Here is a 144,179-nt window from a genome sequence, read left to right on the forward strand (position 1 = left end):
TCCACAATATTATCAACAAATTGATCCAACAATTTCTAATTTCCTCTAACAAATCATTTAAATGTGTGCTGGTAAGATTACCTATGGTTTCCCAATTAAATCAAATTGAAATTATTATTTCTTTGCTTCCTGCAACAACTCGTTTCCACTCATAAGAAACACACTGGGACGTGCTTCTTCTTTGATTTCTTTGTCTAGTAAAGGTTTTGAAAATTCCTTAAACTCGAGAATTCTTACTGCAACACTAATGATATTTCTTCTACTTGTTAGATTTACATGAACAAGTTATTTGTAGTTTCCTACAACAAACATAAAAATACATACACTGCATCCTACACCAATTAAATAATATGTCGAAACAAGAAACTAAACAATAGGGAAAGATACACATAAATGACACAATTGTTTTTGGACAAATGTCCCCAGAAAAACACAATGTGGGAAAAACAGTGCAACAGATCTGAGGGTTTTTATTATTAAGCTGAAGAATTTTTGAATACAACTAATGGATGCTCTCCTGACAATACAGTTATAGAGAAAATCACTTAGCAGAAGAAACTGGTGATATTACCTCACTCTACATTGCAAGTCCTGGTTGATCCGGCAACTGAACTGCGAGTTCCCCAGACACTTATGTGCTTCCCCTGTGTGGGCCCTGCGTTAGCCTCTAAGGCCCTACATCGACTCAATTGGGAATCAATTTTCCTTAAAGCCTTTTCCAACCCTCTCGGCTTAAAAACGTCAGCTCCCTCAGCGAATTCAGACCTATGCACTGGAAGCTGCTGCGCTGCTCTGCATGGGGCCTGCGTGAGCCCTTCCTGGCTCTGCATCACCCTCTCTGCCCTCTGTGCTACCTCCGATGTGTCTCTCTCTGCCTCTCTGTTGAGTATTCTTGGCTCTGAAGAAGATCCTCCAGCTAAAACTCCCTTTTCCCCTCTCTGTGAAATCTCACTATTGAAATTCTCTCGACAGCTTCTCTACTTCAGAAATCGAACTTCTGAACTCCCTTTGTGTGTCTTCCAAATGACCCTCAAGCCTCCTTAAATAATCTTCTCGTTGACATTCAACGGCCCAGATTAGAAGCTAATCAATGGCTAAGATAATTTTTCTTGATCCTCATCTTCTTCTATAAGTTACACCCACAATTAGATTAACACCCATTAATTATTTTATTTTCATAAGTTTAGACTTAGGGTCCCATTAAAAATAATTAATTATTTTAATAATACTGTCTCCAAGTGGAATTTCCCAAAAATCTTTCTGGGTTCTTTTGAATACATGTTCCCAAGCCTCCCTGTAAAATTTGAGACTCAGAGAACATCCGATGCTACGAGAAATAAACACTCCCTCTTAGCAAGGAATGTGCTCTAGTAATTCTTCCCACTAAAGCATCACCCTGACTTCATAACATCATCTTTTGCACTGCTGATGTCTGACATGCTGTCCACCAACAACTGTTTGGCTACTTAAAATGTATTACTGCTGACACTGCCACTGTCAACAGTGAACACTGCATCCGTACTAAAGCTCCCTCTAAATTTCTGCATTCGTGTTGCTGCTGGCATTGCCACTACCAACTGCCCCTGTACTGCAAACTGTTGTTGCTACTGCATCAGCAATAGAAAAACATCCCAAATTACTGAACTAACTGTGTTCAATATGATACCATGTGAATTTTGGAGCCTATCTACTTCTAGCCTCTGTGCTGACCCTCTGAATCTACTACGCTGTTGATGACCTATGTTCTGTGCCATCTGCACTGCTGCCAACTTTGCTATGCGTTGTTCAGTCTTTGGTGCTGCTAGCCACTGCAATTATCTCTTTAACACTCCTCGGCATCATCTGGCACTAGTCCATCCTGATACTTCTAATCTAGGCTACCGTAGCAAGGAATTGGTCCGAGAGGTGGGTTCCTTAAGGATCCTGCCCATATGTAGCTATTTTGAACTACAACTCTAAATCATCCTACCTCCCTCTTAGAGGTATCTCGGCTGTCATGGAGAACTCTTCCTCAATCTTCGTGGGTGTAACCTTCGGATCGTGCTTCTCATCTTTGTCCTTCTTTCGTAGAAGACACTGTGTTGCGTAGTGACCCATCTCACCACACCTAAAGCACTTTATTCGAGACGCCCTTCTTCCTCCTCCACTGCTCCTACTATCCCTTCGATGCAAGGGTTGAATTCTCCTCCTCCTACTTGGGCTTCAACCCACTGGTACTGCTTCTATCAAGCTTACACTTGACTAGATCTCTCCTTAGCTCCTCTTTCTTAAGAGCTGCCCACATCTCATCCCAATTTGGCAAAGTTGCCCTGCTTAGGATACTCTGGACAAAAACTTGCCACTCATCTGAGATAGAATTGAGGGCTAGTATAACCAATTCAGAATCTTGAGTTGTAGACCCTACAACTGATAACTCATCTCGGGTCTCCTGAAGCTTCGTGAGGAACATACCCACTTGCTCCCCCCTCTACATCTGTACAGATCTCAATTTCTACTCTAAGTACATCTTCCACTGCTCGAAAGATCCCTGATATAGCATGGAAAATACATCCCACATATCCTTAGTAGTCCCTCTTCTAGTGATGGGACAAACCACATGATCCTTCACTCTGTAGAGGATCATTCTCTTTGTGTTTTCCATTTATGCCTTGTACTTCTTCGATGGATCTGCATTTGCAGGCATAACCACCATGTTGTCGACATATGTCTTGAGAGCATGCTCATCTAGAAGGAATGACATTCTTGCCTTTCAGATGACGTAGTTGGATGTCCCATCCAACTTTACTGATCTCTCAAGCCACTTGTTGCCATTTATTCCATGAAAACTGTTGAACTGTTCCTCTCTACTTCTTACTGCTGGTGCTTAGCCAATAAGAAAACATACTTCTTGGCAGGAAGCCTTTTGAGGAAAAATTCCCTCACAGTGCTTCTCTTCTCTTCTGACATCTTTTTGCCCAACAAAATGGCCTACAAAAAAACAACATCCCACCAGCTCTTCCTCACGTCAAGGCTTCAACGCTGCTCCCTCTGCTACAACAAGATTTCAATTTGGAAGCCTTTCTCTCTGTCGACTCACTCAGAGAGAGACTGCCTTGAAATTCAGCCCTCTGGCTAGGATTGCACAAACTCCTCCAGGGATTTGAACTGATGCCTCCTGCATCTTTTTCGGCCTCCTTTCTTGCTCAACGCTAGGTTCTCTGGCATTGTTCTTCTTGCTTCACCTGCACTAGCTCTGATACCATGTGAAAATTCGTTAAACTCGAGAACTCCTACTGCAACACTGATGATATTTCTTCTACTTGGTAGATTTACATGACAAGTTATTTGTAGTTTCCTATGGAAAACATCGAAATACAAACACTGCAACCTACACCAATTAAATAATATGTCGAAACAAGAAACTGAACAATAGAGAAAAATACACACAAATGACATAATTATTTTTGGACAAATGTCCCTTGAAAAACCCAATGCAGGAAAACCAATGCAATAGATCTGAGGGTTTTATTATTAAGGTAAAGTATTTTTGAATACAACTACTGGATGCCCTCCTGGAAATCCAGTTAAAGAGAAAATCAATTAGCAGAAGAAACTAATGAGATTACCTAACTCTACACTGCAAGTCCCGACTGATCTGGCAGCTGAACTGTGAATTCCTCGACTACTTCTGCGCTGCCCTTGCGTGGGCCCTGCGTAAGCCTCTAAGGCTCTGCGCCAACTCAACTGGGAATTAATTTCCCCTCAGAAGACTTTTCCAGCCCTCTCGTTTTAGAAACGTCAACTCCCTCAGCAAATTCGGACCTCTGCGCTGGAAGCTGCTGTGCTGCTCTGCGTGGGGCCTGCGTGAACCCTTCCTAGCTCTACGTCACCCTCTCTGCCCTCTGCATTGCCTCCCTTGTGTGTCTATCTACCTCTCTGTTGAGTATTATTAGCTCCAGAGAAGATCCTCAAGCTAAAAATCCCTTTGCTCTCTACAAAAGTTTACCATCGAAATTCTCTCGGCAACTGCTCTGCTTCAGAAAATCGAACTTTTGAACTCCCTCTGCGTGTCTTCCAAATGACCCTCAAGCCTCCTTAAATAATCTTCTCGTTGACATTCAACAACCTATATTAGAAGCTAATAAATGGCTAAGATCATTTCTGCTTGATCCTCATCTTCTTCTAGAAGTTACACCCACAGTTAGATTAATACCCATTAATTATTTTATTTTCCTAAGTTTAAACTTAGGGTCCCAATAGAAATAATTAATTATTTTAATAAAATTGTCTCCGGGTGGAATTTCCCAAAACGCTTTCTGGGTTCTTTGGAATACATGTGCCCAAGCCTCCTTGCAAAATGTGAGACCTAGAGCACATTCAATGCTACCAAAAATCAACAAAGGTAACAACACATGCTTTTTACCATCCTTTTCAAAAGTGTAAGCATTTCTTCTTCCATCATGTATGGCCTTCCTGTCATATTGTCACGACCTCGCTAATAACAAAAGGCAAATTCCCATCAACACTATATAATAAATAACTTCATCCTTATATTTTCTAATCTGAAAATCTACTTTACACTGCTCATTAAGCAACAATTGGTGTCCTTTTTGTAACCAAGATACTTTATAAGGGTGAGGATGTGTGGTTATTTTAATTTAATTTCTTTACCATTCCAATAGAAACCAAATTATCAGTGCTTCCACTATCAATAACAAGTTTGTAGCACTTACCCTTTGAATTACACATGGTTTGAAATAAACTTTTTCTTTGAGTTGGTTCCTTGAATTCCTTTTTATCTTTGATCAACACTCTTTTCATTAACAAATATTCTCCCGCTTTAGGAACCTATTCAATAATAAATGGATTCTAATTTTCTTCTATTGTTTCAACAACATGAGCACATATTTGACCTAGTAGTGCATTCTTAGGATAATCCCATGACATATGCCTGAGTTTCCCACAAATTAAACGTCTAGGCTGATAGTCCCTTCCTCGACCTATGTCTCTGGAGAATGATTTTTTCCCTCTCGAATCACCTCCTCTTAGTGATTGACCATTGGAACTTCCTTCATCTTATCTTCTTGAAGACTAAATTCTTCCTCTTCCCATTTATTGTCCTTTACCTCTTGCAGGATTCCTTCCTCGACTTCTCTGACTTTGCTTTCTAAAAAGTTTTCCTTCTGCCTTTGAGGTAGCCTGATATGCATCTTCAACAATCTTTAAAAACAATAAGTCAATTTCATCTTGAATATAAAATCTCAAACCATTAATATATCTAGCAACCTTCTTAGCATCATCTTCTACATGACTAGATCTTATGTTCTATTTATAAAACTCATTTGTATATTTTTTAACTAATATGAAATTTTGTCTACAGTTTTGTATTTTACTGAAAAGATTAATATGATATTATTTGGGTAAAAATTTACCTTTGAGTTTTGCCACCATTCTATCCCAGTCTTTGATTTTACCTTTTCCTTTCCTCTTCTGCTCAACTTGTACTTCATCCCACCAGAGTGCAGAATGACCTTTCAATCTGGTTACTGCATACTTAACTTGCTTATTGGCTTCAACATCTTCATAATCAAAATATTTACCAAAAGCATTTATCCAATCCATCAATTCATCAACATTTAAATTACCTTCATATATCGAATTTCTAGCTTTGGTCTGGAAGTTATCTTAGCAAACATCTTCATCATCTTTGCATCTTCTGATTCTTTAGGTTCTTCATCACTGCAAGATTCTTCTCCAACATCACTGACATATCCAACATAATTTTCTCTCCTCTGTGCAATCTCTATAGTTTCCATTCTCTCTTGAAGTCTTCTTACTTCAGCTTGAAAAGTCACATTTACTACAAGTCTCCCTTGACCTATTCCTTGAACTTCTCCTTGACGATATGTCATTCTTCCTTTTAATTAAGAAAAAATATGCTTTGATACCACAAATGATGTCAATCTAGTCTTACTAATGCCCAACTTATTTTATTTTCCTCTAAAACGAATAAGAAATAAATCTAAAGAAAACCTTTAAAATTCCCTTTTATTAAATATTCCACAAACCAATCAACCTATTGTAAGATTTTAGCAAGTCATGTTAGAACTTCATTTTTTTTTTGTTTACAAAGGCTCTCAACTTGGGTCTGGGCCAACTGTGTTGGGGATATGTAGGGGGTTGGGACTGACTAATTCAATACTTGTGCCAATAAAAATGGGTCTCACCTGGCCCTACTCAGGGTCAAAAGTTTCAAACAATTTCACATAACTTTGAATTGGACTGATTTTCCAACTTCACCTCAACTTCTGTGCTCTTGATTTAAGTTTACAGGGGTTTTACTTTGTTATACCTTATTTTCCTTTTATAAATCCTTCATATTCTTAAACAATTATTGAAATAAAACCAACACCACGACTAGTATACCACAAAGGTATTGATTTGTAATAACTTACCATTATTAAATGATTTGATCCGCAAAAAGAGGTGTGGTAGTTCTTGATTATGCACTCGAAGGTATAGAGTTTTCATAACCCTGAACAAAATTAACACATATAATCGATAACATATCTATAAACAATGATTAGAGACAAATAGAGCATTAGTAACCATATAACAAAAGGGAAAAATCCCCTTAATTTATTCAATGTCTATATTTAGAGACATAGTGAAAATCACACTCTCACACTCACACTCTTCCTTAACTATCTGAACCTTCTCTTGAAATACAAGACCTCTTTTAATACAAATGAATAATCAGTTTAGATCCACTAATTGTGGACCTGAGTTCTAAATCTAGAAAATATACAAATGATAATCTTCCTACAATATTTCTAGGATATTGGTTACAACAAATCTCAAATACACAACAATTCTAACTAAATGCTAATTTTCCTAAGTATTTCAAACAATTAAAATAAATTCAACCACTTCCTATAGTAAATGAATTTTTTATCATCATGGTCAAAATGAATTTACTGATGGTTATGCTCTGCATAACCATTCAATCTAAAACTCTCAATTTAATTTAAAATATAACTATAAAGTATGTTAAACTGTAGCAAGAAAATGCTTCATTTGACTTGTGCCTTAGTCAAATGAAGAAATTTGAATTTCCACTTCAGTAGGATGAGTTTTTAGGAAGTTAGTAGGAGTGACATGGCCAAATCACTGAGTTAAGTAAGTTAATTCGAATTTGTGGGCTAGAAGTAGAGTTGTGTGCAAGTTGGTGGCTAATATCTAGCTATCTAGAGGTGTTATCTTTAGTGAAAGTTAGTTATCTAAGCTCTATTATAGAATATAGTCAGTATGAGTTCAGTTGAGTAGTTGTAACTGTTGTAAACTCAACTAACTCTCAGTTAACTAGTTAATTTACTAAAAATAACCCTTGTCATGCATGCAATTTAAATTTCCTAGTGAAGTTGGAGAGAAAAGGAACATTGTAATTTTCAGTGTATAATAGTGAGTGTAAAGGGTTTGCATGTAGCATGTGAGCTAATTCTGTTGGATTTGCGCAAGGAAATAGGAGCTTACATATTCTTTAGGAGCAAGAATTGCACAAGGAAATAGGAGGAAGTAGGAGGCCTATTTTGGCTAAGTATTTTCCATAGAAAACTCAAGAGGAGATTAGTATTGCAGTGCAGATTGAGCTTCAAGAATTGAAGCATTCATTGTAATAGATCATTGTTCTCATATGATATAATACAAACAAAGGAGGGGTTTTTCCTAGTTTGGTTCCCCGATAAAACTGTGCTCATTGTGATTGGATGATTGCATGTGTTTCTATTGTCAATTTTCCTTTCGCCGAATTTAGTAGAAGAAATTTGTGTCCATTGATTTCAGTTTGAATTCATTAACAACTGCAAATTTTGAGTTATTTCTACATGGTATCAGAGCTATTGAAAGCTACATATAAACTAGTGTTGGCATTATGAGACAAGTGTTGTCCTTGATGGCAAATCACACTGATAACAAATCATAGTGCAGAAGGATAGCAGCAAGGAATTGATGATCAGTCTACAAGTATGAAGAAAAATATATACACGCTGGTTCACTATATACCAAGTCGCGTATACAAGCAGGTTCACTATATACCAAGTCGCGTATACGCAGGTTCACTATATACCAAGTCGCGTGTACACGCAGGTTGGCTTCAGTAAAAGAGCGTGTATGTGGAAAACTTATCTTTGGTCCGTGGCGATTATTCCTTGGAAGTTGTGCCTATGGTTTTGGACCTTGGTGTCTCGACGGACGTGTTGATCCCTAGTTTTGAAGTTGATGGTATTAGATTTCTATGGTTTTGGCCCTTGGTATTGAACAAGGCCTAAGGCTATATAAGGAGAAGGAAATCATTAGGCAAGTGTATCTGAAATGTCTTGAATATCTGAAGAAGCATGAGATCCAGTATGCAGATTATGGGTTGATGATGCATTGCTTGATTTGAGCTAAGGAGGGATCTCACCGGCTGATTGAGAACAAGATCTAAGGAGAGATCGGGATCAAATGGTTTGAAATGAACTATCTTTATGATGCTTATTCTAGATCTACATACTGACGCATGTATTGTTCTATAAGTGTTATGAGTATGACTGATGTCTGGTACAGCTGCAAGTTATGAGAAATTATTTTTAGATCTATACGCGGGTTGTCTTTGGCAAAAACGCGTATACACGCGGGTTTGATTCATAGAAGTAGCGTATACATTGTAAAGCTTGATATTTGAAGTTGCAGATGGGTCTGATGGTTATTACAGAGTTCTGTGTCTGCTCTGTGTTCTGGTGACAGTGTTGTTAACAGGGTTTCAGTGATTCAGAGTTTGATGATTGTTTTGAGCTTCAATGATAGTTATGGGTCCAGTATGAAAATTGGATGAAAAGTGGCCTTTCAGATTATGTGTTGTGCTTCAGTGTATCCAGTCTGAAAATTGATGAAACGTGGTACCTGGAGGAGAGAAGATTGTAGGCAAGCACCTACGTACTAGTATCTAAGCTAGTACAAAAGCTAAGGGAGATCTTTGGAGCATTGTAGCAGGTAGCAGCCTGTGTACTAGTAAATGGATCGGCTAGTACAAGAGCAAAGGGGGTTGTAGCTCCCGTACTGGTATAAGACTGCACCAGTACAAATATTGTAAAAGGATTTTCTTATTAAGAAGAAGATTGAGATGACTTGCAGCAGGTGGTTTTCACCCACATTGGGTTTCCACCTTATATCTTTGTGTTCATGTGTGTGACTTTTGTGTGATGATCTGTTCTGTTATACTGCACCTGTTTACTGTTAATATGGTTAATAATGTTCTGATGCATTTACTGAAGATAAGCTAACTAAATCATAAGATTTCTGGATATACGCTAGTTGCTTTAGACACAACAGCGTGTACACGCGGGTTCACTTAACTGAAGTAGCGTATATGTTTTTGAGCATTGAAAAAGTTTTAATGATCTGATAATACTGATTCACCCCCCCCCCCTCTCAGTATTATTTCCAAGAATTGGTATCAGAGCAGGTCCTTTGGTAGAAGCTTGATCACTTGAAGGAGATCCGTGGAACAATGGGAAAGAAGCTTAAGAAGAAAGCTCATAAGAAGAAGAAGACATCTCAGAAGATCTATGACAGTGGGAGAGTCGATTGGGGATTAGGTATAAGAAGTTCTTCAGATTCAGAATTAGATTCAGAATCATTATCAGGTATGAATGTGTTATCCTCTGATGTTCCTGCTATATTTCCTTGTGAAAGTGATGGAAGTGATAGTGAAACTACTGAACATGCTTTTATGGGTGAGCAAGAAAAGTATGGCAGTATTTAGAAGGCTTGCAGACAAAGTTAAAGATCAACAAGATCTATTGAACAAAAGGGAATGTGCTTTCAAAGAAGAAGTTACCAAACTAAAGGCCCAACTAGAAGAAGGAAACAAGGTAAGAAAGCTTCTCAAGGACAAGGAAGACCAATGTCAAAAATTGCAGCATGAAGTGACATCATTAAGAAAAGAAGTCAACGAAAGAAGCACAACCATCAAGAAACTCAAAGATAGATCCAGCTACTATGAAAATCTTGAAGCTACAATCCTCGCACTAAAAGGAGATCTTGAAGAATCAAAGAAGCAGAATACAGATCTACTCCAAGCTATTGCAATACAAGAAAACGAAGCCACCAGCTTAAAATCTCAACTAGAATGTGCCTTCAGAGTTCGTCAAATGCAGCAGGATCTGAATGAAGAACAAGAAAAGGAGATTCTCAAACTAAGGGAACAAATGGAAGAAGGAAGGAAAGATGAAGAAGATTTGAAAAAGCAATCTCTTGAAAAGGAAGAACAGCTTCAGGTTGAGGTAAATATCTTGAAAGGTAAACTAGAAGAAAAGGATAAGCTTTTACGATTTCAAGATAGTTCTAAAGTCTTGGATGATATTCTTAGTAGTCAAAGGTCTCCTGCTATCAAGACTGGTCTTGGTTTTCATGAATCTGTTGAAGGTGAATCTAGTTCACAAGGTGAGGCAAGGAACTCTAAAGAGAAATCTAAAATGATCAACAAGGAGATGAAAGGTCAACCCCATCAACAATCAAGGAAAGAGACTCCTCAAAGAAAATCTTTTACTCCTCCTATGAATAATGTTGAATGTTATGTATGTCATAATCTTGGACATGTTGCAGCTAGCTGTAGAAGAAGAAGGGTTCAAGACCATCATGCAGAAAGATCATCACACTCAAGGTACTTTAATGGATATTGCTTTGCTTGCAATATGTTTGGTCACAAAGCTGCTGATTGCTACAGGAGGAATATGAAACATGTAAGATGTTATGCATGTAACAAGCTTGGACATATAGCAAAGGAATGCAGGAACAAAGGATGGACATCACACCAAAAGGAGAAAACCTCATCACACTTGAAGATATGGAGGAAGAAGGAAGTACAGTCAGCACAATGTACTGAGACACAGCACAGCACAGACATATCAGACTCAGGGGGAGCTGAAAGTGTAAAACTCCAGCGTTCTGAATCTCATACGCAAGTTCCTTAAAGGGAAGTCGCGTACATACGCGAGTTAGACACTGCAAAGTTGCGTATATGTCAGTCTGAGGAAAAGCAGTGGGGACAGGATCAGAAAAAGGATCTGATATGATTCAGTCTATTATTTGCTCTATTGGTTACAGTCTGCTGAGGATGTGTGGAAATGTTTTGTTACTTGTATGATGTCTAGAAGTGTTTTGATCCTAACTTGAGGATGATGATGTTTTGATACTTATTGCTGATATATGCATGATCATATCTAACAGATGGCACTGGTTGAGGGGGAGCATATGCCTTTAGTAATTCATTGTTGGCATTATGGTTAATAATCCTTGGTGATGATTCTTATATGGCTAAATGATATATCTTGCTATGATGTGGTTGTGAGTTGTCTATGATAAACTCTCATATGATTCTTGAAGTTACATAGAAGATGTTCAGATCAGATTTATGGTTGATTCTTTGATGATGCATATATGGTGCTTACATGGTGATCTTCATAAGGACAAGGAGAAGTACAAAGCTTGAATACACATCTTCCTCACTTGATGATGAGTCACTTATATACTGCTGTTGTCATATGCATAAAGATCATACAGTTATGATGCAGGCACTCATGTGGATAAGGATTGTTGCTGATGATGATATCAAGAAGCTTTGTCAAAAGAGTTTGAGCTCAAGATACATAGTGCTGATACATGGATGACTCCTCAAAGTCACCTTGTTGGAGACATGATGATGAGTTCGTGTCTATATGATGATAGGTTTATACTTACATATGTTGGTTGATGTAGATGTTCCCAAGTAATGATACTTGGATCATGTAGATCTTGACGTTGATGAAATGGCTATGGTGGTTTCACATGTAATGTGAATGATTTCATGATGATGTTTAAAAGGAGGAGTTGACATCTATGTTCAGACATACCTTGCTGCAGGACATTTACAGGTTGCTGATATGAAAATAGCTGTACGCGAGTTTCATAAGACCTATCCGCGTATATACGCTTGTTTATGTGGATGCAGACGCGTATATGGAGTTTTGAAGGAAATCAGCAGGGACAGATGTTGGTTGCAGAAAGTCTGATATGGGTCTGACAGAGATCATCTGGCACAGGTTCAGGGGAGCAGATAATCTTCCAATGATGCATTGTTGGCATTATCTTAAAGCTTTTGGTTCTAGTTCACATTTGGTGTTGATTTCAGGAGGAACAAAGGCGAAAGGAGAATAGAAGGATCTCTTGGTTGCTGATCTGAATGGTGATTATCAGATGCTGCTGGTGACTTTCATAAGTCTTGGTCTAGTTCTTTCGTCTCTATGTCATATATCTCTTTTGTAGTATCTCTTTCATGGTGTCAAGGTCATGTAACGACCTATTTTGGTTTCCCCACTATGCCTGGGATGATTGATGCAATGTGATTGGTTGTCATATGTAAACTTTTGATGTATCCTCACTTGGTTGGGTGGATGAGTCAATTTTTGTATATCCTCACTTAGTTGAGAGATGGATGAATGTATGAGTCTTTGGTGATAGGAAGGTCTTTTATGATGTATAGAGTCATGTTCTTCTTGAAGAACATCTTTTGCAGATCTTGCCTACAGTCAGGAAGAGCATGAACAACACACTTCAGCAGTACAAAGACTCGGCATGTACTCAGGGGGAGCATTGACAGATTGGTACACTTTGGCATAAACAAAGGGGGAGATCATTCAGAGATTTTAACATATACTCAGGGGGAGTATGGATAGCGAAATGTTCAGCAAAGGAAGAGAACATCTTGGTCCACCCTTTGCCCTTGATGTCAAAGGGGGAGAGTGATTTGGTGTTGTTGCCATCAAGTCCAAAGGGGGAGATTGTTGGCATTATGATGCATGTGTTGTACTTGATGGCAACCCTCTCATAGAAGAATATCTCACTTATGTATAACTGGATGAATCTTCAGAAGAGATGTCAGATGTGACTGATGGAGGACAGCTCAAAGGAATCAGATGATAGTTCTAAGTGTAACAAGTCAGCTTTGCCATCAAGTCCAAAGGGGGAGATTGTTGGCATTATGAGACAAGTGTTGTCCTTGATGGCAAATCACACTGATAACAAATCATAGTGCAGAAGGATAGCAGCAAGGAATTGATGATCAGTCTACAAGTATGAAGAAAAATATATACACGCTGGTTCACTATATACCAAGTCGCGTATACAAGCAGGTTCACTATATACCAAGTCGCGTATACGCAGGTTCGCTATATACCAAGTCGCGTGTACACGCAGGTTGGCTTCAGTAAAAGAGCGTGTATGTGGAAAACTTATCTTTGGTCCGTGGCGGTTATTCCTTGGAAGTTGTGCCTATGGTTTTGGACCTTGGTGTCTCGACGGACGTGTTGATCCCTAGTTTTGAAGTTGATGGTATTAGATTTCTATGGTTTTGGCCCTTGGTATTGAACAAGGCCTAAGGCTATATAAGGAGAAGGAAATCATTAGGCAAGTGTATCTGAAATGTCTTGAATATTTGAAGAAGCATGAGATCCAGTATGCAGGTTATGGGTTGATGATGCATTGCTTGATTTGAGCTAAGGAGGGATCTCACCGACTGATTGAGAACAAGATCTAAGGAGAGATCGGGATCAAATGGTTTGAAATGAACTATCTTTATGATGCTTATTCTAGATCTACATACTGACGCATGTATTGTTCTATAAGTGTTATGAGTATGACTGATGTCTGGTACAACTGCAAGTTATGAGAAATTATTTTTAGATCTGTACGCGGGTTGTCTTTGGCAAAAACGCGTATACACGCGGGTTTGATTCATAGAAGTAGCGTATACATTGTAAACCTTGATATTTGAAGTTGCAGATGGGTCTGATGGTTATTACAGAGTTCTGTGTTTGCTCTGTGTTCTGGTGACGGTGTTGTTAATAGGGTTTCAGTGATTCAGAGTTTGATGATTGTTTTGAGCTTCAATGATAGTTATGGGTCCAGTATGAAAATTGGATGAAAAGTGGCCTTTCAGATTATGTGTTGTGCTTCAGTGTATCCAGTCTGAAAATTGATGAAACGTGGTACCTGGAGGAGAGAAGATTGTAGGCAAGCACCTACGTACTAGTATCTAAGCTAGTACAAAAGCTAAGGGAGATCTTTGGAGCATTGTAGCAGGTAGCAGCCTGTGTACTAGTAAATGGATCGGCTAGTACAAGAGCAAAGGGGGTTGTAGCTCCCGTACTGGTATAAGACTGCACCAGTACAAATATTGTAAAAGGATTTTCTTATTAAGAAGAAGATTGAGATGAATTGCAGCAGGTGGTTTTCACCCACATTGGGTTTCCACCTTATATCTTTGTGTTCATGTGTGTGGCTTTTGTGTGATGATCTGTTCTGTTATACTGCACCTGTTTACTGTTAATATGGTTAATAATGTTCTGATGCATTTACTGAAGATAAGCTAACTAAATCATAAGATTTTTGGATATACGCTAGTTGCTTTAGACACAGCAGCGTGTACACGCGGGTTCACTTAACTGAAGTAGCGTATATGTTTTTGAGCATTGAAAATTTTTTAATGATCTGATAATACTGATTCACCCCCCCCCCCTCTCAGTATTATTTCCAACAACTAGGTTCCTCATCATCTTTAAAAGAAATTTCGAATAACATATTTGTGGTGTAGGTATTTATTTAGTGCATGAACAATGTCTTTCAATGGATTGAGGCTTGAGTATGCATTGGAGGGAAATTCAAATTTCTGTGCTTGGAAAGACATAATGGAAATTATGTTGGATGACAATGGAGTATTAGAGTACATAAAAATAGGTGTTCCAAAACAAGCAACATTAGATGCACATCAACTGGCTTAGTGGAATAAATATATTGCAAAAGCCAGAAGGATTATCCCGGAGGGAGTTAGAGACCATATGGTTTCAAATTTGAAAGGAAAGGAAGCTACTTTTACAATGTGGAAAACCCTCACAAATCTATTCGAAAGCAACAACGATTTCAGGAAGCTGGCATTGAGAGATAAGATTAGGAACATTCGAATGAATAAAAATGAAACTATTGTTCAATACCTCTCTAGATTCACTCAGGTGAGAGATGAACCTAGAGGAGTTGGAGAGACTTTGCCACCATATGAACTTGTGATCTTACTACTCATTGGTCTTCCAATGTCCTGGCACAACTATCGGGATTTAGGTAATGGAAGAGACAAGCTCCCAGATTGTGAGAGACTTTGGTTTGAATTGGTTCATGAGGAGATTAGAAGAAACATTAGAGATGGAGTCACATCTATAAATAATGATGAAGACAATTTTTCTTTAGTAGGAAAAGGAAAGAAAGGCAAAGGCAAGAAGGCCTAAGGCAAGGAAAAATCCAGCCAGAACCATGGCAAGAAGAAAGACCTTAGTAAAATTAAATGCCTTTACTGCCATGAGTATGGACATTATGCAACCAAGTGTCCACATAAGAAATCTAGTAAGAAGCCTGCAACAGGAGTAGGAGGATATGCTCTCACATCAAAATTTGAGTTGGATTTCACCCTCATTTATTGCATGGAAAGTATTGTACGAGGTAGTGTATGGTACTTAGACTTTGGTGCTTCATTTCGTATGACAGGAAATAAGGAGTTCTTCAGCAAATTAGAGGAGAAGGACCTACACTTACACATAGAGCTTGGAGATGATGGAAGGTATAATAACAAAAGGGATTGGCATTGTCACCTTTAACAGGGAGTCAGGCTCCCATCTTCACCTAAATAATCTAATGTATGTCCCTAGTCTAAAGAAAAATCTAGTTTTTTTAGTTGTACTTGAAAACATAGGACATGATGTGGTGTTCAGTAAAGGGAAGGCTTATCTGAAGCATATTTATACTAGACAAGTAAAACAAATTGGTGTTTGGGTTAAAAATCTATACAAGCTAGAGGTTGATGCATGTGCTGCATTGAGTAGCAAGGTAGAACATGTTTAAGGTCGAGATGTTGGAGAGCTCTGGCATAGGCACAAGGGACACCTAAAACACAGATCTTTGAAAATAATGCAACAAATCACCATTGGACTTCCACAATTCACCCTTGATCAACACAATCTCTGCAAGGGATGCACTATTGTAAAATATGTTAAATCCTCCTTCCAGGGTCGAGATAACAGAGTTGGAGGCATATTGGAGCGAGTTCACTCAGATGTGTTTGGACAATTTTCTGTAGTCTCAACTGTAAAGCATAAGTATTATGTGATCTTCATAAATGATTTTTATTGCAAACATTGGATCTATTTAATGAAGAAGAAATATGAGGTTTATTCAAAGTTTGTTGAATTGAAAGCCTTAGTTGAAAATGAGACTATAAAGAAAATTAAATCCCTGAGAAGTAATAATGGAGGAGAGTATGTGTCTAATGCCTTCAAAGAATTATGTGCTTAGGAGGGTATTAGAAGGGAGTTGATTGCACCTCACAACCCACAAAAAAATGGGGTTTCAAAGAGGAAAAATAGAAGTATTGTAGGAGATGCTAGAGCAATGTTGCATGACCAGGGATTTCCACTATCCCTATGGGTAGAAGCTTGCAATAAAACTATTTTCTTGCAGAATTAGATCCCTCATAAAATTCTTGGATTGATTACACTTGAAGAGGCTTTCACTGGGAGGAATCCAAATGTCTCCCACTTTCCCATTTTTGGATCCATAATCTATAATTTGTCATTTCTCTAAAGATTGTAGGAAAAAGTTAGAGCCCACTACAGAGAGGGGGATCTTTGTAGGCTATACCGAGACACCTCATATTTACTAGGTATTCATGCCCTCACTCAGGATGATTGTTATGAGGACGGCTGTGAGATTTTATGAGGAGAAAACCATGAGGAGTTCTCGAGACTGAGAACTGAGCATACCACCATAGGAGGAGCTTCTAGCTCCAAAGGAGGAACCCTAATCAGATCCACAAAGTCAGATCTTTCTCAAAGGCAAGAGGACATTCTAGGAGGATGATGTTGAGTAGCCACATGTGTAGGAGCAAAGAGCAGACCGAGTGGAGGCACCCACTCACATAGAGCATTCCAGAGAAGGGATGAAGAGTACCAACATGGTTGATAAATAGGTGTAGGAAGCTCATGAGAAGGTTGGAGCTCCTATCTCCTTGCATATACAAAGGAGATCACATGAAATATGTACATAATATATGACACTCATGATAGACTTGATAGATTCTAAGCCTTCTTCTTTTGAAGAGGTTGTTTCCCAATAGATATGGGTAGATGCCATGATGGAGGAGTGTAACTCCATCATGAAGAATAATGTTTGGAAGGTGGTGCTCAAACCTGAGAGCAAGTTAGTTGTTGGTTCCAAGTGGTTGTATAAGGTGAAACATGCAACTGATGGCAATGTGGTTGGTTCCAAATTTGTGGCCAAAGGATTCTCATAGCTAGAGGGGATTGATTATGAGGAGAAATTTTTCCCTATGGCAAGATACTCCACTATCAAGACCATACTTGCATTGGAAGCAAAGTTGGGGTGGAGGATCTACCAAATGGATGTCATGATTGCCTTCCTTAATGGAGTGGCTGAGGAAGAGATCTACATTGAGTAGCCTGAGGGGTTCAATACCTCTAACAGGGAGACACATGTGTGTAGCATTAAGAGAACCCTCTATGATATCGAGCAGGCACCTCATGCTTGGTACACTCACATAGATTCTTATCTCAGTGGATTGGGATTCACTAAGAGTGAAGTAGATGACAATCTCTACTACATTATGGTAGATGAAAATCTGGCATCTTAGTTCTATATGTGGATGATTTGATATTGACAGGAGATGACATATTGATCTAGTCTTGTAAGGAGGACCTTGTAAGAGAGTTTGAGATAAAGGATATGGTTTTGATGCATTACTTCCTTGGCTTGGAGGTGTGGCAGGGAAATGGAGAGATATTTGTTAGATAAGGGAAATATACCTCTGAAATCCTTCAGAGATTCCATATGCAGGATTGCAAACCCATGGATACTCATCTAGGTACTAACTAGAGGAAATATGATGCTTCTATAGGAGAGGTAGTAGATGGCACTATCTATAGACAGTTGGTGGGGTCCTTGATGTACTTGGTGAACACAAGGCCTGATATTTGTTTTGCATTGAAACAACTTAGTTAGTTCATGGTGGAGCCTTCCAAGCTTCACTGGAAAGCAACAAAACATGTTCTAATATACCTCAGAGGCACAACAAACTTTGGTTTATGGTATAGGCAGACTGATGGAGTGAAGCTCCAAGGCTTCACAAATGCATATTGGGTAGGGAGTCCCTCAGATAGGAAGAGCATATCCTGAATAGTCTTTAGTGTTGGGCCAACACGAATTTATTGGTACAATAGGAAATAAAGATATGTTGCACTCAACTCAGAATAGGACGAGTATGTAGAAATTCTCTACAACTCCACCTCTGATACCATGTAGAAAATCCGACTGTAGGTTAACTCGATAATGCAATATAAATCAAAGTAGAATACTATAACCTACTTCTACTATCAATTTGCGGAAGCTGAAAGATTGAGCTGAACACATATAACCAGAAGAAAAAGAATCAATCACATAATACACATGAAAATACTTTGGGGAAAGCCTCAGCTAAAAACCCCACTGTTGGGTAGCGGAAGCCCCATTCAACGGTTAAGGGGCGCAAAGCTGGACATTTTGGGTAAATACTTTGCTGAACGCACGGAGCACGAATTGTAATAGGTTGAGTCAAAGGGTAGTCCGCCCAAAATAAAAAAAAGTAATGTAAATAGAGTCAGCCTGCGCAGGAATCGCGGGCTAGGGAAGGGTATAAATAGAGCGCGGCTCTATAAGGGAAGGGCAGTTCTTTTTGGCATGAAATGTAATGGGTTCCTAAAAGAAGATAGTCTAAAAGCGTTTGTAAGTCTGAGTCGAGGGTTAGGTAGGAGGTAGAGGCTCTACAACTATGTGCGCAGCAGCCTAGAAAGTCTGCAACTGTGTGCGCGGACCCCTGTAGCTGAGTGCGCAGGGTAGACCTGGATGTATTGATGTATTGGTGAAGAATAATAATAAAGATAAGTTTGCTTCTGGAATTCTATCTTATCGCACATTCGTCTTTATGGTTTACCTTTCTATATCTGGTTAATGAAAATGTGATGAATGTATGCGAATTTGGGTTCATTTTGTGCACAAATAAATTATGTTGGATAAATGTTTGCTTAAAGACCCTGTTGAATAGTTCTGAATCATAACTGCTTCCCTCAAGTAGGATAGTGCATGAATAAGGAAATTATAATCATCCTAGATCAGCACGAAGGTCAAGCAGTGCGAAATTACAAAACAGTGCACGAACCCTCTAGTACACATCTAGACATCCCTAGGGTGCGGAAACTTGGTTCCAGTAGCCTCCCCTACTACCTCGGGTGAGACCTCAGTTCGCGCTCCGCAGGATGTTGCCGAAAGGGCTGGTAGCTGCGGGATTTGTTTGCCTAAATAACTCTTCCGAACCTGGGTCAGGCCCAAACAAGCCAACAAATGGTTCCACTGTCGGGACCGGGATATGCCTAAGGGGTGTCTAATGTGGGAACATTGGAATCCTACGAAGAAAGAACTCGAAGATTGGTGGGATCTGAAGCTTCGTGAGTTCGCGGTTCAAGAAAACAGAAATTCGCGGATATCGGAGGAACAATGGTTGGATCACTATATATTCACAGACATACATGAGATCTTCTTCGTAACATTCTCGATAGAATTATATGAGTGGATCGCGAAGTTAGTTGATAGCGTGGGGAGGTGAAAATTGGAGCAGCCCATAGTGTGGACTCTGGAACTAGTGCGAAGGCTAGAAGCCACCGAAGATAGACTTGCGTGCGTGGTAGACCGCTGGTTAGATCGGATCATTGGGGGATTTATCATTGAATTTGCTATAGATACAACTATAAGTTACAACGAAGCAGAAAGGTACTTTCTCCAAGGACTGTGGGGTAGGTGCATCAAATCATTGAATACTTGGATTAAGATGGCATTGTGCGAGAAACAAATTTTGCGGATGTATTAACGTCTGGGGTAATGCGGAGTGGAAAGGGTTATCGAAGAACAGGAGAAGTAGAGAACAACAGGTTGATTTCTGTCTCGCGAGAAAGTGAGGAGGATCTCGCTAGGTTCTCACCGGGAAGTGCGGTCCGATTGATTAAAGAACGCTTCCCACTAATACCACCTCCATCTACATCGCCACTCGCTTCACCTAGGTAGAGTCCATCCACACCAACACCTTCTCCACCCCCTCCACCACAAAAATTCGGGATGGAGGCTGTAGTTAAGTTACCGACCTTTCAGGGTATAGGGAATGAAGAGCCAAGTCAATTCTAGTTTGTGATAAAATCTGTATGGGACATGCAAGGCATAATAGATGAAAACATTAAAAAGGCCACGCTGGTCAGTGCACTACAGGGCCGCGCAATGACATGGTACATAAAATACTCAACTGACCATCCGAATGAGGGAATAACGACAATCCAAGACGCACTGAGTAAAGAGTTTGGCCGACCAAAGTCTGAAGCCCAGTCGGTCATTGGATTCAAAGAGATAGCAATGTTGCCTAGTGAAACTCCATGGGATCTGGACAAGAGATTAAAAAGTAATATTCGCGAAGCGAACATGGCCTTAATAGATGGGTAACATTGTGCGTGGTTTGTGGCGTCCTTGACACCCCATTTGAGGACAGATTTGTCACAGCATAAGATCTCAACCCAAGCCGAGGCACTGGAGGTAGCAATGAGGCTACACGCAACCCCAATACCAGACCCAGGGTTAGGAGTTCAACAAATCCACGCGCAACTTCAAAATTTGAGCCTGGAAGTGCAGAGTCTGAAGCAGGGAAGAAAGGTCTGACCAGAGGTACGCCCAGAGGTAGGATGTATCAAATGTAAGAGCCCAATGCACGACAAGGACCATTGCCCAGTTTTCTTGAACTATCTGGCCAGAGGAGGTATGATGCCATTAAAGGTAGAAGTACAAGCAGAACCAAGTACTGCGCAGGCACTTTGGTGCGCGATTTTCCAGGAGGGAGGGAAGCATGCGACAAATAACTGCCCCCTATTACAGAAGTACACCCATACCTCGCAACAGCTGTATTGCAACTTTTGTCGATTGGTGGGACACGATGAATGAACATGCTGAAGTTATGACTTAATGGTAGAAAGAACCCCAGCCTAACGGGTGCAGACTGAGGTATGAGGAGGGTTTCATGGACGCAGTAGAGGAAGAGGATTAGGGCCCGGACAGGGCCGTGGTCAATTAATTTGTTATAATTGTGGAGGACAGGGACACTACACATGTGGCTACACTAACCCAACTAGGATCTCATGCCCCTACTGTGAGCAGTTTGATCACGAATTAATAGACTGTTCGATTTTAATTGGCCAATTAAGCGAAAAGGGAGTACTCCAACCTCCACCAACCTAGAATATCCAAATGATGCATGCAGAACCTCGCGAAGAGGACCCTAGCATAAATATGGTACTAAGAAGTGGCGCAACTAAAGGAAATGAAGGCAGGGATAGGTGCGACACACCTATGAAGGAACAACGCGTGGAGTCAAAGCAAGGAAGGATGGGGCCAAGAGAAGCTTAGCGGAGCTTCGCGGAAGCTTCGACCTCAGATAGGAGGGATCAAATGGAGTCAGGAGTGGACGTCTCTATGGTCACTACCTTTCTGGAAACTTGCATGAAATTGTTGCGTGATCGTAAGGCTGTTCAAGGATTGCAAGAGCTGATCACCAGATGCGTCGGATTCAGTGAACCGCAGGTCATTCGAAAGATAGGAAGACATGCTCTATGAACCGGATGTGAGATGAGACTAACCGTGCAAATCAATGACTATGAAATGGATCAAGTTATCTTAGATTTAGGCTTAGATGCGAACGTACTGCCTAAACAAACCTGGGAACGGATGGGCAAACCTGCACTGCAATGGTCTCTGATTCAATTACGAATGGCCAACCAACAAAAGATCTTACCAATGGGCCAATTTCAAGGTATAACGGTAGATATCGATGGTGTGAGTACCCAGACCGATTTTGAAGTTATAGAAATTGTTGACGACAACAATCCTTACCTAGCGCTGCTGGGAATTGATTGGGCTATAGAAATGAAGGGGATTATTAACTTAAAAAGGCGCACGATGACCTTTGAACAAAAGTCACTACGGGTGGTAGTTCCGTTGGATCCAGCGGAAGGAGAACGCTATACCGAACCCATACGCGATGAAGAAGGTGATGATGAACTTGATTGAATTTATCAGATAACAGCGAAAGACCAAGATCAGATGCATGCTGCCAAGAATAGAGGAATCTCATGGGAACGTGATAACATCTGCACCATGGACTCTGAGGAGGAAGCAGAGTGATGGCAGAATTGATTGCAGGAAGTTACAACACTCAACTACAATAGGGTGACTCAATCAGCATGATGTAACAAAAAATGCCACTAGGGAAGGAAGGACGCGACCCTTGAAGAACAGCTCACATGCGTAGTACAGGAACAACCCAGTGCGTCGGCAGAAAGGTTACATGTACTAGCAGAAGAATCGTGGAAGCTCAATATAAGTAAGAGTTTTGACTCCGGATTGGAAGATATGCGCGACGGATAAGATGGCATAAAATAATAGCCCGAAGAATACGGGTGTATGGTGAACGACCGACACCTCAAAAAGACTAGAGTGGAACACAGGATCATCAAGCCAGGAAGAACCTCCTCCCTACAGCCAAATCAACCACTATAGGTATAGCTTATCCCATGAGGGATGGCACCCGCAAAACGACGACTGGATGAGTTGGAACAAACTGAGGCCCGAATCCGTGACCACAGTATGAAGTTGGACAAAGCTATCACAAAACTTCAATTAGAAGTGGCCTACCTGGATGACGAAAAGGAATTGCCCAAGGAAACTAACATGGATGGCTTTCCTACCTTGATACGGTTGCACCCAGAGCCACAGGGGTGCGCATGGTGAGCTCCAGTATTGCAGCAATAATGCTGCAACTCCTGGGACTCCCATCTTTACTTTTATCAACCCGGTAGTTTGTAACAAACTTGGAAGCGACGGTGCTGTATGCACAAGTACTAGCTCTTGCCGCAACTGTCACTTGGTCAGCTAGCACAAGTCCGCTAGGAGCTTAAGCCAACTTCTATGAGCTCTTAGAAGAAGCTTTTTAATTGATGGATGAAAGCTAACTCGAAGGAAGCTAATCTATTTGCAAAAAGGGATTGAAAAACTGAACGAAAACGCAAACCCTAGCAAACCCTAATTCTACCAGCTAGTCCTACTGATGCAAAGGAGAGAACGCAACTACTGGAAGGGATGTCATTACTTCTATGAAGGTAAAATACATGTGTCTAGACTACCTCTACCTAAAGAAAACATGTTTTTGTATTTTTGAATAAGTTATTAGAATTATCATGCATGTGCTTTTTAACTGGCTTTTGACTGTGCAGAGGTGGATTGGCGAGAGGAAATGCTTGGAAGAGGTCGGGAAGGTTCAGAGAGGGCCTAAGGGGTCCATAACACCCTTCCAGAGAGTTTCACAGAGTTTGGCTATCAAGAAACCTCATTCGTGAGCTTCTACAGGAAGTCTTCAGGGGTTCTACAGGATGTTTCAGGAATTTCTACAAGATGTTCAGAAATTTCTACAAGATGTTTTAAAATTGGATTTTGGAGGATGGATGAGTGAGGGAAGATGCATGAATGGATATGGAGGTAGGATAGGGGTCTGAAGGCCCGGGGACTGGTGAGAAGGTGTAGATAGCGAAGTTGGCTCAAAGAAGGCTTAAATAATGATGTACAAAAACTAGGGTTATGTGAGCAAATGTGGCAAATGTGAGGTAAGGATTCTAAGTAGAGGGTGGAGTGGATGGTGCTGATGGAGAATAAGCAGATGAAGGAGTGGTACAGGTGCTTTGCAAGTCGTTTTTCCAATCTGAACCAACAAAGACTTGTAAATTCAAAGACCTAGTTACGTTGACCTAATTTGCTAGCTGTCAGTAAAGAGAATGAACAGAAGTGTGACCTGCAATGAAACCATGTATTTTAACTCATGCAAATAAGCAAACGAAAGTTTGAACTTGTAACCAACTTCTACACATGAAGATCAAACACTAGTGATTGCATGGCAAAGCAAAATCAGTGTTTTTGTGGGCAGCAAAGTCATCCTAGTCACAGCTCCTGATCCCACTGAGGGAGAGGTGAAACCACAGATTTTTGTTGGCCCTTTTCTTGAAGCTTTTTCTGTTAACAACCTATCAACTAAATCTGAGCATGAAAAGCTATTTTACTCATAAAAAACAACCTAAATAATAAAACAAGGTTTAAATCTAAATAACAGATTTTATTCTAAGAATGCAACAAAAACACATAAAGATAAACAAAGGAGGTACTTGGCACTTGAGATGGGCCCAACCCCAAGAGCTACAGCCTCCTAAGAGAGATTTAGAGCTGGTGCAAAGCTGGATTCATCTTTATTGAGCAAGAAAAGAAGAGTTACATCAAAACTGTCCACAAGGGGAAGCTTGAAAATGTGCTGAAATGCAAAGCTAATCTACTGACTAAAATCGAACTACAAGCTAGCTAACTTCTGCCTACAAAGTGACTAAATACTGGCTAACTACTGGCTAACCAAAATGAGGCCCTAAGCCTTCTTATTTATACAAATTGAGGACCACAACAGTCCTCCTAAACTTTAGGGACTCGGCTGCCCAAAACTTGTAGTTAACAACAATCCTACTTGACTTGCTTGGCTGCCCTTGTGATAATTGATTTGGTGGCCCTTGAACTCTGAGCTGATGGTGGAGAATTCGAGGTAAGGGCCCATAAATGAAGGGAACACCTTCCTAAAAATCCTCTCCACGAATTTGGCTGCCAAGTGCTCATTTCAACCCTTGATTTTGTCTCCAAATTGACCAAAAAGACTACACAAAACACACAATAGACTTGTTGGCATAATGACTAACCCAATTCACTCTATTAGCATAAATATAATAAAAAACATGCAATAAACTAATGAGATTGGTGGATTAAGTCGAATTAGGAGGTTGAATGAGCCCAAATAATTATCCATTTTTGGGGCTCATCATCACCCCCCTACTGAAAGTGTTGCTCATCCTCTGAGCAACCAATCTATCTCCTCGTCTTTGATGGCCCTGGTGGCCTCCCTGTCATGCCAAGCTTTTGAAGTGATGTCCTCTTCTCAGTCATGAAACCATGCTTTTCTCTCTGCTCCTTCCCACTGCCTGTGCTTCTTTTCCTAGAGAATTCTCAACTTCCTGTAGAACTGTCTCAGCATCCTGTAGAACTATCTTTGAGTCCATTATCTGAATTCTCTCTCTCCAAGTGAAGGTTTTTGGCTTCCTCATTCATAGGTGATGGACATCCTTGAAGGAGGCTCCTCCTTTTGTTTAGCTTTTTTGTCCTTAATGACAATTTTCTCCTTTGTCTGTGGTTTGGGTCTGCCCACTTTGATCCGTGTGCTCCTTCTCGCCTTAAAATACATGGAATGCTCCCTCTTTCACTTCTCCTTCTGCTTGGGGGATGTGCTTAGGGTGGCCAGCACAACTGCTGCCTCCCTAGCTAAAATCTCGGCCAATTTCTCCTTCTGCTGCCCTTTCCCCAGACTTCCTGTAGAAAGTCCTGTAGTGGCCGTTTTCTGGCTTCCTGTAGAAGCAGTTTTCTGTCTTCCTGTAGAAACAATTTTCCCTGATTTGGCTTGCATGGCTGGGGGTGCCTTCTATTTGACTTGTGTTGTGGTTGCCTTGGGTGTGCCCTTACTTGTTTGGACTTTTTTTCAGTCCTCTCTGCTCTATTATGAAATCTTTTTTTTTTTGGGTGTTTGTGACATTGTTCCTCCCACAGTTTTAGGCTTCAGCAATTTGGCCTTTGCCCCTTTTCCTCTCTGTTCTTGCCTTGCCTGAATGTCTTGCGTTTCTTCATCATTGGTTTTCTCATATTTTTCAATGTGTTCTTCTTCCTTGCCATCCTTTATTTTTCTTCACCACTTCCACTAACTCATCAACATTAGTTCTTTGAGTATACAGCCTTGTCCTCCCCCTCTCGCTTTTATTTGGCTCCTTGTATTTCTCTTGATCATGTAAAAGATCCCACCTATTCATTGTATGATTGTACTATGACAAGACACAAACTTACTGTTCCTGGTTGGTTAATTACATGCCTTGAATGGTCCAACCTACGACTGATTTCCACCTTACACTTATTTCATCTCATTAGTCTTATGGTCAATTTTAAGTCGCACCAATGTTTGCTAAACCTTCATTTGTACAATTTTGGGCACCTTCAATTAATCCTTCTTGCTGTAGCTGGTTGTCAGCTGCCAAGCCTGATCCGTCACAGTAAATAAATTTTTCATTCCCAGCCTGATCGCTTTTATAAGCACTCTCAAAGTATTGTTCCCCTGTTCTCGATTTAGACAACTCCAAACTAGCTTGGATCCGTGACATAATCTTCATGTCTCTCCTTTGATGTGAGACTCTAATTCCATTCTCCAAGTCCCCTACCAACTTTAAGATTTCCATCCCTTTACAATCCTGGATCACCTGCATCAAATTCTAGTATGATACCTTACTCTGTTTTAACAATTATGTTCATGCATGCAAAAGACCCTAACCAAGTTTTTTCTTCGGTTCTCTTCTTTTTTTGGTAGAAAGAGATCTCAAGGACATTAAAAATTCTTCAGCTATCTGGTTATGAGAGGAAGAGTTTTGCTTCTACAGATAGAGGACAGAGACCAAGTTTTCTTCTCAGGACACATTTATATATGCAAATTTTAAAATTTACATCCACAGGCTGGCTCTCACAGCTGCATATGCCTTCCTTATAAGAGAATTTTAGACCGGAAACATGGAGAGATGCAGAAAAACTGAGAAATTCCATGCAACACACAATCACACTGCTATTTTTGACTTACAGGCAAACTGGTCTCTAATTCTCCTGCTCCAGACAGTTCAATTCACCACCTTTCAAAATATATATCATGCATGGAAGAGTGTTTTCGAGCCTACCCTTCTCGGAACTCCAAATCTGACGAGGGAAAGCTCAGGTTTCTTTGTTCCAGAACGCTGTGCCATACTTCCTGTAGAAGACCCCCCCGTTTCCTGTAGAACGCCCTTGCGTAGGTGGGTTTAAAAAAATGGCCGAGAAAGCTTGGTTTGCTGCTATGGGGCTGGTATGGAGCTTGTTGCAGCTGCAAGGACTATGATAAACTGGAAACAACAACGGTGAGAGTTCGATTGGCTGTTTATGAAGATTTCCGTTGATGGAGGGTGAGCTGGCCAACTGCACGTTGGCCCCATGCAGACTGTTGGTCCCCACTGCAGTGTTTAACTGTTTGTTCTCTACCTGTAATCTCGTCCATCAATCACGCTGAAGTTTAACCGGTCATCACTACCTGTTTTCCGATTTCCTCTTGAGATGGCTGAGCGCACGTGTCTCATTCACCCACCGAGCGCTATTGAACTGGATGACGGTGGTCAGTTAGCTGGCCACTGATTTTTTTTAATCCTGACCATCTCATTGCTCATGCTGTTTCTGAATTACATTCATGCAATCAGAGGAATGAGTTTTAGTCACGTACCTGAAGTCAAATGGTTGCTGTGAGGTGCTTTTTGCTGCTGCATGCATCTGTTTCGGTGGTTGCATGATGGATCCTTTGTGCTATAAGCTCTTTGCTGTCTGATGTGTGGTTATTTTGCTTGTGCAGGTATCCTCTAGCCGGATCTAAGCTACAGGAGTTCGTTTCCACGTTCAGATCTGCACCCTCAAGCTGCTGCTGCTGAATTTTCACAGGACCAAAACTTGTTTTCGCCATTGCTCCCGAACGATAGATCGGATCGATCTGAAACTTGCTGAGCATGTTCCTATCATCATGATGCACCTCCCATAGCAAAATTGAGATCAATGGATGCACAGATTTCGAGAAAAATGGAAAATGGCTGAAGATTTCAGAGATCAATTTCTTGGAAACCGTGCATCAGAATCAGCTGAAACTGCTTGGGTAGGTTACTATCACCCATATGCATCTACCCATGAAATAGGTTTTGAAATGGATGCATCTATATGGAGAAAATGCAAAAATGGCTGACGGTGATGGAGGTGGATTTGTTGGAAACCGTGCATCGGAATGGGCTGAAACTGCTTGGGCATGTTGCCATCATCCCTATACAATTCCCTGTAAAAAGGTTTTTCAAATGGATGCATGGTTTTCAAGTTAGGGCAAAAACAAATTCTGTTCTATGTATTTTTTTCTTCAAAGCATTCTGCAAGTTTTTGCATGGTAAGAAGAACTGAGCTTGGGTTGTGATGCAGGCATGGAGATGATGGAGGAGGAGTTTGAAGATTGCAGGAGGACTTCTGACCCCTTGAGGAAGCTCTCATGTTTGCCAAAAGACCTTTTTCAAATCCATTTCTAGCTTCCTGTAGAAATCTTGTAATTTCTACAGGAACTTCCCGTAGAACACACAGTTTTGAGGAAAGGAGGACAATGAGATGGAAAAAATGATGGAGAAGGGTGAGGGATGGAAACATGAATGCTTGCAGGCCTCATGGATAGATTCTCGGCCTTCAGGTCCTCTTCAGAGATCAATTTTGGCTCGTTTGTAGGCTTCCTGTAGAAGACACAGAACTTCCTGTAGAAGACACAAAACTTCCTGTAGAAGGCACAAAGCTTCCTTTGTCTTTTTTTAGCGATCCTCTTGACCTTCAATGTCCTTCTTGCAACCTGCAATTATTAAATGGAAATTAGCTTTATTTTTCTTTTCTCTTTCTCTCTTTTTTTTGAAAAACAACTAGGGCGCCTCATGGAGGTTTTCACCCTAATTGCCTGCCCTGGGCGCCTCCAAGGGAATTTTTCACCCAGGGATCTTATTCCCTTTTTATTTTCTCTTCTTTCCAACCCATTGAACGCCTCATGGAGGTTTTCAATCAATGAGCCAATCTAAGGCGCCTCCGAGGAGGTTTTCACCTTAGATTTTTATTTTCATCTTATTTTCATTTTTTCTTTTTCTTTTTTCTTTTTTCTTTTTCTACCCTACCCTACTTGAAAAACAAAATTCTTTTCAAGTATAAGAATACTTCCAATGGAGCCATGTGCACATCGAGATTAGAGACAAGATGATGTGGAGGCTTGAAATGCATGCTTTGACAGCTATCCGGATTTCAGAGACCAAATGATTTGACTTTGAAGGGATCAAACATAGCTGAAGAAGAGAGTACTGCTGCAACTTAGTGACCGTCTGAAACCATATTTCAATATAGCTCTGATATCCTTGGTCCTTTTGCTGATCTAGATCATGTTTCATGTCACCTTCTATCATGACTTTCTCATCTCCCTTTGTTTGATGATCTTTCTCTTGAATACATGGAAGATTTGATGGTAACCATGAGGGAGCTTTCTTGATCTCTGCTTCTGATGTCTTCTCTTCATCAAGTGCAGCCCAGGGTTCTTTGATCTCTTCTTTTGAATCTTCTTTTTCCTTTGGTCCTTCAACGTTGTCAACATAATCTCTGCTTTGCAACACTCTTCCTGAGCTATGGTGAAGATCATTGAGCTCAAGAGGAGTCATTTGGACATGTTGTGTCCCAACATTGCAATTGTGTTGAGCTACTCCAATAGGCAGGTTTGGGAATGGTGGTACAGGTAGTTGAGTGGGGGTGTATATTTGAGATGGATGTGGATGGGATTGTGGTTGGGCAGGCATTTGGGGTTGCCTTGGTGGAGCAGGAGGCGATGGTTGTGGACGAGCAGGTGGTGGAGGAAAAGAAGTGGGAGGAGTGTTGTATTGGGTCCTCCACCCCGGATGAGGTGCATTCCACGGAGGCTGTGGTTGAGCATAAGAGTGAAACGAATGAGCAACTGGTTGGGCATAATATGGATCGATGAAGGAACAAGGAGGAGGTGTAAACCAGGAAGGATGAGCAGGGGGACCCCAAGAAGGCATGAAAGTGGCTTGATAGGGGTCATAATAGGTCTCGGATGTCCCTTGCAGTTCCTGCTGATAAGATCTAGGTTCATGTGGCCTCCTTTGGTTCATATAGTAGAGTGATTCAGTGGCTCCTTTTGCCCTCTGATATGCAGCTTTGATTCCAGGCAAGGAAGGGTACTGATTCGTAGGATGGTATTCTTCACAAACGAAACACACTTCTAGGGAGTGCATTGGACATTCGTTCCTAGGATGCTTTCTAGTGCACCTAGGACAAAAAATGGCCAAAGCCCTCTTGGCTTCTTCTTGCTTCTTTTGGATCCGCAAGGTATCCAGTTGCATGGCAAGAAACTGCCTTACCTCGCTCTTGAAATCTTCCATCTGATTTGCAAATTCATTTTTGGATAAGGTATTGCTCCCAACATTTCTGCTTGTAGCCATTTGCTCCAGAGGAATGGTTTCTTCTTCTTCTTCCCTTGAGGTTCTTCAAATGTGTCTTGCTGTCCACCTAAGGGTTCTTTAATCACATCCATCGAAGAAGATAGAATGTTGGCTGTGTGAAGCAGTGGGGGTGTTGTGCAATCATTTTTCTAACTTATCTCTACTCCTACAAGGCATGAAATGAAATCTTTTTGGTTGATTTTTGCTTTTTTCTACTTCTACCTGCAAAACTGAAATAGATTGAACTGCAACTAACTATCTTGTTGAAATGAAAATGCGGAATTGAAATGAAAGCAGGAAAGGACTAATCTATTTTGCTCAAATGAAATTGCAGGAATGAAATGCTAGTCTACGCTTGCAGAATTGAAATGCTAATCTATGAAAGCGGGAAATGCTAATATACTTTTGCATAAATGAAATTGCATAATGGAAATGAAATAAACTACTTAGCAGAAGATTGTAGTGGAAAATAGAAGAAAAGCAACAATCACTAATACTTTGACGCTTCCCCGGCAATGGCGCAAAAAAGATGGTGAGCTCCAGTATTGCAGCAATAATGCTGCAACTCTTGGGACTCCCGTCTTTACTTTTATCAACCCGGTAGTTCGTAACAAACTTGGAAGCGACGGTGCTGTATGCACAAGTACTAGCTCTTGCCGCAGCTGTCACTTGGTCAGCTGGCACAAGTCCGCTAGGAGCTTAAGCCAACTTCTATGAGCTCTTAGAAGAAGTTTTTTAATTGATGGATGAAAGCTAACTCGAAGGAAGCTAATATATTTGCAAAAAGAGATTGAAAAACTGAACGAAAACGCAAACCCTAGCAAACCCTAATTCTACCAGCTAGTCCTACTGATGCAAAGGAGAGAATGCAAACTACTGGAAGGGATGTCATTACTTCTATGAAAGTAAAATACATGTGTCTAGACTACCTCTACATGAAGAAAACATCTTTTTGTATTTTTGAATAAGTTATTAGAATTATCATGCATGTGCTTTTTAACTGGCTTTTGACTGTGCAGAGGTGGATTGGCGAGAGGAAATGCTTGGAAGAGGTCAGGAAGGTTCAGAGAGGGCCTAAGGGGTCCCTAACACCCTTCCAGAGAGTTTCACAGAGTTTTCTATCAAGAAACCTCATTTGTGAGCTTCTACAGGAAGTCTGCAGGGGTTCTACAGGATGTTTCAGGAATTTCTACAGGATGTTCAGAAATTTCTACAAGATGTTTTAAAATTGGATTTTGGAGGATGGGTGAGTGAGGGAAGATGCATGAATGGATATGGAGGTAGGATAGGGGTCTGAAGTGGCCCAGGGACTGGTGGATGGAGTGGTGAGAAGGTGTAGATAGCTAAGTTGGCTCAAAGAAGGCTTAAACAATGATGTACAAAAACTAGGGTTATGTGAGAAAATGTGGCAAACGTGAGGTAAGGATTCTAAGTAGAGGGTGGAGTGGATGGTGCTGATGGAGAATAAGTAGATGAAGGAGTGGTACAGGTGCTCTGCAAGTCGTTTTTCCAATCTGAACCAACAAAGACTTGTAAATTCAAAGACCTAGTTACGTTGACCTAATTTGCTAGCTGTCAGTAAAGAGAATGAACAGAAGTGTGACCTGCAATGAAACCATGTATTTTAACTCATGCAACTAAGCAAACGAAAGTTTGAACTTGTAACCAACTTCTACACATGAAGATCAAACACTAGTGATTGCATGGCAAAGCAAAATTAGTGTTTTTGTGGGCAACAAAGTCATCCTAGTCACAGCTCCTGATCCCACTGAGGGAGAGGTGAAACCACAGATGTTTTTTGACCCTTTTCTTGAAGCTTTTTCTGTTAACAACCTATCAACTAAATCTGAGCATGAAAAGCTATTTTACTCAACAAAAACAACCTAAATAATAAAACAAGGTTTAAATCTAAATAACAGATTTTATTCTAAGAATGTAGCAAAAACACATAAAGATAAACAAAGGAGGTACTGGGCACTTGAGATGGACCCAACCCCAAGAGATACAACCTCCTAAGAGAGATTTAGAGCTGGTGCAAAGCTGGATTCATCTTTATTGAGCAAGAAAAGGAGAGTTACATCAAAACTGTCCACAAGGGGAAGCTTGAAAATGTGCTGAAATGAAAAGCTAATCTACTGACTAAAATCAAACTACAAGCTAGCTAACTTCTGCCTACAAAGTGACTAACTACTGGCTAACTACTGGCTAACCAAAATGAGGCCCTAAGCCTTCTTATTTATACAAATTGAGGACCCCAAAAGTCCTCCTAAACTTTAGGGACCCGGCTGCCCAAAACTTGTAGTTAACAACAGTCCTACTTGACTTGCTTGGCTGCCCTTGTGATAAATGATTTGGTGGCCCTTGAACTCCAAGCTGATGGTGGAGAATTCGAGGTAAGGGCCCATAAATGAAGGGAACACCTTCCTAAAAATCCTCTCCACGAATTTGACTGCCAAGTGCTCATTTCAACCCTTGATTTTGTCTCCAAATTGACCAAAAAGACTACACAAAGCACACATTAGACTTGTTGGCATAATGACTAACCCAATTCACTCTATTAGCATAAATATAATAAAAAACATGCAATAAACTAATGAGAATGGTGGATTAAGTCGAATTAGGAGGTTGAATGAGCCCAAATAATTATCCATTTTTGGGGCTCATCAGCGCACACCATAGTTCCGTAATGGAAGCAGAAGGACATATAGGGTGCTCGCGACCTGGGTCAGTGGGGAACCGAAAGACCCACGTGAGGGGTTCGCCCTTCTGACTATCCGTCGGAGGTTCAGTCCCAGCACCCCAAGCAGTTGGAAGAGGGTGTGCGACAATAAAACAAGCTGCTATAAAGTTGCGCGATATGACCACCGGATCCATGTAGAAACTGCGTCTGCGTCCCTGGGGATTTGCTGCTGCAAAGGAAAGATGGAAAGTGATTGTTAAAGATACTACTCATGGTATGATGACGCATTTAAAGCACCTTGAAGCGGGCGGTGGGCCATTAAGGTAGAAGCATAACTATCCAAATCACATTTATGAGCTATCACAAGAACAAGCCGCCGGTTTTTGAGTTCAATTGATATATAAACAGAGCAAAGGTCACACCACCACGTCGTACTGTCCGGCAAGAGAATCGGTCCGTATTACCTACATCATGAGCAACGAGGAAGTTGAAAATAGTCTGTGGTTTCCGGCATTGCCACAACACTACAAAGATGTTATCCTAAAAGCTCAAAAGCCTACCACCATTAGCCCACAGCCAGAGCCGCCGCAGGCAACCGAGCACTCTAGATCCCCTCGGACGCCGAAGACCAAGAAGAAACCTCCACTTCTAGAATTCGTTAGACGGTTGCCGCGACACCAGCCTGTTGGCAAATCCGCAATGAAAGACAAAGGTAAAACTGTTATCATCGATAGCGAGGAAGAAACAGAAGAGTCTCCCACGCGGGTAGAAGAGGACGTCCCCGAGGAGGACCCTGTACAGCCAGTGCGACGACCCAAGTATGTGCCTCCAAGCAAGGAGACGAAAAAGGTACCTGCCAACCTGGATGAATTCAACGATATAATCACTACCCCCTCTCTCCCGAAAGCCATCCTAGGGAAAAATCGGTGGTTGTCCGTGTCGCGACAATGAAATTCGAAGATTGAGACCTTGCAGAACAAAATTTCCCCATCTAGCGATGGATGCCTTAATGGATCACAAGATAGATGGCGTGGTGACCACTCTACAGCCAAAGAAGTGGTTATGAAAGGTGGATGAAGCCAGATTACTTTGTCTCCTGGAAATCCCGCACTTTCTCCGGCCTCCCATTACTATGTTAGTCATCAAGCAGTTGCTCTGTCTAGTACACGGAGATACATTATGGGTCAGTAAACCTGTCAGTATCACAACAGAACTTGTTCACCGGATCTCGCATCTTCCTTGCGCCGGACAGAACCCTCGGGAAATTACTGGTAAAAGCAACGATGTAGGGATGATAGAACGACTGAAGAAGATGTATAAGCTCGCCAAGGGACTGCGAGGGTACGTCATTGACAGTATCTTCGACGACGCAGTCTGGGTGGCCACTCAGTTGCTGGTAGGAAAAGTGATGCGGAAATGTCGGGGCTCTGAGGTCCCTGCTGTCGTTATCGCACTGGCTGAAGAATGTGCCGCTGGTGTGCGGTTCAACTGGTCATAGTTTCTTTGTGAAGAATTTTTGACCAATTGTCATGAAGTCTAGGAAGAAGGCAAGATGTTCCATTATGTGTGGCTACTACTGTCCCTCATGCTGGTCACTACTAAGTTTCCTGAAGACAGCTAGTTTCTCGTTTTAACCCCAGAATGGTCGGAAGCCGCGCAATATGCGTCCCTCTGGGTGACAAAGGACGCAAGCAGAATTCGTGGGATTAAAATATTTTGGATCTTGATAGACACGAATGTGCGTCAGTGGATTACTGAGTTACCGCGCTTGACAAATGAAGTTTATGAGAGTATGAAGCACATTGCAGAATTCAAAGCAGATATGCATCATGTCTACATTAGGGCACAGAAGGACCCAGCCCAGGAATGGACCCCTCTCGGGTTCATCGTCACTAATGATGTTGTTAACGAGATTGTCGAAGCTTGGCCAGTGGCTTGGCGAGGACTTAAGGCAGTGGAATGAGACAAGGCTGCTATTAAAAAACAAAAGGAGGAAGCCAAGCATGCCACAGCGTGAGAGGCAAAACTTGCAGCAACGAAAAAACCACTACTAGGCGCATAGACACCAGCCAAAGACAAAGGAACTCAGAAGGAAACCACTCAGCCGGCCGCAATGGATATGCCGTCCACTACTACGGGTACCCCATTGAAGTGCTCAGCCACACTAGAGCGCTTGAAACCACGAAAGAAAGCAAAAGCATCTAAGATAGACAGTGAAGTAACCACCCTAACGAAGGGCAACCTAAATGACATAGAAAACATCATTTGCGAAGCTACTTGGGAGGCAGTTGATGAGGCTATGTCAGAGTAGCACATTGTGTTGGGGGAGCTTCGGACACAGTTACACAAACTGGGATCAAGAATGGCACAGGTAGGCACTAACGTTTCTGCAGAAACTTTCGGTATGACAACAGCGACATCATTGCTCAGAGCCCAAGTTGCTCATTCTACTCCAATTCCGGCAGGTGCGTTGGTCACCAACCAACCAGTGGACCGAGCCATACTAGAATGACTTACCGGACTAGGGCTGAACATGGCTGCACTCCCACATGATAGTTTGCAACAACTCCACGACAATACCACAATTGAACTTCGCACTAGGGCCAGCCGCATCGACCAGATACTCCACGAGTAGAAAATTAATATGGAACAGCTACGGCTCCAACACGATGAAGCAGTCACACAAAAACAGCAGATGGAAAAGGTAGTAGCGGAAGCCTATTCAAGCGCCCAGACGTTAGAAATTACAGGGGACTTGCCCGTTGAAGCACAGATTCGTACGCTGGCTATGGAGTTCTGAAGGACAAAAGAGGAGGCTGCACGGCTCCAGCTAGAGCTCAGCACGCAGATTGTCGAGTTACAATTACAGGTTCCACCACCCACGCCCCCAGAGGTCGTAATACAACGTAGGAACATTATTGCTATGGGGCACGTGATGCTTACACGGTCACTCGAGGAATGTACTGAGTTGCTCAATCAGTCGATTGATACACTCACTATCCTTCAGGAAGATCCCACACTCCGTAAATTGGAAGCAGAGGCCCGGGAACTCTAGCAAGCCTACGATCAGCTCAAGGGGACCACGCAGACCATTGCTATCCCGCAGCGGTTGGCCAAGATGAGGGAGGTACAAGACATGAAACTCCAAGCCGAAGTCGCGAGACAGAAGGAAGCAGTGGTGAAAGCCCGTATCTAGCCATGGTTGGACGAGACATTTGTAGTTTCAACCACCATAGAGCATGAGGTAGCACACATGAAGGTTGAATGTGCTATAATGGAGATACCTGAGACAGGGGCAGAAATATCGGTACCGCAGGTGGAACGGATGCAGTGCATGATGGAAGAATTTGCTACTAGTACCAGCGACGCACTGAAGTTGTTGACCGACCTCCGTGCAAAGATGGACGTGCCAGCTCAGTGACCCAGGATGAGTCACGATGATTGTGTTGGGGGACTGTTGGGTAGCGGAAGCCCCGCACAACGGTTAAGGGGCACAAAGCTAGACATTTTGGGTAAAGACTCCGCTGAACGCGTGGAGCGCGAATTGTAATAGGTTGAGTCAAAGGGTAGTCCACCCAAAAATAATAAAAAGTAATGTAAATAGAGTCGGCCCGCGCAGGGATCGCAGGCCAGGGAAGGGTATAAATAGAGTGCGGCTCTATGAGGGAAGGGCAGTTCTTTTTGGCATGAAATGTAATGGGTTCCTAAAAGAAGATAGTCTAAAAGCGTCTGTAAGTCTGAGTCGAGGGTTAGGTAGGAGGTAGAGGCTCTGCAGCTGTGTGCGCAGAGGCCTAGAAAGTCCGCAGTTGTGTGCGCGGACCCCTGCAGCTGAGTGCACAGGGTAGATCTGGATGTATTGATGTATTGGTGAAGAATAATAATAAAGATAAGTTTGCTTCTGTAATTCTATCTTATCACGCATCTGTCTTTATGGTTTACCTTTCTATATCTGGTTAATGCAAATGTGATGAATGTATGCGAATCTGGGTTCATTTTGTGCGCAAATAAATTATGTTGGATAAATGTTTGCTTAAAGACCCTGTTGAATAGTTCTGAATCATAACTGCTTCCCTCAAGTAGGATAGCGCATGAATAAGGAAATTATAATCATCCTAGATCAGCGTGAAGGTCAAGTAGCGAGGAGTTACAGAAAAGTGCATGAACCCTCCAATACACATCTAGACATCCCTAGGGTGCGGAAACCTGGTTCTAGCACCCTCCCCTGCTACCTTGGGTGAGACCTCAGTCCGCGCTCCGCGGGCTATTTCTGAAAGGGCTGGTAGTTGCGGGATTTGTTTGGCTAAATAACTCTTCCGAACCTGGGTTAGGCCCAAACAAGCCAACACCCACTATCTGTATTATCATACAAGGTGGAAATACATAGGAATTATACAAAGCCTTAGCTCTCATAGTTATCCAGCTCTCAGTACAATCCTCATAGATGCTCACAGGCAATCTTGGCTTCTCTCTAGCCTTCCTCTCTGCCCTCCAAGCTCCTATTTCCTTGCGCTGTTCCTTATGGATGATCTTCACCTCACCAAGTGCAACATTGCTCTCACACACTATCAGAACTGCGCAATCCTCAAGGAATGACTACCTTGACTGCATGCATGAGTTTTCTTTATAAGAAAACACATGCAACTGATAGTACACTGTCCTTGACTTTAATCTTAATTGGGTATTTCTCATAATAGACATGCATGAGTTTCTGATGAGGGAATCTTCAGTTAACTGGAGTACACTAGTTGAGTGCATGCATGCATCAACTGACTGTTAACTCTCTATTAATTCCTCAAACAATTTAAAACTAATTTAACTGGACTTAACTCAGTAAATTGAGTTAACTAATTACAAATCAAATATAACTCAATCTTATCTCCTTAATTTAAGGGATAACTCTTGCATGACTTCAGAAAGACTTCTAAATTGAATTTCTCCAACTAATTAATTTGAAACAAATTAATTAATTATTTCCAAGTAGCTGTTAAGAATAAATTCGATTTTAATTCACAATTTAATTCAAGGACAAATTAAATTGGAATGTTCTTGTTGCCACATTTCAACATTCCCTCTCAACAAGAAAGGGATTATCTGCCACCCCGATCATGTCTCTAAGGAACTCGAATTTACACTTTGACAATGCCTTTGTCAAAATGTCAGCATCTTGCTCCTCTATCGAAATATACTGCAACAACATGATCCTCTCGACCTGTGAAAAGCCACAGGAAACAAATCTTGCCTTATGCTTCTCCACACTACCATCAGAAGCTTGCTTTACCTTGTAAATCCAATGGGAACTCACAACTAACTTGTTCTTTGGTCTCGGAACCACGTCCCAAACATTGTTACGAACTATGGAGTCATACTCCTCCACCATAACATCAACCCAAATTGGCTGCTGCACTGATTACTCAAAGGAAGATGGCTCGATCTCAACACATTCCCCAGCAAGGGCCATGTATCCAGTGTACCTCTCAGGTGACCTCCTCTGTCTACGCTAAGAAGATGGTGCTCCCACATTCTCTCTTGCATCCTTCAAAAATCTGTCAGCTTCTTTTGTGCGCTTCCATCCATCTCTGGAAGACTCTGCTTGAGTGGATGTCTCCACTCCTGAAACCTCTGCATGCGGCTACTCCACATCAGTCTGAGGCTCCTCCTCCTTAGGAACCAACATTTCCTCCACAGCCTATAGTTGGAGCTCCCTCTCAAGGGAAACTTGCATGGCCTTCTGCTCATCAAACTTGATATCTCTGCGAACCACTGTCCTCCGACTGGTAGGCAAGTACACTCGATAGTTGTGAGGTGTATTAGTGTACCCCACAAGCATCCCCAAGTCTGCCATTAGCTCAAGCTTCTTCCGCGCATCCTTTTTCACATGGAAATATACCAATGAGCCAAAGATCCTGAAGTGACCCATATTTGGTCTCTTACAAGAGAAAGCTTCCTCTGGTGTCTTCATCCCAAGTATGTTATGCGGGCTTCTATTATGCAAATAGACCACTGTGTTGCATGCCTCAGTCCACAAGTGAAGAGGTAGGTCTTGGTCATGCAACATTGCCTGTGCTGCCCCTACAACTGTTTTGTTCTTCCTCTTGGCCACCCCATTCTGTTGTGGGTTATGAGGTTCCGTCAACTCTCGTTTAATTCCTTCCGCTGCATAGAAGTCCTTAAACTCTTGAGAGACATAGTCTCCACCATTGTCGCTTCTCAAGGCCTTGATCTTCTTCCCTAACTCTTTCTCGACCAAAGCTTTGAACTCACAAAACTTTGTGAAGGTTTGGTCCTTCTTCTGCATGAAATAAATCCATCACTTACGAGAATAATTATCAATGAAAATCACATAATACCTTTGCTTCGCTATGGATGCCATTGAGAATGGTCCACACACATCAGTATGAACTCGCTCTAAGATAGCCTCTGCTCGACTGTCTCGATCATGAAAGGAAAACTTGGTGTACTTTCCAAGCTACAACCTTTGCATGTGTCAACTTGCTCAAGTTTACCTTTGGGAAGTCCTGTAGATATCTGCTGCATTATCTTCAAAGCCCCATGATGCAAATGGCCCAACCACCTGTTCCATAACTCGCCAATGTCTTGGCTTTGCACCAATTTTGCTTTTTACTCAATGCTGCACAGTCATATACCTCTAGTTTATAGAGATTCTTCACCCCAATCCCTATCCTCTTGGTCTGACTCGTGGCTATGTGTCTTAGGAACGCCTTTATTTTACTGAAGACAACATCGTAGCCTTTGTCCCCCAACATCGCAACTGATACCAAGTTCTTCTTCAGTCCAGGCACACACTTCAAATTTGTCAAGGTGATAGGAGCTCCATGCTCCCTCTGAAAAGCAACCGTGCCCACTCCTGAAACACTATACCTTCCATCGTCACCCATCTCTATGCGCATCTTGAGGTCTTTCTCCTCCAAGGCACTAAATAAACTTTTATCGTCGGTCCTGTGGAATGAGGCTCCACTGTCAAGATACTAGACACAACCCATCATCGATGACACCATGCATGCAATGAGGGTAAAGTCCATTTTGAACTGAGAGGCTAATGCCTCACCTTTTATCCTTCCGAGGATCCCTTCTTGGACTTCTTTGATGGGCAATTAGTCGCATAATGTCCCATCTCGTGACAATTAAAGCATCTTACTTTAGACTTGTCACCCTTCTTCCCTCCATGAGAAGAATTCTATTTGGAATGGGAAGCCTTCCCATTCCATTTCCTTGCCTTACTTGCTAAGGCTAGATTTTCTTCATTATCATCCTTGGATGAAGAACCATCTCGTGTGCTCCTACTGATCTCCTCCTGCATAAGATCCGACCACAGTCATTCCCAATCCGACAGTTTTTCCCTTCCATTCATAGAGTCCTGGTAGCTATTCCAACTCTTTGGAAGGCCAAGGAGAGCCAGGCTCACCATATCATCATCGGTAGTAGTTATTCCCACACTGCCAAGCTCATCTCTGCATGTGGTGAGCTTTTTCAGATATGTGGAAATAGTATCGCCCTTCTCCATCTTGATTCTTCAAAGCTTATCCTTGAGCGCCAATTTCCTCTGATAACTACTGTTCTGGTAGAGGTCCTTCAATGTCTTCCACATTGAAAATGGAGTATCCTTCCCATGGAGACTCGAGACAATATGGTCTCGAACTCCCTCAAGGATGATCTGTCTCACCTTCGCCACACACTTCTTCCACTCAGGCAACTCTTGTGCATTAGTTGAAGTTGGCTTTATGATTTCTTGATCAATGAAATCATTCAAGGCATTGTCTTCTAATACAACATCCATTCTATCTTTCCATGTTATGTAATTCGAGCTACCTTCCAAGGAATACTCGAGTCTCAAGCCATAAAATGCCATTGGCCAACCTTGAAGTATGATATGAATTCGATTTGCACTTGCAACCCCGAACTTCAAACTTCAAATTCTCTTCTCAGTATATTGTTCACAACTCTGATACCATGTAGAAATTCTCTACAACTCCACCTCTGATACCATGTAGAAAATATGACTGTAGGTTAACCGAATAATGCAATATAAATCAAAGAAGAATACTATAACCTACTTCTACTATCAATTTGCGGAAGCTTAAAGATCGAGCTGAACACATATAACTAGAAGAAGAAGAATCAATCGCACAATACACATGAAAATACTTTGGGGAAAGCCTCAGCTAAAAACCCCACTATCTGTATTATCATACAAGGTGGAAATATATAGTAATTATACAAAGCCTTAGCTCCCACAGTTAGCCAGCTCTCAGTACAATCTTCACAGATGCTCACAGGAAATCTTGGCTTCTCTCCAGCCTTCCTCTCTGCCCTCCAAGCTCCTATTTCCTTGCGCTATTCCTTGTGGATGATCTTAACCTCACCAAGTGGAACATTGCTCTCACACACTATCAGAATTGCGCAATCCTCAAGTAATGATTACCTTGACTGCATGCATGAGTTTTCTTTGTAAGAAAACACATGCAACTGATAGTACACTGTCCTTGACTTTAATCTCAACTGGGTCTTTCTCAAAATAGGTATCCATGAGTTTTTGATGAGGGAATTTTCAGTTAACTGCAGTACATTAGTTGAGTGCATGCATGCATCAACTGACTGTTAACTCTCTATTAATTCCTCAAACAATTTGGAACTAATTTCACTGGACTTAACTCAGTAAACTGAGTTAACTAATTACAACTCAAATATAACTCAATCTTATCTCCTTAATTTAAGGGATAACGCTTGCATGACTTCAAAAAGAATTCTAACTTGAATTTCTCCAACTAATTAATTTGAAACAAATTAATTAATTATTTCCAAGTAGCTATTAAGACATTTTAATTCACAATTTAATTCAAGGAAAAATTAAATTGGAATATTCTTGTTGTCACATTTCAACAGAGTATATGGCTGCAAGTCAAGCAACATTGCAAGGCTATTTAGATGAGAAATATCTTGGTTGGTCTCTTCAGTCAGGGGATGGAGCCTGCATTGATCCATTGTGAAAATCATTGTATAAAACTCTATGAAAATCTAGCGTTTCATAATAGCTCCAAGAATATAGACATTAGGTACCATCCCCTGAGAGATTGTGTGTAGAGGAGGATTGTTATGCTACAATACATTCTTATAGAGGAGAAGGATGCAAACATCTTGACAAAGGATTTGTCAAGATGCAAGTTTAAGTTCCACAAGATCAGGATTGGGGTTGTTCAGAACCATTTTTTTGCTAAGAGGGAGTGTTAAATTGTATCAAGAAAAAGATTCATTTGACTTATGCCCGAGTCAAATACGAAATTCAAATTTCCACTTCAACAAATACAATCCTCCTTCATTGATTTAAAAAAATAAAGACGGTCAAGGATTTAGGGATTCACAATCCTTTTTCATAGGAGAATTACTAATTATGAATCAACGGATTTATTGAAGATATTAATTATTATTAAAAATAAACATTAACATTTTATTGAAAATATTATTATTAGGGATTTATGGATTTACAATCTCTTTCCGTGTGGATTCATAATCCTTTTTAATAAGAGAATTACTAATTATAAATCAACGGATTTATTGAAGATATTAATTATTATTAAAAATAAATATTAACATTTTATTAATAGTAATTTTTTATTGAAAATATTATTATTAGGGATTTATGGATTTACAATCTCTTTTCCCAACAAAAAAAATATCAATAGTGGATCAAAAGATTTATTAAAAATACTAATTATCATTATAAATTTATGAATTTATAATCCTCTTTTGAAAAGAAAAAATTAACTATTCATATACTTATTATATTATTATATTATATAAATTGAATTATATAAATCATATAAATGATGTAAAATTTAAAATTTAAAATTTATTAATATAAACTTTGTAATATTTTGTTTAAGAGATATTTTATTTTTTATTATATAAATGATGTAAACTTTGTAACAGTCTTTTACGGATATATTTTATTTTTTATAATAATGAAAAATGTTATTTAAAGAAGAATAACCATACAATTAACGTAGATTTGTTTTCAAAATGATTAATGCTTTATGTTTATTATGGGTTGTTAAATTTGATTATTTATGTTAATTATTATTATTATTATTTTTAAATTATAAATATTATATTATAAGGTTAAATATTAATTATGAATAAGATTATTAATGATTATTATGAATATTGTTTATTTTCTCATACAAAATATATTAATTTTTTGTTGTTGTTGGTAGTAATATGGCTATTTTTTTTATGATTGATATCTTTTTTACTTATGTTCAATTTTTACAAATATATTAAATTTATTGGTAATAAAAATGTTTCAAATCTTAATTACAAATATAAATCTTTAAAAAATACACTTATATGATTTATGATAAATCACATTTTTATAATCACTATTAAGCGGAATTTATGATTGCGGACAAAAGTATCATTCCTAGACCTAGTGGACTGGTGTAGAACAACATTAAACAAAGAATATAAAGTTTCCCTTAGAGAAAATGAAGAATGAGAAAGAGACTTACTTGGAATCCGTCGCAAGCTTTACTTTCCTCCTGGCTTGTAAGCTCAAATCATAGCTCCGATTGCTATAATTAGAAGCTGCACATACAATTAAAACAAGTCAAGGATCCACAACATCTGCGTAGCATAATTCAATTACTCTATTCAATGGATCAACAAAGCATTGAAACACATGAATGTAAAATTAACATAACACATATAGGAAAATGATATACTCTTTGTATTAATATGAATAGGAGAGAGTTTACAACCAAGAATAGTAGCTGACCTTGTAGAGATTTCCCCAAGTTGACTTGTCCTTCCTTTTCACAAAGCACACCACAATGTCACCCTAATGCGTGAAGATGATGACTCTCTTAGATTCAAGGCAGTATCACGAGGGCATGAACAATCTTCAAAATCCAACCTTGATGTTGTAGATGGTAGCAAATTTATAGGAGAGGGATGATAGTTTAGGAATTCTTACCCATTTACCAATCTAGGCTTGAGATCCACTTAAGAGGGGAAGATGAGCTCAAAGGATAAGAGGTGAAATCTCTAAGGTAGGATCAGATAGGATTCGAACTTCTTATCCAAGGTAAATGGTTAAAACAACTCCTAGAAGCTTCTGGAAGAGGAAGCTTCGGGATCCTTTTTAATTTTCTCAAATTTCTAGAATCAACGCACCCCCAACAAAGAGCAAGCTACTGCTGATCAGCGTTGGTGCAGTAAGGAGCAACCTGCTACTGAACGCAGGTCTCTAAAGGGGCAAGGTGTGTTGGGGCTTAAAATCACTGATTTGAAGCAGTTAGACCCAGAAACTCAGTTATTTAGAAAGGTCATGCTTAGGGATTTGTGTAGGGATGATGGCAATATGTTCACAGATGGTGATTGATTTGGTTTGCAGGCCTATCGACCAGATGCGAAAAAATGGCCTATAATAGATTTCCCCTAAAGCGCAAAGTCAAAAATGGTGACTGATGAGTGAAGTGCTTTACCTTGTGACAAGTTCAGATCAAGAACAATTGGTTGAGATCATCATTTGTTATAATACATTTTCATCATGATATATTTGTTGAGGGAGGCATACCCATACTCAACAAATAAGCTAACATTACATGTACAATGATTAACAAGTCACCCATTGATGACAAAGTGTGGATCCATGATTGGATGGAACTAGATATGAGGTCTTCTACCTTGTTCACTCGCTCGTCCATCGTACAAGTCTAACCATGAAAATAATTGAGCTGAAGTCGAACATGGTAGAAAACATATGATTACTATCCAATGATGTAAGCCATTAACAAACATAAGAGAAACCACCGATGATGCTAATGGCTCTCAAGGTATTGTAGTACAATCTGTATGGTGTAAATGAATGAGTTGAAGTCGAACACCATACATAATCTTTTGGTCAAAGGCCAATGATGAAAACCTGTCGCCAAGAGAAAGGAAACTTACATTGATGTATACAATTCCCAAGATACCGAAAGAAGAGTTTCTAAGTCAATTTCCTGGATAATGAGTCGATGTCGACAGGAAGTGACCCATCGTAGGAGGACCTTGATGTATCCCCCATCAATGACACAAAATGAGTATCATGATTTGAGATATGTGATGTCCATGTGGAACTGGTTCAGGAACGAAAGACATGGAATGAAGACAAGAATATTGTAGCATATATCAACTGAATGACTTCTCTTGAACATATAAATGACATTGAATGGAGTTGGCAAAATTGACCCAAAATCAAAAGCGAAGAATTTTATATGGTTTGATGAGCATAAAAGACAACCGGATTTCCCAACCCAACAACCACAGAGATGAAGTGGAAGAATGTCATGTTCGACTCCCTGCCATTAATATGTGGAGTACCATATTTTCCCAATTTCCCCAACCATTTCTGGTCAATACCTCTTTTTTTTTTTGACAAGCTTGAGGAGGATAACATATGCTTGATCTGTAAGTCCATCCTTTAGATGAATCCCTCTGAGTATATTTAACGAACCTTGAGAAGGAGTGGTTCAGTCTCGTCATGTTTGACGAGTCCATCATTATTTGATGTTTTTACGAGTCCAGTGAAGGTGAAACTCAACATCTTTTTCATGTTTGGAGAGTTTGAAAAAGAGGCAAAAAATAAAACTCCAAAGGTTCCCTTTCATAAATAGTCCCTTGAGTCTGAAAAGGAAGAAAATGATACTTAAGAGAACCTCTTAGCTATGTTCGACTAAGGTATTCCTTTTCCGTAAATAGTCAATCTCAATCCAGAAAAGGGTTAAACTTATACTAATTAGACGTATTTTCATTTACTTTAACGAGTTAAAAAAACAAGTGCTTGACAATCTTTTCATGTTTTGTGAGTTTGAAAAGAGCTGAAAGAGAACTCTAAGGGGTTCCTTTCTCATAAGTTTACAGAGCCTGAAAAAATGATAAAAGTATGCTCTTTAGTCAAAATGATCTGTTCCAATTTAGACATCACTAAATCCGTTAAACAACTGCCGACCCATTCAAAACACCACTAAAAGATTAAAAATACTCGTTTCTTGATAAAATTGAATCATATTTAGGTCAAAACATTAAAATATTAATAAAATAATTGTAAAAATGACCATAAATAATAAAAAAAGTATTTCATTTTTACCATTTCACATTCACCTCTTAGTGAGTGAGTTTTGAGTGCTTTTTGCCCTCAATCTTCTGCAACTGATTGTGGTCAATTTGGTGCATATTTTCGAGCGTTGTCACTTCCAAGTAGGATATCTCACCTTCCTCTCTCTTTTTATGGTTCTATTTTGTCATTTCATGCATTTTTTTTAGTTTTTGAGGGCCCTAGGGTCTAATTTCTCACCCTAGGTCCAACGCACCCCCAACAAGTTGAAAGGAGTGTTGAACAATAAATAAATGCACTAAGGAGGGCACTATAATGCATTGTCTCCCCTTAGAGGGGTTTGCTGAGAGCAATTCCCAAATTAATTTTCCTATTTCTCTCAATATTTATCTAGTCTTTTGAATGAGGTTTGTCTTAATGATCCTTCTTGTGATGTTTTAGGCTTCCAGTGGAACAAAATGTATTTAATATGGCAGGAAAGAGAACATGGGCAACAATATATAAAAGTAGCAAATGATCCAATCACTATCTAGGCATTAAGGAATTGTGGGATATTGAAATTCTTTTGGCTTCTTGGTACGAGGCAACAGATGGAGCTGTTAGAGTATCTTGTGTGAGCATGGGATGTTCAGGTACAAGCATTTAGACTTGGAGCACATATGCTCGAGAAATAGGTGGAAGATATATAATTTTTGACTAGTTTATCGAGGAGAGGTTCCCCCATCTCATTCTCAGGTGCGAGAAGGGGTGGAGAGACAGTCCAATATTACATCATCACACATCCAAGCCTTGATCCCAACCTACCAAGGATGGAAAAATTGAGATAAAACATGTGGTCCAATTTCCTTTGAGAACTATCCTATTCTTTATTGCTAGATTGGCTGATAGTTCTACTCTACATTTGGCTAATAGGTCATACATGCAATACACTCTAGAATGTATAGAGCCAACAATATTCAACTGGAGTGAGGGAGTACTGGAAAACATGAAAGAATAATCGACCAAGGCAAAGGATTGACGATTGAAGAACTTTGGATATGGTTCGATCTTGATTTCTTTTGCCTTAGAGTGGATTCCATTGCTACGGCCACAACATATCTCACTCAAGCCCATAGATTCGAGAGTCCTACGGATGAGGAGGTGGGTGGATCTCATGTCCATACATGCAAGTCCGTCATTGATGACCTTCACAATAGTCTTCTTTTGATGGTTTCACATGAAACTCATTCATTATGATTGAAGACTATCCATATGCAAGGATGGATTTCAGTGGAGATTTAGAGCCTATGCTTCTTGACGGCGAGCGATGGGGAGCCATAGGTAAAACAAGAAACATTTTGATAATTGTGGATTTTAAGTTTTATAATTTTTTTTTGTAATTTTTGATGTATCTGAGACTAAACTATTGATTTCTACATTCATATATTGGACCCGTTCAACTTGCAGGTTCCTCTTATCTTCAACGTGCAAGAGACCCACAACAAGCACCATCAATAGTACAGGTTGCTGCGGTAGGACGAGAGGTACTACAACATCTCAATGTAGTCAATACTCTTGCAGAGGTTGAGCGTCACATGGAGGGGTTGACCCATGATATAGCTGAGACTAAGGTCGACCATATTCCTATGAGACTACAACGACATACTATTGGTGTGCCTAACCATATCATCCGGCTACTGTGAAAGATGGCTTGTGCAATGGTGTTCTACCATGAACACTATGATTAGTCTACTAGGAGGATTATAGCCATATTTTGACGACATATATATATTTTTTATATGATAGGCCGTGTGGCCATATGTTTCTCGGGAACAAATTTCTGTAAAACCAAAATTTGATACACACACACACACACACACACACACACACACACACATACAACCATCTTTAGTGTTTATTATGGTTCTTTTATCTCTTTCAATGTATGCGATGTGTATTGAATTTAATTTACTTGTGTCACAAATGTCTGTCTAAAATATGATTAGTCAATGCATCTGTCAACGTGTTTAGATTTCTAGAAATGTGTTGATATTGGATAAAATCAAAATGTCTTTCGAGAAGGTGAACCCACAAGAACATACACAACGTAGTTGGACTTCTAACTGAGTATACATTAGTCAACTACAATACTACAAGTTGTGAGTCGACTCTGATAACTATATAATGGATACCATGAAAAATAACATTAGAAAATAGCTGGATCACTATGCTATACTTAGTGATGTTATTGGTAGAGAGACAGATACAAATCCCTTGTAAAATCAATAAATTTTCATTTGGAGCATATATATCCCATGTTGTGGAAGGAAGGTTCCGAGTACTACGACTAGTGTGATCAACATGACCAACATATGGCTTGAGGGATGCTAAAATCTTCAAACCAAACGTAAATATGATTAACAGAAACCGTAGGAAACTTTGAAGGGAGCATACTGCAAACACATTCAACACACCTATATACAACATGTACACAATGCACTATGCAAAAAATTAAGCATATTATTTCTTAAGGTACAACCCATTTCTAGGCCGCGCCATTGGAACTCCATCGAAATCAACAATCTCATAGGCCCCTTTAGCAAGAACATGTTTGACAATGTATGGACCTAGCCACATTGGCTTGAACTTCCCCAATCCTAATTTATCAGACTCTTGATTGTATAACAAGACAAGGTCTCCTTCTAAGAAGACATGAGGCTTGACACTCTTGTCATATTGTGCCTTGATACGTTTCTTATGGGCTTCATTAGCCATCATGACATCACACCGAGTTTCATCTAAGTGCGTCAGATGTAAGAGACGTTCCTCTTCCACAGAAGTGGCAGGGAGGAGTTCGAAAACAAGTTTGAGAGATGAAATTTCACATTCAATTGGAAGGATTTCTTCCAGACCATAAACTAATTGGAATGGTGTGAACCCGGTAGAAGTCCTAACAGAGGTTTGATATGCCCACAAGGCCACATCAAGGATCAAATTCCAGTTTGTTTTGTGGACCTCTATCATATGTTGAAGCATTGTTTTGAGAACTTTATTGATTGCGTCAAATTTCCCATTCGCCTGACGGTAGTAGGAAATGGAACTCTCATGGGAGAGCCTTAGCTTGGTAGTCAGTTCGGATATCATGTGACTGCGAAAATGTTTTCCATGGTTTGTAGCTATAGCCCGTGGAACACCAAAATGTGCAATGACATGGTTAAAGAAAAAGAGAGCAGTTTTTTCACCGGTGTTATTGTATGTAGGCATCGCCTTGACCCACTTCATAAAATAGTCAAATTCTACAATGGTGTAGCCATGACTTCTGGTTGTGTGAGGATTAAATTTCATGAAATAAATGCCCCATTTCGCAAAAGGACCAATGACGATAATAGGATGCAAAGGAGCGGGTGGAGCATGGGTCTTTCGATCGTATATCTAGCATGCATGACACTTTTGGACAACAAGGATGTAGTTGCGAAACATGGTAGGCCAAAAGTAACCAACATGCAAAGTCTTCTGTGTGGTGGCATAACCAGAGATATGTTGTTAGCCTCACTCTCATATAAAACAATTAATAAGTATAAAATATTCAAAACAATTAAATTATAAAACTTGGATTTATTCCTACCTGTCTATTCTAGAATGAGACTATTCCTCAATCTTGGGAGTTTGTTTAGGTGTAATTGGTTGAGATATTACCTCCAACTAGTTAGGCTCCTAGATTAGTGTGTGGTTCAATATAGACACACTATTTTAAGACATAATGTTGATGTATTTATATATTGTATGATTATCATTATTTTTGTGTGGGATACAATATACTGAGAAGACTTTTCCACCATGTCTCTTTCTCAAAGTTTATGTTTATGATATTATTATTTTTTATTTAATTATTCTTCATTTAGTATCAGAGCTGGTGTGAATGTGGGATGAGACCAATCAAGATGTTGAGGGAGAGCTTATCTCGTGTTGGTTTTATAGTGTGTTGTTAAATTAAACCACCAAGGTATTGTTAGCTTGAGTAGAGGAGGCCGTGTGCAGTGTTCAGTGTGTGTTGTGGAGCATATTAAAAGCTGAGGAGTTAAGAACATGCGTAAGAGAGATTAGTGAAGGAAGGTCAGAGTACGATATGTGAAGCCGAGCTTGGAACGATGTGATTGAAAGAGGCCCAAATTTGTTTCACACTGGAATTGTGCATTGTGTTCACCTTAGAAGCGTCCGATTATATGCCGCTAATTTCCAACTTGAAGTTATGACCGAGAAAGTGCAAGCACACAGAAGTTTTGAATATAAGTGACCAGTCGATCTCACAATATCATGTGTAGATAATGGCGTGTTAAGAGTTGAGGTTCTACGGGTCTGCGTACTTTAGAGTTGCTGCACTATGGGAGAACTTGACAAAATGACGCTAATGTTCATTCGCCTACTCTGGGTGTGATGATTGACATGGGAAATCCCTTGATCAACCGAATAGTTGACGGGTTTCTCAAAATTGGAACTGTGGGTGCGCAAGGAGACAGGTACTAAGCGAGTGGTCTATCACTAGCTAAGAGGTTTAACTTTCTAGATTTCTAGATTCCATGTTTTAGAAGAGGGGATGGCTGATGGCTGATGGAATTTGATTGAAATTCAAGCACCATTCATTCACCTTCCAGGGCTAAGTCTTCTCCGACATCTATGGATCAAAACCCCTTAGCACTCCACTGGCTCTATATCCCCAAATAACAACAAGAATCTTGCAGCAGTCAGAGACTGACCTGTGCGCTGGGCATATATTCAACCTGCGATTTTCTTGTGGAGACATCTTATTGCAACATGCCTCAGTTGTTGTGTGTGAAGAAGTGTTGTTCGACGAAATCGTGTTGATGCGTGGGAGAACTAAGGTTGGGTGAAACCTTAATCTCACTCGATTCCATGAGACCGCCGCTCTCTTGACAAAATTAATCTCGGAGAACACGGTGAAGGTTCCATTGGAAATTACAGAGGGAATTACAAAAAGGATTCCAAAAGCATGAGGGTGAAAACGTGATTAGCATTACCATACCCGCTTGTTGCTACGACAGGTGAAGTTAATTGGGATATCAGTGGGCACTAGTATTTGGTGCAGTGACACCCCACCTACAACTTAGAGGACGCACTTCAAATGTTTTTGGGTCTTAGCACTGAAGAAGGTTTGATATGTCTTGGTAAGAGTTACTAGCTTGAATTTTCTAAACGAGTACTTTTTGAAATGTATGACCCCGATTTTGTATTTTTTACTACATCATCTGGGATCGCTGCATGTGCTCTAAATGGTAGAACGCTGCATTATTTTGTTGGGATCAGATTAGGGGATAAACCTACACATGTTTTAACGTCCATAATTAGTTTTAGGGTAAATTAAGAGGCCTTCAAAAGGCGGACGATTGCAAAGGCTCATGGATTAGGCATTCACTACAAGCAAGTCTTAAATTCACATGACATTGTGTATTGTTATTGGTAGTTACATTGGGGGAGAGTAAAAAATGGTGCAAGCCTCTGATCACCAAAAGGCTGGAGAAGCCCAATAACAAGTATTCTCCATCGACACGGAAAATGAAAAAAATAGAAAAAAACTTAAATCAGGTTTTTATCTTCTTTAATTTCCGAAGGTAATTGTTTTCATGTCTGGTGAGAAGTCCCTTGGTGAGATTAGTGAGATTAATGCGAATTGTAGATTTTGTGTTAAACGAACGAGGGTTCTGATGAACTACAGTGAAGATATAATTTCCACATTGGCGGAGTCGTGGAGAATAGGCAACCTGCAGAAGGATCGAGCACAATGGAAGCACTGTTGGAAGAGTTGTTATCACTGTATACATTGCTCTATATTCATAAGTGTGGAGCCAACAACGTTTAGAAAACAATGTGGAGCCAACAAAGTTTAGAAAATAATGTGGAGCCAACATTGCGTGGAGCCAACAAAGTTTAGAAAAAGGAACCAACGTTTGCGTGGTGTATCTGCGTCTTCAACAATTTTTATTTTTATTTTATGGTACATTTTTTGAAATCAATGATTTATACATCTTTTCAAGACTTCATAAATCGTTATTTCATTTTTTAAGTGACGTCATAAAGGGATTTAAAGGGAAGTTTAAAAAGGGAATTAAAAAGTAACATGAGAAGGTGTGCTTTGTAATTTTAAGGTAATGAGTGTTTGTAATTTCTTTTTGTAAATTTGGAGTGATAGGGTGTGATTTTGTAATTTTGGACCAATAAGGGTCAATAATTTTTTTTTTTGAGGGAAACAAATTGTAACCCAAAGTAATTTTTACTTTGGGGGGTGTTAGAGTCAAAGAAGTCAAATTGCAAGAATATTGTAAAAAATTCAATTAGGTCAAAGTCAAGATCAAGCTAGAGTGATTGATTCTAATTGGGTGCATGATCGGTGGAGCCCGACGCCCTAAACTAGTCATTAAGTAAAATTGATCGAGGTTGAGTTCTTAACAGTCAAATAAGAATTCATATGCTCATTACATCTCATTTTAAAATCATTAAATTAGGTGCATTTTTGGTAGTATCCGACATCCTAAGGTCACATAATTAAGTGAGCGTGAAAATTGAGCAAATCTTAGAAGAAAGCGAGCGTGATAATCAAGCGAGCATGTAAAAGCGAGTGTGTTAAAGACAAAAATGGGCAAAGGAGGAAACCGTCTTCAAAGTGCAGAGCTAGAAATTAAAGATTTGAAAGGGTATAATTATGAATTGCACAACAAAATTGAAGTACTTGAGTGGAAGTTAATGAAAAATCAAAACATAATCAATCATATGACTAGCATATTAGTAGCAACAAAAGATATTCAAAATGAACTAGATATGAAAAAACAACTCATTAATGCCCTCTAGATAAAATTGAGTGAAAAACAAGATCTACTTAATGCACAATGTAAAGAAAAGATAGATGCAGTGTGCGACACAAAAACCTCATCCAAACAACAATTGCAATTTTTGAAATAAATGACCTCATTCAACATGTTGATGAAAGTTGTGACACAAATGATCTCATCTAGAAAGTTGTGCTACTAAATGACGCAGTTAGTTGTACTGAAGATCTAATTTAAAAGTTTGATGCAACATGCGATACAAATGAATTGTTAATAGAGATGATTGATGCTCAATGTGATACATGTGACTTAATAAATCAAGCATAGAATGTTAGCAATAGTAACAGGTGTGAATAACAATAACAAAATGGTCTTTCCAAGAACGTGATCGTACCTTGGGAAAAAATTTCTTTCAACAAAGATCGACATGGCTTAGGATATAACAAAGAAAACACTATTTATGTTGTAGATTTCTCAAAACCAGTTTAGTTTGTAAGTGCAGGTTTTCTAGAAAATACCCAAAATCTTGTTGTGTAACTATTATAAGAGATTAGGTCATATGGAGAGTAATTGTTTTGACCTCCATCCTTGTCTTCATTGTGGGAAGACAAATCATCTATTAAAGAAATGTTGAATGCAGAAGAAGATTAAAATAATAATTAATTAAAGAATTAAAGAAGCTACAAAAGCCCTACAATATACTTAAGACAGAGGTAAAGAAAAAGTTTCCTGAAGAATTAAAAACAGAAATTCTCCTACACCTTAAGCGGGGGAGTTCAAAAATTAAATGCAGTTGATTGTCTCTCCTTTCAGCTGACAAAGGGGGGAAATGATGATGGAATTAAAGATGGTTATCAGACTAAAAGTTTCGACAAACTCAACAAATCTTTGAGTGGGCATCATCAAATTTTCCAGTGGCCATCAACAAATATGCTAGTGGGCATCATTAAATCTACCAGTGGGCATTACCATTTTCTAGTGGAAAGCGATAGGGATGTTGATTAAGAGCATTTGTGGACATTCTTTTGTTCACTTGGATTGTAATTGGTCTAAGCAAAGGATAGATGGATCCTTTTTCATTGCAAATTAGCATTTTATGGAGTTTTCAAGCAACTTTCAGGGATGTATCGGACGTGCAATTGATTCATGTTTCTTGGTCTTCTCTCTTCATATTGGATTTTTTTCAGCATCTAGTTTTGGTGATTTTTCAGGCAGTTCTTCATTGAGGATTAGCTCAACAGTTTCAGCATGAAGACTTGGAGATGGTACCAGGTTCTTACTTTGGACTTATGATTGAGGGGGGGAATGTTAGCCTCACTCTCACATAAAACAATCAATAAGTCCAAAATATTCAAAATAATTAAAATTATAAAACTTGGATTTATTCCTACTTGTCTATTCTAGAATGAGACTATTCCTCAAACTTGGGAGTTTTTTTAGGTCTAGTTGGTTGAGAGATTCTCTCCAAGTATTTAGGCTCCTATATTAGTGTGTGGTTGAGATATTTACCCAACCAAAGTGATTGTATCCAATATATGCGCTATCTTGAGACATACTCTTGATGTATTTATATATTGTATGATTATCATTATTTTTAGATACAATACACTCATAAGCCTTTTCCACTGTATCTTTCTCAAAGTTTATGTCTTTGTTATTATTTTTATTTATTTAATTATTCTTCATATGGCCACCACATTCCCTAACATGGCATTCATTCAAGACTTTCTCAGCCTCATGAGTGATGCACCTTAAAAAAACTGTATTGATACCACAATGATAAAGGGTGTCACCGATTATAATACAATTCTTACCTTGATATTAGATACATTGTTGGTTAGAGAGAGAGGTATCAGACCGAAAGGTTTGCGTTTGGATATATATGATAACCTCTCCATACCACAGGTTAGATGACGTAATCAAGAACAACGACTCGCCCAGAATAGAATCACTAGACGTTGTTTCAGTTTCAATAGTGGGAAGGTTGCAAAATAACTCAATGAAAACTAAGGATATATTCAACTTGGATTTGATGAATTCCAAATCGAACTACTAGAGGATGACAATCCACTTGGAGTAATTTCCCCCCCCCCCCCACAAAAAAAAAATTGTTGTGACAAGATGTATGTCATGGGGTTGCAATCTAAAACAACCATAGTTTTGTAGAGCAGTATATAATGGCGAAACCTTTGGATATATTGGACAGGCACCAAAGCCAACTTTTTAACATGAGTATATTTGATCTCAGTATCATTCAAGTTCTGACTCAAATAATTTTTATAAGATGTTTGTTAAGTTATGGTATGTTCTATGCTTATAACAGTTTACTTATTTTTCTTATTATATTCCACAGATTAGCAATCCCATGTACATAAAGTAAAGTGCAGTTAGAACTTTAAACGATTGACAGAAAACAAGCCAAGACAAGAGACACAAGATGTGGCGGCTAGCCAGGGACAAACCCCACAATGTGTGGGGAAACCCTTTGATCAAATCTTCTTTTATCTTCAATAATTCAGTAGAGAGAAATAGTACAATAAATCTGATTTATATTAGCAGTAGCAAACCCTAGATCAGCAACATCAACATTAGCGGCTTCATAATCAAAACTAGGGCAATCGATATCTCACAAACCGATCATCAAATCGACTTGATTCCACCACCAAAAGTTGCAGCCTTTAGAGGAGGTTCAGATGAACCTACAACGCAGTTCAGATGAGGAGATATTTTGGTCCACGCAGGTCAGACTTCACTTCTGCGGTTGCAACTTCAGTTGCAGTAGCTTCCTTCAAACTAGGGCAGTCGATATCTCGCAAACCATCTGTCGTATCGACTTGATTCCACCACCAAAAGTTGCAGCCTTCAAAGGAGGTTCAGATGAACCTACATCGCAGATCAGATGAGGAGATCTTCTGGTCCACGCAGGTCAAACTTCACTTTTGCAGTTGCAGCTTCAGTTTTAGCAGCTTCTGGCTTCACATGTGTGAGAGAGAGACCCTTTTTTGCGCAGTAGAGAAGAGACTCTTTTCTACGCAGTAGAGAGAGAGAGATGTGATGAGATGAGTGAGTGCAAATGAGGAAAATTCCTCCTGTATTTATACACAACTGTTGATGTTTGAATAGATGCGACTGTTGGGCTTCTGAGCCTACATGAGTTGTAGGTCGGCTTGATAATAATTCCATAATCAAAATAAATTCATATCTCCATGAATACTTATCGGAATCGGATGATCTTTAGATCAATCCTACACCTCTCGACGAGAGGAATCTAATGAACATATTATCAGCCATGAATAAGATGACCCACATGAATTTTGGCCCTAGTTTCCAATTTTAACACTCCCTCTCAACTAGGGAGAACTTCATCTGCAATCTGTCTGTCGGTCGCTACTATTCATCCATCAAATGCATTGCCCTGTACAGCTTGACCCTTGCCCTGCTCTGCTCTATTCTGTCTGTTCTACTTTGTCTTGTTCTGCCCTATATTGATCTGTACGACTCTGCTCTGTTATGCTCTGCTCTGCTTTGTTCTGTTCTGCTCTGCTTTTGTCTGAATTATGAAGAAGAAGAAATAATCGAGGATGTATCATACTGACTCAAAGTTAGTCTCAGAGTATGTACCACTGGTCCTAGACAAGTCTCAACCAACCCGAATTCAGCGTCATAGTGAGTACAACTCCTACCACTGGTCCCAGACTAGTAACATCCTCCACTGACTCAAAGTCAGTCTCAGAGTGCGTACCACTGATCCTAGACTACTAACAACCGACCCGAAGTTAGTGTCATAGAATGTACCACTCCTACCATTAGTCCCAGACCAGTATCATTGATCCCAGATCAATGGAGGTAATCCTAGCATAGGGATTACGGTATATACAACATTGCATCCATTGGTACTACTATGGTCCCTAACTTCATTTCCCTACTCATTGATAAGATGAGAGATACTTCCCATGAGTCCTAGACTGCATGGGTAGGATGCATCGATAGGAGAACTAATCAATCCTCTCCTCACAGGAGAACACATCAATCCTACTACAATCACCATGGAGAACACATCAATCCAGGCCTCACAAGAGAACACATCAATCCTACTACAATAGCCATGGAGAACACATCAATCCAGGCCTCACAGGAGAACACATCAATCCTACTACAATCGCCATGGAGAACACATCAATCCTGCTACAATCGCCATGGAGGACACATTAATCCAGGCCTCACAGGGGAACACATCAATCCTGCTACAATCGCCATGGAGAACTCATCAATCCAGGCCTCACAAGAGAACACATCAATCCTGTCACATAGTCGCCATGGGGTGTACATGTACACCACCAGGGGATGGTGAATCACCCTGTGGTCATTTGTCGCTCCAAGAAGTACCCCACACCCCCCCTGGACCTCCCAGAGCTCAATGCATCATACAGGACCCTCATTGGAGGGTCTTTGAACAACTCTAAGTTGTTCTCGGAAAGTCAGGAATTTTACTTTCCCAAGGGGCTTTATTAGAATGTCAGCGACCTGTTCATCTGTACCGATATGTTGGAGCCTTATAGCTCCCCGCTACACCATATCTCGAATATAGTGGTACCTGATATCGATATGCTTGGAGCGATCATGAAATACAAGATTCTCTGAAAAACAAAACCCACCCTGGTTGTCACATAGGATCATGGTGGTAACCAATGTAAATTCAAACAACTCACTGAAGAGCTTTCGCAACTAGACTACCTCACAAGAAGCCATGCTAGCAGCAATATATTTTGCTTCAGCGGTGATGAAAGCCACCGACTTCTGCTTCCTCCTCATCTAGGATATCGAAGCAGATCCCAAGGAGGAACAACACCCAGAAGTGCTCTTACGGTCCTCCACATTGCCTGCCCAATCAGCATCAGTGAATCCAAGTAATCTCACATCTCTGACAATGTATCTTAACCCATAAGTGATTGTGCCACGAAGACATCTCAGAAGATTCTTGGCATCAATCCAGTGAGGCTCAACCAAATATGAGCTCACAATGTTGACTGCAAAACATATGTTCGGACGAAGGTTCACCAAGAACATCAATGCAAATGAGTTTATGAAACTCAGAGGCATTTCCCAAATTTGGTCCAACATCACTACCATATAACTTCTAAAAGTTAAGATCCTTGAGGTAGTCATAGGCTTGCAGTCCATCATACTAAATCTTTCCAATATCTTTACCACATATTTTTCTTGAGATAGGAAAATTTCCCCTGGCTTCTGCCACACTTCAAGTCCTAGGAAATAGTGCATCGGTCCTAGGTCCTTCATTTTAAATTCAGAAGCCAACTCCCTCTTACATTTGTGAATGAGAGGGTCTGCACCTGTTAGAAAGAGGTCATCCACATACAACACCAATATGAGAGGTTTGTCATCTTCAACCTTAAAATAAAGGTTAGGATCGGCTTCACTCCTAGTGAATCCCAACTTCATCAAGTAGCCATCGATCCTCTCATACCATGCTCGAGGTGCTTGCTTCTGCCCATAGAGAGCTTTCTTCAACTTGCATACATGAGATTTTCGATCATAAATGTCAACTCCTTCGCGTTGCTCCATGTATACCTCTTCTTTTATCGAACCATGAAAGAACACGGTCTTGACATCCATCTGATGTAGGTTTCATCCTTGTGAAGCAGCAAGGGCTATGATCAAATGGATGGTCGTATATCTGGCAACAGGTGCAAATATCTCATCATAATCTATACCTTCCTTCTGGGAGAAGCCACAAGCAACAAAACAAGCCTTATACTATTTCGTACTTCCATCTGCTGCAACTTTATCTTGTAAAGCCATTTTGAAGTAACAATTGTCTTGTCTTGGGGTCTGGGAACTACTTCCCAGACATCATTCTCCATAATAGACTCATATTCTTTGGTCATAGCATCCTTCCATACTTGATGCTTGATGGCATCTGAGAATGATGAAGGCTCATTTTGTATGATCTTGCTCATGATGGACAGGAATCCCTGATACCTGTTAGGTTTCTTACTTTCACGGAAGGTTCCTCGGGGTGCAGCATGTCCTTCAGCATCATCAAGTATCCCCCTAAGCCATGAAGGCCTCTTCCTAGAAGAGGAAGGCTCAGGTGGATAAATAGGATCCATGGGTTCCTCCACATCAGGCATTGTTACATCATCTACCCATAGAGACTGTTAGTGCTTGGAATTTCACCTCAGGCTGAAAAAGGTAAACTCCAAGGCAACATCAAACCACTTAGCCTCGTAGCTAGCCCTACGGGGCAGGAGAGGGCTCTCTCCGGTTTATCTCGGTAAAGATCTTCAATGGGCGAGATAACCAATAGGGAAACACTGATTTTAGGCTAGTAAACTGATCAAGAGGTTTGATTTGGGATTTTTAGGTTTTTGGTGGAAAATTGGGGAATGGCAATTTCGGGTGCGGGGATTGGACACAGTTTCCACAGGGGGTTCTTTGGGGCAAGGTAGGAGACAGTATTGATGCCTTTGATAGAGGTGGATGGATGAGAATGACCGGTGAGGAGTTAAGGAGAGCAAGCAATAACCTTGAATTCCCCTTAAACAGTTGAAAACATTGATATTAAGCAAACTTAAAAGCAGAGCATGACAGTCATGAATTCTACTTTAACACTTCATTTGCCTAATTTGCAGAAGGAAAAGTAAGGAAATGATTCACATAACACACTTACAAGTACAAAGAGAAACACACCATCAATACATGTGACCACAAGAATCCCAAAAAGGACTGCAAAACCCTGGTCTTCCTTTGCCAAAAATTGCAGAGATACAGTAAGTAATACAATAAGAGCTTCTCCCTCAAGAGTCCAACCATGAAAATGAGCAAGAAAGTACATAATATAGGCCATATAACATCTTTCCCTGCCTCTAGGGGTCGAGCTCACTATCCTAGGAGCTGTTTCAACCAATTCTAAACTAAGCACTCAAAACTAGGCAATCAAAACAACTTGCCTCTATAAGCTAGGAAACCAATTCATTCATTAAATTTTACCTATCTTATGAATGAATCTTCTAGAAGAGATAAATAATTGTCTAAACATCATAAAATTACATCATTTACAACAAGGAGGATGAAAATCAACTCCAAAAAGTCAAATCCAGTCAAAACTGCGTTTTGCTGAGCTGTAAGTTGAATTCCTGTGCAAACTGCCTGATGGGTCGCGCGCCTGTGGAGGAACTTTTGAGGCACTTCCAGGTGTCCAAATGAGGCAAAAGTGGGCTTGTTGGAAAGGTCTAGATGTCTACTTTCCAACCCAAGTAGAATTTCTAAATTTGGTTGTCATTTGCCCCTCCAAAATTGCAATCTCCCAAGACTGCTTCCTGTGTGTCAAAAATGTGGCAGAAAGTCATTTTTTGCTTGTTTTTTGACTTTCTGGAGGCCCAAAACTTGGTGAAATTTCTTGGTAATGGCTGAGCAAGTGTAACTTTCCATGAAAAATCCAGAAATGCTGAGTTTTTCCAAAATGGAGTTGCCAAACGAAAGGGTCGCGCGCCATCGGTGAAGAAAACCTGTTTTTTGCCAGAAAAATCACAAATGACCCAAAATGCTCAAATTTTTTTGAAATTTGTGTTGGAGTTGAGTTATTTAGTATCATGCTCCTTCAAAGAAGCCTCAGCCAAGATATGGAGGGGGTCGGGCCTTTTCCTTCGTTTTTGTGCTTTGGCCAACCGTCTTTGGAGCACTTTCATTCTTGCCTTGCATACGTGCATCCGCGCCCAATAATGATTTTTCATGTTCCTGAGCAAGTCCTTATCTTGGTTGGCCTTGGCCAGCAACCTCTCCAAATGAGCATTGACCTGGAGAAGCATAGCCTCTCGCTCAACGGGTACCAAATCGCCGGGTCTCTTTCGAGCCAAGTTGCGGTCCTCATGAATCCTCCGCAACTCATCGAGAGTGTGCTCATCCTCCAAATGCTTGTTGCGCTACTCTAAATATGTGATCGTCCATTGTGTCCCTTCCAATCTTCGCTGCAATGAATCATTTTCAGCTCTTAGGTGCTGAATGATCTCCTTTGACTCTAGGCTAGGAGAACTAATATCAAGGTCAACAACCTCTATGTCCGGAACACCTGATGGCCCCTCATCAATCGTGGGCTGTTTTTCCCTCTCTGATACCTGTGTTGCTGTCAGAGACGAGGCCCCTTCCACCTGATGTGGAGATAACACTCGTGGTGCTGATGAAGAAGGCGAGACCCCTTCCACCTGGTGTGGAGAAAATACTCGCCGAGCTGCTGCAAATAAGGCCCTGTGGCCTCTCTGATAAGTGACCAATGGAGGAGAGCTGACATGTCTAGTCTCAGGGATATCATGCTACTGTGATGGTCCTCCCTCCTCATGAACAATCTCAGGATGTGGTGGTGGTACTGTGAAAAACTCACGAGAGATAAACTCCTCCCATGGGATGCCATGCTGAGCCAACTGATGTATGACCACAAGCTGGATCAAGCCATAATGATAAAGGCTCCTATATTGTTGTGCTGGGCTTTTCCTCTGCATCAAGGGCACCATCCTCTCAATATTCTGGCACAAGAAAACCGGGATGTTCATCATCCGTACCCGTGTGAAATGCATCAACAAGCGAATATGGTATGAATACACACGTGAAAATCTGCCCTCACAGGTGAAATAGCGCATGATAAGCCTCATCAAAGGAGCATACTCATTCCTCAAAAATCTGAAAGGAAATACACCCGTCAAGAGTCTCATAAATGCAGGTTTAATGTAAGGCTCGTACTGAAAACTGTCCAATATTTTGCGCTTGTTCCACACTTCTCCAACATTTGGTATCCCTGTTGCTTGAGCAATCATCTCAGGTGTCAATGTAAAATCCACCCCTGCAAGGTTCACATGCCCATCATGCAAATGCAAAACAAACAAGCGAGCCAACTCCCTGTGATGCTGAATCTGAGAGATCCTCTCGCAAAACTCATAACATGACAGGTAACGGAAACATGTGACTGCAATTGGACAAGCCTGCAAATCGGTCAAAGAGGTGGGCTCCTCTCTCTTATGGTGACCGCTCTTACCACCCCTGTGAGGCCTCCTATGTACCTCAAACTCTGAAGCTGACTCATGGTCATCACTTTGCTCATAATCGGTTTCGGTTTCTGACATAGTTTCAGGAGCAAAGTGGCTGAAATGTACTGCTGCTTCTGCTTTAAAATCTGCTGTTTTAACTGTTTGAGATGTTGTTTCAAGGGGACAAATAGCACAAGGGAAATGTTAGGGAAGGGAGACTTTGAAGGGAAATTGGGAAAAATATGTGAAATAGGGGGTTAAGGGGAAGAATCATGACATATACATCATCATACAATTTCATTTGCAAGGATGTCATGGGAGGTAGAGTTCAGGGTTTGATTCTTGATTTTTTTAGGAATAGGGGTAGGGTTTCAGGGCTTTTAGTATTTTTGGTAGGGAAATTAAAGAAAAATGATAGGGGAGTAAGAAATGGGATGTAGGAAAATGTAGGGAAAAATAGGAGTGAAAAGGATGACCTTAAAACAACAAAACAAACACTAGCACTTTGACATTTTTAAACAAATGCACATGGAGTCCTTATTTTGCAAATGATGGCTTTTTAAGAATATTCTTATGCTATTTACAAGCTTTAGAAAATAACAATCTTGATGACGGAAGGCCTACCTGCAAGCTTGAAAAATTCCGGGGTCGTTTGGCAGTTCACTAGCAAATTTCTGTGGAGAAAACCCCAACGGGTCGCGTGCACTGCCCAACGGGTCGCGCGCACTCAATGGGTCACGCCCGTGTAATTTTTTCACTGGCAAAGGCACTTTGACGGGTCGCGCTCGCCTGATGGGTCGCGCTCGCCTGACGGGTCGCGCACCAGTCTCGATGGGTCACGCGCACTCAGGCTTCACAATTTCGCCCAAATTCGCTCCAACACAATTCTCTCTATTGCTTTGAGGCACAATGAAGACTAATGGAGGGAGAGAGAGGTTTTATATTCTTATTTTAAATTGATTTCATTTCAAAACCTTCTTTCTAATGTTTATCATGACACTTTTTCAAAATTTGAATGCTATTGACTTTACGGTTTCTTTTTATCTTGAAATTGGTTGAATTGATGTTTTTCCTTGAAATTTTTTTGCAGGGATAGCTTCTGAGGAGTCTTGGTAAAGGGGACCAGGGCTGCATGCTGTCTTTCGAAAAATTTGAATTTTTACAATTTTTACAAAATTTTGAGAAATGACCTTGGCTTTAAAAATAGGGTTTTTAAATCCAAGGTAAAAAATTAGCTGTACAAGATGAAATCTTTTAAAGAAACACTTTGATAATCATCCCTCTGGCCTGCTGGGCATTTATTGACTTTTAGAGACATGACCTTGAAGACAAATTGGACCTAAACCCTAGACCTAGAATTTTGACCTCAAGACAAGACAAGTAACCTTGAAAAAGTTTAATGATTGAAACAACTTGATCCAACAGTGCCAAGAGGGGAATAAAGACATCAGCTCCTCCATCAGGGTTATGGCATGCCTAATGGAATGCAATAAGATGACACTGATGAGACACCTACTTATGCACATGCAAAGAGCTTTGATCGCTGATGGAGGGCTACTAGACCGACTCTAACAGAGACAACTTCCACAATCGTACGGTTCTTCCTTTCTGCAACACCATTTTGCTCAGGAGTATGTGGTGTAGTAGTCTCCTTCTCAATGCTAGCCTCAGGTATGCCTGATTGGACCAACTGTAATATATCGGAGGTCTTGCTTTGGCTTGAGGGGAATGGTCCCCTTTTGAGCTTTCCTTCGACACATCCCGAACATACACCTTCTTTTTCTACTCGGAATTCAGGCATCCCTATTACCATATTTCGGATTGAAGAGATTTGTCATAAGACATGACATCTACCTGACTTTCATTGACCTGATATAATGAATCAACACGAAACCCAAGAGTAAAGGCATCTTTAACAGTATTTTTTTGATACATGTACCTTGCCATCGCTGAAGGTTACCTTGTAGCCTTTGTCTTCCATTGCTGAGGTGGACACCAGGTTCTTTTTGAGATCAGGTACATATAATACATCTTGTAAGTGGATCGTATTACCTTGATTCAATTTGAGAGAAACATTGCCTACACCTTTCACGGGGTATTTCATGTCATCTCCAAGGACAATTTCCAAGTTAGTTTCTTTCTCTACCAGATTATGGAGTACTTCTTTGTAACCAGTGAAGTGTCTTGAGGCACCACTATCAATGAGCCAAATTCCCATTGAGTTTGAAGGAGCAGAGGTAGATAGGGCAGGTGGTAGATAATATTCAGCCTGCTTATTGTCAACAACGTTAGATTCATTCCTGCAATTTCTAGCCTTCTTGAATGGTTGTCCTCTTCCTTGATTTCCAACACTCCTTTTACCTTTGCTATTGAATTTGTCATTCCTTTGATTTCCATCAGAGGGATTTTGATCATCATCCCGGTGTGAGTCCTTTCTATCAGGGCACTCCCTTGCATAGTGACCTGCTTTATCGCAGATGTAACATCGTCCTTTTCTTCCACCCTTAGGTCCAGCCTTTCCTTTTTTATTTAGTCCCGAAATTATTTCTTTTCTTAGCATGAGAAGAAAAGGCAGCAGGAGGAACTTTAGGTAAGGGCATTTCTTGCTCTTCCACCCTTGTTTCTTCTTGAATGCATCTAGCCATTAATTCCTCAAAACCAGGAATTAATTATTGTTCAGAAGAGTAGTCCTGAACACGTACCATTCAGATGGTAACCCTCCAAGAGTTGTGAGTCCCATTTCCCTATCAGTAATAGTTTCCCCAATAGATAGGAGATCATTCTTGATCTCGGTGATTCTTAAGAAGTATGCTTGCATACTCTCATCTTTACCCTTCTTGATTTCCCTCAGCTTATTTCTAAGAAACAAAACTTGATTTGCATCATTGAATTTAAATAAACTCACTAGTCTATCGTAGATTTCCTTGGAGGTGTCTAGTTTAGAGATGTAGGCCATCAAGTACTTGTTGATAGAGTCCCGGATGATCTTCTTTGTTTTGACTTCTCCATTTTTCCATTTGTTCCAGGCAGCAGCGGATGCATTTGATGGAGGTTCAACAATATTGCCTCTTACATGGTCCAACACTGTTATCGGGAAATCTAGTGTCTATGCAGAGCTGCTAGTCCCACTAAGGCTGGTAGCTACCTTAGAAACAAACAAACTAAAACTACTTTCGTTTTCCTTTATGCGAAATAGATAAGAGGGGAATAAAGGAGACCAACCTCTGTCTTGCGCTTGGTTCCTTGCTTGATTCCTCTCCCTTCTGATAGATCTTTGCCACTTGCTTCCTCGTCTACCCAGCTTCAAAGAGCACCTGTAGAATCAAAGCAGCATAACACTATCCAAGAACATAGATCTATTATCATAAACAATATAGGACTAGATATATATTGACCACACAAATGCATATATCATCAATCATACAAGAATGTGGAGGAAAACTTGAATAGCTTTATTGATAATCAAGAAATAGCAAAGAGGATTACAACCAATTGTTCTGACCCAGCATCATCCTCTCAGCAAGAAAGCCCTTCTTCACCTCATGAAAAGCTTAGATCACCCAACACTATGATATTGCACCAAGAAACCAGCAGCACTTCCTTACAAGACACAAAATTCCAGCCTCTGGATCTCTGGGATGAGGGATCCATATATAGATGTTTGCAAGTGGGGTGAGTCAGCTTTTGAGATTTGACTAGTGTCCTCTCTCTGATAGTTCTTGATTCCACTTGGAGATTGATGATCTCTTACTCATCCCTGGGCGAATGCAGAGAGGCAAGTGTCATAGGAGAAGTTTCTGGAAGATTCCGTGATCCTCCACCTTGCAGATTGACCCTGCCATTTGTCCACTCTTGCCCATCGCACCCCATAGAAGGGATTTTCAAGATGCATCGCACCTCCCATGTGTATTTAGGTGGGATGCAGCGCACTTTGACCATGGAGCAGGTGAGATGGTCCAGTTTTGACCAGTTCTGAGAAGTTTTTCATGGAGAACTTCTGGGAGAAGATGTAATCAGTTGACCTTGTTCTTTTAGAGGTTGGAACAACACTTTTAGGGACTTAAGAGCCCTTGGTTTATGGAAATTTATGATTGGGGTTGTAGTGCCCAAAAATGTATATAACAGTTGCCCCCTAAAGCATGAGGTTATTAATCTGTTTTGATATCGGGTGAAATGCTTTATCATGAGGATCTGAAGTTTTTTCAAGCTGGAAGGCGACCTGTAATAAGATACAATACAATACATTATCTTCATAATATTTTCATGATCTAGCTGAGGTAGGCATTCCCATGCTCAGCTTTATAAATTCATTTCCATGTACATAAGATAGACAATCGTCTGTGTGTAGACTGATGATTCTGGTAGAGCCATCATCCCTTAGGTTGGATGATTATCTGTGCAGTAATGATGTACATTTGATGTCTTTATTTTCCTGAATATATATTGCAACCCGGATGGGGAAACTAGATCCGGGGTCTTCAATCTCGTTCGATCTTCACTCAAAGTACAAGTCGATCCATGTGAGAGATGTTCTGGAGTTGAACATGGAAAGACATCGCCTGATTACCAGCCAATGATGTAAGTTGTTAACAGGCGCGAGAGGAATCACCGATAATGATGATGACCCTCAAGGTACTACAGTACAATTCACGTGGTGTGAATAAGAGACTTGGCGTCGAACACCACGCAAAATCTTTCGGTCGAAGGCCATTGATGTAAACCTGTCGCCGGAAGTGAGAAACTTGCCATTGAGGCATGCAAGCTTCAAAGTACTGAAAGGGTTGTTCCTAGATCGACTTCTTGGATAATGAGCTGATGTCGACAAGAAGCGATCCGTCATAGGAGGGCCTTAGTGAATCCCACATCAATGACATGGAACGGAGCAAATGATTTAATGGAGGTGAAAACGATCTGGTGATATAAGGTTCAGGGTGGCGGTCATGAAAGAATGGATTGTAAATGTATTGCAGTGGGTGAGACACAGGTGAATTCTCTGAGCGACTTCTCTTGAACATATCGGCGACACTGACATGATGGATTGGTAGCATTAACCCCAAATATGGATGGTGTGACGGAACCATGGTGATGTGACCAGTGAATGGAACAACCCAACCCAACTCGGATGCGGAGTGAAAGTGTCATGTTCAAGAGCGACTTGCTACCAATAAAGTTTCTTCAAGTTTTCTTCACAATTTTTCCCTAGTCATTGCTGACCAGTACCTCTTTATTTTTTTCAAGCTTGAGGAGGATAACATATGCTTGTTCTATAATTTTCCCTTCGGGCAAACCCATCGCTATGTTTTAACGAGCCTAGCGATAGTGAAACTCGTTCTTGTCTGTATGGACAGGTTTTTCGCTATTCGGTTTTAACGAGTTTAACGACAAGGATAACTCGGTCCTTTTCAATTTTAGAGAGTTTGAAAAAGGGATGTAAAGAAAACTCCAATAATCCTAATCCCTTGAGTCCAAAAAAGTATAAAACAATACAAAAGGGATGAATTTTCGGTACTTTTAACGAGCCGAACAAGACAAGCGCTCGATCTTTTTGTGTAATAATCCCTCAAGTCCAAAAAGATTAAAATCTAAAGGAGGGATAGCACTTCCGGTCACTTTAACGAGCTTTAGAGGCCAATGGCTCAGAAATATTTTCATATTTTATGAGTCCGTTGAAAAGAGCTTAAAGGAGACTTGTTTTTTGAGGAACTAGTGATAGATTCGGGTAGCAGCTGATTCCAGGTAAGGTTTGGAATTTTCCAATCACGGCAGTGTCACAAGGAAGGCTAACAGGATCACTCTTCGCAGCTGTTCCTCAAAAAGGGTAAACAATCAAATGGAGGCGAATGATCGGCCAATACAGAGTGGAGGTGATGATGAGAACACGACCAAGGCTTCAAAGGCCGATGATAATATATTCACGATGGTTATTTACCGGAAATTGGTTCATTTTTTAATGAGCTTAAACTCTAGGGGAAAATTTGCTCATTGCTTATGTTTATTTTTTAACGAGCTTGAATTCCACGTTAAAACTGCTCGATCCAGTCGTATAATAAGGATGTCTCATATAAAAACGACATTTTTTCAAAGCTTTGCCCCGCATCCTTTCTTTATGCAAGTTAGGAAACGACCAATCCTACGAGTTTAAAGGGTTAGAGGACCTACAAATTAAAAAAAATAAATGGTCGCTCTTTGCTTGCATGCCAAAAGGTTTGCATGCCCCCAGGTATAGCGAAGTAGAGTTTCCAGGTTACCCCTCAATTTGCAGACAAAACATTTGTTTTATCGGGAAAGGCCTACCTTTTCCAGGTTACCCCTCAATTTGCAGACAAAACATTTGTTCTATCGGGAAAGGCCTACCTTAACAGAGGTATCTTATTTCGGTCTAATCCCATTTTCCAAAATGGACGAGTGTGTCAGCCAATCATATATCCTATGCGGAAACCTACCCTATACCCAAGGTTTTCCTGTCGAAATAGGCCAGGGTGCATGCCCCCTGGGTTTTAGTCATATCCTCCGAATCACTCGCGCTCATCAGGAGGACGGACTGGGGATTGATGAGACATTCCTTGCATGAAAAGACCATTTAGGGTTGGTATATGACTATTTGCTATGTGTGAACCGGGGAATGAAAGATGGTCTACGAGCTTGACCACTCTTCCTTCATGCGGAAAACACATTACTCTAAAGAGTGAGGAGACAATGGCTCTCATGCAATAAATATAGTCTCGTCCAAGGAGTAGATTATAATCCAGGGGTCCTTGGACTACCATTACGTTCATGTGAACGGTTTTCCCTCTCAATGTTATCGGCACATTGGGAAGGATCCTTAACGGTCGACTGGTTCCTTTGTCAAAGCCTGTTAGATTTCTCATCTCAGGCAAAAGCGATGGCGAACCAAGCGCTTTCCAAGAAGTTTAGGAAAGGATACTCACAGAAGCCCCTTCATCTATGATGGTACCGGCCATGACCATTCTGTATATTTGAGCAATGATTCAAAATGGTACGCTAGCCGGTAAGCGGGGTTTGCCTAGTAGATTCCAATCGAAGGAAACAACTAGGTTGCTTGGAGGTGGGAATGAATAGACGGCTGGATACGACTCTGATGAACTTCCTTCCTGCAGTAAAGGAATGGGTAGACTGCCCCCATGTTCATCGGAGTCTGTGCTTACGAAGAGAATTTGGACAGTGTCATTCTTGTTCTCTTCGGTGACTGTATCATCTGAAGATGGATCCTCTGAAGGCAAGACCGGGTCAACTGCCACCTCGACCTTTTGACTTTCGTCTGGTGTGGATTCAGATGGTTTATCTTCAATGATAGATGCTTCGGCCGACCACAAGGGTGTGTCAGCCGGATTTTCAACTAGTGACGGACTCGGCAAGAGCTTCTTATATCCAGGAGGAAGCCGTAACGGTGAAACCGGACGGTCATCCAAAACTCTTTTAGCCTCGTCTAAGAAGGGACAATGGTGGATGGCATGATTGCCTTCACACATTTTACAAGGAAATTTACATCTTCCTTTTTGTCCAGGGGCTTCACTTTCACTAGTTGAAGGTGTATTTTCAACATGATCGTCAGAGGTTGACGACACCGGATTGTGCGAACGAGGAGACCAGTCCCTTAAGATCCGAGGGATGCAAGGACAATCTCGATGATAGTGGTCTCCTTGCAAATGACACATGGAGATTTAGGCCTGGATGGTGCAGTGTGTGGATTTTCGCTAGACGATGCCTGGTCGCCCCTTTTTGCCTTTGGCTCCTTCTTCTTCTCGGTTACTTGATTTTTGGCTTTACCAGCTTCATCAAGCGAAGAGGAAGGAGGGGAGGAAGAATTGGACGAAGTAGAAGGTTGGGGGGTAACTCTGGTATCGTTTAGTTGCTGACTTGATTGTTCAAGAATCATGGTGTTCTGAATGACAGAAGTTGAGAAGAGCCATACGGGCAAGCCGATTGTCAATCCTGGAAGCGACAATGTGGCCATATGGGGTGCACCAACATCTCCCTGTTATAGACATTTTTGTGCCTTACAGCATGAAGCATGAAATGTCCATAATCTAAGGGATCCAAAGTCCCTAAACATGTTGTTCCTACCCCTAGAGGAACAAGGTCAGCAAACCACAGCACTGAATAAAAGTTCTCCACCTGAAAACACTCAAAAACAAGGCAATTATGGATCATGTCAACTGCTCCACTGAGCATCTGCGCTGAATGTCAACTGCTCCACTGTCTACCTGCGTTGAATGTCAACTGCAAAGAAGGCTACTTGCGCTGGGCGAGTTTGGACATGTGGCACAGTCATTCCTCAAGGTGTCAATGCCCAGGAAGCTTCCAAAATGACACTTGGATCAGGGAATTCGACTGGTGATGAGTAAGAGGTTCTAGATCTCCAAGTGGAAGCAAGAACCTCCAAGTGGACTCAAGAACTGAAGAAGAACTGAAGTGGGAGAGGACACTAGTCAGCTTCATGCCAGCCTCAAGCTGACTCATCCTTTCTCCAAAACTCCTATATATAGATCTCTCTCATGAGGTCTAGGGAGGCGGGAATCTTGTGAATGTAAAGAATTGCTGTTGGTTTGAGTTTAGAACTATTGGGTGATTTGCTTTGAAGGAGGTGAAGAGGAGATTTCTTTCTGCTGGGAAGGTGATGCTGGATTGGGCCTCTTATGGTTGTATCACTTCCTGAACCTTACTTCTTCCATTAATAAAGCATTTGAGGTTCTTCTATATGCATGCGTCTCAATGGTGTATTGTTATACTTGTGTATTTGATTTATTCTAATCCTTGAATCAATTATGAATGTATGCTTCTTGTAGTTTCCCTCTCTTGCCATTTTGTAGGATCTTGGTGTAACTGGGTCAGTGAAAGAGCAAGGAGCTGGGGACAAGCAGCAAGGAGAGAAGATTGGATCAACCATTAGCGAAAGACATCGGTTAGTGGATCTCTTTCTCCTCTCTTTTACATCTCATAAAGAAGTAATCTCAGATAGCTTTGCTTTGATTGTTGCTAAGGAACTATCACCCTTAGAGTGGGATAGGGTCATTCCGTATTGGATACTTTTCCCAACAACAAATTGGCGACTCCGCTGGGGATCGTATCTTGTTGGTTGTTTGTGTTTTTGCTATTCATTTCCTAAACACAGGGAGTACTGAATCGAACTGCATTTGGATCTTTCAAATGCAAAGTAGAGGGCAACTACTCTAGCTCAGTTTCTGGGCATGTTTATGATTTGAAGAGTTGATCCACAAGGACTCTGAACAGCTCTTAGTGATAGCTTTTCATCCTCCTTTGTCATCCTCTAGTGTGTACTTGATTGGTAGCTTTGATTTGGCCAAAAACTGTTGATTTTTGAGCAATCTGTGACCCGAAAACCAAGAGAAACGAGAGTTTCTCTCTTCATTGTAGGCACTGTGAAGGCAGTCTGCATTTCAACGCAGGTCCCGAAGGGGCTACCTGCGCTGAATGTCAAACTGACAGTGTTCTACCTGCGCTGAACCAGTTTTTCCTTGTGCAACTGGAGTTCTCTGCTTTCTGTTGCCCTGTTTTCATCCCTGTTTTTGCAGCCTGTTATCAGTCAATGTACCTATCTGAAACCACCTTTCTTTGCCACTATTCCGCCTCGGTTGTATAAAGAAACTGTATTTGTTCTTTGTGTATTTCTTACATCATTTGCAGTTTCCCATGACGAAAGTGAACTAGTCTTGCTGTGGCCTCTTAGATCTAGACCTGTGATAAGTGTCGTTCTGATCTTAAGAGTTAGTTTGTTTGCTGTTCATAGCTGATTGAGTTTATGCTTTCGTCGTATGGTTTGAATTTATGTATTTCTAGTGTTGAAACAAGTAAATCTTAAGGTGTCTTTTGATTTTGGACAAAAAGCTTGTTTGCTTTCACTTGAAATTGAATTCAAAGTTATACAACAGCTTTCTTTTTGTAGTACACCAACATTAAGAAAGAGAAAAGAAATACCTGCATTGTGCATGTGCATTTTGGCAGCTTGCATGTTGATTTAGGAAAAAGTGCATTAGTGTGTGCTCTATGATCTGTGTGAAAAGATGATGTCTTTCTTTTCCCTCAGTAGTTAAGATTTTCATAAGTTGAAAAGATTGAAAAAGCTTGCTTCTCATCTTTAGACTGCATTTAGGAGTTGTACCATACATCTCGTGGTGATCCATAAAGGCAAACTGCTAAACAAGATCAACCTAAAATAAATTGAATTTACATAACAACGCTTTGAAACATAACGCAAACACATAGAGGTCTAAGCTAGAGACGTGTTCCGGCGTCGTTAAACGTGATATCTTACCGTTGAGTGGTTGGGTGATTCCTCCACGGTGAAGCGATAAGTATCAATACGGACTTGTGCTCCCACGTACCGTCGCGTATATATTGGGAGACCCCTATAGGAACAAAGCCTTTATCCATAGGAAGCCGTGTCGACCGCCCTACTGATCGCAATGCAGTGAACACAACATTCACGAAGATTGACCACCTGTACCGTAAAAAGTATTCTGTGGTTTTGCGAAAAGTTTGGCACACTCTCTGCCTAGAACTCCAGAGTAGTTTCTTTTGGCCTTTTTCAAACTCTATAACTGAAAAAATCCATCCGAGCATTTGTCACTTCGGGCTCGTTAAAACATCGAAGGAGACTAGAGTCATCTTTAGCTTTTTCTCGACTCTTAAAAAGTGAAAAAGCAAGTTGTGTCTAAAGCGTCGTTATAAAATTTATTTTAAAACGGAACATAATCACCTCCTATTCCTGCGTTGATCTGTAGGTTGAGAACATGGAACGCACCAACCAAGGAATTCCCCATGATGGAAATCCTAGTCCTTTCTCCTCTTGGGGAGAAGTTGGCGCGCCCCACATGGCCACATTGTCGCTTCCAGGACTAACAATTGGCCTGCCAATCTGGCTATTCTCAACCAATGTAGTTCAGAACACCATGGTTCCTGAACAGTCGAGTCAACAGTTAGATCAGTCTAGAGCTGCCCACCAGCCTTCTACTTCCTATAACTCTTCCTCCAATCCTTCATCTTCGCAAGGTAGAGCCGGCAAAAGCCAAGCTCCCATGGAGAAGAAGGAGAAGAAGAAGAGAGAGAAGAAGAAGAAGGAGCCTAAGGCGACTGGGGGCAAGCAAAAGACATCTGACAAAAATCCACACACAGCACAGACCGGGCCTAAATCGCCATGTGTCATATGTAGAGGAGACCACTTCCATAGAGATTGTCCCTGTATTCCCCGGATACTAAGGGATCGGTCCCCTCGTTTGCACAGTTCGGGAGCTTCAACCTCTGATAGCCATGTTGAATGCTTACCGTCGACCAGCGAAAGTGAAGGTCCAAGACAAAGAGGGGGAGCAAGATCCCCCTGCAGACTGTGTGAAGGCGATCACGCCATCCACCGTTGTCCCTTCTTAGACGAAGCGAAGAGAGTTTTGGAAGATCGTCCGGTTTCACCGTTGAGACTTCCTCCTGGATACAAAAAACTCGTGCCAAGTCCTTCGTTGGTTGAGAATACAGCTGGCTCGCTCAAGTGGTCAGCTGAAGTGTCAGTCATTGAAAATGAACCTACTAAATCCAGATTGGACGAAAGTCCAAAGGTCGAAACGACAGTTGACCCGGTTCTCCCTTCAGAAGTTTCATCTTCAAATGACACCGTCACTGAAGATTCATCTTCAAATGACACCCTCACTGAAGAGAATAAGGATGACACCATCCAGATTCTTTTCATCAACACAGACTTTGACGAGCGTCAGGGCAATGCGACCATTCCTTTATCGCAGGAAGGAACATCGTCAGGGTCATATCCGGCCGTGTATTCGGTCCCACCACCAAGCAACCTGGTTGTGTCCTTTGATTGGAACCAACTAGGCAGACCTCAGTTGCAAGCCAGTATACCATTCAGAATCATAGTCCAAATATATAGAATGGTAATGGCTGGCACTATCATTGATGAAGGGGCATCTGTGAGTATCCTTTCCTCTATTGCTTGGAAAGCACTGGGTTCCCCGGCGCTTTTGCCTGAGATAAGAAATCTCTCGGGTTTCGATAAAGGAACCAGTCGACCTTTAGGGATCCTCCCCAATGTGCCTATTACATTGAAAGGGAAGGCCGTTCAAATGAACGTGATGGTCGTTCAAGGACCCTTGGATTATAACCTACTCCTTGGACGAGGCTATATATATTGCATGGGAGCAATAGTCTCCTCACTCTTTAGAGTAATGTGTTTTCCACACGAAGGAAGAATGGTCAAGCTCGTAGACCAACTTTCATTTCCGGGATCACGCATCGCAAATAGTCACATACCAACCCTGAATGGTCTATTCAATCAAGAAATGTCTCCACCCCCAGTCCTTCTTCCCGATGAATGCGAGTGATTCGGAAAGATGGGACTGGAACCCAGGGGGCATGCATCCTGGTCTGCGTTGGGGCAGAGAAAACCTTGGGTATAAGATAGAATTTCCGCGAGGGAATATGACTAGTCCGTACCCCGTCCGTGGATGGAAGAGGGGTTGTTCTGGAATAAGATTCTTTTGTCAAAGTTACGTGTTTGACAAAGGTCATTCACCCTTGTCTATTTAGGTAGACATTGCCGAGGAAGTGTTTTGTTGAAAAAATAACAGGACAATCTTTGGGTAACCAGAAAGAGGTAAGCCTCCCTCAATAACACAAATGTTTTGTCCTTGAGTAGTGTTCTTCTCTTGTCGCAAGTAGCTGCTCTCTTGTTGCAAGTAGCTGTTCTCTTGCGATCTTGCGAAAAATCTGTTGAAAGTTGGGCTGACGAGAAGACAAGTATCGTATAGACCCGTTAAAATTAACGAGAAGACAAGTATCGTTAAAATTGGACTAGCAAGACGACAAGTAGCTGTGAACACCCAAAGAAAAGCAGAGGTGGGAAGGAGGAGGGGCAGCCTTGAAATTGTATTTTATACCTGGGGGCATGCAACCCTTTTGGAGTGCAAGCAAAGAGCGGTTATTTATCTGTTTTTTGGATTAGCCATTTCCGAACTTGCATAAAGAAAGGAGAGTGAGCATAACTTTGGTAAGGCACAAGCTCTATAAAAAATGGGATCTTTCAGGAGACATTCTTATCTTATGACTGGTATAATCGAGCAGTTTTAGCATAAAGTTCATGCTCGTTAAAAAATAAACGCAAGATCCGAGCAGTTTTAACGTGGTCTTCATGCTCGTTAAAAAATAAATATAAGCAGTGAGCAATGTTTCCTCCAGAGTTTAAGCTCATTTTTAAATAAAAAATGAACCTATCCCGGTAAATAACCACTGTGATCGTAAATTTATCAGCCATAAAAAGCCTTGGTCGTGTTTGCACCTGCCACCTCCACTTTCATTTGGCCGATCGTTCACCTCCATATGATTGTTTACCCATTTTGAGGAACAGCTGTGAAGAGTGATTTCACCTAGCCATCCTTGTGACACTGCCGTGATTGGAAAATTCCAACTTGTACCTAGAATCAGTTGCTATCCCTGTTTATCACTCATTCCTCAAAAGACGAGTCTTCTTTAAGCTCTTTTCAACTGACTCTTAAAATATGAAAAGATTGCCGAGTTTTGGCCTTCCAGCTCGTTAAAAGGACCGGAAGAGCTATCCCTCCTCTAGATTTTAATCTTTTTGGACCTGAGGGATTATTGCACAAAAAGGTCGAGCGCTTGTTTTATTCGGCTCGTTAAAGTTATCGAAAACTCATCCCTTCTGTATTGTTTTATACTTTTTCGGACTTAAGGGATTAGATGACGAAAAAGGAATTTTGGAGTTAACTTTATGTACCTTTTCAGACTCTCTAAAAATGAAAAGGACCGAGTTTTCTTTGTCGTTAGACTCGTTAAAATGATTAAATAGCGACAAACTTGTCTTTAGACGAGAACGAGTTTCCCTATCGCTAAGCTCATTAAAACATAGCGATGGGCTTGCCCGAAGGGCAGGTTATAGAACAAGCATATGTTATCCTCCTCAAGCTTGACAAAAATAAAGAGGTACTGGTTAGAAGTGACTGGGGAAAAATTGGGAGAACCTCAAAGCTTTAATGGTAGCAAGTCGCTCTTGAACATGACACTTTTCCTCCGTACCACATCGGGTTGGGTTGTTTCATTCACCGGTCTCATCACCATGGTCTCGCCAAGCCATCCACATTTGGGGTAATGCTACCGATCCATCGCATCAGTGTCGTTATATGTTCAAGAGATGTTGTTCAGAAAGAGTCAACCGTGTCCCATCCACTACCATACATCATCTTTCATCCTTTCATGACCGCCACCCTGAATCATATTTCACAGATCGTTTTCACCTTCATCACAATCATTAGCTCCGTTCCGTGTCACTGATGTGGGATTCATTAAGGCCCTCCTTTGACGGATCGCTTCTTGTCGACTTCAGCTCATTATCCAAGAAGTTGATCTAGGAACACCCCCCTCAGTACTTTGAAGCTTGCATGCCTCAATGGCAAGTTTCTCACTTTCGGCGACAGGTATACATCAATGACCTTCGACCGAAAGATTCTGCGTGGTGTTCGACGCCAAGTCCTTTATTCACACCACGTGGATTGTACTGCCGTACCTTGAGGGTCATCATCATTATCGGTGATTCCTCTCGCGCTTGTTAACAGTTTACATCATTGACTGGTAATCAAGCGATGTCTTTCCATGTTCGACTCCAAGAAATTCTCACATGGATCGACTTGTACTTAGAGTGAAGATCGAACGAGTTTGAAGACCCCGGATCTAGTTTCATCCATCCGGGCTGCGATATATATTCAGGAAAAATAAAAACATTTGACATGTACATCATTGCAGCAGATGATCATCCTACTCAAAGGATGATAATTTTCACCAAAATTATCAGTCTACCATCAGACGATCGTCTGTTCTATGTACAAAAATGAATTTATAAAGCTGAGCATGGGAATGCCCGCCTCAGCTAGATCATGAAAGCAGTATGAAAAATAATGTATTGTATTGTATCTTATTATAGGTCACCTCTCAGCGATTGAATGAACTTCGGATCCTCCTGATAAAGCATTTCACCCGATAAACGACCTCATACTTTAGGGGGCAACTGTTATAGACATTTTTGTGCCTTACAGCATGAAGCATGAAATGTCCATAATCTAAGGGATCTAAAGTCCCTAAACATGTTGTTCCTACCCCTAGAGGAACAAGGTCAGCAAACCACAGCACTGAATAAAAGTTCTCCACCTGAAAACACTTAAAAACAAGGCAATTCTGGATCATGTCAACTGCTCCACTGAGCATCTGCGCTGAATGTCAACTGCTCCACTGTCTACCTGCGTTGAATGTCAACTGCAAAGAAGGCTACCTGCGTTGGGCGAGTTTGGACATGTGGCATAGTCATTCCTCAAGGTGTCAATGCCCAGGAAGCTTCCAAAATGACACTTGGATCAGGGAATTCGACTGGTGATGAGTAAGAGGTTCTAGATCTCCAAGTGGAAGCAAGAACCTCCAAGTGGACTCAAGAACTGAAGAAGAACTGAAGTGGGAGAGGACACTAGTCAGCTTCATGCCAGCCTCAAGCTGACTCATCCTTTCTCCAAAACTCCTATATATAGATCTCTCTCATGAGGTCTAGGGAGGCGGGAATCTTGTGAATGTAAAGAATTGTTGTTAGTTTGAGTTTAGAACTATTGGGTGATTTGCTTTGAAGGAGGTGAAGAGGAGATTTCTTTCTGCTGGGAAGGTGATGCTGGATTGGGCCTCTTATGGTTGTATCACTTCCTGAACCTTACTTCTTCCATTAATAAAGCATTTGAGGTTCTTCTATATGCATGTGTCTCAATGGTGTATTGTTATACTTGTGTATTTGATTTATTCTAATCCTTGAATCAATTATGAATGTATGCTTCTTGTAGTTTCCCTCTCTTGCCATTTTGCAGGATCTTGGTGTAACTGGGTCAGTGAAAGAGCAAGGAGCTGGGGACAAGCAGCAAGGAGAGAAGATTGGATCAACCATTAGCGAAAGACATCGGTTAGTGGATCTCTTTCTCCTCTCTTTTACATCTCATAAAGAAGTAATCTCAGATAGCTTTGCTTTGATTGTTGCTAAGGAACTATCACCCTTAGAGTGGGATAGGGTCATTCCGTATTGGATACTTTTCCCAACAACACTCCCCAAGAGGAGAAAGGACTAGGATTTCCCCCAAGGGGAACTCCTTGGTTGGTGAACTCCATTTTTCTCAACCTAAGACCAACGTAGGAAAGGTGATATTTATTCTGATTAAAATAAATTTTAGATGCTTTGACACAACTTGTTTTTTCAATTTTTAAGAGTCGAGAAAAAACAAAAGATGACTCTAGTCGCCTTGGATTTTTAATGAGCCTGAAGTGACAAGTGCTTAGATGGACCTTTTCCTTTAAGGAGTCTGAAAAGGAACGAAAGAGACTGCTCTGGAAATCTAGACAGAGGGATTACCAAACTAATCACAAATCTGCAGAATACTTTTTACGGCACAGTAGTCAATCTTCCCAAATGCTGTGTTCAGTGCATTGCGATCGATAGGGCGGCAGACATGGCTCCCTATGGATAAAGGATAAAGCCTATTGTGGTCTCCCAATATATACTCGATGGTACGTGGGAGCACAAGTCCATACTGGCACTTATCGTCTCAAAGTGGAGGAATCACCCAACCAACAATGAAAACAACAGTTACCAGGCTTTACGACGCCGGAATACGTCTCTAGCCTAGACTTCTAGAGGTTGTGCATTAGGTTCCAAAGCGTTTTTAGGTTCATTAAATTTATTTTACAGTTGATCTTGCTTAAGAAATTTTCCTTTCAGGTTCACCACGTGATGTAGATGTACAATTCCTAAAATGCAATCTAAGATGATAAATAGTCGTTTAATCTTCTTTTTGCAATGAAAATCCTAGCTACTGAGGAAAGAGAGATGACGTTATTTCAACATAGAGCAGAGAGCACACACTATATGCACTGTCCTAAATCAAACCAACAAACAGTCTAAATGCAAATGCACGTGCATGTATTTGTTTTCAGCCTTCTTAATGTGTGAATGGTAAAAAGAAAGCTAAGCGCAAATCTGAATTATTTTTCAAAGCGACATTACTAGCAAGTTTGTTTTCAAGACAAAATGAGGACAATGACGACACTTTGCGATTTGGAATTGAAAAATTGCTTTCGACACTTGAAAAACTACTAATTCAAATCAAATACAAGAGTAATAGTGTAATCGACTATCAAGAATAATTGGATTCTCTTCTATGATTGAAAACGACACTTGCGACACTTTCAAATCAAGAAACGACAGTTCAATTACGCTACTTCTTTGTAAAAGAGAACCGAAAATAGCTCAAAATACATAAAAACATTTACAGTTCTTTGAACAATGGAGGCAGAATAATGGCAAGGAAGGGGGTTTCAACAGAGGTGTACTGACTATAGGCAACAAAACTCTTGAATAGAGCTGAAAAGAGTGAACACAAAAAACAAAATCTAGGAGCAGGAAACGCCTTGTCTGATCAGCGCACCTATAACACAGTGAAAAAGAGATGCAGCGCACCGACTACACTCGGGAAGTGTGATGCATCTAGAATTCACAGAAGAGACAGTGCGTTGGACCAGGGACGAGACTTTAACTAGGTTTCGGGTCATAATTTGCAGCTCAGTTCAGGGATTTAGGCCGAGCAAGTGGTAATCAGTAAATCAATCACAGGGGTAGATTTAAAGAGGTTACTAGAGCCACCACAAGGGCAATTAGAGAGCTTGTAAATAAATTGTTCAGTTCATAAACACTAGAGCCACCACAAGGGCAATTAGAGAGCTTGTAAATAAATTGTTCAGTTCATAAACAAAACCCGGAGATAGACTGAAGCAGCATTGATCTACTTTGCACTTGCATAGCAAATGCAGTTCGAAGGCTAGCTGGCTTAACTTCAGGCTCCGTCTGTAAGTTTATAAAGTAAACAAATGTAGATAATCAAACAATCTACTTGCTCCCTAGTGGAGTCGCCATTTTGTTATCAGGAAATCTAGTGTCTATGCAGAGCTGCTAGTCCCACTAAGGCTGGTAGCTACCTTAGAAACAAACAAACTAAAACTACTTTTGTTTTCCTTTATGAGAAATAGATAAGAGGGGAATAAAGGAGACCAACCTCTGTCTTGCACTTGGTTCCTTGCTTGATTCCTCTCCTTTCTGATAGATCTTTTCCACTCGCTTCCTCGTCTACCCAACTTCAAAGAGCACCTGTAGAATCAAAGCAGCATAACACTATCCAAGAACATAGATCTATTATCATAAACAATATAGGACCAGATATATATTGACCACACAAATGCATATATCATCAATCATAAAAGAATGTGGAGGAAAACTTGAATAGCTTTATTGATAATCAAGAAATAACAAAGAGGATTACAACCAATTGTTCTGACCCAGCATCATCCTCTCTACAAGAGGGCCCTTCTTCACCTCATGAAAAGCTTAGATCACCCAACACTATGATATTGCACCAAGAAACCAACAGCACTTCCTTACAAGACACAAAATTCCAGCCTCTGGATCTCTGGGATGAGGGATCCATATATAGATGTTTGCAAGGGGGGTGAGTCAGCTTTTGAGATTTGACTAGTGTCCTCTCTCTGATAGTTCTTGATTCCACTTGGAGATTGATGATCTCTTACTCATCCCTGGGCGATTGCATAGAGGCAAGTGTCACAGGAGAAGTTTCTGGAAGATTCCATGATCCTCCACCTTGCAGATTGACCCTGTCATTTGTCCACTCTTGCCCATCACACCCCATAGAAGGGCTTTTCAAGATGCATCACACCTCCTGTGTGTATTTAGGTGGGATGCAGTTCACTTTGACCATGGAGCAGGTGAGATGGTCCAGTTTGACTAGTTTTGAGCAATTTTTCATGGAGAACTTCTGGGAGAAGATGTAATCAGTTGACCTTGTTCTTTTAGAGGTTGGAACAACACTTTTAGGGACTTAAGAGCCCTTGGTTTATGGACATTTATGATTGGGGTTGCAGTGCCCAAAAATGTCTATAACAAGCACTCCTTGATATTCTAGGGTTAGATCAATAGACATCTTCCATCCGTGATAGTTAGCTTTCTCACGGAGCTTGACTTCAGCAGGAAAGAGTGTTGAGGACCCCATAGTTCTTTTAGGATAGCCTTGCCAATCTTCTCTTTGGTGATTTCTCTTGCTCTTGCTCGGGCTTTGTCTTCACCTCAGCTTTGATACCATGTTAAGTTATGGTATGTTCTATGCTTATAAAAATTTACTTCTTTTTCTTATTATATTCCACAGATTAGCAATCACATGTACATAAAGTAAAGTGTAGATAGAACATTAAATGATCGACAGAAAACAAGCCAAGACAAGAGACACAAGATGTGGCGGCTAGCCAAGGACAAACCCCACAATGTGTGGGGAAACCCTTTGATCAAATCTTCTTTTATCTTCAATAATTCAGCAGAGAGAAATAGTACAATAAATCTGATTTATATCAGTAGTAGCAAACCCTAGATCAGCAGCATCAGCATTAGCGGCTTCATCGTCAAAACTAGGGCAGTCGATATCTCACAAACTGACCATCGGATCAACTTGATTCCACCACCAAAAGTTGCAGCCTTCAGAGGAGGTTTAGATGAAACTACAACGTAGTTCAAATGAGGAGATATTCTGGTCCATGCAAGTCAAACTTCACTTCTATAGTTGCAACTTCAGTTTCAGCAGCTTCCTTCAAACTAGGGCAGTCGATATCTCGCAAACCGTTTGTCGGATTGACTTGATTCCACCACCAAAAGTTGCAACCTTTAGAGGAGGTTCAGATGAACCTACAAAACAGATCAGATGAGGAGATCTTCTGGTCCACCCAGGTCAAACTTCACTTTTGCAGTTGCAGTTTCAGTTTCAGCAGCTTCTGGCTTAACATGTGTGAGAGAGAGATCCTTTCCGCGCAGTAGAGAAGAGACTCTTTTTTGCGCAGTAGAGAGAGAGAGAGATGTGATGAGATGAGTGAGTGCAAATGAGGAGAAATCCTCCTGTATTTATACACAACTTTTGATGTTTGAATAGATGCGACTGTTGGGCTTATGAACCTACACGAGTTGTAGGTCGGCTTGATAATAATTCCATAATCAAAATAAATTCATATCTCCATGAATAATTATCGGAATCGGATGATCTTTAGATCAATCCTACACCTATCAATGAGAGGAATCTAATGAACATATTATTACCCATGAATAAGATGACCCACATGAATTTTGGCCCTAGTTTTCAATTTTAACAATGTTCGGTCCCTACATCATCCTCTTGGACCAATACCATAGCGATGGTAGTAAATGCAATAACGAGGTACAAGAAGTAATCATGTTGGTAATATGGGGGATACAACAAGGATGCCCAAATTAGAAAAAATTTCAGGGCATCGAACGCCTTTTGAGAAGCGTCATCTCAATGGAAGGGAAACCCTTTATTTAGCAATCGAGTAAATCCTTTGGCCAGTTCAGTGTAGTTGGGAACAAACATCCTAAGAAAGTTATCCTTTCCTTGGAGTCATTGAAGCTAAAGGAGGGAAGAAGGAGCAAGTAGATCTAAGATCGCTTGGACTTTCAATGGGTCAATAGGAATTACATGTTTTGATACAACAAAACTAAGAAGTTGACAAAAACTTACACAAAACACACACTTGTGCGGATTGAACCTAATTTTGTAGTGTCAACAACGCAAAAAGATAGCCCTGAGGGGCATTTGATGATCAACAAAAAGCTTTGAGTGAGCATGCAGGTCGTCCAAATATGGTTGCACAATATGTTTTATGTCATGGAAGGCATAATTCATTATCCTATGAAACATGGCCCCAACATTTTTCAATCTGAAAGGGAGATTTCAATATGAAAATTTACCCCAGGGACAAATAAATGCAGTTTTATTTTGGTTCGTTGGGAGAATGTTGATCTGATTTTAGTCGAAGAAGCCATCCATAAATGAAAATATCTCACATTCGAAACCATCATCAACGATCTGGTTGATGAATTGGGTGGGATAATTGTCCTTTGGACAAGCACGATTAATGTCCTGATAATCGACACACACATGAATTATCCCCTATTTCTTCATGATAGGAACAATGTTTGACACTCAATCAATTAGAGGTACTGCGTAGATAAAACCAACGTGTAGAAGTTTTTCAACTTTAGCTTTAATAATGGAAACCTTCTTGAGATGGATTGGATGGAGGCATTTCCGAACTAGCTTAGCACTAGGATACGTATTAATTTCATGTACAACAATGTTTGGGTTGATACCTGACATCTATTCATAAGACCAGGCGAAATAATCTTGAAAATTTTGGAAAAGGGCCTTATAGGTATTGATCTCATTGGGACAACAAGATGAACTGATATGTATGTTCTCAACAATTCTGGGTTTGATCAAAATTTTGAGAGGGATAGTCTCTTCAATGTTTGAAAAATGCTTCTTAGAATCAACACCATGGATGGATATAGAATTTGCAGACATCTCAACGATATTGGGTCGGTAAAGTTCACTAAGATTATCCTCGAAGGAATCTAGCAAGGAGGATAAATGATGATGATCGTTCCATGACGCATCATTCGGCATCATGATCTCCATGATGCTATCATCAGTAGAAAACATATGAGAGAAAGGATCAAAGGATGTGCCATAATATAAGGAATGATCAACCTAATTGATTGAAGAGGAGGGATCAGAATGAGCTGCACATGCTGAATAAATGGATTCATAGTTGAGCTCAATGGGGCTGAGTGACATATGGTCACCAAAGCTGTTGATATTACATTCATTTGGTACTATCCAAGGATCCACTAGAGTAGTACAAGAAGATATCATAATGATATAGGCATCGAAGAAGAGTTGTTAGGAAGTGAAGGAGGAGAAAGAAAAAAGTTTCCCATGAGAGAGGAATTCTTAAGTAGTCCAAACCGGACATGCTGATACGGGTGAGGGGTTTCACGCATGAGAGGGATGCTTCTAGTAACTTGAGAACTATAGGAAAAGAAGCTGATTTGATCAATGACCACTATACCACCTTTATGAGGAAAAGTGATCATTCTAAAATATGTCAAAACAACTACAGTCATGGCATAAACCCACGTACGACCCAATAAAAGATTGTAATCTAGTGGTCCATCGATAACTTCGAATTCTATGGATATGGTATTGCCACCTAATTCTACTTGTAGCGAATTCAAAATTCCATAAGGTTTGTATCTTCTTCCATCAAAATCCTTCAGAGTGGTTGGTGATTGACTTAATTAGGAGAACCAACGGCCTTCCAACAAGACAGAGACATTATAAAGGGTTGAGGCTCCCTCATCCACAATGGAATGATGGATATTCTTACCACGAATGATAACTTGGATCATGAAATCTAATTGAGCTGGAAGTCGAGGTGTATAGTTCTCATGGTTAAAAACTACTAGGTTGGAATTCAATGGTGTCAATACATTCAATTGAAAAATGAAAAGCCTTCTTTTGGGCGGGAAAATTTTGCAACACCTCGAGAGTGGACATAGTTGAAGGAGATTGAGCTAGATCCTCAACTATGTTATAATTCTGATCGACTCTCGCAGGAGGTTTGGAAGTAGATTTATGGATAACACCTTTGGGAGGCTTAATTGTCAATTTGGTAGTAAACACATTTGGAGCAGGATCCAATGGATATGCAGTCGAACTAGCAGGTCAATCGGTAGCCTAACCATTTGAGGGATTCACATTATTGTAGTAGTTACTTTGGGTGGCCACCATAACGCCATTTTTTGGCTTAACAGAGGAAAGCATCAAAACCGGCTTAGAGGAAGCAAGATCCCGAGCAATCATATTGGTCTCCTGATTCGAAAACAGATCTGTCAACATCAAGGGTGTAGTGGATTATTTAAGGTATTGATTCACTTCCACCCGGTGTGGACAATTGTGAGTGAAATGCTCCTCATTACAAATAAAAAATGGGTAATGAGGTTTTTGATTTTCTTTAGAAGATAGATTGTTTTGTTTATCCAGTAGAGGATTATCTCTCTTCTTTTTACCTTTTCCTTTCTTCCTACTTCTTAATTGCTGAGATTTGTCTTTGGAAGATTGAATGACATTGATCTCAGAATTAAACGCTGCAAGAGTGGTGGAAGGAGGGATTTGGGCATCCACAACAAGATTCGAACCAGATGGTTTACTCGTCGACTATAGGATGGTAGAAAAATCACGCCATCGCCAACATGTGATTCTTTACTAGGAGGTTGAGGAAAAGTATTGGAAGGTCACATAGCATTTGGTATTTTATCATAAAGGGCACCAGATTCGGTATAAATAAGATCCAAATACCGGGAATGGGAAAATTACTTGCTCTTCGGTCACAACTTCGCCCTTGGAAACATCTTCTATGATGAATGGGAACAAAGAATTAATGAACCATTCAGCTAACAATTGGTCAAGAATAAAAGTTTTAACCAAATGACGATGACATCACCACTCATGAATGTGATCTAAAATGTGTCTGGCATCAATTTGTTAAAAGTTCAGTTCTAGTCTCATATCGGATGGGAAACTAGAAATGTGTTAGGAATATGGTAGCCAAGGCGCTGAAATTATCAAATGAAGGTCATGGTAGTTCAATATACCATTTTGCTTCTGTGCCGGTGAGTGTGCATTGGAAAAGACGCAAACAAACAAATTCATCATTGAGAGAGTTCGAAGAACACCAAAAATGATAAGTCAACACATGTGTAGATGAGTCTTCTCTAGGATTTCCATTGAACTTAGGGATATCACTAGGAAATTTCGTGGGAATAACCAGCCACCAAGGAGAATGATCAATGGGATAATTGGTGAGCCTAGTCAGATCCAACAATTTGAGAGTTGCTATGAATGGAAATTTCTTGTTGAGGTTTGGTGGAGTATACCCTGGTTAAGATGGGATGGCCTGAGAAACATGTATTTGTGTTCCGGGATAGGGAGGTGTTACACAAAAATATCATCACCATGATTATTTGCAGTCAGTATGGGTCTATCATCACTTGTACTGTCCTTCTAAGCAAGTCTCAGACCTCAGCTCTTCAAGTCAAGCTTTGAAAATGAGAGAAAGACATTAAAAATAAATGTAACTCTGGTTCCGCACTTTCTCTCACTGTCACCTGCGGTCCTGCACCTTCTGTGTACAAAAACTGCGGACCTGCCCGCTCTGTCCCTAACGGTGTAGGTGCGGACCCCTGTGAAAGTCAAAAGGCGCAAGTTTTATCTTAAAAAACTCACTTTGGGTTAATTCTAGAGGTTTCTAGAAGGAATTTTGACGTGGATTGTTCGCTCTGAGGTGGTTCATGCATCCCAAAAGAGAAGGAGCTAATCCCTTGATGAGAGGAGCTATCCCTTTGAAGGAGGGCTTTATCCCTTTGAAGGAGGACCTAGTAACCTCCCTCCATTGCACTATAAATACAAACATTGGGTTGGTTGCTAAGGAGGTTAGAAGCTGAACATTTTTGAGGGTAAATGCTGGTGAAATCAAGACTTCCTAGTTGAGCTTAAGAGGAGAGATCACATACCTTTTTGGCTTCATTGGGGAGTGAGTGAAACTTGTCAAAGTAGAGGAGACTTCTTGTTGGACCCTGGGAGGAGCTTGTACAGCGTCAAGGCAAAGGTTGTAAAGTTCTTCTTCTTTTGAATTAATACAATCAAACTCATTTTTCTCAACAAGTATCTCATGTTATTTGTTTCATGGACTCCTTGACTTTCATGTTAAATATGTTTTATGCAATTGGCTTTTCAGGTGCTATTTAATTTGTTTGCCTTGTTTGTGTTTGCAGATTCGCGACAAAGGAGCTCATTTGGATCGAAGGAGCGAGGGCATCCACAAGCTTGCGTTGGACCTAAGGTAGGCCCTAAAAACACTTGTTTGCCATTGTTTATTAAAGCATATTTAGAGAAAGATAGTGTCTAGTTGGTTTGCTTGTCATTAGGTCTTCTTTAGATTCTAGGAAGGTCTATCTTGTCCGCAAGATCGACTTATTCCGTGTGACAAAATGGCGACTCCGCTGGGGAATTGATTGTTTTCCTTGTTTTTACTTTGACCTGAGAAACTATGTTTTTGTTTCTGTTTTTGGCTTGTTGTGTGTAAAATTGGGTAGAGTTTGTAGATCCAGGGTTATTTTTTGTTTTTCATAGCTTTGGGAGAGGACCGCACCCTAGCCGTTTGACATAGTGCGTACCTACCCGCAGCTTGGCTTTTAGCACAGAGTGGGACCGCACCTGTGTCAACTGTGGGCCTGCGGACCCTGTCAAAATTTTGAAAAACCTAAGATTTCCTCTGTTAGTCAGCTTAGTGTTTGTTTAGAAATTGTTATCCACTGCCTAGACCTGCATATAACTTGTCAGAAGCTTTCCTTAGGTTGATTTCGTTAGTGTTAGGGTTTTAAGTGAAATTCCTAGGAGTTTTGCTTGTTGGGTTTGTTTTTCATTTTGGTTGTGTAGTGGCTCTGAGCTTAGAAGCTGTAGGGACTTCAGATCACCTTAGTGTCTACCAGCCTTCTTATGAGTCTGACCATTTATGAAATCTCCCCTTGTTGAGGAATCCACTTTGAGTTTTCTCTTTACAAAACTTCGAAAAGCTTGTGTTTGAAAGTTTGGATTTTCATTTTCAAAAAGAAAACAAAATTGGTTGTTCTTGACTTATTTGTGATTCTGCATAAATTGGTCCTTAGCTTACATCTAGCTAAGTAAAACATCCTTAAAAAAGACTTTTAGTAGGCTTTGACTTCAAATAGGTTTTTATAATTTGTAGATCTCAAAGTTAGTCATTTTCATAGTTTTGAGTGTTTTATTAAAAAATATAAAAATCTCTTTTGGAAAAAGTTTGTTTTGTAGTGATTGAGTGCTTTGAAACGAAAAAGGGAAATTTTTGTGAAATAACTAGTTGTCTCGTTTTGAGTGAATTGGAAAAGGACAAAAACTCTTCTTTTAATTTGTTGAATTGAGAAAGATTTGTGTTTACAAAGTATTTGCATTCTCAAACTCTTTCTTAGTTAGAAGTTCATCGAAGAGAAAAAGATTGTTTAGATCATCTTAGGTGCATTTTTAGTGATTTTGAGTCGAGTCTTCATACCACGAGTTTCATCTCCGCACCTTTTGACTTAAACAAAAACCAATAAAAAATTAACGCTTAAAGTAAAATTCACCTAGTAACATTTTTATTTCTAGGGCTCTGATACACCAACTTAGCTTAGGCTAGTGTCTTGGAGTAGGAGAGTAATTAAATCTCCAAGACAGTAAAAACAAACAAGTAGCTGTATCTTGTGGTAGGGAAGAAATCCAATTGTTGCATTTATGCTCTGGGAAAGCTCCTCTTAAAGGAGAAGCACGAGATCGTGTTCGAACCAGTGTGGGAATCAATCCTTCCTCATTGGGAATGACGCCAGATATTCACGTATTAAAAATGGTAAACCTCGGATTAACCATTGTCGAGGAGCCTGGGGTCACTTGTTGGTAAACCTTGGATTATGTCAAGGAGCCTTCAAGGGGATTGAGCTTGCTACTCTGCCCTTGCGTGCGTATCGGATCGTAGACTGTTCCCCCAAGTATATTTGTCTCAGTTGGTAACCTTAGTGGCCATATTCTTTAGGACTCTTCCTGAGGTGACAGTGGTGGGAAGATCCCACTGTACCTGGAGCAGACGTCGGCTAGACTCACTTGGATTTTCTGGGGGGTTCACTTCACTCGAGACGGTTAAGTGGAGGAACTTGTGCTAGTCTATTCATTAAGCAGGTTGCCGGGGTAACTGTTCCAACCGCCATTTCTGTATTGAACTCTGCGACGTTGGATTTCATCACCAACTAGTGTTTTCAGTACGGAAAGTTACTGTTTGTGTGTGTTTGATCTCTTAGATTCTTTAGGCGTGTGATTCAAATTTGTTTGGTTCTTTAGAGACTTTAGGTGCTTTTCATTGAGATTTTACTTTGTTTGCGTGTGAAGTAGTTAAAAGTTTTCAACTGTGGCTAAATTACCAAGACAGTCTCGTAGACTTCGGGGCCAGTCTCCTGAGTTTGTAAACGTGGCTGAGTTACTGAGGAAGTCCCGTAGACTTCGGGGCCAACCTCCTGAGGAAGTACCGAGCCAACTTGAAGGCTTGAAAGTCCTCGTAACTCCTAGAGACAGTAGAGTTGGGTCACCTGAGGAAGGAGAATCTTCTTTGATAGTACATCCTGATTTTCAACCGTTAGTAGCAGATTATAATCCACAGTCAGTGTCTGTTTCCGAAATTGCTGGTAGCTTTTCATCTACTAGTGATATAGGTGAAGAACCTGAAATATCCGAGCCTGAAAGTGAATTTTCTGCTACTCCAACATCGGGGTTTGTTTCTCCAACTTCTAGTGGTCCTGGTTCACCTAGGGTAGAAAGAGTAATCACCCAAGATCTTCCTTCTGGACTTATTGCTATTGAAGAACTTTCTCCAGAAGAAGAAGTAGGCATCCCTATCCCTGAAAATCAACCTGTTATTGAGCTAAGGAGCATGAATCAATTTTTTACAGTCCACCTAGGAGCAGTTCTTGGTATCTTTCTTTGACTAATTTTTTAGAAAACTCAGGGTTAAGTTTTTCACCACCTCGTGCTCCTTATCACCCAACACCTAGAGGTTTTTATACTCCCATCAATATGGCAGGACAAGTCATCCATGTTTACTCAATCGCCCGAATCTTTTTTGTACGACGGTCCTTCTGTTCCCTCTGGGTATCAGTCACTTTCTGGTACTTTTTCGGGAGCATCTCCTCAACCCATTGAGCAAGGGTTATTAACTGGAAACAATGGTACTAAGCCATTGAGCGTAGAAGACATTCTCATGATGTCAGGTTCTATTCCCAATCCTCAACCTCAAGGTGGCCAGTTACTGCATGGGGGGCAGCCTCAATTAACACCTGGGGGGCAACCTCAAGGTACACAGTTTGCATCTGGGGGGCAACCTCAAGGACAGTACATACCTATGGGATAGTACGTTCCTCACGGTCAACCCCAGACTCAATATGTACCCCAAGGTCAACCCCAGTATCAATTTATACCTCAAGGTCAACCCCAGTATCAGTATGTGCCTCAAGGGTATCAACCCCAAGGTCAATACTCGAACCAAGGTTTCCAACCACCCTCCGGTCAAACGTATGTTCAAAGAACGAGAAATGTACCTTTCAATTATCAATCCTACTCTCAACCCGGTTATGGTCCTCAGTATTCTCAACCAGTTATGGGTCAGTACCCCAAAATGAATATAGTGTGGGATCCATCGCAAACTCAACAGGTGTTGTAGCCAAGTGTACAATTGTCATCTCAAACTAGACAACCCTTAGTTTCTGGTACACCCCAGCAACCAGTCCAGTCTAACATTCAAACTTCTGTACCTTCGGTAGTTTCTCAGCCTGGGACTAGTACACCTCGTACTCTGCCTCAAACGACTGCTACAACTGCCGCAACATCCGTTCAATCTACCCCACCTACTTCTGGAGTATCGACAGCTCCGGTTTCTACTGTTCCTGTATCTACTCCTTAGACATCTTTACCACCGTCTGGATCTACGATTCAAACTTCGGTTCAGATGCCTGTAGGACAACCTGGTTTAAGTACGGTTGTCACAAGTCAACCACAATTTACTTATCAACCATACCAGGGATAGTACCAATTCGGTCCTGCTGTGCAGCAGCCAGTATATCAGTATCAACCGTACCCCGGGTACACTTATCAACAACCTCAACAACCCCAGTATGGTCCGGTTAATCCTAGTTTTCCGGGAAAATACAATATCCTGAACGCAATTCCTATTCCTAGTTATCCTGGATATCCTCCTCCTGGGGCTGGTCTTATGACCCAGAGTTTTAGGGATCCTAATCGGCAGTTACCGTTTATCGTAACTTTGGACTTACCTGACTTGTCGCGCCTAATGAATGATCCCATTAATTATCTTCCGTTTTGGCCGCCAATGCCGAATAAGTTGCCCAGTGACATTCCCAAGTTCGAAGGTAAATCAGGAGAGGACCCGTCGAACCATGTGATGACTTACCACCTCTGGTGTGTGTCTAACTCCATTACAGATGATTCAATCCATCTTAGACTTTTCCAGCGCACTCTAATTGGTCTCGCGGCCAAGTGGTACATTAAGTTACCGCGAGGCACTTTTTATAATTTTAGTCAGTTTGCTACCTCATTTTTAACTCATTTTCAGTTGCCAGTCCGATATGAAAATGGCACAGAATTGTTAACTTCGCTAAAACAATCGACATCCACTTACATTTCAGATCATATTCATGAGTGGAGACGTCGACGGCGTTTAGTGAAGGTATTTATTCCGGATCAGATCTTGGCTGAGTGGTTTGTGAAATCCTTGTTTCCAAAGATCACTGAAGATGTTGCTAAAGCCGGAGTTGTTACTGAGGAGCAAGTGATTGCTCAAGCACAGTACCTTGACTTGGTCTATACTCAGTCAAGTACGTTACACGAAAAAATCCTCGATCTTCCCAAGAAAAATCAAATCACTGCAGCTCCTTCGGGATCTCATGCCGCCGATGGTATGATTGGAACGGTTAACACTAAAAGTAAGAAGAATTCTTCCAAGAATTCTTCCCCTATCATAACCTTGTCTGATTCCCCAACAGGAGACTCTTCTGTAGAGATCTCCACCGATATTCACGTTGTAGAGTCATCTACAGCCAAATCAAAATCTGGTGGGAAGAAGAAAGGAAAGAAGAAGAATAAAATGGACAAAAGTTCAAAGGAGAAACCTGAAAAGGCGGAATCCAATGAAGAAAAGCGCAAACCTCGTTATCCTTGTCTCATTTGTGACGATGAACATTTTACAAGAGACCGCCCTCATCGTGCAGAGGTTGCGAAGATTGTCAAGGGTTCCCAAACTCCTGCTGTTTTGAAGGATCCTTTTCCGGCTCAAGACAGTAAGATGATAGGTTCATCCTCGAATGCCAATGAAGAACCCATACTGATGATGTCCCTTGTTAGGATTGCGACTCGATCACAAGATTATGGTAGTAAAAGTCCTGTTGATGGTAAAGAAGCAAAATCTTCTCATTCTAATCCATCAACCTCAGCTCCCGGTTCCGATCCACTACAGATCGAGAAACCTAATCCAGACTTGGTAATCAAACCGCCCGCCAAGGGTATAATTCGAAAGTTAGCTTTCAATCCACATGCGAGAGCGGCTCAGAATTATAACATTGTTGAGGATTTAGCTGTTTCACCCTCAGCAATGTCAGCTTTGGAAGTGCTGCAATCATGCCCAGCACAACGTAAATTACTTTTGTCGGCTATAGGAGTTGTTGATGTTCAGGACCCGAACCTAATAATTTTCGATCTAGAAAATAGTACACCGCGTTTGCCTCATCAAATGGCTTTCCAGATACCAGTGATAGTAAAAAACAGGCCTATTCATCGGACTGTAATTGATGAGGGAGCCTCAACGTGTATTATGTCGATATAGTGTTGGAGATCGCTTGGTTCTCCTTCACTAAATCAATCCCCGACAATTCTAAAGGCCTTTGATGGCCATGGGTTTCATCCTTTTGGCATTCTACAGGATTTGCCTATAGGGGTGTTACACTAAAAAATGTCACCTTGACCACTTACAGTTAGTATGGCTCAAATCAACAGTCATGCTACCCTCTTAGGCAAGTCTTATGCCTCTGCTATCCATCTCAAACTCAAAGAAGAGAGAAAGTCTTGTAAAAAATATGTTTATCTCTGGGGTCGCAGGTTCTGTCTAGCCTTACCTGCGGGGACGCTGACCATGTTCACAAAAGGTGCGTCCTTGGACGCTCTGTATGTTAAGGGACAGGTGCATCCTTCTGTAAAAGGCAAAATGCGCGAGTTTCATCTTAAAAAAGTTACTTGTGGTTACTTCTAGAACTTTCTAGAGGTCGGTTTGATGATTTGGATGCGCCTCCAGTTGGTTCATGTATCTCTATTAAGGGGGAACTTATCCCATCAATAAGGGAGCTATCCCACCCAAAGAGGGGGATTATCCCATTGATGGTGGACCTGAATAACCTCTTTACAGCACTATAAATAAAGACATTGAGCCAGAGGGAGGAGAGGTTGGAGCTATACATTTTCTTTGGGTAAATGCTGCAGGAATTAGGACTCCCATTTAGAACCTTGTGAGGAGAGATTGTCTTTGCTTGATTCTACTTGGAAGTGGGTGAGCTTTGTCAAAGTAGAGGAAAACCCTTGATGGACCCTGGGAGGAACTTGCACAACACCAAGGCCAGGTTGTAAGAGTTTCTTTGTTTCGTTATTAATACAAACTGGTTTATTTTTCTCAATAGCTTGTGTTAATGAGTTATTTCATGTGTTCCTTGGTCTGCATGTTAAATATATGTTTTATTATATGAAATGCAAGTGCTTGGTAATTGTTTGATTGTTTGTGGTTGCAGGAATTGACTTGAAGGAGGAGCTCATCCGGATCGGCAAGGACGGACTACAACAACCGCGTTTTGGAATAAGGTAAGCCTAAACACTTGTAGTTTTCATGTTTTAAAAGGTATATTTAGAGAAAGATCACTCCATTTTGTCTTGTTTGTCGCTAGAGAGTTTAGACTCCTAGGGAGGTCAGTTGTGTCCGCACAAACGACTTTTTCCGCCACGACAAATTGGCGACTCCGCTGGGGAATCCATTAATGAGAGAATCTTTTCCTTTGTGTGAACTTTGCTCTGTGAAAATCACTTTTATTTTCTGGTTTTTGACTGTGAGAATTAGTATTTGGGTGGCTTAGCTTTAGATTTAGTTAGATTTGGTTTTTCTCAACTTTTCCAGAAGGACGCACCCTCTGAGTACTGCACAGTGCGTCTTTGGACGCGCTGTTTCCGTTTGCACAGAGCGGGCCCGCACCTGTTATAACGGGTTGCCTGCGTCTTCCTGTAAAATTTAGGAAAAGTCCATTTTTTGCTTTAATTGCTTTTAGATTTTGATTTTTCTTAGTGTTTTCTACGCAGATCCTTTAGTACCCTGTCAAGAATTTTCACCTGAACTTGTTTTGTGAGCTTTGAGTGTTTTAGTGGATTTCAACGAAGTTTAGGCCTAGGGTTTGATTTTTCAATAGGTCCTGTAGTGACTTTGACGGTAGAAAGTTGTCCAGCCTTAGATCTCTCTGGTTAGTCAGCCTTCTTAGAAGTCGGGCCTGTCGAAAAGTCTCCTTGTGTGAGCAGCTTGCCATTTAAGTTGTTTTGGGTCAAATTTCGAATTACTTGTTTATAAAGTGTTGATTTCCATTTTACAAAAGAACAAAAAGATTAGAGTTTTGTTTTGACTAGTTTTTGGTTCTGCAATAAGCTAGTCCTTGATTTGATTGTGATCAAGTAAAACACCTTAGAATAATCATTGTTAGTTTTGGCCTCGTTAAGATTGCTTAGAGTAAATTTACCTTTTAGTTTGCTTATGAGTGCATTTTCATAGATTTTAATAGTTGTTAAGATTGATTTTTGGTTATACTAGATTTATTTGCTTTATTAAAAGAAAAATACAAAAACATCTTCTTTAAAAGTCTTGTTTCAAGTAGCTTTTTGTTTTTGAAAGAGAAAAAGAGTTTTTTCGTGCATGTAAAGAGCGGTCATGTTTTTTATGCTTGGAAAAGACAAACGAATTGTTTCTTTGATTGTCTTCAATTAAGAAGTTGCTTTTATAAAGATTGCATTCTCTCAACTTTTTAGTTAAGCAATTCATCGAAAAAGTAAAGTAGTGGGTAAATCATCCTAGGTGCATTTTGTAGTGGTTTCGAGTCGAGTCAACACACCACTGGTTTCACTTCCATCACCTTTTGACTTAAGAAACAACCTTAAAAGTAACGCTTAAATTAAAATCAATCTAGTAATTTTTATTTTTCTAGGGCTCTGAAACACCAACATAGCTTAGGCTAGGGTCTTGGAGTAGGTGAGTACTTAACTCTCCAAGACTACAAAACCAAACAGATAGTTTATCTTGAGTAGATTAAATCCAATTGTTTCAGTTATACTCTGGGAAAGCTCCTCTTAAAGGAGAAGCACGAGCTCGTGTCCGAACCAGTGAGGGGATCATTCCTCCCTCGTTGGGAACGACGCCAGACAGTACGTATTACAAACGGTAAACCTCGGATTAACCATTGTCGAGGAGCCAGGGGTCACTTATCGGTAAACCTTGGATTGTTGTCAAGGAGCCGGTAAGGGGATTGGAGCTTGTTACTCTGCCCTTGCGTGCTGTCGGAGTTTAGACTGTTCCCCCAGGTGTAATTGTTGTGATTGGTAACTTTAGTGACCATAATCTTTAGGGTTCTACCGAGGTGACGGTGGAGGGAAGGTCCCACTGTACCTGGAGCAGACGTCGGTTATACTCACTTGGATTTTCCGGGGGGTTCACTTCACTTCGAGACGGTTAAAGTGGAGGAACTTGTGCCGGTCTATTCATTAAGCAGGTTGCCGGGGTAACTGTTCCACCCGCCATTTCTGTACTGAATCCTGCGAGGTTGGGCCTAATCACCAACTAGCGCTTTTGGTCCGGAAGACTACTGTTTGTGTGTGGTTTGACGCTCTAGATTATTTAGGCGTGTGCTTCAAATTTGTTTGCTTCTTTAGAAGACTTTAGGTGGTTTGATTTGAAATTTTTTACTTTGTTTTCGTGTGTTGTAGTTAAAAATCTTTAATTGTGGCGGAATTACCGAGACAGTCCCGTAGACTTCGGGGCCAGTCTCCTGAAGTTGTTTCTGTGGCCGAATTGTTGAGAAGATCCCGTAGACTTAGGGGATCCCCTCCTCGAGACGACCCGGGTAATTTAGAAGGGTTAAAGGTCCTTGTAACTCCTCCTAGTGACAGTAGAGTAGGTTCACCTGAAGAAGGAGAATCTTCCTTGGTAGTCCATCCAGATTACCAAAGTTTAGAAACAGGTTACAATCCCGAAACTGTTACAGTTTCCGAGCTTGCTGGTAGTTTTTCATCTGCCAGTGAAACAGGCGAAGAACCTGAAATTTCCGAACCTGTTACTCCAACTTCTAGTGTCCCTGATTCACCGAGAATAGAAAGAATTATCACCGAAAATCTACCTTCTGGTTTGATTGCTATAGAAGAACTTGCTCCAGAAGAAGATATAGGTGTCTCTCACCTTGAAGGTCAACTTACTATTGATCTAAGGGAGCGTGAATCCATCTTTTACAGTCCTCCTAGAAGTACTTCTTGGTACCTTGCGTTAACCAATTTTTTAGACAACTCAGTCGGTTTTTCCACACCTCGTACTCCTTTTCCACCTGGAGGTATTCATACTCCTGTAAATATGTCTGGTCAGTCGTCCGTGTTTACACAAAGTCCTGAATCTTTTTTACACGGCGGTCCTTCTGTTCCCACTGGGTATCAGTCACTTTCTGGTACCTTTGCGGGGGCATCTCCTCAACCCATTGATCATGGGTTATTTGCTGGAAACAGTGGTAATATACCATTGGGTGTAGGAGACATTTACATGATGTCAGGTTCAGTTCCCGTTTCCCAACCTCAAGGTGGCCAATTACCGCCTGGGGGGCAACCGCAGTTAACGCCTGGGGGGCAACCTCAAGGTACACAAATCGTGTCTGGGGGGCAACCTCAAAGTCAGTATGTACCTATGGTGCAATACTTACCTCAAGGTCAACCTCAGCCTCAATATGTACCCCAAGGTCAACCTCAGTATCAATATCAACCTCAAGGATGGCAACCTCAAGGATGGCAACCTCAAGGGTATCAACCCCAAAGTTATCAACCTCAAGGGTACCAACCTCAAGGTCAAGGTCAACCCCAGTATCAGTATTTACCTCAAGGTTATCAACCCAAGGTCAATACTCAAGTCAAGGTTATCAACCGCCTCAAGGTCAGTCATATGTTCCAAGTATGGGAACTGCACCTTACAATTATCAATCCTACCCTCAATCTGGTTATGGATCTCAGTACCCTCAACCTGTTACGGGTCAGTACCCTGGAATGTTAGTGTGGGATCCCTCACAGGGTCAACAGGTGTTGCAGCCAAGTGTACAGATGGTTCCTCAAGCTGGACAACCCGTAGTTTCTGGTCCAACCCAGCAACCGCAACCTGTCCAGCCAAATGTTCAAACTTCTGTAGCTTCGGTAGTTACTCAGCCGTCAATTGCACCTAGTACTCCATCTCAAACGGCTGCTGCAACTATCGCTACATCTACCATACTTACTTCTGGAGTATCGACGGCTCCAGTTTCTACTGTCCCTGTTACCACACCTCAGACATCTTTACCGTTGTCTGGATCTACGATTCAAACCACGGTCCAGATGCCTGTAGGTCAGCCTGGTATAAGTACGGTTGTGACTACTCAACCTCAATTTGTTCAACCTCCGTACCAGGGACAGTACCAACCTGGGCAAGCTGTCCAACAACCGGTTTACCAGTATCAACCGTATCCTGGGTACACTTATCAACAACCTCAACAACCCCAGTACGGTCCGGTTAATCCTGGTTTTCCAGGAGGATATAATATCCCAAATGCGACTCCTGTTCCTAGTTATCCTCCTCCTGGGGCTGGTATTGTGACCCAGAGTTTTAGAGATCCTAACCGGCAGTTACCGTTTATTGCAACTTTGGATTTACCCGACTTGACGCGCCTAACGAACGATCCAATTCAATATCTTCAGTTCTGGCCGCCAATGCCAAATAAGTTGCCCAGTGATATACCCAAGTTCGAAGGTAAGTCTGGAGAGGATCCGTCCAATCATGTGATGACTTACCACCTCTGGTGTGCTTCGAATTCTATCTCAGATGATTCCATCCGCTTACGTCTTTTCCAGCGTACACTCATTGGTCTCGCGGCCAAGTGGTACATTGAGTTACCACGGGCCTCTTTTTACAACTTTAGCCAGTTAGCTACCTCGTTCTTAACTCACTTTCAGTTGCCGGTCAGATACGATAACGGCACGGAGTTATTAACTTCACTAAAACAATCGACGTCCACGTATATTTCTGATCACATTCATGAGTGGAGACGTCGAAGGAGATTAGTGAAAGTTTTTATCCCGGACCAAATCTTAGCTGAATGGTTTGTCAAATCATTATTACCAAAGATTACTGAAGATGTCGCTAAGGCCGGAGTAGTTACTGAGGAGCAAGTCATTGCTCAGGCACAATACCTTGACTTAGTTTACACTCAGTCGGGTACGTTACACGAGAAGATTCCGGATCTTCCAAAGTCGAATCAAATCGCTGCTGCTCCTTCGGGATCTCATGCCGCTGATGGTATGATTGGTATCGTGACTACGAAGAGTAAGAAGAAGTCTTCCAAGGCCTCTAATACTCCAATTATCACTTTGCCTGATTCTCCGACAGGAGAGTCTTCTCCTCCTGAACTTACCGCCGACATTCACGCTGTAGAGTCATCTACGGCCAAATCAAAAAACGGTGGAAAGAAGAAAGGAAAGAAGAAGGCTAAAGCAGACAAGGCTCCAAAGGAGAAAACTGAAAAGTCGGAAACCAATGACGAAAAACGCAAACCTCGATATCCTTGTCTTATTTGTGAAGAGGATCATTTTACGAGAGATTGCCCTCATCGGGCCGAGGTTGTGAAAATAGTCAAAGGTTCTCCCACTCCTGCTGTGTTAAAGAATCCATTTCCAGAGCAGGAGAATAAGATGATAGGTTCTTCTTCGAATGCCAGTGAAGAACCCATTTTGATGATGTCTCATGTGAGGATTGCGACTCGATCGCAAGATTATGGTAGTAAGGCTCCTGTTGATGGCAAGAAGCAGAATCTTCTCACTCTAACCCATCAACCTCAGCTCCTGGTTCCGATCCACTACAGATCGAAAAACCTAACCCAGACTTAGTGATTAAGCCGCCCGCCAAGGGTGTACTTCGAAGGTCTGCTTTCAATCCACATGCGAGAGCAGCCCAGAATTACAACATTGTTGAGGACTTAGCTGTTTCACCTTCAGCAATGTCGGCACTCGAAGTGCTGCAATCATGCCCAGCACAACGGAAATTGCTTTTGTCGGCTATCGGAGCTGTCGATGTTCAGGACCCGAACCTAATGATCTTTGATCTAGAAAATAGTACACCACGTCTCCCCCATCAAATGGCTTTCCAAATTCCAGTGATAGTAAAAAACAGGCCTATTCATCGGACTGTGATTGATGAGGGAGCTTCTACGTGTATTATGTCGATTCAATGTTGGAGATCGCTTGGTTCTCCTTCGTTGAACCAATCCCCCACCATCCTTAAGGCCTTTGATGGCCGTGGGTTCCGTCCGTTTGGTATTCTACAAGAATTGCCTATAGGGGTTGAAGGTAAAACCGTTAGTCTGGATGTGGAAGTGGTTGATGCCCCTCTAGACTACAACCTTCTTTTGGGTCGAAGTTGGTCATATGCTATGACAGCGGTCGTTTCATCGGTCTTCAGAGTAATTAAGTTTCCACATAACGGTAAGATCGTGACTATTGATCAGCTGACATACTTTTCATCCGACCCAGCCTCTTCAGAGAGTATCCAGCATGTTGGTAAAACGACAATCCCTTATAGGGACGTTGGTGTAGGTTTAGTTAAGGATTCCGGTTTACTGGGAACTTTTCCTCTCCCTCCACTCAGCGCAGATCCTTCGTTTGCAACCATTCATATGATTACATCAGAAAACATTATTTATGATGATCCTTGGTTCGTCCCATCTGACTCTGAGATAGACTCACTCGGTGATGTTATGCCTTTGAGTCCATATGAAATTGCTTATGAAGCTCTCATGTCTTTTACTGACTTTCATTCAACCGAAGTCGACCAAATGAATGTGGTCAGTGAAGAGTCACTTTTCACCTCACCCTTAGAACGGATAACGTTTCCCGAAGTCGTGTCATCTGACGAACAACTTCGCGAAATCCTAAGTGTAGACGATCTACCATGGGAAGATCTCCATCACAGATCTTCGTTTTTACCTAAGGATGATGCATTTGAAAATGATTTTTCATCTATCTTTACCGCTGAATATGTCAAAGACGCTCAGGATCCAACGAAACATTCTGATTCAGAGTTGAATTTAGGGAATATTTCTCGTACTATTCCCATTGATATTTCAGTGAAGCCCGGAATCGAGGAAAACATTCATATAGGTGCCGCATGTACTGAAGAAGAAATCCAAACTTACAAGGCCCTATTCCAAGAATTCCGCGACGTGTTTGCCTGGTCTTACGAGGAAATGCCGGGAATTGATCCTGCCATTGTTATTCATGAAATAAAGACCTACCCGGATGCTAAACCCGTCCGGCAACGGTTGCGTCAAATTCACCCTCGAAAAGCGGCTGCGATTAAAGCAGAAGTCGAAAAGCTGTTGAAAGCAGGTTTCATTTATCCGATCCCGTTAACGGATTGGGTATCGAATATTGTTCCGGTCAACAAGAAACAAGGAACAATAAGAATCTGTATCGACTATAGGGATATAAATCGAGCTTGTCCAAAAGACAACTATCCTACGCCTTATATCGATCAAATTATTGATGATTGTGCCGGAAGTGAAATGTTTTCCTTCATGGATGGTTTTTCGGGCTATAATCAAATCAATATTCTACCTGCCGACCAACCAAAAACGGCATTCATTTGTCCATGGGGGACATTTGCTTATTGCAAGTTACCTTTTGGGCTTAAGAATGCCGGGGCCACTTTTCAACGGGCGATGTCTTATGCATTTCATGATATCAAGCACATTGTGCAACCCTATCTCGATGATTTGCCTGCTCATTCTTTACATCGAGCTGATCACCTTGTCCACCTACGAGCAATCTTTATGAGGTGTAGGCATTATCGAATTCGGTTGAATCCCCACAAGTGTGTTTTCTGTATAGAAACAGGTCGATTGCTGGGATTTGTTGTTTCAAAAGCCGGCATTCGCGTCGATCCCTCGAAAGTCGAGGCTATCATCAAATTGCCTCCTCCTTCGAGTTTGCGCCAACTCCAAAGTTTGCAAGGGAAAGCGAACTTTTTACGCCGATTCATCCCAAACTACGCCGAGGTCACTAAAGGTTTTACACGGTTGTTGAAACAGAACGCACAATTCTTTTGGGACGAGATTGCCCAACAATCTTTTGATGCACTTAAACACGCGTTGACCCATGCACCGTTATTGCATCCTCCCAACTACAACCAAGACTACTTCTTATACCTCGCAGCTTCGCATTCCACCATTGGAATGGTGTTAGTTCAAGAAGATGAATTCGGAGCAGAGCATGTGATATATTATCTTAGTAGGACCTTGAATCCAACTGAGCTAAAATATTCGCATGTGGAGAAATTGGCCCTGGCAGCCGTTCAAGCTGTCCAGCGTTTCCGTCACTACATTCTTCTCCGCAAAACTACAGTTATTTCGGATTGCAACCCTATGATTTATATTTTGACAAAACAACTGCTAGGGGGCAAGTACTCTAAATGGATTGTTATCCTGCAAGAGTTCGACTTGGAGTTCGAGAAGTCCAAGTCTAAGAAATCCTTAGTTTTTGCGGAATTGATGTGTGATTTCCCGAGTGCTGACACAGAGACTGTGGCAGAGGAGTCCATTGCGGACGAATCTTTGTTTCTTATCAGTACTGTAGATCCGTGGTACGGGGATATAATCATTTATCTCCAAACCCAAACCTTTCGGCCTGAAGCTTCCAAAGCGGAACGTCGAAAAATTCGGTTTCAATCCCAGCCATACAAAATTATTGGAGATACACTTTATCGCCGGGGGGCAGACTTAGTTTTTCGACGTTGTTTAACTCACGAAGAGGCTGAGAGGGTTTTGAATGATTGTCACTCTGGAGCATGTGGCGGTCATATGTCTGGGTATGCCACAGCTCAGAAGGTGTTGCGCGCTGGTTATTTCTGGCCGTCTATGTTTAAAGATTGTATCATTGCAGTCAGGAAGTGCCACAACTGTCAAGTGTTTGATCGCAAGATGCGCGCTCCACCTGCTCCTCTCCACCCTATAATTGCCGTTGGTCCATTCGCCAAATGGGGTATCGACTTTATTACTTGTAACCCTCACTCGGCCGGGGGGCATGCGTATATCATCCTCGCGGTTGATTATTTTACTAAGTGGGCCGAGGCGATGCCTACATTCGACGCAAGCGGCAAAACAGCTGCAGTTTTCGTATTCAATCATATCATAACTAGGTTTGGTGTCCCACAAGCAATCATTACTGACCATGGGAGCCATTTTCGAAATGTCATGATGACTGAGCTTACAAGCCAGCTTGGTTTGCGCCACGATAGCTCTACTCCTTATTATCCGCAAGCCAACGGTTTGGTTGAGTCTATCAACAAAGTTCTAGTTATCATGATCCGACGAACCATTGGTGTTCATCGGTCGAATTGGCACAACATGTTATTTTCAGCGCTATGGGCATACCGAACCTCAGTGAAAAATTCAACAGGGTTCACTCCTTTCCAGCTAGTTTATGGCTTAGAAGCTGTGTTACCCATTGAATGCGAAATCCCATCACTTCAAATGGCTGTCGAATTACTTCCAGCTACTTCCGAAGAGGAGAAACGTTTATTGTACTTGGCTAAATTAGATGAGACTCGACGTGACGCTACATTGGCAATCGAGACTCACGCGAAACGAATGAAAGCTCAGTATGATAGAAATGTAACCCCTCGAAGTTTTTCGGAAGGAGACCTAGTACTATTATATGATCAAGCTAACGATAAGCTAGGTGCCGGAAAATTCGTTCCCATGTGGCATGGGCCCTACATTGTAAAGCGAAAGCTAGCAAAAGGGGCTTATGAGCTAGTTGACTTTGATGGGGACTCTTTGGGTAAACCCAGAAATGGACTTTACCTAAAGAGGTATTATGCTTAAATGATGGGAATGGAGAAATTTTTAGATAGGTTAGATTTTCTTTCTAGCTAGCAAGTGTGTTAGTTTAGTCAGTGTGCTTAGCTTAGAGAGTGTGGTTTTTCGTCGTTATTCTGGCTTATCTTGGTTTTACTCTTGATATTGCAGATGTCGACGCCTCTCCAAACATACATTGGATTTGCTGATGGTGCTTGTCGTAGTACACGGAACATCTCTTCCGCAGCTTGGGTTATCTATTCGCCCTCTGACGAGTTAGTTTCTATGCATGGGGTAAGCCTCGGTCAAACAACGAACAACATTGCAGAATACAGTGCAGTGATTGAATTATTATCCGAATCTATTTCATTTGGAATTCGACGTTTGACAGTGAGGTTAGATTCTGAACTTGTTGTATTACAGCTTAATAGAGTTTATGCCATTAGGAATCCTGTGTTATTAAGGTTGTTTTTGAGAGTGCGTCTCTTGGAACGTGAATTTGATTACATTGAATATCAACATATTCCAAGGTCTTTGAATACATTAGCAGATGCAATTGCTTCTCGAATGTTGGACAGACATTTACGATAATCATGCAAGTAAATTTAAAAACATTTCATCACATATGTTAAACAAGATAAGCCGGTAATAGTGATATATATAGATAGAAGTGTGTCAAAAAATATATACATCGTCTTCGATCATAGGTTGAAAACACCTTATGATCGGCAAAATGATAGTACAAAAAGTCAAAATGTCACATGTGACTACAAAAGTGACTAGTCAATCACTGGTGGTGCTCTCTGTATGACACCACTGCGCGGGCTACCTTACGCAAAAATCTCCTAAACGGTCCAGGGACCGCGACTACAAAACGCTGAAGCCTGATAGGAATGTCGTCCATAGTAGTCTCAGGTATATCTGCCGTGAGACGCTCTAGATCATGCTCCAACTCAGCTAGTACTTCTGCAGCCGCGTCCTGTGGGGCCGGTACCGGTGCAGCTGGATGTAGTCTATCAAAAGGCCGGAGGTTGGCTGGACGCTGTGGACCAACATCTGCATTTTGAAAAGTTTTACTATTAGTTTTGAGACGATATATATGAAAAATAAAAAAAAATACATAATTAGAAAACTTGTGAAAATAAAAGTACCTCTGTCGTCCCATTGTTCTCCCTGTGGAAGAACCATGTCCGGATCACCTCTGAAATCCATTCCGGCATACGGAAAGTCCTGTATCGAAAAAACCTGGTCCTCTAACCAGTGAAAGTAACTATCTGAGAATCGAACCACTGCCGCGCCCTCGTCAGGATGCCGGGCCATCACCGCAACCCATCGTATCAGCTTTGGCTCCCGAGGACCCAAGATATCAACAGTGAGTTGCTGAGGGATCAGCATTGGAACTCTCTCCAAGGCAAAGCTCACGACTATAGGCCCATATCCAAAAGTCTTTAGTCGTCCGTTCTTTGCCTTGGTCAGTTGGCTCTTCATATGAGCCGACACAGCTTCACACCAGTTGAAAATGGTGCCTTGGTAACAGTCAATTGCCATCCGCATTTGGGATCCGGAAGCAATGTGTAAAGCGGCCGCGCCGCAAATTCTGGTAACCGTGAACGCTATGACTTTGAGTTCCGGTAGAGTGATGTGTTTTATCTCTATGCCTTTTGAATGGTGAGCCCCACGTGTGCACCAATCCTCGCGGAGACTATCAAGGGATTGGCCACCCGGCCTAGTCCCCGCAAGACTGAGTTGCTCACCTCTGTTCGGCAAGCCAGTGAGAAAGTATACATCCGAGGGCTCTATCTCGAGCTGGTGCCCTCCTATGTAAAAGCATTGTTCTTGAACGTTCCATCGCTCAACCAGCCATTCCAAGAATCTTACCTGGCCCCTCATGCCCGGTATGGTCCAATATTTGTATAATCCGCATGCTCTTAGGGCATCCAGAGAAGGTTGATGATTTATTGCAGCTTCATCTTCCTCTACATGCTCTCTTTCTCTCCAGTCTAACATGATTAATGCCCTGCATATCAAAAATAGCAATTAGAAATTGATTTGGGAATTTTTGGTGGTTTTTTGAGAGAGTTGGGGTTTTGAAATGCGCATTTCTCGGAAGACGCACCCCGGCTTTGTAGCACAGGGCGCCCGGACGCAGCTGGCCTGAAGGCGGGCTGCGTCTTCCGACCTTTTTCCCGTATGAGAAAAAGTCGGGGGACGCAGGTCACCCGAAGGGCACCTGCGTCCGCCGAGAGGCGCATTCCAAAACCAAAACCCCCCCAAAAAATGAAACTAAGACCTAAAAATTAATTCTAAACGGATAGAAATGCAGAGTAGGATGTGTAAAATACCTGGATGAGACGGCGTTCGATTCCGACGGTCAGATTTTCCGCAGCGACCACGGGAAGTTTCTTGTCAAAAGCTCCTTTTTTCAACCTCCAAAGTCAAACGGTAAAAATGACATGGTAAAAGGTCTTTTTATAGGTTTTTTGGATGAATTAGTTCATTTTTTACCATGAAAAGATGTTTTTGAATGTATTTTTGCCTATTTTAAACAGGTATGAGTAATGTGTCGCTTTTGTGCAGGACAAAGGGATTTCAAGGGAAATTGTAATTTTTTCACAAATAAAATATCAGAGTCATCTTTTAAGCCCTTTTCTGACTCCTAAAAAATGAAAAGATCGCCGAGCGTTTCTTTTACACTCGTTAAAACGGAATTAAAAGACGGTCCCCTTTTAGCTCTTTTCTGACCGCAAAATCAGGAAAAGATTGCCGGGTTTTTGTCGTTTCAAACTCGATAAGGAAATAAAACGACGTGTCCTTGATCGCTTTTTACTTTTCAGGTCGACGACACTATTATGAAAGTACTCCTTGGTCGCAAGATCAAGCGGTTCCCCCAGGTATTATTTTATACTTTTTCGGGCTTGAGGGACACAAATATACGAAAAAGTTCAACGTGGAGTCTCCTTTTGTTTTTTCAGACTCTCTAAAAATGAAAAACGCCGAGTTTCTCCTATACTGGACTCGTTAAACTTTTACAGTAAAGGACCTGTTCAATTACAAACAGGAACGAACCACTCCTTCCTAGGGTTCGAATTTAAACTAGGTTGGACTTGTCCGAAGGATGAGCTTATAATCAAGCATATGTTATCCTCCTCAAGCTTGTTAAAAATAAAGAGGTACTTGCCAGAAATGGTGGGGGAAAAGAGAGAAGAATGAGCCTATTTGTTACCTTTATCTCAAAAAAAAACTTTATTACCACTCTTGAACACGACACTTTTCATTCACCTGGGTTGGGAAATCTTTTACCTCACAGTTGACCAAACCACTTTGAAAGTCTTTAACCGGGTTTCGGGGATTAACTTTGAGTTATTCGTCACCAAGCCATCTGTCGTGTCGTTATGTGTTCAAGAGGTCTGCAAGCAAAACTTTCATCTGCAAAATACTTGTCATCCATTTGACCATCCCTGAGTCAGTCCTTACAGCAACATTTCTTCAACTTGAACAATGATTTCGTGTTGCGGGCTTGCCTGCAACGGGTCGCTTTCTATCGACATCGACACATTATCTAGAGAGATGACTTAGGAATCGACAGCACCTTGAAGTCTGCATGCATCAATGGCAGGTTTCTCGCCTTTGACGTCAGTTTACATCATTGACTTTCGATCAAAGGATTCCGTGAAGTGTTCGACATCAAAACATCTATTCACATTTCACGGGTTGTGCTTGGTACTTTGAGAACCATTGACATTACTGGTGGTTTCTCTCACGCTTGTTAACAGTTTACATCATCGACTGGTAATCAAGTGGTTTCTAACATGTTCGACATCGAATCATTTAATCACATGGCTAGAATCGTACCAATTCGGGAAGTAGAAGTGAAGACCCTGGATCTAGTTTCTACCATCCAGGCTGCGAGGAGTTTTGTATTCATTATCTATGTAGACTAATCATAAACAGATGGCTGCGTCCATACTGTGTCTACAAAAGTCTATAAAAATGATGTACTGCAAGATCATTCCTGTATCAGAATAGTTAGTCCATTAGTTAAAGTTTTGAATCTGAGTATGGGAATGCCTACCTCAGTGATGATATAATCTTATCCATGTATTTTGTGTTGAAAATTGCAGGTTCCAACCGGGTCATCCACAAGACAATCCTTGAAATGATAAAGCGCTTCACCCTTCCTAGAATTACAAAACCCTAAATCTATTCCAGGCTTCGCACTTTAGGGGGAAATCTGTTACACTAAAAAATGTCACCTTGACCACTTACAGTTAGTATGGCTCAAATCAACAGTCATGCTACCCTCTTAGGCAAGTCTTATGCCTCTGCTATCCATCTCAAACTCAAAGAAGAGAGAAAGTCTTGTAAAAAATATGTTTATCTCTGGGGTCGCAGGTTCTCTCTAGCCTTACCTGCGGGGACGCTGACCATGTTCACAAAAGGTGCGTCCTTGGACGCTCTGTATGTTAAGGGACAGGTGCGTCCTTCTGTAAAAGGCAAAATGCGCGAGTTTCATCTTAAAAAAGTTACTTGTGGTTACTTCTAGAACTTTCTAGAGGTCGGTTTGATGATTTGGATGCGCCTCCAGTTGGTTCATGTATCTCTATTAAGGGGGAACTTATCCCATCAATAAGGGAGCTATCCCACCCAAAGAGGGGGATTATCCCATTGATGGTGGACCTGAATAACCTCTTTACAGCACTATAAATAAAGACATTGAGCCAGAGGGAGGAGAGGTTGGAGCTATACATTTTCTTTGGGTAAATGCTGCAGGAATTAGGACTCCCATTTAGAACCTTGTGAGGAGAGATTGTCTTTGCTTGATTCTACTTGGAAGTGGGTGAGCTTTGTCAAAGTAGAGGAAAACCCTTGATGGACCCTGGGAGGAACTTGCACAACACCAAGGCCAGGTTGTAAGAGTTTCTTTGTTTCGTTATTAATACAAACTGGTTTATTTTTCTCAATAGCTTGTGTTAATGAGTTATTTCATGTGTTCCTTGGTCTGCATGTTAAATATATGTTTTATTATATGAAATGCAAGTGCTTGGTAATTGTTTGATTGTTTGTGGTTGCAGGAATTGACTTGAAGGAGGAGCTCATCCGGATCGGCAAGGACGGACTACAACAACCGCGTTTTGGAATAAGGTAAGCCTAAACACTTGTAGTTTTCATGTTTTAAAAGGTATATTTAGAGAAAGATCACTCCATTTTGTCTTGTTTGTCGCTAGAGAGTTTAGACTCCTAGGGAGGTCAGTTGTGTCCGCACAAACGACTTTTTCCGCCACGACAAGGGGTTGAAGGAAAAACCGTTAGTCTAGATGTGGAGGTGGTTGATGCCCCTCTAGATTACAACCTTCTCTTGGGTCGAAGTTGGTCTTACACTATGACAGCGGTCATTTCATCGGTCTTTTGAGTAATAAAGTTTCCACATAATGGAAAGATCGTAACAATAGACCAGCTGGCTTACTTTTCATCCGACCCAGCCTCTTCGGAGAGTATTCAGCATGTCGGTAAAATGACTATCCCATATAAGGATGTTGGAGTAGGACTAGTTAAAGATGCCGGTTTACTGGGAACTTTTCCTTTTCCTCCAATCAACGCATCGTCTTCATTTGCAACCATTCATATGATTACATCAGACACCATTGTTTATGATGATCCTTGGATCATTCCTTCTGAATTTGAGATAGACTCATTTGGTAATTCCATGCCTTTGAGTCCATATGAAATTGCCTATGAAGCCGTGCAGTCATTTACCGACCCATGTTCAACCAAAAATGACTTAATGAATGTGGTCCGTGAGGAATCACTTTTCACATCAACCTCAGATTTAACCACGTTTTCTAAACTTGTTCACTCTGATGAGAAAATTCGCGAAATCCTATGTGTAGATGATTTACCATGGGAAGATCTCCATCATAGATATTCGTTTTTACTTGAGGATGATCGTTTTGAAAATGATTTCTCATCAATTTTTACAGCTGAATATGTCAAGGAACCTCAGAATCCAATGAAACATCCCAATTGAGAGTTAAATTTGGGAAACATCTCTCGAACTATTCCTATTGACATTTCAGTTAAGCTCGGAATTGTTGAGAACATTCATATAGGTGCCTCGTGTACAGATAACGAAATTCAAATATATAAGGCCCTATTTCAAGAATTCCGCGACGTGTTTGCCTGGTCCTATGAGGAAATGCCAGGAATTGATCCCGCGATTGTTGTTCATGAGATCAAGACTTACCCGGACGCTAAACCCGTCCGGCAATGTTTGCTTCAGATTCACCCACGAAAAGCTGTTGCAATTAAAGCAGAAGTTGAAAAATTGTTGAAAGCAGGTTTCATTTATCCGATCCCGTTAACGGATTGGGTATCGAATATTGTTCCAGTTAACAAAAAGCAAGGAACAATAAGAATATGCATCGACTATAGGGACATTAATCGAGCCTGTCCAAAGGACAATTACCCAACTCCCTACATCGATCAAATCATTGCTGATTGTGCCGACAACGAAATATTCTCCTTCATGGACGGTTTTTCCGGATACAATCAAATCAATATTCTACTTGCCGATCAACCAAAAACGGCTTTCATTTGTCCATGGGGGACATTTGCTTATTGCAAGTTACCTTTTGGACTTAAGAATGCCGGAGCAAATTTTCAAAGGGCAATGTCTTATGCGTTTCATGACATCAAGCACATTGTGCAACCCTATCTCGATGACTTGCCTACTCATTCATTACATCGAGCTGATCACCTCGTCCATTTACGAACAATATTTATGAGGTGTACGCATTATTGTATTCAGTTGAACCCACACAAATGTGTCTTCTGTATAGAAACAGGTCGATTGCTGGGGTTTTTAGTTTCGAAAGCCAGCATTCGCGTTGATCCCTCGAAGGTCGAAGCTATCATCAAATTGCCTCCTCCTTCGAGTCTTCGCCAACTCCAAAGTTTGCAAGGGAAAGCAAACTTTTTACGATGATTCATTCCTAACTACGTCGAGGTTACAAAGGGTTTTACTCGGTTGTTGAAGCAAAATACTCCATTCTATTGGGATGAGATAGCTCAGAAATCTTTTGATGCACTCAAACACGCGTTGACCCATGCACCGTTGTTGCATCCTCCCAACTACAACCAGGATTACTTCTTGTATCTCGCTGCCTCTCATTCCACCATTGGAATGGTCTTAGTTCAGGAAGATGAATTCGGAACTGAACATGTGATATATTACCTTAGTCGAACTTTAAATCCAACTGAGCTAAAATAATCACATGTGGAGAAATTGGCATTGGCGGCTGTTCAAGCTGTCCAACGTTTTCGTCACTACATTCTACTACGTAAAACTACGGTAATTTCAGATTGCAACCCTATGATCTACATTTTGACCAAGCAATTGCTAGGGGGAAAATACTCTAAATGGATCGTTATCCTGCAGGAGTTCGACTTGGAATTTGAGAAATCTAAGTCTAAGAAATCTTTAGTTTTTGCGGAGTTAATGTGTGACTTCCCGCGTGCTAACACGGAAACTGTGGTGGAGGAGCCCATTGTGGACGAATCCTTGTTTCTAATCAGCACTTTAGATCCGTGGTATGGGGATATCATCGTTTATCTCTAGACCCAATCCTTTCGGCTAGAAATTTCAAGGTCAGAACGTCAAAAAATTCGATTCCAGTCCCAACAATTCAAGATTATTGCAGATACTCTTTATCGCCGTGGGGCGGACTCTGTCTTTCGACGTTGCCTAACTCACGAGGAAGCTGAAAGGGTTCTAAATGACCGTCACTCTGGAGCGTGTGGCGGTCATATGTCTGGGTTTGCCACAGCCCAAAAGATATTGCGCACTGGCTACTTCTGGCCGTCTTTATTTAAAGATTGTATTACGGCGGTCCGAAAATGCCACAACTGCCAAATTTTTGATCGAAAGATGCGCGCTCCACCTGCTCATCTCCACCCTATAATTGCCGTTGGTCCTTTTGCCAAATGGGGTATCGATTTTATTACATGTAACCCTCACTCGGCCGGGGGGCATGCGTATATCATCCTTGCGGTAGATTATTTTACTAAGTGGGCCGAGGCGATGCCTACATTTGAGGCAGACAGCAAGACAACTGCAATTTTCATGTTCAATCATATAATTGCTAGGTTTGGTGTCCCGCAAGCGATAATCACTAATCATGGGCGTCATTTTTGAAACGTTATGATGACCGAACTTACAGGCCAGCTTGGTTTACATCACGACAGTTCAACCCCTTATTATCCACAAGCAAATGGTCTGGTTGAATCCATCAACAAAGTTTTAATTATCATGATCCGATGAATCATTGGGATTCATCGGTCAAATTGGCACAACATGCTATTTTCATCGCTTTGGGCGTACCAAACTTCAGTAAAAACATCAACAGGGTTCACTCCTTTCCAACTAGTCTATGGTTTGGAAGCTGTGTTACCCATTGAATGCGAAATCTCGTCACTGCAAATGGCCATCGAGTTACTTCCAGCCACTTCTGAAGAGGAAAAGCGTTTGTTATACTTGGCTCAATTAGATGAGAATCGACGTGATGCTGCATTGGCGATCGAGACTCACGCAAAACGCATGAAAGCTCAGTATGATCGAAATGTGACCCCTCGAAATTTTTCGGAAGGAGATCTAGTCTTAGTTTACGATCAAGCTAATGATAAATTAGGCACTGGAAAATTCGTTCCTATGTGGCATGGTCCCTATGTTGTCAAGCGAAAGCTAGCCAAAGGGGCCTATGAATTGGTAGACTTTGACGGGGACTCTTTGGGTAAACCCAGAAATGGCCTTTACTTGAAGAGGTATTATGCTTAAAAGAATGGGTATGGAGATTTTTAGTTAGGATAGTTTTTCTTTCTAGCTGGTGTGTTTTAGTTTAAACAGTGTGCTTAGCTTAGAGAGTGTTTTTCGTCATTATTCCTGCTTATCTTGGTTTTACTCTTGATATTGCAGATGTCGATGCCGCTCCAAACATACATTGGTTTAGCTGATGGTGCTTGTCGTAATACACGGAACATCTCTTCCGCAACTTGGGTTATCTATTCGCCCTCTGACGAGTTAGTATCTATGCATGGGGTAAGCCTCGGTCAAACAACGAACAACATTGCCGAGTATAGTGCAGTGATTGAGTTATTATCTGAATCTATTTCATTTGGGATTCGGAGTTTGATAGTGAGGTTAGATTCTGAACTCGTTGTATTACAGCTTAATAGAGTGTACGCCATTAGAAATCCAGTGTTATTAAGATTATTTTTGAGAGTGCGTCTCTTGGAACGTGAATTTGATTATATTGAATATCAGCATATTCCAAGATCTTTAAATACATTAGCAGATGCAATTGCTTCTCGAATGTTAAATAGACATTTGCAATAATCATACATGTAAATTTAAAACCATTCCATAACATGATTTACAAGATAAGCCGGTAATAGTGATATATATATATAGGAGTGTGTCAAAAAATACATCGTCCTCGATCATAGGTTGAAAAACACCTTATGATCGGCAAAAATGATAAGTACAAAAAACAAAAATGTCACATGTGCCCACAATAGGTGATCATCCTATCACTGGTAATGATCTATATAAGAAACCACTGCATGGGCCACCTTGCAAAGGAACCTCCTAAAAGGTCCCGGGACCCCAATCACGTAGCGCTGAAGTCGATGAGGAATGTCATCTATAGTGGTCTCAGGAATATCTCTTGTCAAGCGCTCGAGATGACCCTCCAACTCGGCCAAAACCTCTGCTGATTCGTCTTGTGGGGCTGGCGCGGGTGCAACTGGTTGCTTCCTTTCATAAGGCCGGAGAGCGGCTGGTTGCTGTGGACCCACATCTGCATTTGAAATTTTTTACTATCAATTTTGAGACGATGGAAAAATAAAAAAAATTAAAATAGGAAAAATGTTGAAAAGGATTTTACCTGACTCATCCCACTGCTCTCCTGGTGGAATAACCATGTCTGGGTCACCACGAAAATCTATCCCAGAGTAAGGGAAGTCCTGAATAGAAAAGACCTGGTTTTCCAGCCATTGGAAATACTCAGGTTTGAATCGAGAAACCTTTGTCCTCTCGTCCGGGTGACGGGCCATAACTGCAACCCATCGCATCAGTTTGGGCTCTCGAGGAAGCCCAGCTCCAACAATAAGGTGCTGGGGGATCGGCATAGGAACCCTCTCCAGGCCAAAACTCACGACCAAAGCCCCATAACCAAAGGTCTTTAGTCGTCCGTTCTTGGCCCTGGTCAGTTGGCCTTTCACATTGGCCAACACAGCATCACACCAGTTGAAGATGGTGCCTCGAAAGCAATCAACTGCCATACGCATCTGGGATCCGGTGGCAATATGTAATGTGGCAGCTCCGCAAAGTCTGGTGACAGTGAACGCAATCACCATGAGCTCAGGACGGGATATGGTCTTTATGTATATCCCTTTGTCTCTAGCCTGGCTGTTGCAGTACTCTAGCCTGAGGCTATCGACAGACTGGCCACGTGCCCTAGCTCCAAACAGAGTCAAGTCTTCACCTCTCTTAGGCAAACCAGTCAAGAAATATATGTTCGCTAGCTCGATTTCGAGCTGGTGGTTGCCAATGAAGAAGCACTGGTCCTGTACGCTCCATCTGTCAACCATCCACTGTAAGAAATCCACCTGAGCCCTCATGCCAGGAATGGCCCAGAATTTGTACAAGCCGCACGCCCTCAAAGCATCAAGTGAAGGCTGATGATTCCATGCAGCAGCATCCACGTCCTCATGCTCTCGTTCACGCCAATCTAGCATGATGTACTCTCTGCATCAAGTATAAAGATAAATTAAATTGCTAGAAATTATTTTAATTGGTCCATTTTTGAGAATTTTTGGGTTAAAAACCATTGCGATGGGGACCGCACCCTCCGGGTTAGACATAGTGCGTGGGACCGCACTTTGTCTACATGGAAGGTGCGGACCCCGAGCTTTTTCCCAATGGAGAAAAAGTCGGGGTCCGCAGGCTAGCAGTGGTAAACCTGCGGGCCCCCGCGCGCGGGTTTTATGCCTAAAAACCCTCCCAAAAATGAAATAAATGACTAAAACAAAAAATGAAACAGTTAAAAATGAAGAGTGGGATGATGTGGATTACCTGGAGAAGACGACGTTCGATTCTGATGGTTTGATTTTCCGCAATCTTCACGGGAAGTTTTCTGAGCAAAAGCACTATTTTCTCACCCAAACTCAAACGGTAAAAATGAATCGACAAAGGCCCTTTTTATAAGTTTTTTGAGTAAATAAATTGCAAATTTGTTTATGTTTCACTTTGAAAAGGTATTTTTGCAACAGGTATGAGTAATGTTTGTGTTTTTGTGCAGGATAACTGATTATTCAGGCGAAATCTATCATTTTCGACAAAAAAACATTTAGAGTCACCTTTAAGCTCTTTTCTGACTCCTGAAACATGAAAAGATTGCCGAGTGTTTCTTTTAAACTCGTTAAAACGGAATTAAAAGACGGTCCACTTACAGCTCTTTTCTGACCGTAAAAACATGAAAAGATTGCCGGATTTTTGTCGTTTCAAATTCGATATCGGTTATAAAACGACGTGTCGTTGATCACTTTTTTACTTTTTCGGATCAAGGGCACTAATGACGAAAAGTACTCCTTGGTCGTAAAAGATCAAGCGGTTCTCTCAAGTATTATTTTATACTTTTTCGGGCTTGGGAGACACAAATTTACGAAAAATGTCAACCCTGGAGTCTTCTTAAGTTTTTTCAGACTCTCTAAAATTGAAAAACGCCGAGTTTCTCCTATACTGGACTCGTTAAAATTTCACAGTAAAGGACCTGTTCAATTACAAACAGGAACGAACCACTCCTTCTTAGGGTTCGAATTTAAACTAAGTTGGACCCATCCTAATGATGAGCTTATAATCAAGCAAATGTTATCCTCCTCAAGCTTGTCAAAAATAAAGAGGTACTTGCCAGAAATGGTGGGGGAAAAGAGAGAAAAATGAGTCTGTTTGTCATAATTTGTAACCACTCTTGAACATGACACTTTTATTCACCTGGGTTGGGAAATCCTTTGCCTAACAGTTGATCAAACCACATTGAAAGTCTTCAGCCGGTTTCTGGGTATTAACTTTGGGTCAATTGTCACCAAGCCATCTGCCGTGTCGTTATTTGTTCAAGAGGTCACTGCCAATAAGCCATTCATCTGCAAAATATCTGTCATCCATCTTGACCATCTTTGAGTCAGTCCTTGCAACTAAATTTCTTCGACTTGATCTATGATTTTGTGTTGTGGGCTTGTCTACGACGGATCACTTTCTATCGACGTCAGCTCATTATCTAGAAAGATGATCTAGGAATCGTCAGTACCTTGAGATCTGCATGCCTCAATGGCAGGTTTCTCGCCTTTGATGACAGTTTACATCATTGACTTTCGATCAAAGGATTCCGTGACATGTTGGACATCAACAAATTTATTCGCATCTCATGGATTGTACTGGGTACTTTGAGAGCCATTGACATCACTGGTGGTTTCTCTCACACTTGTTAACAGTTTACATCATTGACTGGTAATCAAGTGGTTTCTACCTGTCAGGCGGAAATAGTCGATAGTGCGGACACAACCAACCTCCCTAGGAGCCTAAGACTCTCTAGTGACAAACAAGACAAACAAGAGCAATCCTTCTCTAGACATGCATTTACTATATAAGAAATCAAGTGTTTAGATCCTACCTGTAGTCCAACGTTGTTGTAGCAGTCCAGCCTCACTGATCCGGATGAGCTCCTCCTTCACTTTGAAACCTGCATCCACTAACAATCAAAAGATTAAATAGCACTTGATAATCTCATAGAATAAAACATATTTAACACATAGACCAAGGAGTACATGAAACAACTCATAAATAACAAGTTATTGAGAAGAATGGACTCATTTGCATTAATAGGAAACAAAAGGAACAATTACAACCTGAGCCTTGGTGTTGTGCAAGTCCCTCCCAGGGTCCATCAAGAGTTCTCCTTTACTTTGACAAAGCTCACCCACTTCCAAATAGAACAAGCAAAGATGGCAATATCTCCTCACAAGCTTCTAAATGGGAGTCCTAATTCCAGCAGCATCTACCCTTAGAAATGTTTAGCTTCCAACCTCTCCTCCTTCTGGCCCAATGCCTGTATTTATAGTGCTCTAGAGGAAGTTATTCAGGTCCACCATCAATGGGATAATCCCCTCTTTGGATGGGATAGCTCCCTCTTTGATGGGATAAGTTCCTCTTTGGTAGGGGTACATGAACCATCTGGAGGCGCTCAATACACGTCGAACAACCTTCTAGAATGCTCTAGAAATGACCACAAGTAACTTTTTAAAGATGAAAATTGCGCATTTTGACCTTTACAGGGGGATGCACCTACCCCTTTACATACAGAGCGTACAAGTACGCAGCTTTAGTGAACATTGGGTGCGTACCCGCAGGTAAGGTTGAGAGAACCTGCGTACCCAGAGATAAATACATTTATAAAGACTTTCTCTCTTTTTGGAGTTTGACATGGAGAGCAGAGGCATAAGACTTGCCTAAGAGGATAGCATGACTGTTGATAGAGCCATACTAACTGTAAATAGCCATGGTGACATTTTTTAGTGTAACAGATTGCCCCTTAAAGTGCGAAGCCTGTAATAGATTAGGGTTTTGTATTATCTAGGAAGGGTGAAGCACTTTATAATTTCAAGGATTATCTCGTGGAGAGCCTGGTCAGAACCTGCAATTTTCAACACAAAATACATGTATAAGATTATATCATCACTGAGGTAGGCATTCCCATACTCAGATCAAAACTTTAACTAACAAACTAACTACTCTGATATAGAAATGATCTTGTAGTACATCATAATCATAGAATTTTGTAGACACAGTATGGGCGCAGCCATCTGTTTATGATTAGTCTACTTAGATAATGAATACAAAACTCCTCGCAGCCTGGATGGTGGAAACTAGATCCAGGGTCTTCATTTCTACTTCCCGAATTGGTACGATTCTAGCCATGTGAATAAATGAGTTGATGTCGAACATGGTAGAAACCACTTGATTACCAGTCGATGATGTAAACTGTTAACAAGTGTGAGAGAGACCACCAGCAACGTCAATGGTTCTCAAAGTACCCAGTACAATCCATGAGATGTGAATGAATGAGTTGATGTCGAACATTTCACGGAATCCTTTGATCGAAAGTCAATGATATAAACTGACGTCAAAGGCGAGAAACCTGCCATTGATGCATGCAGACTTCAAGGTACTGACGATTTCTAAGTCATCTCTCTAGATAATGTGCTGATGTCGATAGAAAGCGACCCGTTGCAGGCAAGCCCACAACACGAAATCATTTGTTCAAGTTGAAGAAATGTTGCTGTAAGGACTGACTCAGGGATGGTCAAATGGATGACAAGTATTTTGCAGATGAAAGTTTTGCTTGCAGACCTCTTGAACACATAACGACACGACAGATGGTTTGGTGATGAATGACTCAAAGTTAATCCTCGGAACCCGGCTGAAGTCTTTCAAAGTGGTTTGATCAACTGTGAGGTAAAGGATTTCCCAACCCAGGTGAATGAAAAGTGTCGTGTTCAAGAGTGGTAATAAAGTTTCTTCTGAGACAAAAGATAACAAATAGGCTCATTCTTCTCTCTTTTCCCCCACCATTTCTGGCAAGTACCTCTTTATTTTTTAACAAGCTTGAGGAGGATAACATATGCTTGATTATAAGCTCATCCTTCGGATGAGTCCAACCTAGTTTTGATTCGAACCCTAGGAAGGAGTGGTTCGTTCCTGTTTGTAATTGAACAAGTCCTTTACTGTGAAATGTTTAACGAGTCCAGTATAGGAGAAACTCGGCGTTTTTCAATTTTAGAGAGTCTGAAAAACTTAAGAAGACTCCAAGTTGAACTTTTTCGTAGATTTGTGTCCCTCAAGCCCGAAAAAGTATAAAATAATACCTGGGGGAACCGCTTGATCTTGCGACCAAGGAGTACTTTCATAATTAGTGCCAATGAGCTGAAAAGTAAAAAGCGATCAAGGACACGTCGTTTTATTTCCAGTATCAAGTTTGAAACGACAAAAACCCAACAATCTTTTCTTGTTTTTACGGTCAGAAAAGAGCTATAAGGGGACCGTCTTCTAATTCCGTTTTAACGAGTGTAAAAGAAACGCTCGGCAATCTTTTCATATTTTAGGAGTCAGAAAAGAGCTTAAAAGATGACTCTGAGGTTTCACTTTTTCGTAAGTTTTAACGAGTTCGAAAAAATGATAAAAATGTACTCATGGTTTTCATTTTTCGTAAGTTTTAACGAGTTTGAAAAAAAAATGATAAAAATGTACTCATATGGCCGACTTTCAATTTAATTTACGAGCAGGAAAAGACGGAAAGAACTCGGCGTTTTCATTTATTTTACGAGAATGAAAAATAACAAAATAATCTCGGGATTTTCATGAGTTTAACGAGTCTTGAAAATAACTGAAATTGACTCGAGATAGGTTTCATTTTTACAAAAGCTTGAAACAGACAAAAACTATGCTTCAAAGTAGTTTCATTTTTACACAAGCTTGAAACAGAGAGAAAACTGTGCTTGATGCCCCCTAAGCGTAACTGCTAGAGCGCATGCCCCCCAGCTTCATTTCATTCAACTAAGTACAAGCTGGATGGAATGAAGGTTCATGTACGAGATCGTTTGAAAGACTCGACCTAAAACTGGAAGAAAATTATGCAAAACACTGAAATAACTAACCTAAATATACAACTTAACATTTACGAGATCTAGTCAAATTCTCGATTCAAGTAGAGGAGGATTTGTTTCATTTTTTAACGAGCTTGACACAGGAAAAGAACTATGCTCGGATTCGGTTTCATGTTTACGCAAGCTTGAAACGAAAAACTATGCTTCTTAAAAGTTCACATGCCCCCAGCATAATGACGCAAAACGAGGTACATGCCCCCCAAGCTTCATTGCATTCAATGAGGTGGATGGAATGAAGCTTTACTTTCAAGATCTTGGAAAGACTTGTGGGAGTTGTTTCATTTTTTAGTGAGGTTGACACATGAAAAGAACTATCCTCAAAACCCTTGTTTCATTTTTTAAACGAGCTTGACACAAGATAAGGAACTATGCTCATAACTACTCTCTACAATCTACCTAACAAAAACTCTACTCTAAAACCTTGATCATTTTTTAACGAGCTTGACACAAGACAAGGAACTATGCTCATGACTCCTTGTTTCTTTTTTTCAACGAGCTTGACACAAGACAAGGAACTGTGCTCTAAAATCCTTGATTCATTTTTTAATGAGCTTGACACAAGACAAGGAACTATGCTCATGACTACTCTCTACAATCTACCTACTTAACCTACCTTTGTTTCATTTCTTAAAGAGCTTGACACAAGACAAGGAACTATGCTCAAGACTCATTGTTTCATTTTTTAACGAGCTTGACACAAGACAAGGAACTATGCTCTAAAATCCTTGATTCATTTTTTAATGAGCTTGACACAAGACAAGGAACTATGCTCAAAAAAGTTTGCATGCCCCCAGTGTAATGATGCAAAACGAGGTACATGCCCCCTAGGCTTCATTGCATTCAACCAGATGGATGGAATGAAGGTTTACTTTCAATATTTAACTTGAAAAGGGAGTTGTTTCATTTTTAAGGAGGTTGACACAAGAGAAGAACTATCCTCATACCTGATTCATTTTTTAATGAGGTTGACTCAGTAACAGGAACTATCCTCATACTAGCCTGTCTCATTTTTTAACGAGGTCGACACAGTAAAAGGAACTTTCCTCGTACCTGATTCATTTTTTAACGAGGTTGACTCAGTAACAGGAATTTTCCTCGGTGACAGCCTGTTTCATTTTTTTAACGAGGTTGATACAGGAAAAAACTATCCTCGCTTCTCCTTGTTTCATTTTTTAATGAGCTTGACACAAGACAAGGAACTATGCTCATGACTTCTAGTTTCATTTTTTAACGAGGTTGAGACTAGAAGAAACTATCCTCATAACCCTGATTCATTTTTTAGCGAGGTTGACTCAGTAATAGGAACTGTCCTCAAAATCCTACTTTCTACAATCTACCTACAAATCCTAAAATCTAGCTGATTCATTTTTTAATGAGGTTGACTCAGTAAAAGAACTATCCTCATACTCCTTGTTTCATTTTTTAACGAGGTTGATACAAGAAAAAACTATCCTGGCACCATTGATCATGGCTTCCAACTGGAAGAAAGACATGTCAATGGACACACCTTGATCATGGCTTCCAAAAGGTCTTCATCCGAAGGAAGAATAGTTTTTTGGAAGGAACACACGTCAAGGGACTCAAAAGGGATAAGAACATCGTGTTCAAATAATCCCATAGAGTTTTCCATGTCAATTACCGGATCTAAATCAAAGGAAGATGAGCAAACAGTAAGAGGCTCACTTACATCGGTAACTGAAAACATGGGACCAGTTGTCACATAATTAACCCGTGGCAGGGTAGATACCACTTGAGAATCAGGAACATTTAGGGCTGTCATATTATTGGTAGTTGAGACAAGACTAGGGAACGAAAGCTGGTCTACAGTCACAATACTGCCATTGTGAGGGAAAGACATCACGCGAAAGAGTGTCGATACGACAACTTTCATTGCATAAACATAGTCTCGCCCAAGGAGTAAATTGAAATCCAAGGGACCTCGAACTACCATAAGATCAATACAGACAGTTTTACCTTCTAAGGTAATAGAAAACTTAGGAAGGATCCCTAAAGGTTCACTAATGGTTCTGTTAAAAGCTTTCAGATTCTGCGTAATAGGCGCAAGCTGAGGGGAACCCAAAGCTTTCCAAACAGTTGAGGATAAAATACTAACAGAAGCACCTTCATCTACCTGAGTACGATGTATGTCCCTACCACCAGCCTTGACAATGATTTGGAAAGGGATGGAGGAGGGAAGACGAGGTTCTGTCAGTCTATTCCAATCAAAGGAAAAGACCTCAGTACTTGGAGGGGGTTCTGTAGATACAGGTGAAATGCCCCCCGGCATAGAAGAATCTGATGTAACAAGAAGAACCTGAGCGGTATGAAGTTCACTCTCTAAAGGGAAAGTGGGATCGACCGAATGTGAAATTGAATCGACCACTTGGTCAACTAATGGATCATCAACCTGAGTGACATGAGTTTCACTCTCCAATGGAAGAGTGTGATCGACTGTACTTGAATGTAGATCAATCACTCCGTCAGTTGACGGTAGGTTGGGAGAAAGTTTACGGTAACCAGGTGGAAATTCTTTCTGTGGAACAGTAAGGTTTTCCAACAATTTTGAGGCTTCATACATGTGAGGGCAAATGTGAGTTTGATGACTCCCTTTGCATAACTTACAAGGAAACCTAACTTTACCCTTTTTCCGAGGAACCTGACTATCACTGGTTGATGGATCAATGGAAAGTTGAAGAGATTTTTCTGACCATACTTCCAAGACCTTTGGAATACCAGGACAATTGACAAGGAAGTGGTCACCCTTACAAAGCCTGCAAGGGTATTTGGGTTTACGATGCATGTCGGAATTTTCCTCAACACAACTAACACCTACAGTCGTGGTTGATTGGTTGACTTCTTTCTTATCTTGCTTCTTCTTCTTCTTCTTCTTCTTCCCTTTCTTCTTCTTCTTAGCCTCCTGGTTACTAGCATCAAGGCTTTTACCAGGCGAAGAGGAAGAAATGGAGGAAGAAAAATTAGGCGAAGAAGGTAAAGGGTCAACAGAAGGTTGGTGATGTTGAGATGGTGAACTCTCTTGAGGTGAAGCATTCGGTTGAGATGGAACAATTGGAGTATTTTGGGCCAACGAAGTTGAAAATAACCATATCGGTAAACCTATTGTAAATCCAGGTAATGACAAAGTAGCCATATAAGGAGGACCAACATTTCCAAAGTAAGGAAAAGTACTAGGATTCTCGTTAGGAGGGGTTCCTAGGTTGATAAATTCCGGAACATTTGCCATTATATTCAACTTCAGTGAATTTTATTAACAATTTAAAACTAAAATTAACAATTCACAATTCACACCTAACAATTAAAATTCACAGTTCACACCTATGGTCTCTAAAAGTAAAAACAAACAAATTAACACGCGCTATCAAATCTAGGAGTCAAACCATACACAAACAGTAGCCTTCCGGACAGAAAACACTAGTTGGTGATGAAGCCCAACATCGCCGAATTCAGTACAGAAGTGGTGGATGGAACAGTTACCCCGGCAACCTGCTTAATGAATAGACTGGACCAAGTTCCTCCACTTTAACCGTCTCGAGTGAAGTGAACCCCCCAGAAAATCCAAGTGAGTCTAGCCGACGTCTGCTCCAGGTACAGTGGGATCTTCCCTCCACCGTCACCTTGGGTAGAACCCTAAAGATAATGGTCACTAAGGTCACCAACAGCAACAAATACACCTGGGGGAACAGTCTACGACCCGATAGCACGCAAGGGCAGAGTAACAAGCTCAATCCCCTTGCCGGCTCCTTGACAATAATCCAAGGTTTACCGACAAGTGACCCCAGGCTCCTCGACAATAATCCGAGGTTTACCGTTTGTAGTACGCGCGTATCTGGCGTCTTTCCCAATGAAGGAGGATTGATCCCCTCACTGGTTCGGACACGGTCTCGTGCTTCTCCTTTAAGAGGAGCTTTCCCAGAGTATAAATGTAACAGTTGGATTTATCCTACCACAAGATGAGCTACTTGTTTGGTTTTACTGTCTTGGAGAGTTAATTACTCTCCTACTCCAAGACACTAGCCTAATCTATGTTGGTGTATCAGAGCCCTAGAAATGTAAAAATTACTAGATGAATTTTAATTAAGCGTTGTGTTATTAAGGCTGTTATTACTCAAATGGGTAAATGGATACGAAACCAATGGTGTTATGACCCGACTCAACTGAATGCAATCGAATATGATAATGTAATCTTTTCAATTCGATGAATCCTAACTAAAGTAAGGAGAGAGTTTCCATTCACTTCCAACAATGCAAAAAATTGATCACTAAGAGAAAATATAACAAATTCTCTAATGCACTAATTTTATCAAGAAAAACTAGTGCAAATCAATTCCAAACCATTTTTTTATTTTTATTTTTGTGCAAATTCAAATCAAGGAAAACGGATCTAAATCTACGATTGATTTTTTAGAATGTAAACTATGCAATGGTAATCTATGCACAATTCACTTGAAAAGTATGCAAATGTAATCTATGCACATTTTCAATAATATTCTGAAAATGAGAATTCTAAATTATGCAAATGTGATCTATGCAAGAGAATTCTCAAACACAAGACGATTCTAATGTAATCTAAGAATCAATCAAGTGCAAGTCGAGAAAATTGGGTGAGAGTTCCAAAGATCAAAAAATAAAAACACTCAAAGGCAATTAACACTCATACACAAAAGCAAAAAGATGCAAAATTGTGAAAAGACTGAGACAAACCTCCAAGTAATGACCAAAGGAAATCAAATCAAGAATTTCTCAAAAAAGAGACTCAAAACACCCAATTGATGAAAGCTTAAAGCAGGAATGCCAATGAAACAAGCTTAGGTGAAGATTGATGGCAGATAACCAGTGGATCTGGGCAGAAAAAACAAATTAAAACCAAAATCTAAAAGGGCAAAAAGCAAAAATTGAAATTTTCTCAAAATTGACAGGGGTACGCAGGTCATCTGTTCACACAGGCGCAGGTATGCACTGTGCACAAAGACGCAGTGCGTACAAGTACGCACTGTGTTAAACCCAGAGACTGCGTACTGCTGGCAAAGCTAAGAAAAATAAAAAACTAAATTGACTCTAAGCTAACCCACCCAAATACACAGCTAGACAACCAAAAATCAGAAAACAAGCAATTTTTCTCAGACCAAAATATCAAATAAAAAAGAACTCAAACACATTCATGGAGTCCCCAGTGGAGTCGCCAATTTGTCAGGTGGAAAGAGTCGATAGTGCGGACACAACCAACCTCCCTAGGAGCCTAAGACTCTCTAGTGACAAACAAGACAAACAAGAGCAATCCTTCTCTAAACATGCATTTACTATATAAGAAATCAAGTGTTTAGATCCTACCTGTAGTCCAACGCTGTTGTAGCAGTCCAGCCTCACTGATCCGGATGAGCTCCTCCTTCACTTTGAAACCTGCATCCACTAACAATCAAACGATTAAATAGCACTTGATAATCTCATAGAATAAAACATATTTAACACATAGACCAAGGAGTACATGAAACAACTCATAAATAACAAGTTATTGAGAAGAATGGACTCATTTGCATTAATAGGAAACAAAAGGAACAATTACAACCTGAGCCTTGGTGTTGTGCAAGTCCCTCCCAGGGTCCATCAAGAGTTCTCCTTTACTTTGACAAAGCTCACCCACTTCCAAATAGAACAAGCAAAGATGGCAATCTCTCCTCACAAGCTTCTAAATGGGAGTCCTAATTCCAGCAGCATCTACCCTTAGAAATGTTTAGCTTCCAACCTCTCCTCCTTCTGGCCCAATGCCTGTATTTATAGTGCTCTAGAGGAAGTTATTCAGGTCCACCATCAATGGGATAATCCCCTCTTTGGATGGGATAGCTCCCTCTTTGATGGGATAAGTTCCTCTTTGGTAGGGGTACATGAACCATCTGGAGGCGCAAAATACACGTCGAACAACCTTCTAGAATGCTCTAGAAATGACCACAAGTAACTTTTTAAAGATGAAACTTGCGCATTTTGACCTTTATAGGGGGACGCACCTGCCCCTTTACATACAGAGCGTACAAGTATGCAGTTTTAGTGAACATTGGGTGCGTACCCGCAGGTAAGGTTGAGAGAACCTGCGTACCCAGAGATAAATACATTTATAAAGACTTTCTCTCTTTTTGGAGTTTGACATGGAGAGCAGAGGCATAAGACTTGCCTAAGAGGATAGCATGACTGTTGATAGAGCCATACTAACTGTAAATAGCCATGGTGACATTTTTTAGTGTAACACTACCATGTTCGACATCAACACATTCATTCGCATGGATAGAATCGTACTGTTTCGGGGAGTAGAAATGAAGACCCTGGATCTAGTTTCCACAATCCAGGCTGCGAGGAATTTTGTATTCATTATATAATGGACTATTCATAAACAGATGGCTGCGTCCATACTGTGTCCACATGAGTCTTTACTTGTGATGTTTTACAAGATCATTCCTATATCAGAGCAGTAGTTAGTTTTTCTAGTCAGTTTTGATTTGAGTATGGGAATGCCTACCTCAGCGATGATATGATCTCTCATATATATATCTTGCATTGAATGTTTTTACAGGTTCCAACCGGGCTCTCCACAAGATGATCCTCGAAATGATAAAGTACTTCACTCTTCCTAAATGGTCAATGAAATCCTCATCTACTACAGACTTCGCACTTTAGGGGGCAATCTGTTACACAAAAATATCGTCACCATGATTATTTGTAGTCAGTATGGGTCTATCATCACTTGTACTATCCTTCTAAGCAAGTCTCAGACCTCAGCTCTTGAAGTCAAGCTTTGAAAATGAGAGAAAGACATTAAAAATCAATGTAACTCTGGTTCCGCACTTTCTCTCACTGTCACCTGCGGTCCCACACCTTCTGTGTACAAAAACTGCAGACCTGCCCGCTCTGTCCCTAACGGTGTAGGTGCGGACCCCTGTGAAAGTCAAAAGGCACAAGTTTTATCTTAAAAAACTCACTTTGGGTTAATTCTAGAGGTTTCTAGAAGGAATTTTGACGTGGATTTTTCGCTCTGAAGTGGTTCATGCATCCCAAAAGAGAAGGAGCTAATCCCTTGATGAGAGGAGCTATCCCTTTGAAGGAGGGCTTTATCCCTTTGAAGGAGGACCTAGTAACCTCCCTCCATTGCACTATAAATACAGGCATTGGGCTGGTTGCTAAGGAGGTTAGAAGCTGAACATTTTTGAGGGTAAATGCTGGTGAAATCAAGACTTCCTAGTTGAGCTTAAGAGGAGAGATCACATACCTTTTTGGCTTCATTGGGGAGTGAGTGAAACTTGTCAAAGTAGAGGAGACTTCTTGCTGGACCCTAGGAGGAGCTTGTACAAAGTCAAGGCAAAGGTTGTAAAGTTCTTCTTCTTTTGAATTAATACAATCAAACTCATTTTTCTCAACAAGTATCTCATGTTATTTGTTTCATGGACTCCTTGACTTTCATGTTAAATATGTTTTATGCAATTGGCTTTTCAGGTGCTATTTAATTTGTTTGCCTTGTTTGTGTTTGCAGATTCGTGACAAAGGAGCTCATTTGGATCGAAGGAGCGAGGGCATCCACAAGCTTGCGTTGGACCTAAGGTAGGCCCTAAAAACACTTATTTGCCATTGTTTATTAAAGCATATTTAGAGAAAGATAGTGTCTCGTTGGTTTGCTTGTCATTAGGTCTTCTTTAGATTCTAGGAAGATCTATCTTGTCCGCAAGATCGACTTATTCCGTGTGACAGGAGGATTTTGATAACCAGAATACACATAACCTTGCTTCCCAACTCAAGGATAACCTTGTAAAGGTTGAAACAGATGGGTCTGGATTTTTTGACTGTAAGGCATTTGAGGTATACCTTGATACGGTTGATATTGTTTCCCTGTGGGATTTTGCATTATCCCAACATAAGGTTGGTTATGTTGTTCCTGCACCATACCATATCCATTTTGTGCTACTTGAATTTGAGGAATTACCTGACCAAGCGGTTACGATTGTAAGTTACCTTGAAAAGGCTGGGTAGACATGGCTTGTGAAGCACTAGATACCAGTGGAATAGGATAAGTTAAAGATGCAACCTGTAAATATTGACTTACATTCACTAGAGCTTGAACATGTTGAGATATACGTAGATGAACAAGAATATGAGATGTAGGTGGAGCAAGTTGAGAGATTAAAGATGAAGCCACAATTAAACCAGGTTGTATGGGCATTGTGGGTTGGTAAACATTAGTAGCCATTCTTGAATGTGGAGGACTCATATGAGGCTCAACACTAACTTGAGGAGATAGAAATATCCCTACCACATATTTCCCTGTTGGATTAGGAGGTCCTGACTTAGGTTCAGAGTTAATTATGCCAAACAAAACCCTACACTACTGGCCCTTTCGGCAATAACCTGCATAACACAGGTTGAAGTCTCACCTGAAGTAGTATAGGGGGATGCATGAACCAAGTTTCTGAATCCAGAGATCAGTGTGATGTCTTTTATTGCCCTAGATATACCTTTGCGCAGATCTATAAGTCCCTAGGGCTTGGTACTACAACTCTGTCTAAACAGCCCGTAGACCTTTGTGAAGGTTTACGACCAGCTTTTGTGGACCTTTATCCATTGATTTATCCACTTACGCGTATCAAAAATTAACCCTAGATCTGAGCTCACGTAGATCTACTTAAGTGTTAATAAACATAACAGAATGTATCACAATCTTCGCGAAAGTATTTAACATGCATTGCGTACATTTATTAAGATTTATTCCATAGAGACACACATCATTAGATCAATATTTCATAAGCATGTTATTCATCAACAACATATATCGCAAGCATAAATAAACAAATATAAATAGATAGACACGGGAATTCTTCGATAATCTTCTTTATTGATCTTGAGTTAGGATTTATAGACTCAAAACTACCCTGCGCACTCAGCTGCAGGGGTCCGTGCACTTAGATGTGGACTCTACCTAGGCCTATGTGCACTCAGCTGTGGACTCCACCTAGGCCTCTATGCACTCAGCTGCAGAGCCTTTCTTCTTCTATCTGACCCATTTCTCTGCACTATCTTCTATTGACCCATTACTAACATTCTCATATACATGCCTTAGACTCTCTAAGACACACCTTTTTATAGCCCTTTACATACAATGGGTGGATCTCAAAGCCGACTCAACTTTACATAAACAAGGGGCTAAAACCCATTTTAGTCCTAATAATCTACATGCTCTGCATCCATAATTCATGGAGACTTTACATCATTTACAACAATTACATCAAAACTTGGGTTTTTAACCCCAAAACTAACCTAGGCGACCCCATACCAATAGGCCCCTAACAAAAAAATAATGAATCTCCCTCAAGTCACTCGGCTGGTGCGGTGATCTTGCTATGAAGATCCCTAGCTCTACCTATACTACAACGATGTAGGCAACGCTCTAAGTGGCTGCCTGCTTGATCTCCTCCACTAGCTTTTCTGTAGTTGGTCCTTCCGTGATTAGCTTCATTGTCTATTGCATCTACTGCAAGCCTGTCAACTTCTCTTGAATGTTGGTCGTGACCTATTAAGCTTCATCTAACCAAGGTCCCAACCTGACCTTAAGTAAGGCTTCCTTCTTCTACGCCGCTTCTACCTACGCAAGGAGCTGCTTCCCCTCCTGCAACTTTGCTAGGCGCTGCGCTGGAGCAATGGAGTGCAACGTTGCCCTAACTTCATCATGCTACTTTTGCAGCTCCCTAACCTCTGTATTCAGTTTTTGCAGGTTTGGGTCTTCATGCAGAGTAGTCACCAACTCCATTGCCTACTCAAATAATGTTGTGCACTCTGCAACTGTGGCATCTAGAGTGGCCAGTCCTTCCTAGATCGTGGCTCCGCACTTCTCCTAGACTTCTGGCAAAGTCAAAGGCTGCATCTTCAGTTGTAGCTTAGTTATCTTCATGTTGAGTTCAAATTGAACTCAACTAACCTCAATTTTTGCTTCGCGCACACCAGCAATTAATTTTGTAACCTTCACCTCTGGCTGTGCATCCTTGAGAATATGCAGCTCATGCACAGTTCTGCAGGCCTCCAGAGGTTCTTGCGGTATTCTAAAGATCACTGCTTTAACCTCCTGTAGGGCTTCATCAATGCTGTCAAACCCATCTTCAAAAATGAAGGTCATTAAGAATTCTTCCCTCAAGATATCCCACTCCGCGGTGCTATGGAGGAGCTCTGTCTCCAAATACCAGTTCATGGGGATTGTGTCTAAATTATGGCAAAACAAGTGTACCCACTTCGACTGCGGTTCCATTCCATAAGCTTTAGTCCACTTCGCTAGGTGATCACATGGATCATCCCTCCCATCATATTTCTCAATCAATCGAAGGTTAGGTCGACCAAACTGCAACCTCATCATTCTTCTATAGTCTCCCCATCCATCAAATCTATCCTTGTGTGTACCCCACCATCATGTGGGCGTAGTGGGCAATGCCAAATCTAACGCTTAGAATCGGTGATTCTCAGGAACTTCATGCTCAAATGCATCCAAAAATTTATCCCTGCTAGTTAAACCATCATAATTAGGTAAATTCCTTACCTCCGATGAAATGCAGCGCAACGATTTAGTCATCATGTTGCAGCGCAATGTAGATACTTCATGGAACTGATTTTTCCAATGCTCCAACTCTTCATCTGAATTAGAGGTGCATGAACTCTCCCGATCCATGCAATCCATCCATTTGATATTGATTGATCCAGTCTTGATCTCACTCTATGCTTTTGTAAATTTGATCCAAGTCATCTTCACTTTCCTCATAATCGTGGACCAGTTCAGTGTAGCATGGCCCTTCTGCAGGGTCCAACAACACTACAACTCAAAGTGATTTCTTTTCAAATGAAATTGTCGACTTCTTCAAGTTGATCACCCCATTCATGTCAATAGCCTAGTGAATTCCAAGGAGCGCAGGGTATGGATTACTATTGTCAACAATCTCTATGACTTCAAAATCAACTAGCGCTCTTGCACCTTCTATATCCATTGTTACTCCATGTAGTCGTCCCATAGGGATGATCTTCTGCTAGTTTTCCATTCTAAGCTTGATCGGAGACCACTGCAACAAATGTCTCCCCATTCTTTCCCATGTTTGTTTTGGCAAAACATTCACATCAGACCCCAAATCCAAGATAACCTAGTCCATCTCATAATCTCCTATATGCGTGGTGAGCCTCATCTTGCGCCCTATTCTAGTCTTATGCTTGCCAATTTTTCTAACTATGTGGTGTCCATGAGGGGCGTTTTCTTTACTAGCACATTTGTTTATTAACTTTTTCAGGCCTTTCACAACCTTGCTATCATGCAATAGCTTCATGCAGGTCTCCAAGAACGTGGTAAGCATAGAGGGATCAACCTCTGTAGGCGCGCTGGTTTCTGGTACTTTGTTCTGGCTTCTTAAGGTAGAGGCCTCAACGAAGCTTTTCTTGGCTTCCATAAGAGTTTCCTTAGCGCACGCCAAATCAAAACCAACTTATTTTTCTCAGGCCTTGTGAACCCATCCGTCCTCTTCAAGCTGTTTCCCTATATCATCATCAATTGTTATCTCACTCCTCAATACTATATTCACATTCTGATCCTCTTTGCGAGGCTCAACTCTCATCATTTGTAAGTTCTACGTAGGTTGCTAAGGCTACGCCTTCTTCTCCTGCATCTTGGAATGATGGGCATGTCTGATTCTGACACTCCCGTGTGTAGTGCCTTGACGTTCCACAGTTATAGCAAATAACCTGTCCGCGACCTCTAACCGGTCCTCCTCCTCCTCGACTCCGTCACCTTCCTTGATAACCTCCACACGCTCCTCCTGCACCCTGATTTGGAGGTCGAGTTTCCACTTACATCCAGTTCGTATGCATCCTTTCCATCATTAGTTCATAGCTATGACAGTGGCGCTCATCATGTCCTACAGATTTACAGAAGTCATAGAGAAAATGCTATGGTGTCTGAATTTTTTTTTGAAGGAAATGGAAATTATCCGTTGTGTGTTTTCCAACCATCTGAAAAATAGCACACCGCAGCGCGACCCCCATACTCGGTCCAGCTGGAGCTTCTGGCCTCGGGAGAATTGGCCCCCCTCCTGTGATATAGTTCGCAAATACGGGACAATGGTATTTATCATGTCCCTGGCTCTTACATTTTAGACACCAGACTTCCTTGCGCACCTTTGGCTTAGCTTCCTTATCTTTCTTCAAGCTCTTCAATTCTAAGCATAGGCTTTGTAACCAAGAATGGATTTGTTGTACCCCCAAGGTCGCATCTTGCATAGGCTTCACATGCAATCTCATCGCGATTTCTAGGGCTTCTTCCTGAGTTCATGACCATCTGTGAGCTGCATATTAGCTTCGCGAATTACACACTTTAACCTTTGATCTAGCTCCCAAGGCGTCTCATTAACCCTCATCGTGATCTTCTTAAATCCAACTACTAACTGCGAGTCAGACTTAGGCTTACTAAACTCTTTGTTTAAAGCAACCTTAGTCTTTGCTAACGTTGCCACAAGATGATCAAAACAATACTTAATATACCATGACAGCGCACAATCCTACAGAACAGTAACCAAATGTGCCTTCTTTATGTTGTCATCAATAATCTACTGCGCAGTCCACACAACATTCACAATAAACCAAAACTGATCTGTATCTTCGCTCCCTATGCCCTTGAAAATTGACAGCTTCATTGTGTTCGACATGTTGAATGGAGGTGGTGCTAGTGGAGGCGTGGGTGAAGGTGTATGCGGTGGAGTGGATGGCTGATGTGTCCACGGAAAACCCTGCCTTATCAGTTGAACAACACTCCACAGCAAAGCCTGTACAACCCCCTTGTTGTCGCTCGAAGGAGGTCCAATCAATGGGATATATTCAGGACCTGATCTTTCTCTATCTCTGAAGATTTTTCCACTTTGCGTAGCTCCGAACATCAAGGCAATGGCATACCCCATTTTTCACACAACAACATTTTAATCCAGGTATTCAGAGATATTAGATACTTACCTTGCAGTCCCTTGAAAAACCTTTGCTCTGCCTCACTGTAGCTAACCAAGTTATCAAATGAAAATTCTATAACAAATCCTCCTATAATTCGATCGAGTCATTGATTAACAACACACACGATCTTGTATTCAGAGGCTTCTAATCGTCACACTAGCTCTGGAGTCTCCACTATTGGACTGTCAAGCTTCCACCTCCCTTAGCCATTTGCCAACTTAGCTAACCACTCGTATAATTCAAAAGGGAAGGTGCAAAAGAAACTTTCGTGTATCTCCGTATACAAATATCTGTCTAACCACTGCTCCTTTGACAGGTACGGATTCCTATTTTCCTATGCCTTGAAGTTGTGAATCTTCTTGTCCAACCATTTCTCAATTTCCTTCTTGGTCAGATTCTAGTGATGCGACATCACACATCTCCTTCAAGCAGATCCTGGTCCCGACAACAGAACCATTTGTTGGCTTAGGGGGTCCTAACCCAGGGTTAGAGTTAATTGCGCCAAACAAAACCCTACACTACTAGCCCTTTTGGAAAGAACCCGCATAGCACAGGCCGAAGTCTCACTCGAAGCAGTATGGGGGGATGCTAGAACGAAGTTTCCACATCCAGAGATTAGTGTGATGTATTTTATTGCCCTAGATCTATCTTCGCGCAGATCTATGAGTCCCTAGGGCTTGGTACTGCAACTCTGTCTAAACAGCCCTTAGACCTTTGCAAAGGTCTACGACTGAATTTTGCAGACCTTTATCAGTTGATTTATCCACTTACGCATATGAGAAATTAACCCTAGATCTGAGCTCGCACAAATCTACTTAAGCATTAATAAACATAACAGAATGTATCACAATCTTTGCAAAAGTATTTAACATGCATTGTGTATAGTTATTAAGACTTATTCCATAGAGTCACGCATCATTAGATCAATATTTCATAAGCATATTATTCATCAACAACATATATCACAAGCATAAATAAATAGAGAAATAGTTAAACACGAGAATTTTTTGATAATCTTCTTTATTGATCTTGAGTTAGGATTTACAAACTCAAAACTGCCCTACACACTCAGCTGCAGGGGTCCGCGAACTCAGCTGCGGATTCTACCTAGGCCTCTACGCACTTAGCTATAGAGCCTTTCTTCTCCTATATGACCCACTTCTCTGCACTATCTTCTATTGATCCATTACTAACATTCTCATAGACATGCCTTAGACTCTCTAAGAAACACCTATTTATAGTGGATCTCAAAGTCGACTCAAATTTACATAAATAATGGGCTAAAACCTCTTTTACTCCTAATCATCTACGTGCTCAACATCCACAATTCATGTAGAATTTACATCATTTACAACAATTACATCAAAACTTGGGTTTTTAACCCCAAAACTGACCCAGGGGACCCCATCCCAACATTCCCCCCACTGAAAGAGGAGGGTTATACAGATGAAATTGCCCCCCAACAGGAGGGTCCCAATAGGAGGTGGATTGGGTTGATGTAGGTGTCCATACTCACTAAGATAAGGACCAACCTTCTACTGAATCATAGGAGTAGATGGATGAGGACGAGAAGACTGTGTAGTGCTCATCAAAGAAGTGCCAGATGAAATTCCATATCTAGATGACATGGGAGAGGTCCATGGAGTGGATGCTGTGCCAGAAAAGGTACCAAAAAAAGATTGGTAACTTGACGGGATGAACAAGCCACCATACAAATGTGTCTCTAGTGATGTTACAAACATGGATGAAGCTGCAACATCAGTTTTCTTGGTCATGGTAGTAGATATAGGCTGAGAAACCATAACAGATTCATTCATGTATAACTTTTGCAAAGAAGGGTGTAGAGGAAAACTCAAAGGTGAGTTGAAAGGAAAAGAACCAAAAAAAGGAGCTTGTGATGGAGTATGAGGATAAGGAAAAGGATGGGCTTGATAAAAATGAGCCCCTACTTGAATAGGAGAGGAAGGTTGAGGCTCTTCCTATGGAATTTCTTCGATACTCACAAGACCAGGTGGAAGTGGTTCACCGTTAGGTCCAAGATATATAGGTTGTGGTTGGGTCTGAGACATAGGAAGAGAAGAGGAAGGGCCTAAAGTAACAGGTACAGATAACTGAGGTTCCTCAGGTTGTGTTGTCTCTGATTTAGTATAGTCAGGTTCAATAACCTCTGGTAATGATATTTCAGGCGCTTCTATTTCAACTGTGTCAGAATCACCAACCAATGGAGAAGTGTCAGGCCGGGAGGTAACTCCTCAAATGAGACTATATTTTTCATTTAGGTTGTTCATATATATATATACATGAGGGAGTGACTGTTGAGTTTCATCTCTCGATGACTCTCCATTTTATCTTATTATTTATTTACATAATTTACAATTTTTCACCCAATCCCTATGATTAGGTGTCAACATTCCCCCCCTTAATCTGAAGGGATGTTGGTGAGTCCAAGCATCATTATGAATCTTTCAAGCTTTTCTCTTCCAAACGCTTTGGTGAAGATTTCTGCAATCTGCTCATTAGAGGAACACTGGCGAAGATGGATTGTTTTGGCCTCAACATGATGTCGAATTAGATGATATTTTGTATTGATGTGCTTCGTTCGATCATGGAACTTTGGGTTCTTGGCCAAATTTATTACCGAGGTATTGTCAATCATGAGTGGAGTCGAATGTACTTGTTTTACCTACAAATCTTCTAGAATTTTCCTTAGCCACACAATTTATTTTGTTACCTCAGCTGCTGCCACATATTCTGCCTCTATTGTGGAATCTGCTGGAACTGATTATTTACGCGATCTCCAAGAGACAGCTCCTGATCCAAGACTCATAGCATAACCAGAAGTAGATACCCCAGTTTCTTTGTCTCCATCAAAGTCTGAATTAGAGTATCCAATCAAGCTGAAGTCGCCCACCTGTGTATACTTGAGTCTAAAGTCTTGAGTTCCCTTCAAGTACATTAGAACTCTTTTTGTAGTAGACCAATGTCCCTCACAAGGCTTTTTCATAAACCTGGAGAGGATTCCAACAACAAACGAATGTATGGTCTGGTAGTAGTCAAGTAGTTGAGACTTCCTATAAGCTGTCTATACTTTGTTGCATCCTCAAATTATTTTCCTTCAATGGATGTGAGCTTTAAGTTTTGTTCCATTGGAGTAGTCAGAGGCTTGCATTCCACCATGCCAAACCTGTTCAACAGATCCCCAATGTACTTATTTTGAGAAAGGAATATGGACTTCGGGTGTTGAGTTACTTAAATACCAAGATAGTAATGAACATAGCCAAAATTAGTCATTTCAAAACCTTTCCTCAATTCCTTTTTTATGGATGAAATGTAGCTCTCATTGTTCCTTGTCATCAAAAGATCATCTACATATACCACAAGATTTACAACTGTTTTGCCAACTTTCTTTCCAAGGAAAAAAAACGGTAACCTTTTATTAAAGAATTAATGAAAAGTTACACTAGCAGATGCAATGAAGCATTCAGAAAAATGCCACTTGGGCACGAGTGCTGACGCACCCCACGCATATTAGAAGACTAATGTACACAAAGAAGAAGAGAAGAGCAGGGAAAAGAGAAAGAAAAGGGGGAAAAAATGTCTCCAGCCTTGAGCAAAACTCATGCTTCATGTTTTTCGCCCCTTTTTCTTTTCGACCTTGCGCCACTCACCCAGAGTGGGCTCGATCGAAGCAATGACTAACTGAGTTGTTTCGTTCGGCTGCCCTGATTCTTTATCTGAATCTGAAGTATCTGAGTGGTGATGCCTTTTGTTGCCTCCCATGCTTTGATCCACGCTTGTCAGCTCTGCATTGTTTTGCTGGGTCTCTGCCTGAATTGTATGTGGCTGTGGATCCTTGTTGACTGCTCTATTTTCCTTCTGATTCTCTATTTCAACTTCCTCTATGGTGGTATCATCCTCTTCTGCTTCTGTTTCTTCCTCTTCTGTTACCGAAGGGGCTTTCTTTCGTGCGGTTCTCCTCTTTAAGACTTCATCTAAGTTCTGCCACCCTTTGTGCTTCCTTTGTTGTGGCTTGCTCTTGCTGGGACATGCATTGAGCAAATGACCTGTTTGTTGACATCCCCTGCACCTGAATGCTGTGTTCTCATAGTCCAAAGGTTGTTTCCACTGAATATTGTTAAAATTCAGGATGATGCTTTCAGGTAATCCTTGGCTGAGATCTACCTCGACACATATCCTAGCAAAAGTAAAAATTCCTTTTAAGTGTCTATCTGTATCAATCTTTAACATTCTTCCAAGGGTATTCCCTATAGCTGATAAGGTCTTGAAATGCCAAAAGTGTATTGGGAGGTTATGCAACCTTACCCATACTGGCATCCTTGATACCACCATAGTATTTGCATCAAACTCTTGAAACCATGGGGTGACAAATAATCCCGCACTGCCCCAGAACCATGGTCCTTCACTGAGAATTTTTTCCTTTTCTTCTTCTACGAGGAATACTACTATGAAGAAGCCCTTCGAGCATAGGTGGATCTGGCAGTTTTTTGTCCAGACCGTGTGAATCCATTGATACAAAGCCTCAGTTTTAGGCCAGAACCCGTTAAATCTACAGATAACAGCATTTTTTTTTCAGATCTGAAAAAATGCACTTTACCTCTGGAATATCCAGCGAGATGGAGGGGCTCTCTGGCATTTGATCCACGATATACTGCCCCGGCGATATATTGACTGCTGCCGGTTCTTTCCCCTTTAGAGGTTCTTTCCCTTTGGCTGCATCACGATAGGTGCCTGTAGGTTTTGATGTAGATCCCTTTGACCCACCTCGCAGACGGTGATTGAGGATAATTGTTGAGTCCTTTGCTACCCTGTAGTGCTGGAGTGTGTGATGTTCCTGCATGCATATCCCAGAAAATATTAAGATTTGAAATGCAACTGGGATTCCCAGTTTGTCCTGGATTTTTTTTTTAAGCTCTAGAACCCTCATGCTTCCCCAGATCTGTAGACAAAAATGTATGCCTTCTGTTGATCTGATGAAAATTTGTTTCGCTGCAAAGAGTATAGGGACTTCATAGCATGAAACCAGGTCCCAACTTTCTTGACAAACAAAGTTGCATCTATAACAACCTCCAGGGTAAATGTGCATATAAAAAACATAATAGGAAAAGAAATAAAATAAGCATATCATCCATCAAAATCCATATATACATCAGTACATTTGCACATGAAAATCAAGGGAATGAATTTTTTCATTAATAAATTCAATGAACCAACCGGAGATGGGACTACCATGTTCCACCTGACCATAGATTGGCTGAGCCAAGTCTCTCTTCAGCCAATCACCCCCATGCCATATTCCAAGCATGAATGTGGGATCTGATAGAACACATCAATCAAAACTTATGCAAGGTTTCCAAAGGCCACCCACCTCAACCCATCAAATAGTGATTCCACCTCACAGTCGGACATCACCAAAAAGCATCATCAGATTGGTCTCCATCCAAGCCTTCCAGGTCTTCCATAACGTTTGTCCAACCAAGGCTTCTAGAACTAGTAACTCAACCCACAACTTATATAGGGCTTCCAGAGCATTTGTCCAACCAAGGCTTCCGGGACTAGTAACTTAACCCACCAAGTGCTTCTAGAGTGTTTGTCCAACCAGGGCTTCAAGTAATAGTAACTCAACCCAAGCTATTACAACGCTTCTAGAGTGTTTGTTCAACCAGGGCTTCCAGGACTAGTAACTCAACCCAAGCTATGGAAAAATGAGAGCCAACCAAAACAAAGCAATGAAAGTAAACCCACAATCACCATGACTATCCAGGAAATGGAAAGGCTAGGCAAACCACTTTAGATCTAGGAAATCCTCCATGCCAATGATAGATCACAACCAAGAAACCACATGCATGTGCCATGCATGCCAAAACTAGTGAAGAAAACATACATGCAACTCGGTACTTGCAAGAAAATCTGATGTAGTCACTGATGCCGATGCCTTCTTGCTCTTTCCTATTCTTCCTTTTCCTTCTTGCTCCAAGAATCCAAGTATGCCACACCCTCCAAGATTGCTCCAAGAAAACTCTAAGTAACCAAGAGTATGAGAGAGAGAGAGAGAGAGAATAATGAGAGAGCTCCAAAACTGAACTAACCAAGTTTTGCCCACTGATCCTCATAAGCCTTTTTATTAATGAGGCATCTATTTTCTTCATTTTCCATTATTTTCCTTCAATTTCCTCCTCACATGCAACATGTGACCTTTCACCTTCCTTTTCTCCTAATTTCCATTATTTTCATAAATAAATGTGCCAAAATACCCTTTTTCCTCTTTAATAACTTAGCCATTGCCTTTGCCAATTTCCTTAGCCATAAACAACCAAATGAACACCCTCTGGGATGTCCTGCCCACCATTCATCTTGGAATACGTGTCCCATCATACGTGGTATTTATATATATTTTACATGGAATTTTCACCAGGGCTATTACAGAACCCTCCCCCTTAGGGGAACACTGTCCTCGGTGTTCAATGACACCTATAACCAACATGACTACTGAAAACAAAACATACTATCCATGGAGCTTTATAACATAGCTCGTTGCAGTATTTACAATGAAATAACTACTCAAAATAAAAACATCATGACAACTTGACAACATACCACATACTGGAGCTTTATAATATAACTCATTACGATATTTACAATAACCACATATACATATACATATATGCATATTTTCTTAACCAACAAATAAAATAATGTCATGCCTGCATCAACAATAAGGGAATCCAGAGGCTCAAACCTCCACCCTCAAAGTAATACTAGGACCCAACTCCTTCCCAAGAAGTTTAGAATCCACTACAAAGTCAAATTTGCATCCAATGTCCAGTGTTATAATCTTGTGCCACTTGTCCACTCAACGAACAATTACCAGCTCATTGTTCTAGGGCGCACTCCCAATGTGCATATGATTCCATCTGGAAATGCTAATGACCAAAACAAATCCATCTGTGACCTTCCCTTCTCTGCTACACAGTCCCTCAGGAATTTGGTCACCCCTTTTGTGCAGTCACTCACCTTCCAAGTTTTGCTAGCACCCCCATCCCGGGCAGTCCATCCCTTGGCAAGGCTTCCTCACATCAGAATATTCAAAGACCAAGGCATATACCTACCTCAAAACTACCATACCGGTCATAGCATGCTCATGGAAATCAATGTACACTATTGGGTACCAGTGTCCCATAATGGCCCTACTCATGAAGTGATTTACTAACATATTGCTGCCCGTTTCAATTCCTTTGTTGCTGCTGCTAATTCTTGCAGTTGATTTTGGCCACTCAACTGAGAATTTAATGCATTCCTATACCAAGAACATAAATTCCATTAGATTTAAAATAAATTGAAATAAATTCACATGATACCTTTGTTAGAGCCTAGATTTGCCTCAGGCTGAAAAGACAAGGTTCTAGGTCCACATCAAACCACGCTCAGCTTCGTAGCTAGCCCTACGAGGACAGGAGAGGGCTCTCTCCGAGTCAATCTCAGTGAAAGATGATCTATGGGGCTTGAGATGACTGAAATACAAACTAATTTTAGGCTAGGTATGAAGTGCAAAGGATTTGATTTGAGTTTTTGAGGGTTTTGTTGGAAAAAAGGGACAGGCAAGTTTTGGGTCTGAGGATGAGGCCAGATTTTTGCAGAGTTCTGATTGGGGCAAGGAAGGCAATCGTTTTGATGCTTTGGATTGAATGAATGGGTGGATCAGACTGGTGAGGAGCCAAGGAGGGCAAGAAGGTCTCAAGAGTCCTCCTCAAACAGATGAAAACATGAAGAATTAAACAAAATATCAAGGCAGAGCATAGCAGTCCAATGAATTCTACCTTAATCACTCATTTGTTTAATTGCAGAAGACAAGAGAAGGGAAAATGATACACATAAACATCAGTGAACTTAAAAATACATAGAGAAAAACACCATCAAAACATAGAGCCACATGGATCCCAACAAGTTCTGCAAAACCCTGGTCTTTCCTTTGCCAAAATTGCAGAAATGAAATGTACAATAGAGTGCCAAGCAATCCCAAGTGTCCAACCCTGAAAATGACTGAGAAATTACATGATATAGACAAGCCTAACTCCTTCCCATGCCTCTAGGGGTCGAGCTCATCATTCTAGGAGCTGTTTCAACCATATCTAAACAAGGAACTGAAATTTAGGTAGTCAAACAACTTACCCCTATATGCTAGGAAACTGATTCATTCATTTAATTTTCACCTTTTAGTGAATGAATCCTCTAGAACAAGTAAAAATGTGCCAATATGACATCATGGTTATCAAATTACATCATGCAAGTTCAAGAGTAACATCAAAAAGAAAAACTGGTCAAAACTGGGCAAATTTCTGAGCTAAACAGTGAAAAATCGGCAAAAATCCTCTATGCACCGCGCGTGATTCTCTATGCATCGCGCCACTTTGGAGCTGAATTTGAGGCACTTCCTGAAGTCCAAATTGAGCCCAAGATAGCTCGTTGGAAAGCCCTGCCTGTCTACTTTCCAACCCAAGTAGAATATCTGAATTTGGATGTCATTTTTCCCTCCAAAACTTTAATCTCCCAAGACTGCTTCCTGTGTGTCAAAATAGGGGTAGTGAGGTCATTTTTGAATGTTTTTTGACCTTTTGAGGGCTCAAAACCTGCCCAAATTTCTTGGCCATAGGTAGGAAAACATAATTTATCATGAAAAATCCATAAATGTAATTTTTTTTGGATTTGGAGCCCTCTAGCAAAAGTGAGCGCCACGTGGCACGGTGCATAGGGAGGAAAACCCTTTTTTTTAGTGCAAAAAATTTTCAAAATGAAAAAATTGCTCCAAATTTCTTGAAATTTGGGCTGGACCTTCTTCATCAAGAGCTATGATGGGCCAAGGATGCCTCGGCCAATACCCGGAGTCGATCATGCTCTTTTTGCCTCTTTTGCCTTTTTGATGCCTTCCTTAGTTTTGCCTTTAAATTTCTTATTCGTGCCTTGCAAACCTTGTTCCTCGCCATGTAACGAAAAGCCATGTGCCTTAGCAATGCATTCTCCTTGTCGGCCTTGTCCAGAAGTATCTCTAAGTGGATGTTGGCTCTTTCAAGCCATGACTCTCGATCAGCATTAACCTCCTGCTCAAGTGAAGTGAACTCAATCCTTCTCCTTTGTGCAGCTTGGCGATTCTCAAGGATGTTTTGTAACTCCATGATTGCTTGCTGATCTTCAAGATGTTTGTTCCTCTGCTCCAAGTATTTCATAGTCCACTTAGCCCTCTCCAAGTCAAGGGATAAGGCTTTGATCTCTGTTTGCTGCTCCTGGATGATCTCCCTAAGTTTGGCACTTTCTAGGCCCATATCTGTATCATCATCATGAATGAGAATGAAGTCAGTCTCTTGTTCACCTGAAGGCCCCTCATCCTGCATTGGCCTCTTGCCTTTGTCCTGTACCTGTGGTGCTGATGTCGGAAGCGAGGCCCCTTCCACACCGGGTGGAGATAACACTCGCTTCGCTGCTGCAAACAAATGTCTAGTGCCCCTTTGATATGTGATGAATACCGGCACACTAACAGTCTCATGGCACTCATACTGATGAGAAGGTCCACCTATCTCATGCCCAACCTCTAAAAGCCCCTGTGAAGCTCTGAAGAAATCACGGGAGATAAAATCATCCCAAGTGATGCCCTGTAATCCAAGCTGATGAACCACCAAAATCTTGATGAGAGAAAAATGATAAACACTGTTAAGTTGCTGCTGAGGGGTTTTGTGCTGCACAAGGGTGGTCATCCTCTCTATGTTCTGGCAAATGAAATAAGGAATGTTCATCATCCATACTCAGGTGAAATGCATGAGCAACCTGATGTGATAAGCATATAAACGAGAGAACCGTCCCTCACAGCTGAAATACTTCATGATTAATTTCATTAGTGGAGCATATTCATCTTTAAGATATCGGAATGGAAACACTCTCTTGAGCTGCCTCAAGAAACCGGTTTTAATATATGGCTCATAATGCTACCGGTCAATCTTCTTCCTCTTGTTCCATGGTTCTCCAATGTTGGGTATGCCGGTTTCCAGTGAGATAGATTCTGGTGTAAGTGTGAAGGTGACACCAGCCAAAGTAACCTGATCTCCATGTAAATGTAGTACAAATAGACGAGCCAACTCATGATGAAATTGAACATTAGCCACCTTCTCACAAAACTCATAGCATGACTGATGCTGAAAACAGAAAATGGCTAGAGGGCAGGCCTGTAATTCAGTGAGGGTGATTGGTTCTTCTCTGATATGTCTGCCTCCTCTATGAGGCCTCCAGGGTGCATGTTCCTCCATGGGTGAGTCACTTTGGGTTTCCATTCCATAATCAGATGAATGCTCAGATGCCATGACTGCTGTACAAAATACCTTGGAGAAAAAGATGCTGCTGTGTTGGACTGCTCTTTTGTGATGTGTTTAATTTCTGCCACCAAGGGGAAAACAAATGAAACAAGGGACTGTTAGGAAGGGGGAAGAAATAAGGGATTAGGGACTATTGGGACAAATTTTATTAGGGAAAGTAGGGTTTAGGGTTTTACATTTAAAAGTTTGGGAAAAGGAAATTGGGATAGGGGTTTGATGATTTTAGGGGGTAGGGAAGACTAAAATTAAGGAAAAAGAATGAAATAAAGGAGAAAAGAAAATGATGGAAAAGGATGAACTTGGTGGCAAATAGATTTTAAAACCCTAGGCAGCCATTCTTATGTGAGGGTTTTGACATGGCGGATTTTGATTATGAGTTTAGACCATCACCATTCATCAATCACCATATCATAACACAAATATGAATGCAATGCAGTGATAGAGACCCTACCTAGCAATTCCGTGCATTTTCATGGCGATTTGGAGCAAGGTTTAGCAATTTCAGGCTTTTGAACTGTATGCGCCGCGCAACTTGCCCAACACGCCGCCCCTTCCCAGTGGGCTGTGTCTGTGTTAATTTACACTGAATGGTCGCGCCCAATGCGTCGCGCCACCTGCTCAATGCTCCGCGCCAGCTTTAAACGCAACTTTGGCTTGAAAATTTACAATTTCTCCCTCTCACCACTAGACTTCGACCCTCTTTGATCTCTTGGATGCAAATGAATGTTTTAAAACAATGAGAACATCTTATAGTAATGGATTTGATTTTTGTTTCTCACAAACCCACTTTGTAATGTTTTGACTTGGCACTTTTTTCACAATTAATACAACTCTGTCTTTTTTGTTTCCTCTTTGATTTTTTGGCTTGAATGATGTTTTCTTTTGGCAATTTTTGCAGGGATAGTGGCATGTCTTGACAAAGGAAGACCAGGGTTGTGCCTGCAGAATTCAACAACTGAATTTTTTTTGAAAATTACATGGCCATTTATTACAAAACGAAATGACGAATTTTCTTCAAAACAAAGTTTTGAAGAAAAGTCATAGTCAAGCATATGATGATGAAAATATTGAAAATGAAAACTTATTAAGGACCTCCCTCATGGGTCTGCTAGCATTGTTGGACATTGTTGAAGACCAAATCAACTAACCCTAGACCTAGTGACTGAAATGACTCTTACTGATCAATAGACTAAAACAGGACTGTAAGTGATTTTAAAACTTGATTTTAATGAATAGACCTGAGCTAGCAATGGATAAGGCCTGAGGGGTAATGAATGACAAGATCCTTCCGTCAGATTCTGGCATGCCCCTAGCGAAATGCAGCTGAGTGAATCGAGCGAGACACCTAAAAATGAAATGCAATAAGAGAAATGATCTCTGACAGAGGGATGACCAGACCGATTCTAACATTGGCTCCAATGGGGATGGTAGCTCCTGGGAGGTGCCAAGAATGGCAGATCTTTTGGAGAGTAGACCAATGCCTTATCCATTGGGCAATGGAGTCAAAATCTCAAGCGGAAATGCATGATTGAAAACTGACGACTTGACAACACAAATTGACTCTCACTCAACTAAAAACTGACTCGATAATTAAACACAACCGACAAACTAGAAATGATGCTCAAAGTGGAGCATATTCATCAAAACCTACTCTAACAGTTCTTTTCACCACCCGATCAAGTGAAATGGAATAGCCAGTGCAACCATGTAAGCATCCTAGCTGCTATTTGAATTCTCCGCAAGTGCTCGCTTAGGAACAACAAGAGAAAACTACTGAACGAAAACTCCCATGGAAAGTCAGAATCAAGTTGACTGTTGATAAAATTGCAAAGCATGAATTGACTGGATGACTTCAATACTACTGCGAAAGGATCTTCATAAACATTGCTATTGATTTCCATTAACACATTACTGCTCTGGTCCAAGTAATCTTCATATCTGGATATTAATATTTTCTCACATCTGTGCTATCTTTATTTGGTGACAACAACAGGCTATCAAAAGGGTCCTGAATTTCATGAATAACCAAACTCTATTGCTGATTCCAAATAGAACAAAAGTCTCCTTTATCAATCTCCTCGTAGGACTGCAAACCTTGGTATGGGCTATGCAATGAACAATCTGTTAAACAAGACAATGAAGGCGACCTTTGAATAAGATTATTATCAACATTCTTTTCTGGCACATGGTTAGCCAATG

This window comes from Pinus tabuliformis, chromosome 7, assembly GCF_031772625.1.
Source record: "Pinus tabuliformis cultivar Carrire ecotype Pingquan chromosome 7, CPIR1, whole genome shotgun sequence".
NCBI lineage: Eukaryota > Viridiplantae > Streptophyta > Pinopsida > Pinales > Pinaceae > Pinus > Pinus tabuliformis.